At 41.7% G+C, this 103596-nt stretch overlaps 1 protein-coding gene across 1 annotated transcript; it reads right to left on the reverse strand.

The window, feature by feature from the left end:
• Positions 1-7414: 7414 nt before the first annotated feature.
• Positions 7415-84827, reverse strand: LOC125440610 (collagen alpha-6(VI) chain-like). Its single transcript, XM_048510474.1, has 36 exons — positions 84758-84827; positions 75429-76037; positions 73727-74314; positions 72004-72615; positions 68352-68975; positions 66646-67197; positions 64624-65181; positions 63354-63905; positions 62024-62602; positions 54795-55135; positions 52293-52371; positions 51229-51374; positions 51056-51148; positions 48082-48135; positions 46398-46469; positions 45953-45979; positions 44540-44584; positions 44121-44174; positions 42627-42689; positions 41741-41806; positions 40822-40875; positions 39189-39251; positions 35793-35855; positions 35002-35064; positions 34142-34192; positions 32480-32515; positions 32330-32389; positions 30126-30188; positions 28099-28134; positions 26735-26771; positions 24924-25417; positions 18549-18639; positions 16168-16839; positions 15377-15470; positions 12881-13095; positions 7415-9159 (listed from the first exon to the last, which is right to left on the reverse strand). Exons 1-36 carry the CDS (start codon positions 84825-84827, stop codon positions 8987-8989), a joined length of 8049 nt encoding a protein of 2682 aa, XP_048366431.1. The 3' UTR covers positions 7415-8986.
• Between the last annotated feature and the right edge of the window lie 18769 nt (positions 84828-103596).

The raw sequence follows: 103596 nt of genomic DNA on the forward strand, positions 1-103596 counted from the left end.
GGGTCTTGACTTAGTAGAGCAGGAGGTGTGATATTTAAGTCTCTAGAATCAGAATTGTGGGGTGCAAACAACGTGACTTTATAAAATAAATATGTTACTATATATGCAAAAAAGAATGTAGATCTTTTGTGTGTTTTAGCATAAAACTAAACAGGAGTGCAAGCAGCATAGTCCTGAAATTTGTGGATAAAAATGCCAAGGAATTCAAGTCTCCTGGACTGTTCATTGACTTTTCTTGCAACATTGGAATCTTTATCAGTTAGCATTGGAAAAATTTACGGGAACACTGTAGTCTCATTATTCAAGGGATGATTATTATGTTATATCCCCTAATAGCTTTTTTCATCCTGGAGAGTTTCAAGGATCACTGAGGCCCCTTCTGCATGGGCCAAAAAACACAGGCTAACCACAGCATGAAACCAGTGTTGGGGGGAACTTCACACAGATCCTGCTCCTAACACGAGTCCACTCCATGTTCCCCTTCCCAACCGGGTTTTTCAAGAGTTGCACTGCCTGTGATTCTTTTGTTTTAATGTGGATTCTTTCATTTGAACGCTGGGAAACTCTGGGATTCTTTCGTTTGAACTCTGGGAACTCTGGGATTCTGGGAATCACGTTGCTTGACCCCCGCTTCCCTTTTTTTTCAGTTCCTGCCTCTCTGCTGCATAGCAACAGAGGGGCACAGGGATGGCAGCCTCCATGTGTAGGTCCATGCTTGCCAGGCTTCGTAGCTATGCAGCTGAGGGAGGGGAGTGGGGGAAAAGTGCCTCCATGCAAAGGCACGCACCCTGGACAATGGGATACCCAGCAATGCAAACAGGCCAGGACTACAACAGGTTCATTTATCCTGCCTGCAACCCACTTTACATTTGCTGTGCGAAAAGGGCCCGATTTTGTCCTGAAGTTGGTAAAATAGAAAACATCTAGTTTGGTGGAATATTTCACTGCTTCAAGCTGAACTTGTATGTAGAGTAGCAAACATCAGTTGTTTTCACTGAGACTATCACAAAGTATTTCATAATATATTCTTTGTAATCTGCGTTTCTCAAAACCTCAGTAACCAACAATGATATTCTAAATGTTCTCTCCTGCTGCTCTTTGAAAAAGAGAGAGAGAATGAGAGAGAAAATTGGTCACTACTGCATGTCAAAATACTACTAAATCTTTATCTCGGCATTCTTTGTTCCAATCAAAACTTGTGAGTTGAGATCACTTTTTGGACATGTAATGACCCCTTCAATATGTTTGGAGCATGTTTTTAATAGAACATGTTAAAAGAATGGTTCCTATAACTACAATAGGTTATTACACAATCACCGCATCAGCTGGAATCAATTATATCAATGCAAGCGTCAAACTAAATTTAATTCGATATGACCAAAAGGGTTTCAGTGTGTACCTAATGCTAGATATTAGTGCCAGCAAATGTATATTAATTTATGTTAATTGTCATATAGACAATACTGGCAGGATATCATAAAAGATGAAAGCACAGCATTTTTGCCAGGACTTTCAATATGGCAATATGCCAATGTAGATCTCACAATAATTCCATTTGGACCTTCATTAGTCGTTAAATCTATCTGCTTTGGATGGGAAGAGAGGACAGGGCAGGTTTGGACTTATATGCATTCATTTGAAGGTCTGAGGAGAGCATATTGTCAAAGGCTTTCAAGGCTAGAATCAACTGGTTGTTGTGGGTTTTCTGGGCTGTGTGACCATGGTCTGGTAGTTTTTGTTCCTAACATTTTGCCTGCATTTATGGCTGGCGTCTTCAGAGGCATGTCATAATAAGCTGTGTTCCCTCCATGACACTGACAAAACATCTTGTACCCATTTTCTCTTGGCTGTAAATTTTAAACTTTTTGTTAATGATATCCCCACCCCCCACCATGGCAGGGTTTGAGGTGGGCGACAACCTCTCAAATATTCATTGTAAAACAGAAACAATTAAAATAGATCAAACACCATAGAACAGATTAAAACCCATTTTGCCAGGGATTCATCTACCTGGCCTGGCCGAATTATTGTGCCTAACTATTGTGACCTGCAAGTCCAGGTCAACCAGACCAATTCTCAGCCCTTGACAGGGTACAATTGGTGCCATTGCCTTCCGTCGAGAGTCTGGGCATGATCAGTGAGTTGAGGTGAGGGGGTCCGTCGCAATGGTCTTCCCATCTTATGCTTGTTTGTCACAGAAATAATGAACAGGAATTCTCTGTTGAACCAAAATATTAATGCAAGACTAAGCCTTGAATAAGATTGTGAGGTTTACTGATTGGACAAGAATCTAGGAGACTTCAGGTTTGAATTCCTACTGTGTCATAGAAGCTTGCTGGGTGACCTTGACCCAGTCATGTCCCATCTCACCAAAACCGAATTCATGGGGCTGTTCTGAGGGTAAAATGGAGGGGAGCCACTGTGGGGAGAAAGTCAGGATATAAAGGTTGTAATTAACTAAATACATACATTAGCAGTTTCTTTTGAAGTAAACTTGTTCCTTGATTGGAACAAATCCATATTTGAATACTTTATGTCTCTGCTCAGCAGCTGGGCCTTGTTAAAGCAGCCAATTATCTTTGTTCCTTTAGACAGCTGTACTTATTTATGTCTCTTGCAGTCATTCTTTGATATGACGTTCCAACATAAGCCATATCTTTTACAACGTGTGCAACTGTTTAACCCGATAGATATATCTGCAGTAGTAGTGGGTTAGAGCTAAAGAACTGTAAGAGGGAGGAAAACAATCTCTAGTTCTGTTCCAGAAACACTTTCACAGGAACTTGCACAAGAGTGAGATATAAGTTCTCCAAGACTGAGCATACTTTCCATTGCACAAGGGGTTGCAAAGGCTCCTCCACCATTGTTGTGCCAGCATCCTACTTAGGATCCAACCCAATGTATTTCAGGTATAGTTATATCCCAAGTGGCTTACAACAGTACAAAAATATAATTTAAAGTAACAAAATATTATCTGGAAGTGGCTCCTGCTGCCTGTCCGGAAGTGGCTCCTGCTGCCATCTCAGACCTTCACCCCCACCTTGGATTCACTGCTCAACAGCTGACCGGGGGGAGCTCCATGGAGGCGGCAGCAAGGGATGAGACAGAGAGGCCATGGGAACTAAGGCTGCTGCCTGCCACGCAAAAGATACTGCCGGCCACCCAAGCAGTAGGACAAGGGTGGAGGGGCAAGGCTTGGTGGGAAGGCAGGAGAAAGAGACCCCAAGGGAGAGCCTGGATGGGCCTTTGCAGGTCCCTGGCTGGCACGCGGCTTGATGCCGCTGTGGGACTGGGTGACACCCCAATTATCAGCCCTTAAAAGGGGCCAAACTACGTATTGGTAGGACCCAACTGTCAGCCCGAGAGCCAACAGGAATCTAACAACAGGCTTTGGCCAGGTGGAGGGGAATGCATGAGGATGATAAAAGGAGGAAGGAAGAGAAGTCAGAGGTGAGAGAAGATAGAGAGGAAGAAAAAGGGAGAGAGGGGGCTAGAGAGTCAAGAAGGAACAAGTGTGAACAGAACAGAGAGGGAGGGAGCGAGAGAAGAGGTGAGAGAGGGATTAGGAGCCAGGCCTGACTTGGCTTCAGCAACAGCCTGTGAGGACAGCCCTAGGGGCAAAGCAGGCATGAAGCCCAGACCTTCTGTGCAACTGAGTGAGACCTGGTGGTAGAACAGGCAGACCCATGAAGGGAAAGAAGGATGGCTGAAGGCCCCAACCTGAGGTTGGCACAAGGGGCGTGCCCCAATCACAAACTAAGTCTTAAGCCAGTCCTTGATCTGCTGACCAAGTCCATCCAAAGCCACATCACCTACAAAGACCTTCATAGCATTGGACCAACAAACCTGCAGATTGCCCCTCCTAATATTCTCTATTGCATGATCTTCACTCATCTGAAAAAAAAACTTTCTGAGGTGCCACCCTGCAAACAGGCCTGTCTGTGGAGATCCAGAAGGCCCCTACCCTTTCGTTATTTTGCAGAGTGTGCAAAATGAAAATGTCCAGGAGTGAATTTTTTATAAATAATTGTAGTATAATGGAAAGTTCAGAAGGCTATTTTGTACGGGAAAAGAATTGCAGTGTATTGCAATATTTATTGTATGCATCACCTTCTTTTTATTGCATTATCGTCTGCCTTTCGAATTCTTCTTTCTGCATTATTGGTATGTCATGCCTTCTTTCTTTGTTCGCATTGTTTTCGAATTCTATAGCCCTGGTATTATTGAATTGTTTATTGGATGTTTTATGCCAGTGGTGGCGAACCTATGGCACTCCAGATGTTCATGGACTACAATTCCCATCAGCCCCTGATGGGAATTGTAGTTCATGAACATCTGGAGTGCCATAGGTTCGCCACCATGGTTTTATGCTGTCTAAACTGTTTTCTGTATTTTGTCATCTGCCTCGATGTTTAGTGGGAAAGATGGGCTATAAATGAAGGAAATAAACACCAGTAAGTTTGGAATAAGATCAGCAGAAGCGCAATGGAAACGATGGTTGAAATAGGAGGAGGAAGGTTAGTGGGAAAGATAGTTGAATTAAAGTTGGAAGAGGTTCAGTAGAAAAGATGGGCTGTAAGCAAAGTAAATAAATAAGGCTGGAAGATCTCTTCTAAGCGACAATGTCATCCTTTGGGGAGATAGACTAATGGAGACAAACAGGCCTCCCAAAGTTATACTCACTTCAATCAGAAAATACAGTATTAGAATTAAAATAGATAATGAGTTGTTAATTTTTCACAATGTTATCAAAGGAAGCTGTACAGGGTTTTATACTTTAATGCTAAAAAATGAACAACCAACTTTATTGTTTGTTAAAAGCTGGTTTAAAATATGGGGTAAATATTTGGAATCCTGGAGATTGATATGGTCTTGTGTTAATAAAAATGTTTTGCACTTGATAAGAAAAAAAACAGAGATATGACTTACCAACACTGCCATTTGCAGTTGGGAGAGGGGAGGCAGGAAAGAAAAATCTGGCCAGCCACCACATGGTGCTCTCAGACAGGGTTAGAGAGGTGGATCGATGCTCTCACGACCTGCCTCATCAGGCAGCCAAGAGGTGGGTCATTGGCCTTGTTGACCTTTGGCATTAAAATCGAGGGGAAAAAAGAAAGTCCTTCTGATTGTTTGGAAATAGTGGCCTAAAGAGTGGAAGAAACTGCTGTTGTGTGGGTGGGGAAGGTAAGGAGGAGCAGGGAAACCTGAAGCAACTTTAATGGGCAGTGATCTTCACTTTTCCTGAGAATGAAGAGAGAAAGTTACACTTTAACAGGTTTCGTAAACCACAGGATTCTCTAATCTGAGAATGCAGTGTGTCCTTAAGAGAGGAAAATGTGTGTGTGTGACTGAGAATCAAACCTGAAGTGAATGTACATTCAATGCGAAGGAGACCACAGGTGCATAAATGGTCTGAGTTCAAATAACTTAGATAGATAAACCAAAATTAATTTAAAAATGGTCTGAAGAAAACTGAATATACCTCTGGAGGAGCAGACATTGAGAGAGGTTGCCTGTTCAAGCTCCTGAAAGCTTGAAGAATCCTGAAGGGGAAACTTTTACAGGGTGTAGTTTGATTTCCAAATTGTTCTTCCCTCTCTTCATTTCCCATGGGTCCCCAGCTGGTTTCTCCTAATACATTCTCCCAGAATGTTTCAGTTGTTCATCAGTGGTGGCTGCACTCTTGTGAATGATTCATGCCTGCAGCTTCTAGGGGTCGGCAACCCGCAGCTCCGGATTCACATGCGGCTCTTTTAGCCTTATACTGCGGCTCCACATGGCCTGGAGGTCGGATGGTAGAGTGGGCATGTCCCTCCAGCCCTACAGAGCAGCGCTGAAAGTTTAGTGGCCAAACCGGAGGCGGCTCCATGCGTGAGGGCAACACTTTTCGCGTCCCCTCCACTCACCTCTCCTTACAGCGCTGCTCTGGAGGGCTGGAGAGACACGCCCATGCTGCCCTCCAACCCCTGGAGATCGGATGGTAGCGTGGGTGTGTCCCTCCAGAGCAGCTGCCATCCCCCCTCTGCCATTCCCGCAGCTGCCATCCACCCACTGCCCCACAGAGCAGGCGGCTGCCTACTTCATCAGGCAGAGGAGGTTTCCCTACCCAGCGCCGATGCTTCCCACAGCGCGAGAGGCGGTGGCACTGGGTAGGCTGCGACCACCATCCCCCCTCTGCCCCACGTCAGGCAGAGGGGGTTTCCCTACGCGGCGCCTCCACCTCCTAGTGCTGAAAGGAAAGGTGAGTGGAGGGGCTGAACCGGAGGCGGCTCCGTGTGGATCCGCCTCTCCGGTTCAGTAGATCTTTGGGCCATGGAAAACGGGTCCAAATGGCTCTTTGGGTGGTAAAGGTTGCCCTAGATCAAGCTGCAGGAATAATGAAGAGTTTTTCAAATTAACATTGGTACAGGAGGTATTCCAGTTTTCATTTGTTCTGCTATTGTTATGCATCGAAAGTGGGAATAGAGTGAAGTATTCTCAGGAACAGCATGGAGTACTGTGGGGCACAAAATGACTTCTGATTTCTTCCCTCTAGGTCATATACAGTTCTTCTGTGAGGTATGCAAAAAACTATGCAACCACAGAAAAACATGGCTGCTTATCGGCAGTCAATTGACTCCTCTATCTTGCCACATTGCATAGCAAGGCTGTGCAATTCAGTACTGGGAAAAGAATGTTTCTCTGTGTTGCAACTCATAGTACATTGCAGGAAGATAATGAGACTCACCCACTTCACTGGAAAATTGCATGATTCTCCCGATCTTCTAGTGCTGTGATATTAACCACACTACAGTTCAGGAAGTCATGGTATTTCCCAGGGTGGTGCTCCTTATCTTCTGGGTGGCTTATAGAACAGCAAGGACAGATAAGGAAAGTCCACTCCGAGATGACTGTGTGCTCCCTACATTGTGCAAGGTTACTGTTTCAGTCCATCCATAATTAAAGGCAGGGTGTTGATCAATTGAATAACGTTTATTCACTTAATCAGCTGCTTTTTAATTAACATTAAACTTGTCACTTATTGCCAAAAAAAGGTTGCCTTGGTAGATTAAAGATTGATATTTCAGAAAATATCCTGCCTATTTACCCGTGTCCAGGAAGTTTTCATTGTTAGCATGTTTACATCAACAGGCACCATGTTTCCCAGCAATATTTTACATCTTACTGATATTTTAACCGTTTCACACCATACTATCTCCAGTAATCATACAAAATGACATAACATAATTTTTTTCAAAAAACATCTGGAAAATCAGTCTATACATTTTTAAAGCAAATAAATAAAATATTACAAGCAAATAAAAGCAACCAGTGCATATGCAAGGACAAAGTTTTTATTCATCTTTAAAACATCAAAATTCAATGCATTCATCAATGAACAAAAATGCATGTAAGGAACATAAGATCTTGTATCAAAGCAAATGACAAAATATTGTCAGAATAAAAAGAACTGACATGCAAAATTCAAACTTATGAACTGAGATTTCCGTGGAGTCTGGGGAACAAGAACTGGAAATAGAACTCCCCTGGCATAAATTTCTAATGCAATTAAATTTCCAAAGTGATTTTCACAGCTACACAGATCTCAGTTTTCTCTTAGTAGAGAGATACATATAGTAGGAAGGGGAAGTATACCAAAGCTCTGCAAGGCTGTGGTACACATCCACACTATGACCTCAGGATCCTGAGGAATGCTCCATGGGGAGCTCTCCCATTGTATACCTGGTACATTACTCAACTCATACAAAAATAACAGGGCCAGTCTATATGCATGTAGGACTCCAAATATGGAAACCAACACCTGCAGTTTGGATCAAGGGACAGATTCATACAAGGCAGTAGAACACTGGCTTATGCAATATGAAATGCTTTTGATTTTGGTATACACTAGAAAAAGGAGATGGGCTGAATCCAACCGACTTTGCCTGTAGTGAAAGAGAAGATCCCCTTTGACCAGCAAAAGGACTTCTGGCACACATGGGAGCTGCATGAACAAAATCCATTTGGGATAGGAGGGGTAATGTGGGGATTAAGCGACACTAAGTGTAAAAGCTGACCAAATTCAACTCAGTGTTTCCCTGACGGTATGCTATTTTAGTATAAAGGACTATGGGAGAGTGACATGAGCTTTAGGGTCAAAAGCCCACTTTCTCAGATTGTCAGCTGGCCAAGAGAGTCACTAAGAGGATCTTGGGCAAGCTTTCATCTCTCCATCTAATTTATTACAAGGCAAACTCTTTGCATTCTGCTTTTTACTCCCTAGAAGATATACAAGAAATTATACAATAAATAAATAATATTGCTCTTCTAAGACTGATAGAAACCCATATAACTTATCTGAAATGGGATTTTTGTTAAACTAGAAAATATCCCTACCATATCATGTCAGGAAAACTGATCTTATTCAGATATGTTTTTTTAAATGCTGAGATTCTGAAGAAACAATTGCATTAAATATTTACGAGGTACTATCATTTCTTGATTTTGTGAAAAGCAAAGCAATTTTGATCAGTTGCACCAGTGGCCCCCAGCGCAGAAGTACAAATTGTACTGAATTATTGATTTTCTCCCCAGTGCAGAATGTACACTTTAGTGTTAGTTTTATTAGCTGTCATATCCCGGATAAAGAATATTCATCAGCAACCAGAGAACTTCAGTTTTCCTCAGTTCAAGTGACTTTAACCTCGTCTGCTACTAAGATACTTAGAAAAAAATCAAACCCAAAGGTATGGTAGCAAAAACAAAAGAAGAGTTCCATAACTTCCAAAAGAAAGAACAAGCTAGGCTTCAATAAGCCTGTTAGTCTTTAAGATGCCACAAGATACTTGGTTGTTTAAAAAACTAAAAAAGATAAAAGGTTCAATTTCCACACAGTTACACCAGGGGGTAAATCTGCTTTAGCTGAATTTGGAAATCAATATTTTGGCTCACTTTACTCTTTCCCCACGGGAGAGTCCATACCTGTTTATGACTGACAATCTCCGCCCTAGGCTGACTTCCTGCATAACATTTCACATTCTTCCTGAGTTTCAAATCTGTTTCTGTTCCCTCCACAGCCACCATACCAGAACTGGAAGCACATGTCTCGTTCTCTGTGATAATACCACATCAGACGATAATCTTCACATTCGCCACTGTCCACATCCACAAAGCAAGCATCTAGAAAAATAAAATAAAATGGATCCATACTTAACAAAGAAAATCCCTGTGAACACATACTGTTTAAAAATTTGTTTTCAAAAATAATGAAACAGGGCATATACATAGTTAATAATTTAGACATATTCTCTTTTGCTGCAGTTAGGATATAGGAAGTGCAGGAGATTATAAAAGCTGACTGTCAGAATTTTCTAGACCTATACAACTTAGATGGGGCCTGAATTATAACTCACCTGTGAACTATATAAATCAGTTCCCCTGAAGAAAATGGCTACTTTGGAGAATAGACTGTGTGGCATTAAAAGCTGCTGAGGTTCCTCCCCAGGCCCTATACCCAAAGCTCCAAGAATCTCCCTAACTCATTCAGTTCTTCTTGTGACCCAGTGAGACCAAACATAACCCACCAGCCATGGATCGCAGCCAAGCAGGAACCCAATAAACCTCTGGATTTTAATTCTTCCTTGGACTACCAATCAAAAACATTGTTTAGCATTGGGCAAACCACAGTATGAGGCTCCCCCTTGCATTTGTCATGGCTTACATTGCACAAGGCTAGCATTTGCCTGGGAGCAAGCCCTGCTAAATAGACTTGCTTAAGACTGTTCTCCACTCCTTGTTATATCTATTTATGGACTCAAGGTATTCATTCTAAAACCGTAATAAAGCCATTGTTATTTGAAGAATAAGTGATGACTTCTTAAGTAGCTTTTGTATATTCTACGAGGCACTGGAATAGGAAGCAGCGTGAATGAGTTGCACTTGTTTTCATATTTTTTTCCTGTTCAGAAAAAGACCTCATGCTGTCTGTAATGATAGCACTATTAAAGGACTTTTCACCAACATGTAAATAAGGGCTACTGTAAATGTGACATTGTCTGGCAAGAAAACCATAGCTGTGCAATGTTGCATGTGTCCAGATTTTATTTAAACTGGCCCTTCAGCTCCTACAACCTCTAGAGATTCATAGCCTGGGCAGGCCTTGTGCAGCTATGCTGACATTCCATGCATAGCTGCACTGCATACCCATGTTTCATGGTGGCAGTGTAGTCCTTTTGGAATTACAACCTATGTAAAAACTACAAAGATCAATCAGCCTGGATGGAATCACAGTTCTGGTCATTGGACTCCATGACATCCTTGCTGAGTCCCTGGAGTTGACAATCCTACATAGAATCCCAAGTTAAGTAGGACTCCAGACATGTGCAGCATTGCCTTCCAGCATCACTGGGGCTGACTCCAGAATCTTGCAGTGGGAGGGGGCTCTCCTTCAACAGAAGAGAAGAGAATGGCACAGCGTGATTGAGTAAGTAAAGTTATCCTATGCCCAGCCCTTGTTCTGGCAGCCCAGTTTAGCTCAATAAATATAAATAGGAGCTTGAAACTGTAGTATATATGCACTAGATTCATGATCAATATTCCTTCCAGCAACATCCATTACTTCCATTTGTGAACAGAAATTCAATCTGGTTCTAGGGAAAACACAAGGAATTTTTTTAGTGCCTTGTGGTGATGACTGTGATGACTGGATAGTTGTGTGCTTGTATGGAGAAAGGGAAAAGACCTCAACTCAGCCTTAAACATATGAACTAGTGATAGATGAAATTGGATTGGCTTAGTTCACCTGTTTCCTCTCCAGGCAGACAAAAAATAAAAATTTCCAGGATTACAACTCTATTTAACTCAGATTAGGGACTACTGTTCCTATTGCTATGTTCCCACTATACCCTTTCAACCCTAAAGGAAACCATGTACCTGTTCATCTCCTGTGGAAATGCTAACAAGCGTTATATTGTTTTCTGTTTCTATACCTAGCTCTGTGATTGCTGTTTGGAATTCAAATCCCTTGGACTGAAAGTCACCCTTATTTTTTTGTCATCATTATGAGGCTTGTCAACCCTTAAACTCGTTCTAAATCCATGTAAAACTATCAATTTTTTTCATTTTAAAAATTGACTGCCAGAAAAGATTTGCAAAGAATTTTAAAAGAAAGTAGGTTTTGGTCCAATATGGAAATTGCTTAAGTAGAACAACTGGCTCTTTAGCCAACTGTTCCCCAATGAATCATAATTCACAAGAATTTTGCTTTAAATGAGTAGTTGGCTGCAGTGTTTATTTCTGTCACAGAATGGCCAATTCTTCTCAAATGACTTGCAGACTTATCTCCCAGGAAGGAACATGCAGACAAGGTATTTGACTAAAGTTGACAGAAATATCTGCTTGTAGCTGGACACGTATGATAAACTGCCCAGTTTTTTCTGAAAGAATTAGACTAATTACTAGAGGAAAAATTTAAGTCATATATGAGATATATTAACTACTTACAGCTAGAGATATGAAGGTCCAGGGAAAAACTGGAAAAAAATCAGGACCCCTCTCTCCCCACCCTCACATTTTTTTTCCAAGGCCCTTTTTCAGTTTTTCCAATGTAAACATTTGAGGACTACAGAATAAAATTCCTATGATAGGATAAGATTCTTATCTACATATGCTAATTTTCTACCTCTAAGCCAGTGATGGCGAACCTTTTTCGAGACCGAGTGCCCAAACTGCAATCCAAAACCCGCTGATTTATCGCAAAGTGCCAACACGGCAATTTAACCTGAATATTGAGGTTTTAGTCTATTTTTTAAAAAACGGTTGGCTCCGAGGCATGCGTTACTCAGGAGTAAGCTTGGTGGTAGTCGGTGGCTTTACATTGACGCAACCATGCAACTCTTCCAATGGGTGAATCACGACCCTAGGAGGGTTTACTCAGAAGCAAGCCCCATTGCCAGCAACCAAGCTTACTACCAGGTAAAGGATGGTGCTTTAGTTCTTCGCATGAAAATCAGTGAGGTTTAACAGCGCTTAACAGGATTACCTACACTGCTTCCCCAAAACCTAAGACCTATTTAATGCTAACAATCAAGCCCAGCGGCCCAGGCCAGCCTAGATGTGTGTGTGGGTGGGGAGCGATTTCCCCCCACTTGATGAACTCTGTTTGCACGTGCCCACAGAGAGGGCTCTGAGTGCCACCTCTGGCACCCGTGCCACAGGTTCACCACCACTGCTCTAAGCATTTCCCTTTTGCTTCAATGGAGCTGATACATTATGCATTGTACCTTTACATTCTGAGGTCCCCTTCTTTACAATACTTCAGCCACACTTTCTGACAAGGATATAAAAGCTAAAATCTCTGTTCCTTCTTGAAGGAAGCCTTGACTCTTGAAAGCTTATACCCTCCCAAATCTTGTTGATATCTAAGATCTCAAATCGAATTGTTCTACCACAGGCCAACATGACTACCTTCTGCTGCCATTTTTATGATGTTGTGTATGGTCCAGAACATATACATTTACATCTCTGAAAATGAATGTACAATTCATTCTATCCATTCCCTCTTCCTTTTTCAGGGAGTGTATGGAAATATGGACCCAATGACAGAAGGGGGGGGGGAGCACCCCACCATGTATAAAATATCATTGTTTTGATGAATGTTAACTACCTCTTAGAAATATCATGGAAAAGGTTTATAAAAGAAACCTAAACTGTGTTTTCTCTATGATATAAATGTGGTGATCCTAGGAAATGCTGGCAAGGAGCTAGTCTAACCCAATCCAACCCAAAGATTCTGCAATCCAACCCAAAGATTCTGCAATCCAACCCAAAGATTCTGCAATCCAACCCAAAGATTCTGGCATGAATTGACTGAGTAATATGGATACAACCGCCACACACATACCTTGCTCAAACTGCTGTTTGTTCCATGTTCCGTTGATGGCATGAACGTTGCTGTCTGTGAAATAATCATTATGTCCATAATCATAAACAATTTCAGCCTCTTCTGTGTACCCAATAGGTTCTGTGGTAGTTTCCATAACATTTTGTTGCATATTTTGATTAGGTAGCTCTGTTATTTGCCAAATGTCACTGGAATCCAATTGAGGGAAGTGAACTCTAAAAAGAGGAAAAGGAAATAGGGATGGAGCAATAGTTTCATTACAAAATAGATGGATAATGCTGTTCTGGACAAGTGATTTCTAACGGGGGGCCATGGCATATGCCAATCTCTTTTCTAGTAAATCCAAAGGGTCTTCAGTGGGATGGGAAATCTGTCCCCTCCCCACCGAGAACTTCAAGTCAATGAATGAGGAAACTGAAAATATTGAACTCTTTCTATTCCATGGCTCTATCATCTACCAAAAGGGAGACTGCAACCGAGAAATAAGATTGGGAAGAGTAGCCATGAAGAAGCTAGAAAAGAATAAGGATATGGATATGTTACTGACAACCAAGTTAATTCATGTCATAGAATCCCTTTGTACGGATGGAAAGTTGGACAATGAAGAAAGATGGCAGGAAAAATATAGATTTCTTTAAAATGTGGTGTTGGAGGAGAGTTTTACAGATATCATGAACGGCCAAAAACACAAATCAATGGGCTCTAGACCAAATTAAGCCAGAATTCTTTCTAGATGTTAAAATGACTAAATTGAGGATGTTGTACTTTGGTCCTATTAAGAAAAGACAAGAGTCATTTGGAAAGACAACTTTCCCTAAGTTGAAAGCAGTAGGCAAAGAGAAAGGCCCAACAGGAGATGGACTGGCCCTCAGTTGGCAAGCCCTGAGCAAGGATATTAACAATATGAAATTTTGGAGGACACTGATTCATAGGGTTCCCATAAGTCAGATGACATTTAACACACACAAAACTAAGATGGATTTCCAGTAAAATTCCACACAGCCTGAAGACACTTCCAGTGTGAAGAAGAGTTCGTTTTTATACCTTGCTTTTTCTCTACCTTTAAAGAGTCTCAAAGCAGCTTACAATTGTCTTCCTATCCCCTACCCATGTGAGGTAGGGAAGGATGTGTCAGGGGGATTGTATCTAGGTGATTAAGATGCATTCCAGCCTCACTGTAACTGCTCCATGCAACAAATCAATGCTGATAAAAGATAAATGCAACCAGCCGACTATATGTTACCACTGCCATCTGGGGCATTCTTTCCTTGATCTTTATTTTATGGCTTCACGTGCTTTGTAGATAACTAGGCTTTCCCTTGACACCCTGATCCCACAGGAAGCAGAGCTGTATTCACTATCTCATGGGGGCACAAAGCCATGTGACTCTCTCTTACTATATGCCACCGACCTTGGGGTGCCTTTGCATAATTTCCCCCCAGGAGTTAAAATCCAAATTTGCCAATAAAATTAACACATTTTGGCTCTAAATCAATCCTGGTCTGTGAACATCAAGACCACCTGGTTTTAGCATGTTCTCGATATAAATATGCCCTCCAATTCCCCTGATGCTTTGCAGCATTTTCCCCAGACTTATTGGCCCTGTGACTCTGCACAAGACCCCGGGGGACATAGAGCCAGCTTCATTGTTTAGTTTCTTTCTTTTTCATTCTATCTCTGCTTGTTATTACTCTACACAAAGTGCTGATCTGTGTCCTCCTTCTGTTTCCCACTAGACCTTCCACCCTCTTCAGGACAGACATGTATTGGTTTTGTGTGTCCTGTTGTGGTTCCCTTTTTATGACTGTATCATTTAGGAGTTAAGTACTTCAATGTTAAGATTAGATGTGTGCGTGTGTATGCGTGCACGTGCAATTTTCTGAGTGTCTCCTGCTTTCCTATTTGGTGTTTTTTCAAATTAAAATTGAATTCTGATTCTATCTTCCACCTTTTATTTCTGGGAATCTCCGCATTCCCATAACAAAGCACTACTCAAATTCAGAACCCTGGTATACACCAAGAAGTGATCCATAATAAAAATGAGTCCAATAATATATGTGTGTGCTTGACCTGCAAGGGAAACTTAGAGAGCAAATCCTCCCCTTTATTTGGAAGTAGAACACTCACAACAAAGAGCTGATCCAACTCCCTGGTTCAGGAGTGCTTCAGAAGAGTCCAGAAGACATCACCTTTGTGTCTGCAGAGAGTGCCCATTTGCAGAAGCAGCTGCCTCCATCCATCAACAACAGCACCACAATTGTCTTGGAATCTCCTAATATTTCGTAATTGGCTATGCCTCTGTGACAGTCATTTTGGGGTGAGTCCCACCACCCCATCACAAAAAATTTTTAAAATGTTTTCACATGCTAAACAAGGTTAGGGGTCCCACTCTAGAGTCACTGATTCAAACTACTGCCCAACATAGCCATTGTTCTACATCTGCTAAAATGGACAGGTTTATTATTTAGTTCAAGGAGAAGAAACAACTCTCTTTACCTATCTGTTTTAGCTATTAGCTGCTGGGTATCACCTCGATCCAGGCTTTCGCATTCTTCCTGGAGGTAAAGAGGTGGATAAGGGTTCATTTGTCCTGCAAGAATTAAAAAAGGGGATGGAAAGCAAAACACCAAAATATTTTGAAAAATTGATTACCAAGACGTATCAACTAATTGCTTGTGTTTAACAATTTCATATACCACAATAAAAGTATAAGCACTGAGCATATTTAGAGATAAATCCCACTTGAAACCATCAGGACTTACTTTCAAGTAAATATATTTAATTTGCAAACATAATCACACATTTACTTCTAATTTCCACTAAAATCAGTGTGAGTAATTTACTCCTAGTGAATGTGGTTAGGATTATTTGTTCCACTGAAGCTATCCCTGGTAAAACTATTTTGCAATGGCTGCAGTAAACAACCTCAACCCAAGTAAACCTCCTCTTCCTTTTGCTGTGTGTTAAATCAAAATTCATGCAACTGAAACCAAAAGCGAGCAATTAGCAAAAAAGTAGAAGCTGTAATGGTGGCCCGTAATGAGGATATGTAAAAACACTTAAAGCAAACGTTAGGTGCTTTCTGAGGAAAAAAAGATTGAAATCTGCACCAAGAAAAACCAAATTTTATAATAAATTAGTGTACTTACATGCATATGACAGTCTAGGGTTTAATTAATAGAAAAGTAGACACATTGAAAGATATATAATTAATCCTTTACATAGGAAAAACAACCTTGAACAATTAGTTCCACAAGATAAAGTAAACAAAATTACATTGTACTCACGTTTTAAAAGATTTAAGAAGGTCCGGCTAAATTGCAGAGCATATGGCAGTTCAAGTTGACCAACCCGGCCCAATTGCAAGAGATGCTGCTCTACCGGGACACTGGAGAGTTCCGTCACCTCTGCATCATCAATTCCACTTCCAAGTGCAAATGTGAACATTGTGAACCCTTGGCATTTGGCTTCTAGTGCCATTTTCCCAAGTTTCTCTCTGTCCTGGGAACTTGTCTTGCTTCCAAGTACTGTAAATATGACCCTGTGTTTTCTTGGACTGGGGGCTTCCAAAAACACATTATTAATTGTCCACTCTATGGCATGCCCAATAGCTGATGGACCTTCTTGTTGACGAACAGAGTTGAGAATGTGCCTTTTCATGAGGTCTTCATTACTGTATTGGGTCAAATCAAACTCTTCATATACTGGGCTTGTTTCTGCATTGAACGTGAAGTTTCGTGAAGCCTGTTGAACCAAAGCAACCCTAGCACCTCCATTCGGTAGTAGTGGGTTGGGAGTAATAACAAAGTAATCCACCATGTTGCTCACAAATTCCTTCATTGTCTCAAACTCATCACTTCCAACACTACGAGAGCTGTCTATAATGTAACTTATGTCCATATCTATGAGAATGGGAGAGGGAACAGCCACCTCACATTCTGGGTCTGGTTGGCACTTATCTGGGGGGAAAGAATTATGCATAATTAACTCCAAGTAATGACTAAAGGGATTAATTTACATATTATTTATTTAAGCATTGCTCATCTATACAAATATTTCCACCCAATTATTTTGAAAATGTTCTGTCTCTCTCTCTCACGCACACACTCTATTTTATAATAAATATGTATGTTTTGAAAAAAATGTCCAGGTTAATGGACAGCACATTAATGTTTCCAACAAACTTCATAATTACCTGGATCAGAACTCACATTTACATGGATTGTAATACATTGATGTTTTATGAATTAAACATCATTCTATGAAAAGTTATATCGTTTGGGATGTACAATAAAGTTCTGCAGAACGGCTGATGTATTTTGTTTACAGCTTAGACAGAAATAATCTCCCTCATAAACATGGCTTTCAGAGACTCCAGGGAATTGTAGGCAAGTCCAAAGAAGTTGTGGAACACTTGAGTGGGAAATCTTACAAGGATCTTCATAGGTTCTTAAAAGGGTGGAGATGATGGGCATTCAGAAAGGAACAGTTAAGTCGGAAAGAGAATGAAGACATCTCATAGCTTCCCAGTGTGTCATCAGTACTTTCTCCTTTCTCATGACATTTCTGAGAACTCTAACCATTGTCCCTGTGAATGTATTAACTGCCTACATTAAGGATATGAAAAAAAACAGGAAAAATTTGGATTTGGGTCTAATGGACCTGATTTTTTTATAAACCTTGAAATTCCTGAACCTCCTCATCGGGAATATCCAGATACCCAATTTCCCCTCTCCATTCCCCTCCTCCCCTCCCCCACCACTGAACTTACCTTGACTGCAGTTTCTGGGCACAGAACTGCCTCTGAGCCCCATGTGGAACCCAGAGACAGTGGACAGGCTGAGCAGAGTTGCACACTGGCTGTGGCAAAGGCCAGTGTCCAGCTCTGTTACCTGCTGCCTCCAAGCCCCCTGTGGAGCCCAGAGGTAGTGGGCTTCCTAGCCTCTGAGTCCCAGGCCATGATGGACAAACAGGAAAATAAGGGAGGAAAAAAGGGGGCTCTGTTCCATTGAAAGCAAGCTGAAGCAGCCCCCTAATTATGCCCAAAAAAACTGGCATGGTTCAGGGATCAGCTCTTTGGATTTCTTCAAATTGCTGCAATTTTGTTTCAGGTGAAATTCCCTAAAATGCCAGTAAGGTCTGGGGTTGGGGGGGGGGTTTCACCCTTAGCCCACAATTACTTTGCATTGCTAATGAAAAAGGATTTAAAAATAAATGAAGGAAATGAGACTTTTCTATTAACACCTAATTCATTGAAGGATTTCCTCCCCCCTTAGTTCCAGTTGTGGAAATTAATGAAATTAATGGAGATCATTTCATTTTTCATCCATTAAAAAACGAAAGCCCTCTGCTAGTGGTCATGCATCAGTTCACACTGAGCTCCTGGCAGCTTAAACAGAAGACTTCCGGTGCCCGGTGTGGAAAAGACCTAGATGCGCCCTGGATAAAGGCATGGGCATATTTTAGAGGCACTCCTCAGCAGGACTCTTCAATGATAAATCCTAGATGCCATAAAGCCATCTGCCTACCAGATGAATTTGGGGGGGGGGGGGATCCCCCATATTGGAAATTAACAAAAATCATCCTTTCTTTATGAGACATCAACTTATAGATGGATAAATGATAGATTGGCATGCTTTAACATTAGTAATAAAAGAAGTTTGTTTACCAAAGCAAAGTGCACAATTTGAGATGGTGTCCAAATTCTCATCCTCCTCAGAATCCAAAATGAGTAACTGAAATCGACCAGTGTCATCTACCTAATTGAATGCAAGTTTGGATTAGACACAAAAGGGACTAAAATGTGAAACATGTTCAATTTTTCATGTGTCATCGAACACAACCCTGTGCATAAGCAACTGTTTATGTTGCATTTCAGGACCAAAACATTACAGATGTATTTTGAATTGCCCTTCCACATTATGCTGAATAACCTTGAATCTCTGAATGTATAATATTAACAGGCTTTTCCAGTTCTTCAACTTGAATCAATTTTACCATGCATGCCTGTTTGGCTGTATTTTCTCTATTGTTATTTCTCATCCTGCATCAACAGCATAGTCTAGCCATTTGATTTCAATAGTAAAATTAAGGGCATAGAGAACTGTACTTTGGCTCTACTGTGTGCAAACACGCTTCCATAAAACAAGTTTCTTGATTGCACAAACTGGCCTTTCTTTTTTAGACATCAGCACAATCTGACATTTGATAGTAGACAATAGGAACTGATTGGTGCTTTTGCCACCTTCTGACTATTCCAAATCCATAAAATCTGCGTTGTGGCCTATCTGTTCAAGTGACAGCTGAGAAAATTTTGCCATATATAGGTGGGTCTAAATTTGGTTATGGAGATCATTGGAAAAAATTGCTAAGCAATTTCTGGCGAGTAAAAAAAATATTTCAGAGCATGGGGTTGCTGCAAAAAGATGTAGCTTTGGGGTTAATAATGACTTGTGCATGTTTTCTTCTCATCAGTTCATCTTGTACATTTGCAGAGAAACTGTTTATTATAAAAGGCACTGGAAGTACCCAGTGCTCTCTTCTCACAAGGTAACTGACCTTGTAAACAGGGACTTGCCCTGAAACTGTCAGTCACAGAAATTGGAAGAACAGACAATTCTTCCACCTCTAGCTTCAATACCCTGTTTCCCTGAAAATAAGACCTACCTCAAAAATAAACTCTACCATGATTTTTCAGGATTTTTGAAGGATGCTTGAAATATAAGCCCTACTCCAAAAATAAGCCCTAGTTACAGATTCCCTGTTGAAGCTGATCTGGTCACACGTGTGTGTGTGGGGGGGGGGGGGGGGAAGGGCGCAAAATCATGGGAAAAAATAAGACATCCCCTGAAAATAAGCCCGAATGCATCTTTCGAGCAAAAATTAATAAAAGACCCTGTCTTATTTTTGGGGAAACACTGTATTAAAGAATAAGAGGGATTTCCCTGAACTTCCAATAAATAGGAACATTAGAAAAATCTATTATTGGGGTACATGGTCATAACCCATATTAAATACTGTTGTCCATGCTGACAATGTTGAAGAGAAAGACCCAACCACAAATAAAAATATTTGATATAGGATAATAATTGTTATCAAGAGGCATATAGGCCTTTAGGGCACCACTGTACAGATCTGGGTAAAAGGTTTGGAATTTTGGGCAGCTCTTCTCTCCACTAGCAATAGCTTCTGAAGGTCAGGGGAGAAAATTAGCTCTGCTTTAACTGCTTTGTTCTTTGTGCTGCTGTTTTTTGTGTACTTGTAGGTGTTCTATTTTTTCAATGAGTATCTCAAACCATTGCGTGTTATGGAAAGTGGGATATGAATATTTAAGATAAATATCACATATCCTTTCTTGTATTTCCATGCTAAAGTGCACCCTTTAGAGTTCACTGAACATCTGTTGTTAGGTTTGTGTTTTTTTGCAAATTAAATTCATATTGATCTGAATTATTGCATGCTGATCTTTCTCAAGTTTACAACTTGTACAGCTAAAAAAAGGAAGGGAGATTAAATAGTTGGCAATAAAACAGAATAAAATTGGAGTCAGTTTAAATGCCATAATTTTGCTGGACATGGATGATATATGCTTTCACTCTCTGGAAGGCATGTTACAATGAATTAAAATAAACAAGTGGGGACCTGCAAGAAACGTGCAGGAACAATAATCCCAGTTCCCTCTCCTTTTCTTCCTCTCCACTCCCCTGGAGCCGTTTGCACGCTTCCATGTATGCAGCCCCGAAGTTGCCACAATACTCAAAGGCGCCTCCAGACAGAGGCACGCCACTTTTTTCTTTTACTTACCTCCTCTTCCCTGCATAGCTCTGCAGAGACAAGGGGACATGCCCCCATGGCCATGGCAATGCCTCGGGGGTCAGGGGCCAGGAGACGTGTCCCCTCATCCCCACAGAACTACACAGGGAAGATGAGGTAAGTTTTTTAAAGTAGTGTGCCGAAAAATGGCGCCTTCCACCCGGTGCCGTTCGCTCGGCACTGGGTGGACGCCACTGTTTTTGCTCTTTGCCAGTTGTGTTTACACCAGAAAAGCAAGCATACTGAAGCAAAATCCTAACATCTGTGTCGTATGAATCAATCCAATCCAGCAGCTCGGGGTGGGTGGGGGAGCGCGGTGCTGCCTTGCTCAGGAGGCGGCAGCTGTGCGAACTGCAACCCAGGGTGGCATTTTTTGCCATTCTGGAGGCGCTGTTTATGGCCTGTGCGGAATTTGCCAGAGTGCTGCCAAGTTGCTTCTGACTAATAGTAACCCTATGAATTAATAACCTCCCAAACATCCTACTGTTAACAGCGTTGTTCAGATTTTGCAGACAGAGGGTTGCGGCTTCCTTGCTTGAGTCAATCCATCCCATGTTGGGTCTTCCACCTTTCCCGCTGCCTTCAACTTTTCCTAGCATTATTGTCTTGTCCTGTGACTCTTGTAATCTCATTATGTGACCAAAGTATGCTACCTTCAGCTTCCTCATTTTAGCTTCTAGGGAGAGTTCAGGCTTGATTTGATATTGAGTGTATATACACTCAAAGAATTTGTTTTAAATCCCATTACTTCTGTAACACTGATTTTTGCTAGATACTGGAAAAACAGTGTGACTCCAAGTAATGAAGAGTGGTTGGAGAAACTAAAAAAAATGTACAGCTGAGTAAACAAACATGTATGTTGCAAAGTAAATAAATGAAATGATACTTTGGCTAACATGGTGAAAGGAACTTAACAGCGTCCATATGATTTGCTTAAAGAACTGGAGATGAGTTTGTAAAACTTTGTATTCGGCTTTTTCTAACTGAATAAAAATTATAAATAAAATAATAAAATAAATGATAAATGATAGTAAAAAGAACTAAGTATATTTTACACAGCAATTACTGAGAGATTAATATTATTCTGAAATATGTAGGATTTCTATTTTGAAGATTAATGTTACTTTCTACAGGATTATTGTGGATTGATTCATACTACACAGATGTTAGGATTTTGTTTCAGTGTGATTACTTTTCTGGTGTAAACACAAATGGCAAATTGGCAATGGCTTAATCCTTCCATTAGATCCAACATCTGACATCAGCATAAACAAATATAGCTGCCGCTTAACTGATTAGGAAATGACTAGATGGAGTTTTTCCTTAGGGGATGTAAAACAGCTGTCTGCCCAATCCTGGAGAGCTGGTCTAACTACTTTCCAGGAAAAGTCTATATGGCCTATTAAGTTGCTATAATGTATTTCTCAAGGACCAGACATGAAGATCTGCAACGAAAATTCCAGGTATTGCAATTTAGACTTTGCTGCTGGAATATAATTCAAAATTATAACATCATGTTTTCAGTTCCTGAACTGACTGCTAAATTTCAAGTTAATTTGTTTCCTATTTGGTTCACTTACTTAATTGGATGTTTGGTCTGAGTTAGCTAAACGAGTATACACACTTCACCAAACGCCAATAATAGTCAGCTGTCTCATATTGCCAAATGTTGACTGGTATGTAATCTGAGCCTGTCAAATGTCAATGACCCCTGTAATATTGTTAGCTGTCAAATGCAAAATATGACATACATCAATATAAAACAATTGCCAGGAACTCACATACACAGTGGATACACTGCAAGTGAGAATTGTGAGAATAATTCATTATAAAGCTAATGAAAACTTAGGAAAAACCAGGGATTTTATTCTATCCTCCCCTTTTAAAAACATCCAGGACAATATGCTGGAGAAATCAAAATGTTGCACGTTGTTCGGAATATGTTGATTTGTCCTAATAAAAAGGTTTGAATGGCATGTAGTTGTAGTTTTTGCTTTGGACCAGTTCAGCAACCTGCATGATGATTCAGGTTGCCAACATCCAGGTGAGGCCTGGAGATCTCCTGGGATTACTACGGATCTCCAGAAGACAGTTGATTATTAGTTCCCCTGGAGGAAATTGCTGCTTTGGAGGGTAAATTCTATGTAATCACAATCCTGCTGGGCTTGGTGCCATCCAAGAAACCTTCCTTCCTCAGGCTCTACTCCTCAAACTCCAGGATTTTCCAGTCTGGAGTTGGCAGCCCTGGTAAAGACAGACCAGCAGGTGGCAATCAATTATTTTTTTCCCATGTTCTTAGCTAAAAAGGTAAAGGTAATCCCCTGTGCAATCTTTACTGGCCCATGGTGTGACAGCAGATCACAACATTTACTAGGCAGACTACTAGGAGCAGCAGTGACGTAGTGGTTAAGAGCAGGTGCACTCTAATCTGGAGAACCGTGTTTGATTCCCCACTCTGCCACTTGAGCTGTGGAGGCTTATCTGGGGAACTAGATTAGCCTGTACACTCCAACACATGGCAGCTGGGTGATCTTGGGCTAGTCACAGCTCTTCGGCACTCTCTCAGCCCCATCCACCTCACAGGGGGTTTGTTGTGGGAGGGTGGAAGGAAATTGTAAGGCCCTTTGTGTCTCCTTACAGGAGAAAAAGGAGGGGGGGGTAGGTATAAATCCAAACTCTCTATGTTTATAGGGTAATTTTCCATTGCCTTCTCCAGTTGTCTACACTTTACCCCAGCAAACTTGTTACTCATTTTACTGACCCTGGAAGTAGGGAAGGCTGAGTCAACCTTGAGTCATTGGCCTGAAACTGACTTCCACCAAAACTGAACTCAGGTCATGAGCAAAGTTTTGACTGCAGTACTGTGTCTTACCGCTCTGCACCACAGGGCTCCTATATTAGCTAAAGAGTGAGATTTTGAACTCTCGGCATTAAATCACTGCATATTAAATTATTTTTCATGCCATTGAGCTGTCTAGACATTCCCAAAGGGTAACCATGAAAGCAATCCTAGGCAGCATTAAATCATTACATATTAATTATTTTTCATGGCATTAAGCTGTCTAGACATTCCCGAAAGGTAGCTATGAAAGCAATCCTAAGCAGATCTGTTCAGTGAAGGTTACTCTCAGAAAAGAGTTCTTAGGATTTTACTTCACGAAACTTAAGTTTTATTGCAGTCTAAACTCCATGGAAATTTGTGCCATTATAGTAATTGTCTACTCTGAGGTCTACTCAGAACTGGACCGAAGTCTACTTAATAGAACTTACTCCCAGGAAACCGTTCTTGAAATGCACTGCACATTTATTAGCTTTTAAGATGACAGAAAATTTGTTTCTGGGCAGTACCAGTTCAGATTATTTGTGTGTGGTTCCAAAAAGAATGAAAAATGAAACCCATTCACATAGAAAATGAGATGTCAAGAGGACATCTAGTTTAGCACTCTTCCTGTCAGTGTAGTTTTCATGTGTTCCCACCATCCAAAAATAAGTTTGCCAACCTGTTTACTATTTGTGATATTTAACGTAGGAAATGAAGGTCTGTGTGCTGTCTCTTAACCTCAGACTTCAGAGGGAGTCCCTGAGAATCAATGTATTCTTGAAGGCTTTCACAGTGGATTCAACTGGTTGTGGTGGGTTTTCCGGGCTGTGTGGCTGTGGTCTGGTGGATCTTGTTCCTAACGTTTCGCCTGCATCTGTGGCTGGCATCTTCAGAGGTGTATTACAGAGGGAAGTCTGTCACACACTGTGTCCAGAGAGAAGGAAATGTTTGGAGTATGTGAAAAACTGCCCTGACAATAAGGCAGGTTTGTTGTGTGGAGAAGCCCTGGGCATAAATGGCCTTAGGGAATCTTCCTTCCTTCCACCTTTTTCATCTTCTTTGTACACCGTATCTCCATCTTACAACCATAAGGGTTTCCTGTATCTCCCTCCATTCTAGTTAGTTAGATTAGACTAGGAAACTATACTCTATCCTAACTAGAATTTGAGTTCCTAAAATAAATGAAGTATATTAGTTTGAATAGATAAAATGCCCCTGAACATACTGAGAGATTAGATGGGCTGTGCTACACACAAACATTTGTGCACTCTGCTAAATTATCAGATTTATACACAGAAATCTAACATATCATATGAGCAAATAACTGAGCTGTTCTTTAAATTGTCATGGGTGCATCAGTCTTTGACATCTGTCTATTTGATTATTTCCTTTTCAGGGTAAAGAACTTACCGAAAAAGCCCGTCGCACGTTAGGTACTTCACTGAGGGCAATGACCACAGGTGTGATGTCTAGTGCACTGAATTCCAACATGGCTGTGTTGATGGAGGTGGCATCCTGAGAGGGGCCATCAGTGAGAAATATTGCAACTTTCCTCATGAGGATACCATGACGATGTCGTTTAAAAACATTCCTGGCAACAAATCTCATAGCTGCCCCAATATTCCGTCTACCAGAGGACCTTTCCAGTGGTATTCTCGCAACTGCCTTCATTAGAAGGTCACTCTGCCGGAATTCAGAGAACCGGATGAGGTGCTTCGTATGAGTGTTATATGACAGAACTGACACACGAGCTCCAGCAGGGCAGTTGCTTCTGCTAATGGTCATATTCGCCAGCAAAGAACTCATAATGCTTTTCATCCTCTGAAAGGATCCTTGGGTAACATTTCGAGACATATCAAGGGCAAACACCACTTCGGTTGGATATGCCGGACATTGCCTCTTACCTTAGAACAAAATAAAAGTTCAGGGAAATTCTAGCATTTAGCTCTTAAGATATTTTTGATGCAACAGAACATAATTTTTAAATAAATCTGCTTACCTAAACAGCAAGCTAGATGGGATATAAAAAAAAGTTTTAATTTCAATTGTTATTTCTGTTTTACATATACATTTAATTATACCAAATGACCACACACAAATCACATACAACACCTGTTTCAACATCCACTTTTAGTTTCAGGTAAAGCATAGTAGCAATAGAACAGAGAGTTAAACCACATGAACCCTTTTTATGCATGCCATGCTTACCCCAAGGCAGTTTGCTCTGCAGTGGAGTCTCCCCATGTTTCTCTGTTTACATGCAAGAAGACCACTGATTGCTGTGGGCCAAACCACCATTTTTCCTGCCTCTGCTTCTGGGTCACTCACATGTCAGCTGGTTGAATGCTGTTCCCTCCCCCCCACCGCTTTTTTAATGGGGGGGCACATTTTAGTGTTCTATCACTCCTGCAATTGAATGTTAATGTAAAAAAAATTGCTCCTTCATGGATGGGAGATGGCAGAGAGCAGCATAAAAGCCAAAGCGGGCAGAGGGGGGAAATCGCACTTTTGGAAACCGGGATTATCAGATCTGTGGTGCGGTGAGTTCAAGAGGGGAAAAACCTGCCTAAAATCTACCTAAAATAAAATATACACTCACCATGGAACAGTCCATAAGTGCATAATAGGCCATGGTTAGCACTTCTTTGTTTTAGATTACAGAGCTCTGGGTTCACCCCAACATAGTTCCTATAACCTTGAGCCCTCCGGGGGTGGGCGGTATAAAAGTCAAATAATAATAATAATAATAATAATAATAATAATAATAATAATAATAATAATAATAATAATAATAATAATAATAATAATATACCTCCACAGGTATTTGTGATGATTGAGATTATAAATCGTGTATATTGAACACCTGTTTGATACTTTCAGGATACCTTGAAAGTAAGATTCTTGCACAAAACAGTGAGAATGGCTCTTAAATCAAAAACCTGATTAAGTTTCAAAAAACAAATTCTTCATATATTATATTCGTAAAGATTTTATTGTATCTCTCTATCTGTACTGGGAAAATTTACATGAAGAACGGCATGTAAATAAAACAATTAAATTACTTTTTAGAAGAGAAGCAGATTTACTTCTAAATAAGATATCTGGGATTGGAAGCTAAATAAATTTAATACAATCTCCTTCTACCAAATTGAAACTACCAGCTTTTAAAGATAAATCCGTCATTGCCTCTTTTGGAACTAGCAAAGAAGCTCAGTACTTACGGCAGTTTTTTCTGGTAAGGTTAACAAGTTCACAAGGCTGTGGGTAAAAAGGAAAAAAACTAAAATGATTAAGTGTCTGACCAATTACATGAGCTCCAACTGGAAATGTTGTCAGTTTTTATCTGCTACTGATGATCAGTTGTGACTACACTATTTACACTTTTAAAAACCTAGGTCAGGGGTCCCCAGCCTTTTTGAGGCAGGAGGCACCTTTGAAATTCTGACTACCACAGGGGTGCCCCCATCTTCCATTGGAGCAAATTGAAACAACATAACTTTTGCTCCAATTGTCTGTATGCCTGTTTGGAATCTTTCTTATCAATTCTCCCATAGACTTGAATATTAAGCATGGTTGCCTTTTATTACCTGAATGGAGGGAGGGGTTATTCTAACTGTCTGAAATTTGACTATATAGATATTCTCAGGGAATGCTATAATCCCTTTAAGTTTGGATGGGAAACTATGGAGGTACAGACCTGAGAAAAAGAGGAGACTCCCATTGAAAATTATAGGAATAATGAAATAGAAGCGTGAAAATGAAACAACAATAACAACCGAAACCATAATAAAAAACGAACGAACCCAATAACAAAACAGTTCCCTCTGGAATCAACAAATATGAAACAAGCAAAACAAACTCCCGTGCATAAGTCTACTAGATACTATTCTTCTTATATTTTTCCCAGTTTCTTCATCATTAATTACCTTTTCTCTTAATAAAGAAGATTTCAGTATTTAGCAGTTAAGAATCCCATTAATTAGAAATACAATTTAAGAATGAATCTAATATATAGGCTGTTTCTGCACGGCCCATTTATGACGGCCTGGGGGCGCCAAAAAAGGCGCCCCCAGGCCGCCGTTCGCACAGGCGCCGCTGCTGCAACGCAGCAGCAGCGACCTGACTCTTCTTCCCTCCCCCCAGGGCGGCGTCAAGCCGCCCTAAACAACAACCCTTTAAAGGGTTGTTGTTGGGGAGGGAGCGTCTTGTATCTTGCTGCGCGGTCGCGAACAGCGCCGCCGGGAAGACGCTGTCTCCGTCTCCGCCCACTTCACGGTGTCCTCCTGTAGCCTGCGGAGCGTCGCAGCCCGCCCAAGACTGTCCTCCGACCTCCAGGGTCGGAGGGGCAGCGCGGGCGGGGCTGCGACGCTTTACAGGCGATGAGGAGGATACCATGATGGCAGAGGTGGCTCCGCGGCGGAGTCAGCCTGCCGCCTACCGGCCTCCCGCTTCGCCTATGCTCGCACGCTTAGCGTGCGAGTCACTCCCACTGCCGGCAGAACTCCTGCCGGCGTGGGGGCGCCTCCTGGCCGTGCAGAAACGGCCATAGTTTTTTACTGGCAATGGGACAGGATTCTATACATACCGCCACAATAACCGGGCTTCTGGATCCTTTTTGACCCTGAAAAATATTAAGTATAAACTTAGAAAATCAAACTACAGCACTGGACTATATTTATTGATAACAAAAAAGTACACGGAACAAGAAAAGTATCAATTTTCAAATATGCTTTTAAGAACAACACAGCCAGCACCTTCAACACGTCACTCCTCAGTTCATTTTCTGTGATACTACTTCACAAACAGTGAACACAGATGGCCATTTTGTAAGACATTCATGTCTGATAGGTTGTGCAGTTCTCCTGGACAGAACTGCACAAACTATGATACCAGGGTGGGAAACTTCACTTTGGGCTAGTTTGGTTGACCATAAGGGCTGGCAATCTCCTCTAAAAATGTATAGCATTATCTGTGTTTCAATTATTACACGGGACAAGTGGGGATCCATCAAGAGTTACGGAGAAGGGAAACCAGTTTTTCCTTCCTGCTACCAACGCTAGTCCCTTTTCTCTTCCTGCATGCTGTCATGGTCACCACTACTTCCTCCACATTCTGATTACTGCTTCTACCTCCTTGCCAACATGGTACTTTTCTGTGTACTGTTTTGGGTTGCAGGGGAGTAGGGTGTGCAAAAATAAATTATCAGTATTTTTTGAGTTCAGGTTTATTAGACATGGAAATTAAAAAAACACTTTGGGGTTCTTCTGAAAATTTTCAAGTTATTAAACCCAAATCTAAAAAATATAGCTGCATCTCAACTCCATCTGGGAGTCTGGGAGGCTGCCGGTGGCACAGACGTGAACCCTGCTGCCTCCAAGACCCACATGGACTTCAGAGGTGGGGGCAGAGTTGAACACTGATCCCACCCAGGCTGAGCCCAGAGATGAACTGAGGGCTCTGCCTGGTCAGGTCCAGCTTTATACTGCTGGCTTCACTTCTGAAGTAGATATGACTTTTGGAGGTGGAGACAGCATTATAAAGCTAGACCAGACAGACTGAGCCCAGTATTGAACTGGAGGCTTGGCCTGGTCAAGTGTTGAACTGCAAACACCACTTCTGAAGTCCATGTGGAATTTGGAGGTGGACCCCACAGCTGAACATTGGACCCGGGATGGAGTCAGGGAAAAAGGAGTGGGTTGGGGTTGGTTTTTTTAAAGGGCATTTTCCAGGATCCGATTTTTTTTTGCTCCTTTTTATTGCCATTTTTTTACAGGTAACCCCTTACCCCCACCCAAGAATGCCAATAAGGTATTTTTCTGTTGTTGGAGTTTGGAGGGGAGTGTTTGGGTTTACTGAACACTCTACTGGGCAGTTTGAAACGCTGCTCAAACTTCTGTGGTTTGCTTGACTTCTATAAATGTTCAGATGTTACTATGAACTGTATGAGTTGTGGAGTTACCTTGAAGTTTGTGATTTTTAAAAAATAAACAGCACTTTTCTTGCAAAACTGGGAGTTTCCACTGGGTTTTCAGAACCTGAATGACCTCATTGAGCAATTTCACTATTCACGTAGGGGCTGAGCATTTGCATTTAGATATCATAGTAATTCTTTTTCCAACTTCTAATGAAAACATATGAATTTAGAAATTAAGTTGTTCTACACATTATTCCGGAGCTAAAGTGGAGGAAATCTGGGATGTATCATTTCAAACTGCAGATGTAGTATCATCTGTTTGAATGCTCCCCATGTAAACAGCTCCTCAAATGTAGTAAATTAAGACATCTTTTTCTGGTGTCATAGTAATTTACTATGTGTTGGGAGTTTGGGGATGGGAAAGCATTCAATAGTACAATCCATTCTTGCTGTCAAATAAACATCCCACAGTTTCACTGCCCAAGTCTCCTTCCTTGCATGAAAGGAAAATTTGGTTTAGATTTAACCAATAAGGCAAATTTAGCTCTTAACTATGCTCCCAGAGAGCCCAGGGGGTGCCTGGATTTTAGTTTACATTCTTGAACAATAAGATAGCATTTTACAATATATTTGAAGATATATTCAGTCTCAGACTTCAATATTAGATACATGTAATGTTTCTTTTAAAACCACATTACCATTTCTCCGGGTAGTCCTGTGTCTCCTGGATCACCCACCATTCCTGGCATACCACCTATGACCTTAAAAAAATGCAGACATCTTATTAACAATCAGCTGTTGGAAGTTGGTTCAGACTTTGTAAGATAAATACTCATTTGTAAGTCAAGACAAAGTCTAGCATAGTCTACCATTTCAGATGGAGTCCCTAGTCTTTTTGAGCATAAGAGCACCTTTAGAATAGACACAGAGTCACCACCTGTGTCTGCAACCACAAAATAGCTTTCATGGAATGTGTAGCTAACTGCAAAATGTCAGGGTGAGGTAATGAAAAATTAATAATAGGTCTTCACCATTTCAGACTGAAACTCTGCGCAAGGGTTTCAAATACAACATATTGTTTAATAATATTTTCTTGAAGACATACAAAAGTATACATATCACACTAGCTAAGAAACCTTTAACTGGCAGTGTCTATTTTGCTGGCAGATAATACACTTATGGAAAAGAAAACATGCTTCTTCTCCTTACTAACCCCTTTACCATAGCCGAGTCAGTTTTTACCTACATTGATACTTAATGCTGACAGGCAAGTGAGAGTTTCTTGCACATGTGTACATTTAAGAGAGATTATGGCCAGATTTTGAAATGTGAACATAATTTGATCCAGTAATATTTCAACTTCCATCTGAATTATGAAAATCCATTCAAACTGATAAGTCTGATGACTTCAATAGGCGCTCAAATTAGGTGCATTAAGCATTGCAGCCATGCAACCCAATTGCATTTAGTCAGAATCAAATTCCACTATATTTTTAGATTCTGACTTCTCTATTTGCACTGGTAAAGAACTTTACATAAAGCCACTGTCAGCACTGCACTATAAACCCCAAAAACTCAAAACACCTCACCTGGCCCCGCCCACTTTCTAAAAACACTTCATCGGAAAACCTGTAAAGAAGTGATTTCTGAAGCGACATTAATGCTTTGGTTTTATTTTTCTTTATTTTTCTCCCTCCACCACCACTCTGAATGCTGGCAGGAATGGAAGCTGGGAACAGGGGATCCCTCATCCCCAGTGGAGGATTAGCAGCTCTAGGCCAAGCGAGCTAACTGTCCTAGCCTTATTTCGGCTGAATTATGCCAGTGCACTATTAGGAAGACAGTGGTGGATTCCACACAGGGCAAATATAACGGATGTGGAGTGCAATACAAACCGTTGTGGGAGGGACATCACACAGGTCCCATTCCCAAAACGAGTTTGCCCCGTTTTACTTCCCTCAACCCAGGATTTTCAAAAATCGCTACACCAGCAATTCTTTTGCAACATCCTGGGTTGGAACCGCTCCGGCACAAATCGCTAGGCAGGAGGCCCTTTAATTCCCTCCCTTCCACTGCACTGTCCACAGCCAGGGAGAATCTGGTTGCCACAGGAATATGTTCACTATTGCCCTGCCATTGGAGGGTGGTCCCATTTTTTGTTATTTTGCATGTTGCACATGCACAGCTATGCAGGTGCAGCCAATCGTATTGTGGGACAATCAGCAAGGCTGCAGGAGTTCGTTTCTGTATGCCTGCACAGCTATGCATGTGTAGCAGGAAATTTTTAAAAAGAGAAGCGTCTCCGTGTGAAGCTGCGAAAGAAACCCAGATTGTTTCATGGGGCTCCAGTTGCTGCCTGCATGGCACACATGTGAACAGGAAAAAGGAAAACAGGTTCCTTTATAACAACTGCAACCCGTTATACATTTGCAGAATCCAAAGTGTAACTGTTATGGTTGCCAGCGCTGGGTTGAGAAATACCTGGAGATCTGAGTTGTGGAGCCTGGAAAGGGTAAGTTTGGGGGACACATCACCCCATTCCTGACTACCAGTTCCTAAAAGAGGATGGCACCCCTACAGTCCCTTGGTCCAGAGGTGAAGAAGCCTCCCTCAGGATCAAAAAAACCTATATTCCACACTACTGACAGAATTCCAACAGCAGGTGTCTAATGACTTGATAAGGCATTGCCTGGGAAGCAAAGTGAAAAAAAAATATAAGCCCAGCAGGCAGGGGAGTGAGAAGGGAGGTGTTCCTACATCTTGGGCAGGAGACATGGCAGGATCAGACAGGGGCTGATCATGACACATTCTAAGCAGAATTACACCATTCTAAGTCCATTTTATTCATTGAATCCTTCATTTTTATTCAACAAAGATAGCCAGAAATGTTTATCATCATCACCTGTCCTCTGGCTCCTTTCATGCCTTGGTCTCCAGGAATTCCTGTATCACCATCTTCTCCCTGCAAAAGTATGTAAAGTTTACAACTATGGATAGCACAACATTCAAGACAAACCATAATAGGAAACAAAAGTTAACCAGTTTAGTGTACCTGAGATCCAGGGTATCCAGGAAATCCAGGTTGTCCCTGATTTTAAGGAAACAGAAATGTATCTAATTTTATCTCTGGGTTTCAACTGATTTCTTAGAAACAACTTTCAAAAACAGTGAATATTATTTTTCAATCATTGTAACTTTTTCCTTATGTGTATTTGTGGTCCAAGAACTGATTCAAATGCTACAAAGTCTATATGTTCCCCATGTGGACTTTTGACAAACATATTCCGGAAGTTCCCAGCTAGAAACTGAATTCTCAGGTGGGCATGGGTGTGATTCAAATCAGGATCCACAATACACCAGGAAAATGGACTTGAGCAGTTTTCCTAACCTGAAAGGGCCTGCAGAGTTGCTATTTACCCATTGGGTTGGCTACACATAAATTTCACCAGTGGGGCAAGCCATAGCTCCATCCAGCATGATACATCCAGAATAATCACAGTATAGCCTGTGGATGGTATCCAAATTATCATAATTTCACCAGCTTCCAATTAAATGAGTTTTCATGCACTTTTGTTTTACAGTCATGGAATTCAAGAAAGCTATATGATACAAGAAATATTTCTTTGTCTCTACTCTAGCCATACTGGAACAATTGCAAATGGCTGTTGGACATAATGAAATTTTCATTTACTCTACAGAATGGCAACCTAAGGTTGTTTGGCTAAGCACCGACAATCTTGCAAAGATCCAGGTCTCCATATGATTCATAGAGCAAACCCAGTTTATATTTTATTTATTTTGGTTTTATTTGTTTTATTATTTTCCACCCTTTCCCATCCAAAGATGGGCTCAGGGAGACTTAACAATATAAAATACGATCCACTAGTAATGAGTCTGTGTCTAATATTCCCTTTGAATATTTGTTTCTTTTTAAAAGCTAGCCATTAACATTGTGTAGGTGAGGTCAATTTTTTTCCATACAAGCAGTGAGACACCTTGGTGTCATGGGCCTACGCCTTCCATAGCTGACCAATGTGTTTACAGCAAATAAGACTAACTTGGGCCCTTTCCACAGGGGCAAATAAAAGTGGGAGAAAGACGAGTTACATGAACCCACCCTCGCCCCAGCCCATTTGCATGGTTGGCTGTCCCGTGGACAGCCAATGCGTTGGCCGGGACATTTGCCTTTGCACTACTTTTTAAAATTTCTGCCTGCCTGTGAAGCTCAGGTAGTACCGACCCCCAGGCCTCAATAAGGCCTGTTCCCCTGTGTGACTCCACAGATGGGAGCCGGGGAAGTGGTGTTTGAGAATCGCATTATGTGCAATTCGCGAAAAATATGGGTTGGGGGGAAATGCAGAGTGGATCCGCATTAGAATAGGGATCTGTGCAAAGTTCCCCCAAACCCTGGTTTTTTATCGGGTTTATCTCAGTTTAATTGGTCTGTGCAGAAAGGGTCTTAGTGTTAATCTAGTTGATTCATTACTAATCAGAGTTATCCATTTAATCACTCAAACCATATGAAGTAAAATCAAACATTTTGCACAAGCCCCATAAAATAAAAATCACTCATATTTCTCTCAGTGCAGCTTCTGATAGACATTTTCTGCACAGATTATGCCTCACAACTGTGACTGCAGCACTGTTGAGTATAACCCTAATGGTACCAACGCAAGGGCGGACTTTGCCTGAAATCCCACAATATAGCCCTCACCTTTGCTCCTTTGTTTCCTCGCTCTCCATAGTCATCTTTGCCATCCAGTCCCTGCAAAGGCCAGAAAAGTGACTGTTTAATTAAATGTAACCATGAGATGTGAAAATCTTAATAGAGCTATACCACAAACCCTCCTGGATAGTAATAACCAGGAGATGTGCATCATGAACAGTATAATCCTTAAGAAATGCTCAAGGCCATGAAAGAGCAAGATCTGCCAAGACCAGGAATTCCCATTGTGAAATGTACAGAAGTCACATCAGGACAGGAGACAAAATATGAAATTCAGGAGTCAAGAAAGAAATTTGAATTTCAATACTAGAATTCAAGGATATCAGCTCAAAGAGAGTGGCTTAAACCCATGTTTCTATATGAGACTGAGTGGTTGATTTTTTTTTTTAGGCATTTTGGCAAATGATTATGAACATGATGATGATGTTTTGTTGATTGACTATGACCCATGGTGTTTGTTGTTTATGTTATTGTTGTTTGCTGCCCTGAGCCCTATTGAATTATGAAATGAAATGAAACGAAACATGGGAAATTCTACCACCCCCTTTTAATGATGAAGTAAGACAGAGCGATTTATTCTATGTTCAACACATCTTTCTTTCCCTTTCGAAATTAATTCGGAAGTGTTACAAATAATTTGAAAGTGCTACTAATAATTAATAATTATTAATAACAATTATGATACCAATAATTTTAAAACAATGAAGAAAATGAAATGAAGTAACAGTTCTTGAATCTACTCATAATCATAAAGGTTGCCTTAAGGAAACACAAATAAAATTCCAGTAAGAAGTAAAACTCCATTAAAGCTAAAGTAAGAAATGTAGAATCAGAAAGACAAAACTCACAGGTAAGCCCCTTATTCCAGGCAGTCCAGGTGGGCCATTTTCTCCGGGATCACCATGTTCACCCTTTCATGGTATGAGAGAGAAATTAGCTGCCAAACACCATAAGGTACTGCTGATCAGTTTTACTGGTTAGGTGTGATAACTGAGGGATACATACAGCCTCCTATATACCTTCCCCTCAGGTGTTCTACAGGTAGATAGTGTATAGACTTTGGGTTCACTGCTATAAGTTAAGTTTTTGTGGTATACAAGGAGACTGTTGAGATCACTGAAGTTGGGTTACTATATAAGCAACTAAGAATGTTTATTTATTTACAGGTTGGTTTTAAAGGAGCGAACCAGCAGCACAGGTCTTCAGGTAGACAAAGTGGAAACCTGACTGAGGCACAAAAATTTAAACTGGTTATGACTTCAGAGAGAAGTTAGACTTTTCTACCATGCTTTCAGGCACAAACAGATTGTTATTGACTAACCACAAAGTTGGATCCTCCTTCACACACAGGATTCCACCCCACCAGCCTGCCCCTTTTCCAGAGTCAGACTACATTGTACAAGGTCTGCACATCATCAGAGACAGTCCTAACTATCGAGCACTCTCTTTTCTCTTAGGGACAGAGCTAAACACAATACCAAGGAGAGCTACCCTTCTCCCTGTCTGCTCTTTTCCTTAGCTGGACCTGAGCTGTCAGTGCTTTCTCCTTGAGGCAGGCAATATTTTTTACCTTAAGCCAGACATCTTCAGATGCTTTGTCAAAAACACAACGGGGTTTGTTGAAATCAGGAATGCTTACCATTGGTCCCCTGTGTCCTGGGTTCCCTTGAGAGCCACTTTCTCCCATGATTCCTGGGTTACCCTCCAATCAGAAACATATATTGAAAGTTGCATTAACAAAAACCAGCTCTTCAAAGTACACATCTTTCGTTTTGTATTTCACTTCTAATAGGTTTTTTGACCATGAAAATCACTGGCAAGCAATCAAATAGATTTTATGGTTCACCTATCAGTTTATCCAAAATTCCAGTAATCTGTAAATTATGGCTACAAAGAAGATTCTAACAAATGGAAGTGAAGTCATGTCCATGACACATCTCATGGAAAAACTCCTACAAAATGAAGGTCCACAATGGTGAGAAGTGCTTTTGATGACTTGCCCAGGACCAAAACATTTCAGAGGAACAGCATTTCTGGAGTTAAAGGTTCAGTGGGACCACTACAGTCTCAGGAAAGGATAAATGGGGAACTGCAATCTGTTTGAAACCAACATTGTTTGTTTGTTTACTTTAGAGTCCACCTTTTTCACTTGGACTCAAGGTGGATTACAAAGAGTGAGTCAGTACATTTGACAGGACAGGATATTCAATGAACAATGCAATAGAAATTAGAGGTTCAAACCAACCGTAAGTCTAAAAACAAAACTGAAGCAAAGCATAAGCATTAATATGACACATCACATCACATAGTAGGATCCTAGTTTCAGGAAGCTAATTAGAAACAAAATTTTAAAAAATCTAACAAGGGCAGATTAAATAAACACAGAATTAGCAGAATGCAATTTTGTTAAATTATGATATTGTGTTACTTTTCGCTAATCCTTATGTTTCTTGCCGTTCAAAGTATTCCCTGATACTTTCTGAACTGGTATACAGACACTGGTTGTCATGCAAGCTGCCCCATGAAATCTGAACTAGAGAAAAATATCAAGGATGAAAAACAAGCTAAATCAGTCCACAGTTTGTATGTGATCATTGTTCATGGGGAAAGGAACAGGAAGATTGCCTATTATAGAGCAGCCTGTATTGGATGAAATGCATATTCCAGTCAAAACAAAATTATCATCCAGTTTCTATTACACATTTATATGTGCATACAATAGTGCAAGAAGTTCAAGGGATTTTTTTCAAGAACACTCTGTGTATGAAAATTAAAAACCCATATGTTTGAAGGCAAAGGAAATGTGAGGAACTGTCAACGTAGACTACAAAGCTACAGATGTAACATGAGTATAATCAAGGTGTTCATGCAAAAAAAATTCAGGAATTTAAATTAAGGGAGCAGATTTAAATACAAAAGCCATGACAGTATAGTAAAAAATTAGCTGAAATACAAAAAGGCAGACAGATTTCCTGCTGGATATCATAGAGCTGGACCAGGAAAATTGATTTCAAGGCCAAGTTCTGGATATAAGTTTTTGTATCCTTATGTAAGCCTTGTAAAAATATTTATTTATTATTAAAAGTATGTTGCATATTTTTACCTGCATAGTTTGGAAACATTGCCCTATGGAGCGAGGGGCTTTCTACAGAGGATGAAGGGCAAATGGTGGCCTGGCAACAAGACAGGAGTAGTGTGGGGGGGTGAACTTCCAGAGGGAGAAAGGACAGAGAAATTTCTAAAAATGTTCCTGGGAAAACACACCATGGAAGAAGAAGAACAAGAAGAACAAGAACAAGAAGAACAAGAAGAACAAGAAGAACAAGAACAAGGAGGAGGAGGAGGAGGAGGAGGAGGAGGAGGAAGAAGAAGAAGAAGAAGAAGAAGAAGAAGAAGAAGAAGAAGAAGAAGAAGAAGAAGAAGAAGAAGAAGAAGAAGAAGAAGAAGAAGAAGAAGAAGAAGAAGAATTGGATTTATATTCCCCCCTTTCTCTCCTGTAGGAGACTCAAAGGGGCTTACAAACTCCTTTCCCTTCCCCCCCTCACAACAAACACCCTGTGAGGTAGGTGGGGCTGAGAGAACTCAGAAGAACTGTGACTAGCCCAAAGTCATCCAGCTGGCATGTGTTAGAGTGCACAAGCTAATCTGAATTCCCCAGATAAGCCTCCACAGCTCAGGCGGCAGAGTGCAGAATCAAACCCGGTTCCTCCAGATTAGAGTACACCTGCTCTTAACCACTGCACTGCTGGAGATGGAGAAAGGCAGTTACCAGAGGATTGGCTGTCCTCTGGAGTGAACTATCTGACCTGAGAGAGTGTGGCTTCTCAGTGATTATGAGGAAAAGTGGCTAGAAGACACACACTCTCTCTCTCTCCCTAAATTGGGACTGCCATTATAATTTGTATACTGTTCATTAAATTTCCCAATCCAATCTTATTATTTCCCGTACCTTTTATTTGTTTAAGTGTCTTCAGGTTTTGAGTGGGACAGCCACAATCCTGTTACCATTAACCTGGCTGTTTTAAGGCTAAAAGGGTTACACTGAATAACTGCAAAATTATACTATTCTCTTTTTGCTTTTGAAGAACCAAAGATCAATTTAGAAAGGTTTGTTGAGGACATTTAATTTAGAACCTACTTGGATGCCTGATAGACCTTGTGCTCCTGGTAGTCCTGGTACACCTGGTTCACCTGGGGCACCCTGGTGACAAAATACAGTAGAACAGATGTTTTGGCAGGAAGCAGGACAGACCTTAGTTTTTCGCTCAACCGTGGTTTATTCTCACAACAATTCCCAACAAGCTCAATTCCCCACCCTTCAAGGGCAAGGGGGTGACGTTTGCTGGTCACCCACAGAAAGGAGCTAGTGGGGTGTGAGCTTGCCCAGGAAGGCAGTGGGAGGGCTCATACAGTGGGAGGGCTCATACAGAGGAGGGCTTATAAAGCACAAACATGCCCTCTGTCTTCCTGTTCATCCCAACTTTAATTAAGATGAGGATTGCATAATGATTTCTTGGGCAAGCTCAAGCTACTGTCCACCACTAAAAAGAAAAGATCATTTGTATCTTTACTAGCAGGAATGACAAGATAAAAGGTAGACACCACTGGGGTACCTACTATACACATTCATAGTAGAGAGCAGAATCCAGAACTAATGAGTGCCATCAGTACTTGCACCCATAGCAGGTACCATTCAGCAGCCTTGCTTGATCTTGTGAGATCTCCCTCATGTCTCCATTGCCACCTTATGTTCTTCATTAACAGCCATTAATTCCTTTGCCCCTTCAATGGTGCTCAATAGCAGTGACTAGAGACCTCCCAGTGAAACCTCACAGGTTATGTTCCTGATTGACACCTGGATCATGAAATGTAAATAAATATCTACTAAAGAATTCAGTTTCAGCAACCTACTACAAACCACCATAAACATGGGTACGCCATGAACTGTGTTTCTATGTGTTTCTATATAGAACCTGTTTCTATACAGGTTCTATGTAACATTAAAAACTACTATCCCACATAGCTTGTGGAGTACCTGTGGGCCTTGCAGGCCAGGTTCACCAATATGACCTGGTCCCCCATCTTCTCCTGGTAAACCCTGCCAAAATATACAACATGAAATACTAAAGAGAATGAACAATTCCAAACATTTGCAAACTCTATTAAAATAAGCTTATCTGATTAGTGCCTAGTTGTAATCTGTAATCAGTTACTAGCTCTAAAAAATATTGAGACCATAATTCGCTTGCTACTTTGTCATCACCCACAGTTTCTTTTGGGCACAGGCTTTTGGGCAGTTTGTGTTTTCATGTGCCCACATATTCATAGTCAGCTGGAGAACAACACTTTCACAGTTCTTATTCTGCAACACCAATTCTCTGCTGGAGAATGCTGAGATATAGTGATAATTATCATCATCATCTGGATGGACAAGGGAAGAAACCCTTGAGAGATTCCAGCAAAATACCATCAACTTCTGCCTACAGATCTCAGCCTGTAACAGACCATGGAGCAGGTTTTCCACAACCCTCCTCAGAAATAATCCTACCAACCACCTCAAAAACCCTTATCAAGGCATACCCCTCATCACTAGGATATAGTGACACTGAGTCTCAGACTCTGGGTCTCATATCAGCGGGACTAATTCCTCTGATAGCAAGTGAATACTGACCTTTAAGCCATGAGGACCTCTGAGGCCACTGGGACCCTAAGTATGGGGAATAAAATAATTATGACATTCTGAACTGGAACGAACAATAACACTTTAAACCATATGTCTATGTGAAATGGTATACACTGCTGCCCTATGAGGCACTCGAGAATTTAATCAGCAGCTCTAGTTTAAGTGACAAGATATCCATTACTTCTATTCTTGCAGGCCTTTTTATCTATCAGACCTATATTTTTAAGAAACTAGTCAAAATGCTTGCCATTTTGAAACATGTTCATAACATGCTCATAACATGCTTGGAACTTGTTTATTGAAAGAAAGGAGAAGCAGCACCCTACCTCCTCAGCTTAGGAAAGAGGGCAGTCCCCTGATGCTTCTGCCAAGTGAGCAATTAAAGGTCTGAAGAGGTGCCATAAGCAGCAGTTTTTTTGACAAATGAACAAAGCACTCCTGAGCAGCGTTACACCCTTTGAAGCCTGTTCTCTTTAACTGATTTAGAAGGGTGTAACTCTATTTAGGATTGAAGTAGTAATCTAGCAAAGAAACATTTTGTCACAGATCTAACTTTACTTTCTTGCCTAGAAATTAAATAATCTTTGTCTAATGTTGGTTTTTTAAAAAAAAAATCAAGGACAAAGCCTTAACCAAAGAAGAGATGAGTATGACAGTGAGAGGCATGGGGGGGGGATGGTGCCCGGGGCAGCACCTGCTCCGGGTGCCCCCCCCCCGCCCCACTTATTTGTTCCAGTGGTGGCCCAGCCAGGCTGCTCCTTCGGCCAGTGGAGGCTCCTGGTGGGATGGGGCTGAAGGGAGGGGTATGGGGGTGATTCTCCACCACCCCCCACATGACCTGCTGGCATGCACCCAGGGACATGTGACCATACATGTCCCCGTGAGTACTCCACCTCTGATGACAGTATGAAATCAGCTATAACATTGGCTTCTCTTTCACTCACACGTGCTCAGTTTTTCTCTCTAGAATAGTGACTGCTCTTACATTTGCACCTTGCTCTCCTGGTCCTCCTGGCCTGCCATCAGCTCCTGGCTCTCCCTGCAATGCACAATAAAAAGGTTCAATTATCATTTGTTTCTTGCCCAGACACCGTCCATAACTAGACTTGTGATAGACTGTAATAGTTGTTATTCAAGATACACGTTCCCATCCATCCAGTATACCTTTTACTTCCTCAGCAGCTTCATTTCAAGCAACACTATGAAAATATAGTAAACTTGCCTGGTCAAGTAACATAAACTTTTCTCCCTTCAGATTATATTGCCAAGTATATTGCTAATTATATTGCCAGATTATATTGGTCCAAGTGATCCAACAGGTCTGCCAGAATCAAATGGATCTATGGAGCACCATGTTTAAATGTTTCTTTCTGTCCAGCATATTCAGACTGCAACCTAATTCACACGTGCCTGTCAAAATACTTTTCAATTCTCTCATTGTTGGTGGTTCATGTATTTAGAGGCATTTTCAGATGTGCTTCTGAGTTTCTCTGTCAATAGATAGCCCTATAGAAATAGGGTTGCTGAGAAACTCCTGAAGATTTGGGGATGGAGCCTGGGGAAAACAGAAATCTCAGTGGGGTATAATGCCCACTCTCTGGGGTAACTGATCTCTGTAGTCAGGAGATGAGCTGTAATTCCAGAGGATCCCAAGGGCCCACATGGAGGCTAGCATCCCTAAAGCATCGACTTACAATCACTTTTCAGTTTTCCTGCACTTTAACAAATGTACATGTGATATCAGTCAGCTGGATCCCGGTTAGTAGCTGTTCTATTATAAACCAACGCAGCTATCCTCTGAAACTGTTTCACTTGCAAAAGCAAACAAAATTCAGCTTCGTAAAATACATGCTTCTTTTACTGGAAATGTTTTTGTCCTGAACAATTTCTAGATGTTTGAATACCCGCCACCCTGGCCTTCCACTTTGACCCAGAGGACCGATGTCATCGTTGTCAATTCCAGGATATCCCTGAAAACAAACAAACAGAGATGATGTGTTTCAGCATCTACTTTGCTACCACAGCTTCAAAAACTCAGATCACGGGGCAGGGGGGAATCAGCATTTATTATCACTCAAATGTGGGCTCACAAAAAAAATTGTAACCTTTCCCCTGAACTGACAAAAGGAAATATAATTGATGATGGACAATTAACTCAAGAAAAAAAATCTGAGTGGGTAGCTTGATGACTGAAGATCGTAGGAGGTCTTAAAAAACATTTTGACATAAAACATTTTTGACATCATATGTTTTAGGAAAATAGTTGCACTCTGAGTTAATGGAACCTCAGAGAGTATCCAGATTCTGGTGATCTCTAGCAACAGGGTGAAATGGTCTCACATGAATGTGCTAGCCTGCCTTTACCAAGTCCATCTAACTGAGCACTATTTACTCTAACAGGCGGCAGTTCTCCATGATCTCAAGCAGACAGAAGTCTTTCCAAAACACATACTATCTGAGATCTTTTAACTAGAATGCATGTGAACTTGAAAGAGAACTACACCTTGGAGTTCAATTAAGCATAAGAATAAAGGAAGAGTCCTGCTGGATCAGATCAGTGGTCCATTTATTCTAGCATCTGGTCTCACACACTGGCCAACCAGTTGCCCCGGAGGACCAACAACAAAACACAAAGCTCTGGGTCTCAGAAGATTACTGCCTGTAAATGAGGAGGCTCTCTGTAGGCTAGCAACCACTGATAGACCTATCCTTTGTGAATCTTTTACAGTCATCTGGCCAAATACAGAGAACTAGAGGGAACTTCTAGGCTTAACAGGCACCATTACTCACATTGTCTCCTCTTAAACCAGACGATCCCCGTTCACTTGGCCTTCCTCTGGGGCCTTTTCTACCCTTCATCAATGAAAAAAGAGAAGTTAATATATTATACAGTGCCTCATATTATCCAGTATAACCAGTAATGGGATTCAGCAGGTTCGCACCACTTTGGCAGAACCGGTTGTTAAAATGGTGCTTGTAAACAACCAGTTGTTAAATTATTTGAATCCCACCACTGAGTATAACCCTTTGCATCCTCCGATTTAATCCCAGAATGATTATAATCCAACATATAAACTTTAGCTTTAGCCAAAGTCATGTAGTTGTTGACAGTGACGGACTCTAATAGGGTTCAATCCATTCCTCCACATGGAGCCTGCTGGGTGATCTTGGGCTAGTCAGAGGTGGATTTCACACAGGGCAATAAAATGGGTGTAGTGAGCAATACAAACCAGGGGGGGGGCGGCTTCACTCAGGTTCCATCCCCAAAACGAGTCTGCCCCGTTTCATTTCCCTCATCCCAGGATTTTTGAAAATCGCTAAACCTGTGAACCTTTTGTGAAATCCCAGGTTGGAGCTGCTCCTGCACTAATAGCCAGGCAGGACGTGCTTTATTTCCCTCCATTCCACCCATTCACTGTATGTTCTGTGCCCTCTACTGTCAAGGAGAATTTGCCCGCCTGCCATTTTGTGCAGGTTGCCCAGCAAGTGATGGGCAGATTTTCTGAGGGCCTCACAAGGTACAAAGTCCTCTGCACATGTTTTCTCCCCATGGCAGTGAGTAGGACTGATCTACAGCGACACCTTCATTATTGACCTGCCATTGCAGGAAGGTCCCTTTTCCTTTTCTTTTTCTTCGTTATTTTGTGTGTTGCACATGCACAGCTATGCCAGTACAGCTGATCATATTGTGGAATGATCGGCATGGCTGTGGGGGTTCATTTCTGTATGTGTTGCAGGAAATAAAAAAAAGAAGTGTCTCCATGCAAAGGCGCGAAAGCAACCCAGATTGTTTGCATGGGCTCCAGTTGCTGCCCAAACAGTACATATGTGAAAAAGGAAAACATATAACAACTGCAACACATCATACATTTGCTGTGCAGAATCCACCAGTGTTCTTTCAGAACTCTCTCAGCCTTACCTGCCTCACAGGATGCCTGCTGCGAGGAGGAGGGAAGGTGATTGTAAGCCACTTTGAGACTCCTTATGGTAAAAAGTGGGGTATAAAAACCAACTATTGTTGTTATTGTTGTTGTTATTGATTTCCAAGGAAATCAAAACAACAACATGCTGAACTTTCTGCCGGATTGTTACAAATGTGTTTGATAGCCTGAGAGAAAGACTGGGCAGGTTCAGCCAGGTCTTATATGTAAATGACATATCTATCCAGTTCAAATCTTAATCAAGAAGAAATTCAAAGCAGTTTCTGAAGGATCAGAGATGTGACTTATAGGTATGAAGATATGGGGGTTTCCACCAAATATTAAAGTAGTGAATCAATTTTACCCTTCGTCCACTGCTGCCTTTGTGTCCAAGAGAACCAGGAGGCCCTCGTTCTCCCTAGATCCCCAAAAGGAAAAAAAAACACGCATCTCAGGATCTTTTTAAAAAGAACAGAATAGGCTTCTTGTAGAAACTCATCTCAGCCTGATCCTCCAAGCCTTTCAGGAGGCAAGAACAAGTGTGTTTCAGGAATACATTTGCAGAATTTTTATGACTCTGCTGCTCTCTCTAAGTGTAAGCAATTTTCAGACATTGTTGAGATTTTAATACTTTAATATTGGCAACTAGGTATTTTGGCTGTTTTAAAGCTTTTTATCGTTTGGTTTTCTTATTCTTCTTTAAAGTTATGCATCTGTTTGAACCTATCATCAAACCTATTTAAAGCATTTATAATCAACACTGCATTTCTGTGTAGACGATACCTCCTCTCCATTTATCCCATCAAGACCGTCATCTCCATTTTCACCCTGTGGAAAGAGTTAAAGAAGGATGTGTATTACAAAGTTCTTTGGAGCACCCTTTGAGATATTGTTTGGGACACATATCGTCTGCTACAAAAGCACACAGAACTTTTTTTTTTGGCTATTGGTGTAACTGTCCAGATCAGTGGTTCTGAACCTTCCTAATGCCACGACTCTTTAATACAGTTCCTCATGTTGTGGTAACCCCCAACCCTAACATTTCTCCATTTTACAGATGGAGAACACTGATGCAGAGAGTCTTAGGTGACCCCTGTGAAAGGGTCATTCGACCCCCAAAGGGGTTGTGACCCACAAGTTGAGAACCACTGGTCCAGATGGTAATATTCCATAGGGGGAAGGGCAATAAGTCAGTCGTAGAACATTTGCTTGGCATGCAAAAGGTCCCAGGTTCAGTTACCAGCATTTCCAAGTAAGAAGGATTATGGAATTGGTGATGTGAAAGAGATCCACTTGAGATTCTGGAGCAAGGCTGCCAGGGGCGCATCTATAGAAAATGTCAGCCAGGGAAAGCACTGAAATTGCCCCACTCAAAAAATTCCAACACGTCTTCCCCATCTTGGAATCAGCTCTCCAGTGGCCAGGTCTACCTGCTGTTAAGAAGTACTGGTAAACCTGGTATTTGTGAAGATCAGGTCTACCCATGACTTTCAACTACGGGTAACCAGCTCTCCAGGGGGCTGGTCTTCCTGCTGTTAAGAGGAATTGATGGCCCTCCCATTGAGTCTTAACGGTGGTAGACCAACCCTCCAAGAAGCCACAGCTTCCTGCTTTGCAAAGGGCAGCCTGGACACCCCGAGGCAAGTAACACCCAGAGTTCACACCCTGGCTTGCCCTACCCTAAATCCGCCACCAGCTGCTGCCAATCAGAGTAGACAATACCAACCTTGATGGAACAATGAGTTGATTCTGTATAAGGCAGTTTCATGTGTTCATTTATGTAACTGCATTTGTCTTATTTGTACGACATGATAATTGTATTTTTAACTTTTTGTGGGGGCTATAAGCTGTGTTGGACCTCTTTCGAAGGGGAGGGGAAGAATGTTAAAATAGTCAGTCAATTAAGTAAGTAAGTAAGTAAATAAATAAATAAATAATAGGAGGCATTCTGCCTGCAAAGTGATGTTACTGGTCAATGCTATTTCAAAACACCAGTAGGACATAGGACAAACCCAATCATTTAAAAGATCACATTTAACCCTATTAATATAATTCAAACTACATTCAAAACATATTATCTAAACCATACTTTCCAGATAATGTTCACTTCTTTTTCTCAAGTTTTAATAGCTAGCTAAAAGAACACTTTTCAGCATGTTGTATGATACCAATTCCATATATCAAAAGACAACATACTTTATTTCCTCGATATCCTCTTGTTCCCTGCAATTTAAAAGAAACATGCAGTGAGTGAATTATGCCTAAAGAAAATATGGAATCAGAATTCAAATATTGATTATCTTTTTGAATAGTTAGTAGGAAGCTGAAAAAAATTATGCTCCACTACCAATGTCTGCAGTACAACAACTACCCACAACAGCTTCTCATCCTAGAGGGATAGCCTAGTTTAGCATAGCTTATCACCTTCATAGAAAAGCTTTTGTGGACTAGAACCTGTGAAACATGCACAGGGAAATAAAGTCCAAAGTTCATCATGCTTCAAGGAAGAACATATTCATGTTGGAAACAGTAAAAGGTTAATACCAGGGAAGCCCCTGCCCACACGCTGGAAATGAAAAAGTAACCAGCATACTAGTCTGGAGATATCTGGAAATAATTACACACAAGACCCTCCACTTGCCTTCTGACCCCATTTGCCAAGGCAACCTGCTTCTCCTCGTTTTCCTTCAAGACCTGATGGACCACGTTCACCCTAATGAAGAAAGAGAGACCAATAAATGACATTTCAGTATTATCAATCCTTAGGGTTATCAATCAGCCCTTGTCCCTCTTCAATACACAATGGAAGATTCACAGCTGTATTTTTTGGTTACTATAGCATTTTATCAGGAACATCTTCATCTGCTGAGCCCACTATGATAAGCAGCCCTAAGTGATAAATTAAAAGTATAGGATCACATAGTAAAATTTCTAACATCACCAAACACTGGGTTGCCAACTCCAGTTTCTAAAACTCCCGGAGACTTGAGGATGGTACCTGGTGAGGTTGGGGTCTGTGAAGGTGAAGCAGCTCGGCAGTGATATCCACCCACTGAAGCTGCCATTTTCTTCAGGGGATCTGATCTCTGTAGTTTATGTCTGTCTGTCTGTCTGTCTGTCTGTCTGTCTGTCTGTCTGTCTGTCTGTCTGTCTGTCTGTGCTCAGGACAGCTCACAACAATCAAATCTTACAAAATTAAATTAACCATTACCCTATCAATATCTCTGCACCCCAACTGATAATCCACAAGAAAGGAAAAGGAGGGGGACCAACAGGAAAAAATAGCCAAGTTAAGTTGGAAATCTTTCCTGCCCTCAACCTGAGGCCTGGCAGTACAGCTCCATCTTAAAGACCATGCAGAACTGAGACATGTCATCAGGCCTAGTTGAACACAGCCAGGCCTTTTTTGGGCCCAGGACCACCAGTCAATTGTTATTTGCAGAACACAGTGTTCAGGGGGGGCATGTACTGGGAGAGGTAGTCCCACAGACATGAAGGCCTGAGACCATTTAGGGCAGGGGTATCCAACTCTGGCCCTCCAGATGTTCATAGACTACGATTCCCATCAGGAGGGCCAGAGTTGGACACTCCTGAGTTTGAGCCTTAAATGTTAATACCAGAACCTTAAACTTGATCCAGTATTCCACTTGGAGCCAGTATAGCTGGTAGAGCACCAGTTGAATATGTGCTCTCCATCATGAGATCCCATATCTGGGGGGGACAAGTACATTGTTGCATGTTCAAAGCACTTCATGTAAATTAATTATACCCTCTTAGCAATAGTCCTGCAAGGCAGGTCAACATTATTATTCCCATATGGCATAGGGGACTGCATGATGGTAGCATGTGGAAGGCCATCATTTGAGCATGTCTGAGGTCCTTTTTGGATTGTGGACTTCCCAGCTCATATTCCAAGTCATGACAGCATTCAAAAGACCTATTCACATTTGGAACGTTCTGTAACTTGTAGCATATGCCTAACAGCAGACGAAAAATCTAGAGCAAACAAAAAAAATCTGGGATGATAGGGTGACAGTCAGGGATGCCAGTTTCCAGGTGGAAAATCATACATGCACACAAATGAAGAAATTATCTGAGGTGAAGAGGAGAAACAAACTGATTGGGCAAAATGGGGAAAGGAACTGGGAAATGGGGCAGAACAAGAGGAGATGAAGAGGAGGGCAAAGGGAACAGAGGATTTCCCCTCCCCAATAAGTGTTCACAGATTCTCTTCCTGGCTAATGATGATTTCCAAGGATACTCTCAGACACCTTTTTTTAGAGGGCCAAGGTATTTTCTGGTCCATCAAACTATGTGATACTTACACTTCCTCCTTCCTCGCCAGGGTGGCCAGGTGATCCTTTGAAGCCAATCCCTCCCTGAAAGGTAAGAAAGGAAGGGGGGGGGAGAGAGAATGAGAAATGTAATTCAGTGAGGTTGTACCTTGCCAGTAACATCTGTAGAATCAGGTGTTGTGAGATATTTTGGTGGCAAAGGAATACCTCCCTCTCACAGTCAATCAGTCATACAAATGTTCCCATATTTTGAAATTAGCTCTGTTCCTGGTAGCCCCAATAACTAGCACTAGGAGCTGTCCTTTCTCCCTCTCTTGTAGACTCTTATTTGTTTATTTATTTGGGAAAATTTTATGGCTTCTCTTCTGGAGAACCTGCCTGAGTCAGTTTACATATTAACATAACAAGTTTGAAAATGGTTAATTTCATTTTATTCTGATCAATAATTTTTTTTAAATTCTGACTGGGTTTTTAAACGCAAGGTTGTAATTTCTAACTTTTAATACTATTAATACTTTTAATACTAACTTTTAATACAATAGTATTAAAAAATTATTGATCAGAATAAAATGAAATTAACCATTTTCAAACTAAAATACACACTATAAAATGATTTTAAAAGATCAACCTGTTAATCCGAAAACTTAGTAAACAAAAATGTGTTGGCCTGGCACCTTAAAGAAAGTAATACAGGTGCCAAATGAGTACTAAAGAAAAGGACATTCCACGTTCTTCTAGACTATGGCATTTCTTCCATCCATCATTTCTTCTGGTTTTTATTTAGGGTTCTTAAATTTTCTGGTTTTATTTAGGGTTCTTAAAATTTATTCCTGGTGTTTGTATATTCAGTCTACTGAAGTTTTCTACTGATTATTATTGTTTTATTGCAACGTTTGTTGCATGCTTCTTCAAGAGGGAAATGCCCATCATAAGGACATTGTTACACCAACGTTCTGTGCCCTCTGGTGGTGGTAGAGGGGAGAGAATTAGCAGCCTTAGTGGCCCTGATTGGGGCAAAAAGATGGGGTATACACTTCATAAATTAAATAAATAGATAAGTGTATCCTGTGTTGCTAAATATATTCTTGTTATGCATGGGTGTTTTCCCCATGGGCAAAATATCCTGGGATAGACCCAGGATCATATATCCCAAGGTGTTTTTATCCCTGTTTCTCCCTTCGCATGGCTGCCCATCAGCACCTTCAGGCTGGGAGAAAGAACTCCAGAGAATTATGCACGACCCCCAGGTTATCTTCATTTTCCATATGAACATTTACGTAGTTTGATACTTTTATGTAGTTTGCATGGATTCCATTTTTCTGACGTTCTGATTGGCTGCAGCTAGGGGGGAGGGGGCGAGGCAGGAGAAATAAACCAGTCCGTCTCCCGTGGTGTTTGCATGGGAGTGGTGCGGGATTTTAAAAGAACTGCCAACATCATTGTTTTTTGAAAGCCGCGGGATAAGGCAAAATAAGGTGGGCCCGATTTAGGTCTGGAAGCCATGCGGAATTCATGGCCAAACCAGGATGGTTCACTTTCTTATCCCAGGATACATTGGCCATGGGGAAAACACCACGGAGACTTATTTGTACCTCTCTATGCATCCAAAGAAATCTGGACTTTCGTCTTGTGGCCTGGATTTCTGTTGCACTTACCAAAGTCCCTTTGAAGCCTGAATTATAAAGGGGAGATTTTCTCCTATAGCCTGCAAACGGGTGTCTAGAAGCAGCATCAATAGTTCATGTCACTGTACATCATTCTTTCTTCCTAACAGGAGGGTTGGGTCAGTTTCCCCCCTCAACCTAGATCTGTGCGTGTACTGCAGTGTCCCTTTGCTCCTTATTCAGGGTCTGAACAGCTTTCTGTGGAAAGCTGTAAAAATAATCATGTGCTTTTCAAATCGCAAAAGTTACCAAGGAAAACAGATTGACTTACACTTAAGGGACACTAGGAAAGAAAGTGGCGTATGCCAATTGAAACTGGACTTTTAATCTTTATTGCATGTTTGCGGTTTGGAGGATTCCATACATTTCTGTCCAATGTGCTCAAGCATTGTGAAAGTAACTTGAGACACCTTAGCAGAACGGTCCTGATCGCTGTGACCTGCTTCCCAGCCAAATATGGCTTCTTGGTGGGGCTTTGTACTGTCAAAAAGAACTCTTCATAGGCTTTTCTTCAGTGGTGCAAAGAATTTTGGAAACATCTACATTTGAAGTGATGTTGTACAAGATGCCCTGTTTATGTGAAGTCAAGCTTCTCTTTGGATTTCTTCCAACCCTGGCTTACAATTAGTTTTGTAGTTGTGCCAAGGCAACATTCTGCATGCCAGGTAACTATTCATCCCAAATGCTTGATTACTATGCCCAGAACCCTCATAGGATGTCTCTTTGAAAAGCAGGTAGGTTTGGTTATATGCACTGCTTTTGCATCTATGCATTCAGCAGCATTCTTACCTTTTCCCTACCCTTCCTATTTGTTCTATATTCAGAAGATGTTTGGAATTGCCTAGCATGGTCACACACAGGAAAGACCCACAGAGATGTCCTGCCTCTTGCAAGACCACAAGGACAGGTAGAACACAAAGGCACAGGGAAAGAAAGAGTCTGAGAAGCTTCCAGCTTAGACGAGGAGAGACATTCTATTCAGTGAAAAGATGCCACACCCACAATCTTGCTCTAGTGCATAAAGAAATATAGCACCTCACCCATACTCAGGCAGTCTGATAGTTCAGTCCTGCTCCAGTCTAACGAAGCCCATTGAAATGAATGAGTTTAGACTGGAATAATCGTGCATAGAATTGCATTATTAGGTGCCTTTACTCCAACAGATGTCACTGCTGATGTGCTGGTAGTATGTGTGCTCCAGTGAATTAGAGCTGCACGTGGACTTCTCTAGTTTAGAAGACATGAGTAGTGGATGTATCCCACACACTGACTTCATTCCTCCTGGGGCATACAATTTGGAAATTGCCACCTTACATAGCATCACCCTTCTATAGTCTTACCTTAATTCCAGGAGGTCCAGAACTACCTCCCCGTCCATCATCCCCAAAGCATTTGCAGCAAACCTTGCAGCATTTGCGCTCTGCAATAGTGTTCTGCAAAACAATGAAATCACCCATTTAAGAACAAAGAAGCACCCTTTCCTTTTCACTGCTTCTTCCATACAGAAACTTACAAGTTGTCTCCACAAGGTGCTTGGAAGTAATAGGTTTCCAATGTTCAAGGGTTCCTGATATCCAAATCCTCTACCAAATTCTGTTTCCTGAAGTTCCTTGTAGTTCTCAACATTTTCCAGGCCAATCATTAAAAGTGCGTCAAGCCCTGCAGGAAGAAGGGGCTACTTGATTTCATTCTCTAACAAACAAAAAGGCTGTAGATAATTTATTTTCTGCATAAATGCCTTTCTCCAGACAGGGTTAGCTTGATGTAATGAAACCTATAAAATGAGGATGTTTCATTACATCACTTCTGGGCTTTCCTTTAGAGAAGAAAGGGGTTCCTCATACCAGGAAATGTTTTCAGGAATTAAACTTGGTAGGCAGCTATACAGACAAACTTATCCTTCGCTTACAAACATGCTTGGTGGTTAATACTTAATATTTTCTGAAATCAAAGAAACTGGATTTTGTTCATCTGTATCACATACTCCTTCAAATCAACAGGTCTTGTCTTGGTTTTTCTTAAATACTTTCCAGAGTAGTTAGATTCTCTAATTTTTCCTTGTGAGCCTCTACGGAATCTTGCATCCGCTCCCTTAAATGAGAGCTAAGTAGATATGCTTTAGTTGTTTCTTAACTGAAATTAAGAAATTATGTTGTCTTGTTCCTGGGACTATAAGTAGTACCTCTGATTCATAAACAATCATAATGGTTGTACAACCATATTCCATGATTTTTCTGGAAACAACACTGTAAAACTATCATAGGAAGTTATGTAGGCATCCCTGTCATCTGTACACTAATCTCATGTTGAATCTGTGAATTTAATATACATTATACATAAAACAAAACGTAGCCACTTTGAACACTGATTAAACAGAAAGATAAGACTTGAAAAATCAGTATAACAATTACCAACTTGAGATTGCTGCATTTACTAACAGAGGTTGTGGGGATGTGAGAAAATAATGAATAGGAGAAAAATAAACCAGGGAGACTGTTCTATTCCTTCTCTTCCCTGCAAATAAATGCAATGTGACTTCAGAAACATGGGGAGTGATGCTATTGAATGTCCATATACCTTTTTTGCGAAGAGAGTTTGCAGCTGCCTTGAGGTTTTGTAAACTGTCATCTGGTCCATCTGTAAAGATTGTGAGGACCTGTGATGAAACATTTGTAGTGAGAACGGGATAAAATACATGTCTGACAAAACAACACATCAACCAAACCACAGTACAGTGCCTTATTGGACACTTTCTCAAACCATTCAGAGCTGCACTGCGTATTATACTCATCCCATAGAAGGTAACCATACTTAAACCAGGTTTGTACTGCACTGCAGAGACTTCTGGAGGCTTTTTCAGGGACAAATACACAAATTTTGAGGGCATAGCGCTTATATTACCTATCTTTGGCACCTTACCCTTCCACTCCTTATGAAAACTAAAAGAGAGATAATATAAGAATAGAGAAAGAAAGCAGCCCACTGGTCCTTTTCAGATTTAGGTATATGTTTTTAAAACATGGATCTAAACTGAGGCTGCCAATTTTTCATTGGATCTAAACTGAAACCGGATCTAAACTGAGGCTGCCAATTTTTCATCTTCTGCCATCTCGGTCGGGCCCACTGTTGATTCCACCTGGGCCCGCCTGTTCTCTCCCCCTCTTCCTTTTCTTTATTATTTATCTTATCCCTCTCCTTTAGCCTTGGGATTGGGCGCCTGTTTTAAATTGTTTTAAACTGTTTTAAACTGTTTAGACTGTCTACACGGTTTGAACCGTTTGAAGTGTTTGAACAGTTATATTGTTATACTGTTGAGCTGTTTTAAATTATGTATGATTGCTGCTGGAATTTTAAATGTGTTAAGTTATACTGTTTTGAGCTGCTGTTGGAAAACAGCCATGTTGGGAGCCGCCTCGAGCCCCTCTGGGGAAGAGGCGGCCTAAAAGTCTAAAATATAAATAAAATAAATAAAATAAATAAATAAAACCGTGTGCTGTGGTTGGACTTAGAGGAAGAGTGGCCCAGACTATTCCACTTGTGAGGCCCCCTTCCTAATTCTCCACCGTCATGACTAGAGAAAGATGGAAGAGTATTTTAAAACTGAATAAAGCTGAGAATGATGATGGTTGTTCAAAATTCCACAAGTCACAATTCCTCCTCTAAAGGGCGAAGATAAGATATATAAAAACATACGAGATTGTTAAATACTGTGGTGATTGAAAAAAATGGATACATGTTAAAATTAACACTTTGAAAAACTTTTACCGTAACCAAACTTTGTAAACATTTGTGAAATAAGCAGGAATTTTTAGAAAAATTAAATTGTACTTTTACTGTTATATCCTTTTAAAAAGCCTTGAGCAACTTTTATCGCCTGGGGAGTGTTAATAAGATGATCACAATTACCTGACAATGACAATGTGACACTTTTAAATCTCAGTTTATGCTATAATTAAACAATTTTAGAATACATGGCAAGAAATTAAGACACTACAGTAATTAACGGGACTCTTAGCTGATCCCCTGATCAGCTATTTTATTTATTTATTTATTATATTTATATACCGCCCTCCCCAAAGGCTATGATTAACAAGTGGCTGCAAACTTTTTTGGCAGCTGTTTCAGTTGCTCAGTGCAATCTGAACATATTCCTTATCAGCTCATAGTGTGATTGTGTCAAACAATAGAAGTTCATCTGTTGAACAGGTTAATTGAGAAAATATAATCTAGTTAGAGTTTTTTGCATTATTAAGGATATGCTATCAATGCACAAAGTAGTAACAGCCTTGCACATTTGCTCTGAGTCAGCCCACAGTTTAGGGTATATCCAAAGCACACCACCTTCCCCACCATAGTGCCATACTGTGCCAAGTCTGGCTGAGAGATTCACAGAATGGGAGCCAGGTAGCTGCAGTTGTTACATTACAGTTCATTGCTAGGCAGAAGATTCAGGCAAGTGACTGTCCCTGCCTGAAGGGAGACAAGGAGGCTGTGTTTGCAACAGTGGTCCATTAGGTAAAGGAACTCAACAAAACTGGAAAGGCCATAATAGTAATACTAGGGCAGGTTCTTTGCAGGCTGTTTTACCAATTCCATTCCAACCTCGTCTTCACACAGTTGTTGGTACAAGACAGACGTTCCCGGGCAGCTTGGTTGCTATTTGAGATGGAAATCTAGCAAATTCCTCTTTCCTTGAAGCAACTGTAACTCTTCCCATGGAAAGTGAAGGATCATGACATTATTTGACATTATGGAAAATTATTTTGCAACGGATCATGACTCACCATGCCTGGAACAAAACAGGTAATGACTTAAAACTGTTTCCAACTATGTTCTCATTGCGTGTGTGTAAAGTGCCATCAAGTTGCACGCGACCTACAGTGACCCCAGTGGGGTTTTCAAGGCAAGTGATTTGCCATTTCCTTCCTCTGCAGAGCCTTCCTTGGAGATCTCCCTTCCAAGTACCAACCCAGCTTAGCTCCCCAGATCTGACAAGATCAGGCTATTCTATAACTTTCCACATCCCATGTTCTCATTACCTGAAACCTTTTCCATCATACAAAAAAAGCAGATGTTTACCTTCACTTTAGTGGAAGCCTCACTGAAAGATCTGTCCCAAAAGGCCTCTATGAAGCTTCTATTCAAGTAAGTGTTCATTGTGGTTTGCACATCCAAGAATTTCTGAATTATCTCTTCATCAAACATTTCAAAGTCAGAGTCGAACAAGGATAGACCATTTCCAGCAAACACTTGGAACCTAAACTTGATTTTCATGGGGGGCTGAACGGGGCAACTGATATTGATCATAGAAGCCATTGCAGGAACTAGCCTGAGCAGTTGGGTTTGCATTGTCTGCTTCAGGCGCATTGTTGATGCACGCCTGGAACTATCAACTGCCACAGAAATGTCAATGTCACAATCTGTGAAAAAGCAAAAGAATCCATGTAATTATATTGCCAGTAATATTTCATTGCAATCTTCCCAACTGACCCTTGGTGTACGAATGACACACTCAGAATTCAAAATTAGAAACTGCAACCAGTGGATCTGTGTATTTGGCATATATTAAATCACAACACTACAGTAGTCATTTCAGGGACTCATCCTGTGCCTTACTGCCATTGACCTGAGTTGTTAGTAACAGTTGAACTAACCACAATCTCTTTCATCAAAAGAAGAACTGTTGTTAAATTCCAGTGGAGCAGACGTTGAGAGCAGAGCATATAATGAGGTACTTTAGATTGCCAAAACCTTCAAAAAGCAAGACCAAGGTCAACCTAGCACCACCCCTGCATGTACAGAATCCACTGTCAAAGCACTTTGCAACTGGATTTTATGGCATGAAACAGCAAAATCCATTTGCAAATGATTGCTCAGGTGGATTGAAAGTGCATTTTTCGGAATGTGGGAAATCTCATTGACTTTGTGAATCATCACCCAACAGTGAAAACCAAACTGAACATGCCTCTGTTCGGAGTACGGCCACTCAAGAGTGCGGCCACCCCCACTCAGCTTTTCCTGATTGAAGCTACGCTGCTGTTATCAACATTTAAAAAGTAGAAGCCATATCAATTTCCCTTTAAAATGCCAATATTATTACAGGACACTCAGTTTCAATCAGCAACACTAAGCAGGCCCTGAAGAGTGAAACGCTGTCTCCCCCACCCCCACCCCTCACTCTCCTGATCTGACTCAGAGTAGCACATGCCCTTCACAAATGAGCAGAGATCCAGCAAACTCTAGCACATCTGTTTGTGGCTTTACAAAAGCATCTGTCAATCAAGCAACACTCAACTGGCCTTTGCCTAGATGTTTCCATACTATCGAATCATAGTTGGAGCTGATTTGAAATAAATTCAAAAAGAAAACATTACTTAAGATTTGGACTGTTCAATCACTGGAGGAAGTGCAGCGGAGGGGGGAGAGTTTGTCATTCCCTATTTGTCTTCTTAAAAGCACATAAAAGGTTTCTGTTCTAGCAAGCAAGTCCTGGTTCCAGAAGTTGTCTTGGCCACCACTGCTCATATTTCCATGCTTCAGCTTCTCCAAAAACATAGAAATCACCATATGAAGAAAGTATCTTAAACAGCATATCAAACAGCATCACTGACATGTCCAAACTTTTGGTGTACCTAAAACAGCTCTTGGTGTTTATAAACATGCCGAGTCTGTATAAACACACATATATGTTTACATTAAATCCTCATGGCTGTTGTTATTTTTAAAGACTACACTATGCTGAACTAGCATATGTTTAAAATAACTGTATCCTGTCTATTGCCACATCTTTCATGGACTCTTTACATCAGAGCACCCCAGCACTGGTACCTTCCAATACCTTCCCTGTTGTCTGCCAACTGTTTACAGAAAAAGAGAGGTGATAAGTTGGAAGTCTGTTTGGTAGGATCTCCAGTCAGCCACTGGATATCTGATTGGCTGTACAGATTTTAAAAAATTCTTCGGAAACTATAGCTGCTGCCATCATGGCACAAGGATCTTCACTGCATGACTAATGGGGAGCTATGTGTATGAAAGAAAATATTTTTAAACAATATATTTTAAAGGCATTGTGTTAAGCAGAGCTTTGATCTGAAATGTTGAAGTTATTATTAGAGTTATGCATAATCTCACTCCCTGACATTTTTGATGGCTCCATGTGCCGAGGCAGCCATTTTGAAGTTGACTCTGCCTCCTGTGGCAGCAATTTTGTGGCTGCACCCACCAATCTGTGTAAAATTCCAAAGGTATCCACATGTTCAAAAAGATTGGGGAGCCCTGCTTTACATTCACATATAAGAAGCTCATAACTTTTGTGTATGCATGAACAATCGATCTGGGTGGAAGAACATCAAAGCATGGAAAGAAAAGACCTTAATCTATATATATATAAATCTATCAGTGTGTTTTTCTGCTGACAGGTAATCTCCCAAACTATTGGACCAATTTCTTTGAAATTTTCACACAACGTCGCATTTGCGTGCAGCCAGGTTTCCATACTGTTTCCACACCTCCTGTTGTGTACATGTCACAACTGTGCCAGTTATTTTGTACATGCCACACCTGTGACAGTTGGAACCACAGTTCTGTTCCGCAACAGCGCCATCTGCTGGCCGTCAAAGTAAAACCCTCTGATACAAGGGAACCAACCATGCCTTCCTTGAAAACCACTGCCTTATGGAGTGAAAGGAATGGGGCCCGCCATCTGGACATGACCCACCCACCCTAGCAGAGGAAGGGGAAGGTGAGGGAGGGTCCGGGGGTTTGCTGGACCAAACGCTCTGAAATTTGAACACAACGTAGCTCATGCCTCCCAGCATGTTTTACACTAGATAATTCGCCTGCAAGGGAAGGGAGTGAAAGGGACAGGATCAGCCACCTGCACATGGCCCACACACCCTAGCAGAGGAAGGGGAACATTAGGGAGGGACCAGCCGGGTTGCCATGCAAGGGAATGGGAGAGTGGGAGGGGAGCGAGGGGCCCCTTGCCCCTCCCCTCCCTTGCAAGCATTGTGCAATGACACATGTTCAAGCCGTTCGCTTCCCCTTTTCTTTCTTTTCCACTTCACCAGACTCAGCCACAGCAACGCATGGCCGGGCCCGCTAGTAATTCTATAAAAACTGATCATGTTTCTGTAAAGCAGTAGATTGGGAAGGGGAACAAATTAAGAAGAGGGAAAGAATGACTTTGGCCCCTTACGCACAATTTTTGAAAGTGGATTTTGCTAATCAGCACAGTTAAATCCAGCTTCAAAGTGCATTTAAAGTGGATTGAACGTGCATTATTCTGCATGTGCGGAAGGAGCCATAGAATAATCAAATTGGTTTAGAAAAATAGTCTTGCTATCTGACATGATCATCTCTGAACATTCCTTTACTTCCATGTACAGTTATACAAAAATGCCCTTGGTATGTTATTTATTCATCTGGGAATTTAAAACATTTCTATGCCAACTTTTTACCCAAAGATGAAACATATAAGCACACATAATTCCAAATACCAGGGAGGAGTCCAATAACAGTTGTTAGTCTTCACCCGCATACCTTTATTATTTAGTTCAGAGCTCAAGACAATCAGAATTACCCTGTCTCAAGAAACAGCTCAGTACCACAGAAGTCACACTAGGAGGCGCTGCTGCATCATCTTGCAAGCAACCATGATCAAGTATTTTGTTTAAAAATGGTCACCATCAGCAATATAGACTTGGCTGTTTCTGGCTACATATAGTTTTCAAAATATTTAGACCAGGGGTAGGGAACCTGCGGCTCGAGAGCCGCATGCGGCTCTTCTGCCCTTGCACTGCGGCTCCACGAGCCGAGCCACTGGCCCCATCCTTGCCTGCCCTGCAGGCAGCAGGGCAGGCACACAAACTGCCCGCGGCTGGCTGGGCCGTGCCGCGGGCTTCCCCTCTCGCCTACCCCGGGGTGGGCGCTTTCCCGGTGGCCGGCGAGGCCGAGCCGCTGGCTGCATCCTTGCCCGCCCTGCAGGCAGCAGGGCGGACGCATCCATGCGCTTCTCAGAATGAGCAGAGTAAAAGGTAAAAAACCCCAATATATACAGTGCTATCTTTATTTTAAATGTCAAAAATTATTTGTGGCTCCAAGTGTTTTCATTTCCCATGGAAAACAAGTCCAAATGGCTCTTTGAGTGTTAAAGGTTCCCTACCCCTGATTTAGACAAACTTTTGTCAGATAGTTTTACTTGCAGCTGACTGTACTTATCATTAGATCAAACAGCAAAGCAAACAACACTTGGGTTTGAGACAGGGAATGGGTCCTAAATTTAAGGTTTCCCAGCTGTTAACCAGGCTTTTGTAGAACTCTGGTCAGTTCCATTTAAAAAAAAAACCAAGGTCCCACTTACTTTCCCATTATTTTCCAGCTGACATTTATAAACATGTTGGCTCCATGTTTCCAGTTCCCTTTCCCTACAGCCATGTAGCAGGTGTGGGGAGCAGCCATTTAAAATTCTACAGAGGACTGATTCTGCTTGGGGCCATTCCATGATGAAAGGAGGGGCTCCTGCCTTCCCTTGCCCCACCGCCCCATACCTACACCATTTCCCCAATCTGAAATGGAAAGGCAGTGGCGAAGCTCCCACGGGGACATCCGGGGACACTTGACCCGGGCGCACCCCGTGGGAGTCACGTGGGGGGCGCAAAACCACCCCAACGCCTCCCCTCCTCTGCCTGATCTCCGGCCGTTCTCCCCTTCTCCTTGCCTGTTCCGTCGTCGTCGCTTCCTCCCCCTCCTTGCCTGCTTGTCTTGATCGCTGGGCTGCTCTCCCTCACTCTCATTCACTTTCAGTTTTGATTTTGCTTCAGGAGGGAGGGAGGGGGAGTGAAAAAAGGCTGGGATAGAGCCAGATGAGCCAGGAGAGTGGAGAAGAGATCATGCATACCCTTCTGAAACTTGCATTGGTAAGTTTTAAAAGAAAATGAAAGGTGTTCTTTTAGTTCTTTCAGTTTCCACAGGGCCTTCACTAGGGGGGCTAATAAAAAACAAAAGCTTAGCTTTGGTGGCTTTTACCTGTTTTCCAGCATAAGGCACAGTATTATATCTGTAAATTGCATTTGTATGAGATCTTTTAGTGCATTGAATATGAAAAAATAATCCCTTCTATAGGTAATGGTTTATAATTATAAAACTGCATTATACAAACAGCAATACGTTGAAGCAACATAATTTGCATACTTGATTCCGACTTTAAAAAGATCTATCTTTAAACCTTTCCAGTCTTCCCCTTTGCTATATTTTTAGTTGCCTGTGGCTATTTTGCCTTTTTGGTGCATAGTTTTGGCATTATAATTCTTATAATATCGCGGTCTCTCTCAAAGTAACTGCAAATGTGGTTTTTTTCACTACAGATAGTGGAAATGAATAGTTAGCTAAGGGTTCCAGCCTCCAGGGTGGTGGCTATAGATCTCCTAGGAATTAAGCAAATGATTTCCAGTGTACAGAGATCAGTTCACCAGGAGAAAATGGCAACTTTCTTTGTATGGTAGGATTCTGCATTGCACTCCACTGAAATCTGTCCTCTCTCTGAACCCTCTTCCTCAGGTTCTTCATCTTGAAAATCTCCAGGTATTTCCCAATCTGGAGCAGACAACCCTAGTTCTGCACACAACATGTTGCATTGTTTTAATAATAGCTTATATTCTTCAGTGTTTGTGATGTATAAATTGTAAAACAAAGGAGCCTCCAGAAGAAGGAGCAGGGGGACACAAACACATAGCTGTGCATCTGGGATTGTAGAGTGATGTGTTGGAAATGCTTGGAGCAAACTCCCCACAGTAAACTCTCTGAGGTTCAACAAAAGGCATAGAGGCTAAAGTCTGATGTTGCCTCTTGGCACTGATATTCAGAGGTTTAATGCCCCTGAATGTGGAAGTTTTGCACAGTTTCAGGTGCACTCAAGGCAGATTTTCCAAGAGCAAGTCAAGAAAAGTAGATTCTGAGTTTGTGCCCAAGCAGTCCACAGCAGCTTCTGGCCTTGGCTACCCAGGCGGATGAATGCTCACCATATAAATTCAAGCCCCCCCACCCCCGTGGGAAGAACCTTTTGGTCATCCAGGGTTACTTTGGGCTGCACCCTTAGCAATTAAAGGACAAATCTGCAGTGTTTGGAATTCTTGTAGATACAAGTCTGAAATAGGCATTCAGAGAAAGAGATGGAAATTCAGACTTGTACTGTGTCTTACTTGGTCAGGTTTGATATTAATCCAAATTGGCTATTATTTTTGGCAATGCTTGGGAGAAATGCAAAGGAATGAGTGGAGGGTAATAAAACATTATTGAAACAAAACATTTTGAAAGCATTTGTCGTGATGGCACTTTAAAATACTTTTTTAAGTGTTATATCAGTTGTTAAACATTTTGAAAATGTTGTCAAATTTTGTTAATCTCTGCTGTGTGCCATGGCCCATTGCTGTGTTCAGATTTGTGAGTTGGGAAATGTTCTATAATGTGATGGTGGCTTTGAGATGACTTGGTGCAAAAAATCATTCTTTGGCTGTAGTGGGGGAGGGTGGTCTTTGGTCATGGGGGGAGGGGGGCTGCCTGGGGGGGGGGCGCAAATCCAGACTTTGCCCCGGGCTCAATTTTCCCTAGCTACACCTCTGTGGAAAGGGGAACATTATTTGCCCCATTGGGCAGAACAAGAACAGTTTCCTGGCTGGCTATTTCTGTCCGTGGCTTTCTTCCTGGCTATGCTTTGAATGGATTTTTCTTTGGCTGATGAGTTATTGGACTACCAGTAGCCTCTTCGAGTGGGTTAGAGATCTTGCTGGCCTGATCTATGGGGTTCTTGAAAATCACCAGGGAAGAAGCTTCTGTAAATAATCAAGGCAGCTTATTCTACTGATGAACCATTCTTATGTGTAGGAGGTTTTCCTCTAATGGTAGCCTAAATCTAACATATTTAATTAATTTAATTCCAGCAATTCTGATATTTGTGTATTTTATTTTACAGAATGTACACCCTGCCTTTCTGCCCTCACAATGACCACCAGGATTTTCCCTTTGAAATGGGGAAGAGAAAGTATTATTTTCATCTTTTTCTTGTGTCCCTTTAAAGATCCAACATAACCTACATTTTCTATGTGCTGAACAAATTCAGTTCATTCTCTATCATTCTTGTTTAGATTATTTTCTCTTTCCATCTTTTTAATATCCCTGTTAGGTTTAACAGTTATTGCAAGGAATTGAAACAATGCTGCTAAATCATCCATAATTAATTAACCTCTTTCTTACGAATGAAAGGTAGCATTTCTATGCTGGAAAGGGATACCATAGATGCCACTCTGACTTACCCTGAGGCTCCACTCCGGGTTCACAGATTTCCTTGATGATCCTCTTCTCAATTGTTTTCAGTTCATTGAAATTATTCACCCTGAATACTCTATCAGATCTTCCAGCAATTTGATCCAGTTCAAGGGACTCTGCGATATTTTTTCCTATTCCTACTGTGAAAATACGGATCCCATAATTCCTCAGAGCAATGGCTGCCTCATTCACACTATCTCTGGACTTTCCATCAGTCATGACAATGAGAGATTGCGATACTTCCTGGTTCTTACGGCCCCCGTTGGCAGGCTTAAAGATGCTCTTGACGAACCTGAGCGCTTCCCCAGTGAAGGTGGTCGAGTTTAATTGGACCATGCTTTCAATTTTCAACTTGATATCAGTGCCACTGTAGAATTCGTTGAGATAAAATTCTTTCTGAGGATTTTTGCTGAACTGGACCACCCCAATGCGAATTTTGTCCTGAGCAATGATAAAGCTGTCAACAATGTTCTTCATGAATGTCTTCATCATAATGAAATTAGATTCTGTTATGCTCCCTGATCCATCAACCAGAAACACAAGGTCTTCCTGTTGTTTTTCACAAGCTGCAGAGAGAAACATCTACTTAACTTTGATTGGTTTCTCATCAAAAAAGCATGCATGAACTAGCCCTTGTAGACTACATAGGCAAAACCTCCGCCTGTTTACTGGGGAAGAAAGTTCCATTGAACTCACTAAGACTTACTACTAAGAAGCTGGGCTGTTACTTGAGAATAACCTGTAGAATTCAATAGGATTACAACCTTAGACATTAGAGCTTTCTTTAGCTCACTTTGTCCTTTCTTGCATTATTTGCTTTGGGGTTTACAATCAGTAGTTAAAAACAAGCAAGAGAAGTCAGAAACAAATTCAAACTGATGAGTTCCAACTTTCCATAAGCGGTGTTTTTATTACCTTCTAGATCAGGGGTCTGCAACCTGCGGCTCTCCAGATATTCATGGACTACAAATTCCATCAGCCCCTGCCAGCTTGGCCAATTGGCCATGCTGGCAGGGGCTGATGGGAATTGTAGTCCATGAACATCTGGAGAGCCGCAGGTTGCAGACCCCTGTTCTAGATAGTAAATGACCCTCGTTCATTTAGCACCTGAATTATAGTGTGAAGCTGAAAGAGATGAATATTTTGTGATTATGCAAGGAATTGGAATCAAGTCCCAGACTTTTTAGTCTGTGACTATTTTGCTTATACCAGTGCCATGACCAATAGTGTCTTTCATCAATAAATTACGGATCCTAGTGTGTATAGTTTGAAATGACCAGCATACTAGGTTTCCAAATTTCAAAATTACCAGCTTACCTGGGTTTGATTTGTCACATAGAATATGAGTTATATTTTGGCGTAAGTTTTCCAGTATATTATAACTTGGAGCAAAAAACCACCATCCCTTATCGCCAACCATGTCTCTGAGTTCTTCTGCATCTGCAGCCTCCGTTCCAACAGCAACAATCTTGATTCTTTTTTCCTCCAAAGCCTTTACTGCTGCAGGAAGATCGGGTCTGTCTGCAGCTGGAGCATCAGTGATAAGGATAAGGAACTGCGAAATGTTGCGAGATGATGCACCAAACTTTTCCCTTGCAACATTTAAAGCTTTTGCTGTGAAGGCCTGCCCTTTCAAAGGAGTCACTTCATAAACAGCTTTCCTGACTTGAGCCTTAGTTGAGAACTTATTCAGAGAAAATTCTTCTACAGAACTAGTGCTATAAGCAACAGCTCCAAACTGGACGTAGTCTTTCCCAACCACTGAGTTATTAACAACTGCCTCCATGAGTTGTTGTATACCCTGGAACTGTGTATCTCTTGACCCATGCACTAAAAAGATGATGTCAGCAACTTCAGGTCTTTGGCATCCTATAGTTGAAAAAAACAAAACAGCACTGTTATTTTTTTTAATAAAACATTTAAATGCTGCATTTTCACCTGATCAGGGTCCCCAAGGTGGAATGCATCAAAACAATAAAATATTAGAATCATAGAATCATAGATCTAGACGAGGCTATACACACCATCTAGTCCAAGCCCCCACTCAGTGCACAATTTTGTCAAAATTAAAATTTGGACAATTAAAAACAATATTTAAAACGATAATCCAATTCAATAAAACAAACACCAGAACCACAGAAAGAGGCCAATAATCTTTAATGGCAAACAAAGCAAACAAAAAGTCTTCACCTGAGGACAGAAGAGACTGATAAAGGGAGCCAAACATCTCTCCTTGGGAAGGCAGTTTCAAAGTGCCACAATCAGGAAAGTCTGTCCTCAGAGTGTGGGGGCAACCAAAGCAGGACTTCTAGAGTAGAGATGAGTAGTGTTCTAAAACTCTTCCATCACCAATACATCCCTTTGACCCCAGTGCTAAATGATAAACAGCCTCTTTTCAAAAGACAGATGGGAAAGAAACTGGATACCTAAACACAGCTTGGCTATAAAGCTTTTAACAGGTGTTAGGAAGACGGGATCATGGCAAAAGAAGCTGCATTAGCCACAATTCCCTCTTCTTTGAAACTATTGAAAATCCAAAAACATCTTTTCCACCAGGTAACCCTAGTCAAGAGCTGATGATACTTACTTGTATCAGGGTTGCAAATATAAAAGAATATTGTCTTTTCCAAATAAGGAAGGGATTCAAAGCTGTCCTCGATATACACTCGATCTGGTGTTCCAGCAATCTCTTTAAGCTCTGAGTAGACTGCTCTGACTACTCCGACAGCATGGATGATGATTCCTTTCTCTCTGAGTTGTCTAGCAGGTTCTTCCACTGCATCATCAGATTCTCCATCTGTGACCACTATGAGATGCTGCTTTACATCTGGCCGACCACCTTTAGATCTGTCAAAGTAGTCAGAGGCAGTCTGTAGTGCAATCCCTGTCTTAGTTCCCTCTTTAATCCGCTTCACTTTAGATAGTGCATCTCTTAAGTCATCCTTGGTCATGTGCATATTGAGAGGGAATTCGAGTTTTGGCCTCGTGCTGTACTGAAGCAGTCCAACCTGAACCTTATCAGCACCAATATCAGACTTGTTTATAATTGCCTGGATGAAGTCCATTGTTATGTTAAACTGCTCCTCACTCATAGTTTCAGAGGTGTCAATTAAGAAAATAATGTCAGCTTTCAAGTTCTTACATACTGCAAGTTGAAAAAGAAAAGAAATGTGTTAGACAAATTTACCAAAGTCAGTGAATATTCCTTCCCTAAATACTAAAACTCTAAATATTAAATATGTTTTACAGGGAGAGTAGTACATACATACATACATACATACATACATACATACATACATACATACATACATACATACATACATACATACATACATACATACATACATACATACATACATACATACATACATACATACATACATACATAATAAAATCATAACAGTAGGAAAATGTTTGGGTTCATTTGGGACTATGGGGTTTTTTTCATTCAGTATTTACTGATCTCTTATAACCTTTTCCATTAGTTATTTGCTCCAAATTCAATGCTACTGGGAAATAGTTTTTCCCCCATTTTCCACAGCATTGTGGTAAATTCATATACTTCTTGGGTTTCTTTGACATTTCTCTGATATTTCCCAAACCTGCTTTGCTCTGAGGTTTTGGGAAAGATCACAGCAAATCTTGGGTGGCTGCTATATGGGGAGGACAGTTCAGATTTTTTTTCCAGTTCCACCCATGCACCGGCCATTTTTCCTGGCCCAGGGTGGCCATCCAAGGCAGAGTATTCCACCTCTGAACAACCCTTATCATCAGGAAGTTCTTCCTAATGTTTAGGTGGAATCTCTTTTCCTTTATTTTGAATCCAAGAGATTAGTTAGCCATTTGGCAGGCACTCCTGTCCCTGGAGCTGCCAACGGCAGGGCTGGGGGTGCCATGTGGAGGTTCCCACTAGTGCCCCTTGCCCACTGGCAGGGGCTGATGGGAATTGTAGTCCATAACATCTGGAGTGCCAAAGGTTTGCCACCACTGGACTAGGCTATGAGAGACCCAGGTTCAAATCCTTCCTCTGCCACAGACATACTCTCCACCAAACCTACCCTAAGATAAAGAACTGCACCCTTTCCCCTGCCATTTTTTCACTGTAAACTCTCATCTACATGCAGCTTTTACGCATAAGTTTTCCCCAGCAAGAGTAATAGCAGTTCATGGGTGGTTGTTTGGCCAGCGGGAGAGGGCAGGGTGCCATCTTGATAAAAACTTCATCAATAGATGTTTATGGATCTGCATCCTTCCTCAAAAAAACAATTTTGAAGTCTTTTTTTGTAGTCATTGGCATGTAGTCAAGCTTTTTGACTCAACTTGGAAAATTACGTTTTTGAAACCTCTCTGCAGGCACAAAGCAAATGCCCCATGAGAGGTGTTAGACCACACATGTTAAAACTGCTTCCCCAAAGGGTCATGTTTATGAGGCCAACTGAACTGACCCTTCCCTTCCCTCCCCTTGGATTACTTCTTCAGACATTGACACCAAACAGGTAAAAAATACCACTAGTACAATGTCCTCACTGCAAGTGAAATATGATTAAAGCTTTTAGGGATGTTTGCTGTGTCACAGCTGGACAGTCCTTGTTTTAAGAAAACGCCTTACCCCTAGATGTGCAGATCTCCCGCACCACATCAAGTCTGATGCGTTTTAGGGAATCAAATTCATTCACGAGAAATGTCTGGTTTTTATCCCCAGTTATCTGTTCCAGCTGTTCTTTGCTAGCACTCCTGACACCAATAGCATATATCATTATCCCTTCCTTTCGCAGTTCCGCTGCTGGTCTAGTCACATCATCTTCGGATTCACCATCTGTAATAAGGATGAGGTACTTTGGAACATTTCCCCTGGCAGCCTGCTTAAACTTGCTGTTCATGTACTTTAAAGCTTTTCCAGTTTCGGTACCACCGCCCAACTGCTTGATGGCCTGGATGGCTTTCTTTAAGTCTGCCTTTGTTTTATACCGGTCGATCGTGAACTCCATTTTTGGTGAACTTTCATATTGAACAACTCCAAACCGAACCCTGTTGGCGCCAATCTGAAACATGTCGACCATTTCATTCATGAAGGTTTTCATGGCGTCAAAGTTCTCTGGGAAGATGCTGCCTGATCCATCAATCAGGAAATAAATGTCTGCTTCCTCAGTCTGCTCACAACCTAATAAAATAATTAATTTATTGTGACACTGAAAACAAATGCTTAATGTCAACAAAAAGGGGGGGAAATGCTGTTAAATAGATGATTGCAAAGTATTACATTTCCAGGACAAAAACTAACAGTGAGAGAATATGGGAAAGCTATTTACCAAGTGGTAACATCTAACAATTTGCATTAGGTCCAGACTACTGGGGGGGGGGGGGGGGGGCGGGGAGAGAAAATATATTTATAATTCAACAAGGGATGAAGGATTGGGGCTAAACTCTTCCTCCTCTCCCCCCCTCCCCCCATTTCCTCACTTTCCTTCCTGAAATTATTTCTAACCTAGACATTTTCCTTCCAGAAGGAGCTTCCAGTCTTGGTGAGTACCAGGAGAAAAATGGCTGGAAACTAGAAGTTTTGGAGAAGGAAACATGGGCAGCAGAGGAATTCTGTCCTACCTATGTGGGGTTTTTTAAATGTCCCCCATTCCCCAATTTTCTAACAATTCAGCACAAGCAGGGTTACACATAGGGCATGATTACATGGTATGCCAACAAAAGTGGTATGGGAGGTCAGTGGACAAATTTACCACACTGCCACAAATCTCTCTGACTGACCTCAGGCCAGTCATACTTCTTCTGCCCTACCTATCTGGTAAGGTTGTTGTAATAATTAAATGTGAAGGATGAATTGGGTAGACGGCCTGTTCTGACAGGAGATTCCTCACAAAGATTCCACCTCTCCCCATATGACCCAGATCCAAATCAAAGATCATGACAGAACAAATAATTCGGCTGACTGTTATCAGGCATCTGTAATAAGTAAAGAATCTGCATGTCTATCTATTTGTCCATTTGTGGGAGGCATAACTCAATAGAAAATAAAAATAGGAATCTCAAAATTGACCACCAGCTTCAGGATGATCATGGGAGTTTTAGGGCCAAAAATGAAAAGAATCAGAATATTCTTTCTGATGTTATTTACACATACACACCCCTGTGCTATTTGCCCATGTTATTTACACATACCCACCCATGTTATTTACACATACACACCCCTGTGCTATTTGCAATGGAAGCTAAGTTCTAACTTCTATTCCTCATTACTTACAGCCCAATCCAGCTGGGGGGATTGGCAAAGATTCTGAGATTAAAGTGATATAAATTCTTTACCTTCCTTCAAACTACGGCCCCGCAATGGAGTTACAAATGCTTGTTCTACAATTACGTTACAGAGTCGTTCCTTTATTTTCCATTCAATGTCTGCTCGCTGCAAAAACAATTCCATGTTGGTGACATGCTTCCTTGGGGGATAAGTTGCAATTTGCTGTAGCAAGTAGCTCTCTGAGATATTTTGGATGCCCACAGCATACAGAGTAACATCACTATGTCGAAGACGGGATGCAGGTTCAATGAATTTATCTAATGAGTAGCCATCGGTGATCACCACTGCCAATTGCTGAACTCCTTGATCTCTCCGGCTACCTGCCTCCTTAGTGAAAATCTCTTTACTCAGGAAGTCTATGGCAACACCAGTGTATGGTTGCCCACCACGGTATGGCAATTTTTTCACATAGTTCAGGATCTTTAATTTGTCTTCAAATGTATCCAGAGTGAATTCTAATCTTGGCTCATCACTGTAAAGTACCAAGGCAACTTGTACGTTATTTGGACCAATATCCAGAGCATTAATAATCCTGAATAGAAAAGCCCTGGTCAGCTGGAAATTCTTTTCACCAACCCGACTGGATTCATCCACAAGGAATGCAATGTCTGCTACAGATGCACTGGAACAAACTGTGAACAAAAGCAATATAAGGTCAAAATGTGTTAGATCTTTCTGCTAAGGTGGATCCTATGACTCTGCTTGGGCAAAGACTTCCTCCAAGTGAAAAATTCAAGGGAAAAATACTTCCTCCAACTGAAAATGACTTTTTCTGATAGAGAAAAGTATTTCTGTCTTGAAGGCAGACTTTCTCTGTTGAAAGAAGAGTTAGTGGAAGGAGTCATAGGATCCAACTCTGAGCAAGAGGAATTCAATCCTTAATTACTTAGGTAGGGCTGCTGTTTCCACAACAATAGGCAGAATGGACAACCAGAGGAGGCCACTTGACTTCAGAGCAGGCCTGATGTGAGTAGTGGAAATGTGTAGAATAATGTGTGATAATGTAGTAGAAAGGAACAGATTAGTGAATTGTTCTCAATGCATAATCTGAAAGGCAAGGATTCAGAGGACGTAACTATTTCTAGAGCTCTGTTCCTCCAGAACATTTTCAAAGCATTGCTATGGGCCTGTTAATACTTTACACAACCGGTAAGGTTGAAGGTCTTGATGCATATATACACATATGTGTCTTTGCATATGTGAACTGGAACTATCTTGAGTTGGTAACAGCAGAAGAATAGTTTGGATTTATACTCCCCCTCTTTCTCCTGTAGGGAGACTTACAAACTTATTTCCCTTCCTCTCCCTACAACAGACACCTTGTGAGGTAGGTGGGGCTGAGAGAGTTCTGAAGAACTGTGACTAGCCCAAGGTCACCCAGCAGGGATGTAGGAGTGGGAAAACAAAGCTGGTTCACCAGGTAAGAGTCCACAGCTCTTGTGGGAGGAATCAAACCCAGTTCTCCAAATTAGAGTCCACCTGCTCTTAACTACTACACCACACTCTTCAAAAATCATGGGTAACCCACAGGAAATAATGGACCTCATTCGGGATAGTGTTTGCAGTTCTTGTCACCATATTTCAAAAAATTACAACAAAGGATTTCACACTGCTGGAAAAAGTACAGAAGAGGGCAACCAACCACTAGGCATGGTGACAAAAGGGAAACTCCAAGCTCAGAGACAGGAAAACCTCTAAATATCTGTGCCAGAAGGCACCACCAGAGGAAGGACTCAGCCTCTATGTCCTGATGTTTGGCCCTCCAGAGAAGCCACACTGTGTGTGGCAGGATGTTGGACTAGCTGGACCACTGGTCTGACCCAGCAGGGCTTTTCTTATGTTCTTATGTTTTTAATGATCAGCAGTAAACTCAATGTCACATACATAAGCCATATCTCAAAAAAAAATGGTCAGTTAACACCAGTTTTTCTTGTGATCCACAGGAGTCATGAACCTATTTTGAAGCAACCCATAGCCATTAGACTATTTAAACTGTAAAAACCTTGAAGTCAGGCACATGAAGCTTTCCTATACCATTGGTTCATCAAACTCAATACTGTCTGCTTTGCCAGGCAGCTGCACTCCAAGGTCTCAGACAGAAGTCATTCACACCACCAACTACCCCATCCTTTTTTAAAAATATGATTCTGCCAGGGATTCAACCTTTCTGCCCAAGAAGCATGCCCTAACACTGAACTCCAGCCTCATCCTCTATCCCTGCAGTCTAACCAAAGCCAAATCAATGCCACACATCAAAATGACTTTGGTTCTTTTGTGCAAATACCTAAGAGTATTGACACAGTTCTATTAAGAAACAAAGGCCGTTTCCGCATGGGCCTCTATGCGCCCCCACGCCGGCAAGAATTCTGCCGGCGTGCGGGTGGAGGCCGTTCACACGCAAGCGTGCAAGCGGCCCCAGCAGAGGCCGCCGCAGGAGAGGTGGCTCCGCACGGAGCCGCCTCTTCCCCCTTCCCTCTCCCACTTACCTCGTCACTGTCGCCGTCCTGCTGGCCTCCTAAGCCCCGCCCATGCTGCCCTCCGACCTCCAGGGGTCGGAGGACAGCGAGGGAGGGACTTAGGAGGCCAGCAGGACAACGACAGCGAGAGGTAAGTGGGAGAGGGAAGGGGAAACAGCGCGTTCCCGGCGGTGCTGTTTGCACCGCGCAGCCGGGAAGACGCTGTTCCCTCAAAAACAACCCTTTAAAGGGATGTTTTTTAGGATGGCCTGACGCCGCCCTGAGGGAGGGGAAGGGCAGCCAGGTCGGCGCTGCTGCGTTTCAGCAGTGCCGCCTGTGCGAGCGGCGGCCCGGGGGCGGTGTTTTTACCGCCCCCCAGGCCGCCGTTTTTGGCCTATGCGGAAACGGCCAAAGATATTCGAGATCAGGGAAAATTCAGTGCATGGAAAATTCTCCTTATTGCAGAGAAGAATATTCACGGAAGTCAAACAAAAGCTCAGTGCCTGAATAATGATGTCATATTTGCTGGAAACTGAACTATAGTGTTCATCTTCCTTTAAGCACCTTTGGCTGAAATCATATATGCATTGTAAATACTAGGCAGGTTAAATTGTAACAGTTAATCAAGGCTGCATTAGAAACCTGCTAGGCATGCAGAATGTCTCAGGCTCCGTCCCCAGCATCTCCAGTTAAGAGAATCAGAGAGTGGCTGATGTGAAAGATCTGTGCCTGAGACACTGGATTCTGAGGCCTTGGGTAAAAGACCAGGAGAGGTCCCAGAATAACTGTGCTCCTGCCACACACAAACACACACACTGTGCTCAAGCAATGAGTGGTCCTCACCCCATGCAAAGCTGGCTGGAGCCAACACCAGCCCTGGAAGCCAGCAGCCCAGGCACAAGTAGCAATAGCTGCTGGAGCCTCCTGTTTGTCAGTAGGGATGGGACTTTGGCTGGTTGGAGGCTCCTATCTAGCATTGCCTGTTGGCTGAGATTGCCCCTGCCCTGGAGAGCTGTTGCCAGGTGGAGTAGATAGCAGTGACCTTGAACGATCAATGTTTTGATTCAGGCAGCTTCATGTGTCTGTATCAGGCTAAGCATATTTCTGTTCCTCACGCACGCATACAGCAGTGGAAGGAGTGAAAGAGGCATGCATGAAGTTGGTCTCTAGCATGCAGTACTCTCATTTCCAGGTACAACTATACCTTTTGGAACCTTTACATCTTGAATCTCCACATCATAAAACTCTTGCTGAGCTGGTCCATCCAAAATATCCACTATGTCCTTCTGAAATTGACCAATACTCTGGTCTTCATGGACTTGGTAAACCCAGGGAGAGGTAGCAACTGAATCCAGTTCTTTCCTGTCAGAATTTAAGACACCAACTGTTATGATGTTTACATCCCTCTCTTTCAGCTCCTGAGCAGCTTTTTGGACACCATCTTCCGATTTCGCTGAGGTAACCACCACAGTGTATTGAGGTATTCCTTGGTTCAATCGACTCCCTGCTTCTTCAGTAAAATAAACATTATGCAGAAATCTCAAGGCACTCCCGGTCTGCAGGGGACCTCCCAGGAACTGCTCACTGCTCTGGATGTGATTGAGAACATCGTCCTTATTCTCATAAGTTTTCAGCAGAAATTCCACCTGCCCGTCTCTGCTGTATTGTGCAAAGCCAATTCTATATTTGTCGACCCCAATGTCCAGTTGCTCAACTATCTGGACAATGAATGTTTTCACTTCTTCAAAGGTAGAAGAATCCATTGTGTCAGAGGAGTCCACAAGAAACACAACATCAGCATACCGCCTTAAAGAAGCTAGAGAAAGATTAAAAATCCTGTATTGTAAAAAAGGCATGTCAACATTTACATTTAAAAATCTTCTGACATTATTATTATTGGTGTTTTCTGAAACGATTGTTGACAAATTGTACATACAGTATTGCCGGAATGTATGAAATAACTACCACATTCCCCTTGAATTTCTGAAAATACAACAATTGGTCAACTACTATCGTATTTGCTAAGAACAGCATTTGGATCTGAATTTATACTTGAAATGCAGTTAGAATCAAAGTCTTTGGAGAGCTAGACCATCACCCCAGGCTGATCAGCTGTAAGAACATAAGGAGAGACCAGCAGTTCTGTCAAATCTATCAGCCAATTCCCAATAATGACCAGCCATAGAAGTCAGCTATCGGCCTTCAGAATTTAGCAGTTTGGCAGACTTTGGCTGCATCCCCACAGTGAGGATTCTCCATTTCCCTGTCATCACTGCTGTGAATACAGAGACATTCATACTAGGAAAGGAACATCTGCACAGGTAGTTTGTTTACACTTTCCTCCACCAGTTGCTGTTTTCACTGCATTTCCAGCTTGTGTAGCCATAGTTCTGAGCTGCAATTTTTTATTTTATTTTTAAAAGTCAAAATAATGTTGTGATTTATAGCCACTAGTTCCTCTGAATTTTCTACGGTGTATTTCCTACTCCCATGGTGGATTAGTCTCTGTTTTTCAGCCTCAATTAATCTCCTGTAAAATTGAAACAATAATGTGGACTGTTATGATTGGTGTTTAGGGACTCAGGGCATTCCTGGGGTGGAGCCAACATTGGTCAGCTTCCACCCCAGCTTTGCAGGAAGATGGGCTGTGGCCTGTGGCTCAGATTTATGCTGTCCATATAACCCTATGGAGGACTTTCTGAAGGTGGGGGAGGTTGTATTTTTCACCCTCCTCATGCCGCCAGAAAGCCCTATGGAGGCAGTGGGGCAGCATGGCAGTGACACCATCCCCACCCAACTTGGGCTGTGGATTGGGCTCCCCATGTAACTAACCAACCTACATCTTTATAGTCTTGTGGTAAATTTAAACACTGATAAAACATCCAAGTGCCTGTCAAAAGGTCAACATGAGTAACAATCCTATTTACCTTTAATTTGGCTCTGTACTTCAAAGCACACAGTTTGGAGAAAATTTGTAGTAAGACCTTGAAGGATATCAAAACTGTCAATTCTGAACAAAAACTTATCAGAAGGCATGCTGGCAATTTCCTGAACCTGGGTTTTGTCCTGGATACCAATTCCCACCACATAAACAGAGATTCCTCTTGTCTTCAGTTTCCTGGCTGGTCCTTTGACATCATCCTTAGATCTTCCATCTGTGATAAGAATGAGTACTTGTGGGATGTTTTCCTGTGTTCTGCTTCCAGCGGATTTAGTGAAGTATTCAGTCCTGACGAAATCTAATGCAGCACCTGTGTAAGTGCTTCCACGCCAGAAGGTCAAGTTTTGTATATGTTCCAGAATGTCGCTTTTCAAAGAATATTGATTGAGCAGAAACTCTTTGACGGTCTTGCGGCTATACTGAGCAAGACCAATTCGAACTTGGTCACTGCCAACTTCAAGATTGGAAACCAGGACCTTGAGGAAGTTTTTCACATTGGTAAAATTGCGTTCACCGATGCTGGTTGAACTGTCCACCAAAAATACAATGTCAGCCACAGTGGCTTTTCTGCATTCTAAATGAAAAAGAAACAAAAATGGAAAGGTTGTTTATGTAGTTTACTTCCACCTAATAGATTTTTGAGAATTTCTTCAGAAGCCTGTTCCAAAAGGCATTTCTGTAGAGATAGTGCTAAGTCAGAAGTAACCACCAACTGAAACCAGAAAAAGGCAGTAATTTTTAAAAACAGGCAGTTTTCATAAATTGTGTGTACTTTCCCTTTTTGGATTTTCCTTATATGCCTTTTGAATGCAAAATTTACAGATGGCTAAAAGATAGCTTTGGTTTAAACTGAATCGGTTCCACTTCTCTGATGTGTTATTGTCATTCACAAAAGAGACAATCCAAATTCAAAGACGTTTCCAGAGTCAGATATGAAAGTATCCTTATTGCTAATTCATCCCATATTAGAGTATTAGGGTATCTTGGGAGGCAGGAGGTTGGATCCAGACCAAACTTTTCACTAACATAAAGGGAGTTGTAATTTCTGCCAATCTCCCCTTCCTGCTGCAGACCCCCATTTTCCCCTGTTTCTGAGGGCCTCCTGCCCCTCACCCACCCACCCAGAAACAGCATTTCAGAGTTTGGATTTAGAAGAAGAGTTTGGATTTATATCCCCCCTTTCTCTCCTGCAGGAGACTCAAAGGGGCTTACAATCTCCTTGCCCTTCCCCCCCTCACAACAAACACCCTGTGAGGTAGGTGGGGCTGAGAGAGCTCCAAGAAGCTGTGACTAGCCCAAGGTCACCCAGCTGGCGTGTGGGGGAGTGCACAGACTAATCTGAATTCCCCAGATAAGCCTCCACAGCTCAGGTGGCAGAGCTGGGAATCAAACCCGGTTCCTCCAGATTAGATACACGAGCTCTTTCAGTGAGATCAATGGGGTTCAGGAAAAGAAAGAAGCAGGAAAGTTCTGTTATGCTTATGACAGTGCCTTCCGTTCATGGAAAATTTAGTCTGGATCCAACTCATGATTTACATCATTTCAACAGATTTCCTCCTCTGGGTGTGGAAGTAGTTCCAAACTGAAGATGGGTAAATGGAAAATGAAATCAGATTTTGTAATCTGTTTATGGCCTTGCCTATAAGCAGGAGGGAGAGGATCGTTCCCCCAGACTCTTGTGGATTTACCTTGAAAAACATGGCTGATTTGTCCAGAAGCTTCCTCTGCTGTAGTACAAAGCACCTGAATGATATTTTGAGAGATACCCTGAAGAGCAGCAAAATCTACCACACTGTAAACATGCATTTCATCTGGGTCACTAGCAATTTCCTGAAGTTCAGTGAAAGCAGCATCTTTGATGCCTACAGCGTAAAGCGTGATGCCTGCATTCTTGACTGCCTCCGCTGGTTCACGGATGTTGTCCTGAGCTTGCCCATCTGTTATCACCACTGCAATCTGTGGGACGCCTTCATGGCGTCGACTCCCAGCCATTTCATTGAACTGAGTGTCCAGCATAAATTGCAAACTCTCTCCTGTTTTGGTACCCCCTCCTTTGTAATGCAAGTTTTGAATTTTGTGTAAGATGTCCTCTTTGCGCTGGTATGTGTTCAAAAAGAACTCATTGCGGGGGTGATCGCTGTACTGGATCAGGCCAATCTGGACTTTATCTTTCCCAATGTCAAAGCTGTTGACTAGGGTGTACAAGAAGTCTTGCATGATTTTGAAGTTTATCTCAGTTATACTCCATGATCCATCCACCAGGAACACAATGTCTGCAACAGACGCCTTCCTGCAAACTGAAAGCACAGGTTACAACATTTTTCCATTCTTAACGGAGCTATTTAGCCGTTTCAGAACAAGCAAAAGAAAGCACTTCATATGGCTTATGGAGATGGCGGCCACTAATTACTTAGATGGATGTTTTTAAAAGACTAGTGTGTGGAGAATAGGGCTTTAAACATCTGTTTACCATACTAGCTAATGTGTTCAGAAGCAGCATCTTTCTAAATGCCACAGGCTGGGGACAAGCAACAGAGATGCCTGTTTCCTTCATTCTCTGCTCCACAATAATATCTACCAGGCCAATGTTGGAAACAAGATGCTATACTAGATACATTCACCAGAGCTTTTCGTAAATTTGTTATCTAAGTTTCAGGGATCTTTTGTGGTGGGAGAGGAATTGCAAAACAAATTCAAAACCATGACCAACAAATCTAAAAGACTGTTGTTCCCATACGTTTCTATGCTACAACTTTAGAATTCTGGATTTTTTCCTACTTAAAGTGGCTTACTTGGTATCTGCAAGGGCTGGTTCTTTCTCTCAAGGGGTTCTCATCAAGTGAAACAGGCACCCTGAGGAGGTAAGAAGCAGGCCAACTTTACCAGATTTTAGGAGGGGTAATAAGGCCATTTTATGTGAAAGGACTCTTAATGGGTATAAGGTAAGGTTATTTGTTTGGTGAAGGGGGTGGTTAATTGGGGTTTTATTATAATCTTGGGATTGTGAGCCATTTTGAGCCACAAAGGAATTGCAGAATATAAATATTTTAATAAATTAATGAGAGCATTCAAAATTAACTAAACAATTTTTGTCTCAATAGCATAACCATCCTGGTCATTTCAGTGGAACCATACCTAAATACTTCCTTAATTTACAGAGCACAACAGGGGGTGGTATTTGATCTGGCAGAAAAAATATTATCTCAAGAAACCTTAATGTGTTCATTTACTTTACTTGCCTATCTTTTTGAAGCACAGGGTAGATTATGGAATTACTATACAATGCAATAAAAACAGTATAATACAGACAATAAACTGGATTACCACACTAGAGAATAACATAATAAAAACAAGTATAATGCATCCAACAGTGCATTGCTTTCAAATTGCCTGAAAAATTCCACAGATGTTAAACACCCTTTATAAAGTTGCCCTCCAAACTTGTTTGTTTTAATACTGTTTCTTTCATTACTATTTCTTCCTTTAAGTTTAATTTTATGCAGAGTTACTTTAGTCTGAATGTTGCCTTTCATGATACTACAAAAATACGGGAATACAGAGATGAGCAAGGAGAAAGCAGATCAAATCTAGGGTTGCTATTCTATTATTTGATAGCGCTCCTCTACCTTTAATCACAGCATAGTATCAGCAAGTAAGACTATTAACAATAATAGATATACAAGCTCTTTCTGAGGGAAAATATAAGAAGCCACCAATTCAAAACAAAGGCAGTTTTATTACCGACTTCAGTGGCACTTCAGCTATAAACAATGCCTACTGCTATTTCTACTAAAGAGCAACAGGAATTGTACCATTGATCTTACTGGGTGCCAAAGTAAGATGAATACATTACCAGTGGTTTGGGCATCAGTGGGGCACAAGGTGGTCAAAAACACAAAAATGAAAACTTGGTTCCAGTTGTCCATCCTGAATACACCCCTAGACAATAAAATAAAGTAAAATTTATTTTTATAAACTATATAAACTTATAAAATTTATAAACTATAAGTATTATTTAGGCATTATTAGGCATACAGAAAAACATACTCCCTATCAGATTTGTCCAGAAGTTTAAAATTCTCTGTGCCTTTCAGAAGGGAAGCCATGTTACAAGATCTGACAAAGCTGGGGTGGGGGGCAGGAGCCTTGTGGAAGCCTTAAGGTACACCCCATTTTGTGAGTATTCATTTTCATGGCCTACTACAGCCCACTTTCTAATATGTCTGCAGTGTGCCTGCACTAGGTAGACCTTACAGAAAAACTCCATGCATATCTACTTGAAAAGAAGTTCCATCATTTCAGTGGGGCTTACACCTAGAAAAGTATACATAGGATTGCAGCTATCTATGAGATTATTAAGAAAAAATGTAAAAAACAGGATCAAAGTCCCCCCTGAATTATTGCAATGGAAGACCTACAGAATGAGAAACCTTTGGATAAATCATCCATTCACACACACAAGCTAATGCAGTCATCAAACCATGGAAATGTAGGCACAAAAAATGTAAAAAAAAAACACCAGGATCAAAGTCCCCCCTGAATTATTGCAATGGAAGACCTACAGAATGAGAAAACTTTGGATCAATCATCCATTCACGCACACAAAAGCTGATGGACATGTATGCACAAATAACTACCTTACAACCAACCAACCATTGAAGAACAATAATACTTTCTGAAAGCAGGCAATACAACTCTTTTTAAAATAATTTTTATTGTATCATTTGAATATTCCATTTTATATTAATACTCTTCTTCATTCGTTTTCGAACAATACATTTCCCCCTTTTTCCCCTCCCCCCTGTATTTTCTTCATAGTTTTATCAAACAAACAGCAGTAAGTTCATTCTTTGTAATCTCTTCTCCCATATCTCCTCATTGACTCCAGCTTCTTTCATCCAGTCCGCATATATTGTCCATATCTTCAAAATTTCGCTCTGTTTGGCAGTAGAACTCTTAAGAACTACTTTTGGTCTTTTGGCGGTAGCAGCCCAGCTGGTGAATATTTATGGCAATTAATAGAAGGAAATAGTCTTAGAAGTAAACATGGCTAATGAAGCCCTTCAGACCAAGGTTAAAATTGTTTATAGGGAGTCAAACCATCAGCATTTTATTTCCAAAGAATAAACTGTTTATTGTCATACTGATCCAGCCACTGCCAGATGCAAAACCACTGGAATACATGTGCAAGCAAGCTGGATCTTGTGCATTTCAAAAGTTCCTCAGATCTGACCTTTTGAAATGACTGGGTACTGAACTCACTGCATCTCTTCTATGGAAATAAGATTGAGAAAATTATCCTAGAAAAATTGGGATCTTGCTTTAGTGTAAGTCAAAGCATGTCCCAAAAGCATTCTATCCTTTGAAGCCTACACACACAAATCCCTGTGCAAACCTAGACCAGCCATTATGCTTTATCTGCATATTTGAAATGTATTCCCTTTTATATGTGGTTTCTAACCGGAAATGCATGCGGCAAGAAAGGTGCAAACAGGTGACTGTCAGCTAATGTTTAACTATTTGTGAATATGCAAAAACTTCTAACTTCTTGACCATAAAAAAGGGATGGCAAGTACAAGAAGTATACATTGCAGCAAAATTTCACTGGTCCAGTCACATTCCTGCATTGATACCAATTCAAAGTATTAAGAGAATACCCCTTTTTTGCTTGTGATGGGTTTTCCGGGCTGTGTGGCCATGGTCTGGTGGATCTTGTTCCTAATGTTTCGCCTGCATCTGTTGCTGGCATCTTCAGAGGTGTATCACAGAGGGAAGTCTGTTACACACGGTGTCCAGTGAGAAGGGGATGTTTTAGAGGGGTATAAATTGTCATGTCCCCGGGTGGGGAACCTATCAGTAAGTGTTTGGGTGGAACTTGCTAAGCAAAGCTGTGTAGTATTGCAGGTGGGGGTTTTCAATCCAGGAAGTGATTCACATTTGCATTCCCTGCAATAGCAGCAGTATTGGTGAATGCAAATACTGTGTTTGGATGGAGTCAATTGTCCATGAATTTAGCATTCCCTTGGCCTTTGCTTACCCTTTTTATTGTTCATGGTATCAAAATTATGAAATTCTAGTTTCCGTGAAGAGTTATCTGTCTCCCTCAATCCCTGTTTTTTACCAGCAGATGAAGACTTTTCTGTTTTATATAGCTTTGTCTCATTGACCCTCAATCCTGCCTGTGGGTGTGTTTAGTGTAAATGCCATTTTTAATTGTTATATATAAATGTATTTTTAAAGATGGGGTTACCGTTACCCAAAGTAGCTTCTGAGCTACTTTGTGAAACAGGATCCTTTGTTACTTTCTTGTGCAAACCCTAGGGACCTTGGGCAGAGAGTCATAGAGGCCAAGGTCTTACATATGGAGGAAACTTAATCAAACTTGACATAAATAAATTACAGGAAACAGTGATGCAGTCAAAACCATTCTTTCTGATAAAATAATATCTTCTAAGAGGTGTTTTTTTCCCGAAGCTTTTATACCTGAAGAAAAGCAGGAGGAAAAGAACATTACTGTCTTAATAACCCAATGTTAGTAAGTAGTGAACATAGAGTTGGATTAATGAGGTTCACACCCACAACTGCAAATCTTTCCTACTTTCCACTTTTCCGAGCAGTCCCAATCCATGTAGGTATTACTTCACGCTGATATTTTGCTGGCAAAGCAATGTAGTATTAATATCATCCTACCATAAGTTTTTCTAAGACCAACATCACCTGTCCACAATGAGCTGTTTTCCTGATCAAATCTATGCTATGACTTACATCTGATTCACACAGTGTTTCCGAACTGCTTTCATACCAACAATGCCATAGGATAAACATCAAGACCACAAGGTTAATTATTGCCAAAAAAAAACCCCCACTTGGATTAGTAATTTGATTAACGTGGATAGGAAGTTCAGGACCACACAAGTGAACACGTCAAGTAAAATCCCAGCATCAAATTTGGTTTGGAAAGGGGTTACATCACAGTTAGGAAAGCTAAATAGCTATGCACAAGTGAAAAATTCATTTAAAATATGATGCATAAAGATATATTGTTAATGATGCATGATTGGAGCACTCCATATCTAGAAAGGCAAATACAGTCCAGAGGTCCAAATGAAATCTTCAAGAACTAAGACACTGCAAAGGTAAAACTGCAGATTACCCACCACTATCTCAATTGCTGAGCATTTTATATATTTCTCCCCAGTGGGGACTGAATGACTGACCCAAAGTCTTATGCCTAATAAAGGTTTTATGTATGTATGTATATGTATGTGCCTGACCCAAAGTCACCCAGCAAGTTTCTATGGCAAACGAGATTCAAACCTGGGTCTCCCAGATCTTAGTCTGCCTTTCTAACCACTAAACCACCTTGTGCTTTTATTATCCCTGAACACAAAGGTGGGATCCAGCAGGTTCTCACCAGTTCCCGAGAGTGGGTTACTAATTATTTGTGTGTGCCGAGAGGGGGTTACTAATTGGGTCTGCTTTTCCGTTAGAAATTCCATTCGGTCCAAAAATCATAAAGTCCTGTTGTTTCCTATGTGGCTGGTTAGCGAAGGTAGAAAACGGGATAATTCTCCCTGTTGGGCTGTTTTAAAAACATGTTTTAGAAATATGGTAAAGTTCCTTGTTTAAGGAAAGTATCCTTCTTTTGATTTCTAGAAACAAAATTAAGTATCTGAAAGTATTAAGTATTTGACAGGCAGTCAATTAGAGGAGAAGTAGTTGTTTCTGTTGGCAGTAGACGATAGGACTTGCTATAATGAGTTTAAATTATGGACAGAAAGATACCAGCTGGAAATTTTGAACTTTTTTTTTACAGTAAGAGTTTTTTACAGTAACAGAGAAATTATTAATGCCCCACCCCCGGAATGCCCGGCTGTGCCCCTGTGGTGCCCCGCCCAGCCCCATTGACGCTACGCCACTGTTTGAATCCCACCACCATGGGAACCTGTTACTAAAATTTTTGGATCCCACCACTGCCTGAACAGTACTAACATGGCAGAAGATCTGTGGCAAGTTTGGAATAGCCTTCAAGCTTGATCTCAGAGGATGAATACTGGCTACTTTTCAGAACTGTTTCAGTGAGGAAAGTGATGAAGTTATTTGTAAGAGTGGAGATGTCAGAAAAGTTTGATGATGACAGGTTGCTACATGGGAATTGGCAGGAATTGGGAACCTATAAGAACAGTAAATAGAAGGGTGGTTTTGATGGTATATACGAAATACACATTCTGCCAGGATCTGAGAAGAAATACTGTCAGTTAAACTGATGAGACTTCAGCACAGAAAGTAGTGCTTCTCAGTCATGATGAACTTACTAACACCCCAATTACAAATGCTTTGTGTGGTGCACCAAGGTTGAAATTGTGATTGCAGTTCAACCTCCCACTCTGCCATCCATTGATTCAGAAACCCAGAACAAGCACATTTGGCAGCACAATCCATGGGGCAGGGGGTAGCTGGTGGCTGGGAACAATTGCACCACCTCGAAGAGGCTTTCAAGTAGCAGGGAAGCAAGAGTGACAACAGAAATCCCTGGCCACCCAGCAAACCCCTATAGGCTGCACCATACTATAGGCTGCACTCCAATAGGCTGCACCATACTTTTAGCTGGTGTGAGTCAATGCCAGCCAAAGAGGGCATTCCTGGGCTGAAACCGATGATGTCTTTGACTTGAGCACTTCTAATAAAAATTCAGCGGCTTAAGACCACTTCCTTCTGAAATTGAAAGCAGTTCTCTTTTAGAAATCCCAAATATTTTGTTAAAAAATAATGTTTATTAATAAGGAATGCAACATTACTGTTATGAAAGAAATATGGAACTATTTTACAAATGGCTCTGGCAACAGTGCTGAGGAGAAGCAACATGAAGGCAAAAACCAAATATGGCATGGTTATGCATTACATAATCTACAAGGAACAGTTCTGTGCAATATCTAATTCCCTGTCCATAGGCTTGAGGCACTCAAACTTATTTAAGTCCCATTGATTTTCATTGTGGGGAGTTTAACACCCACCCTTAGTTTTCCAAGTGCTGGACAGTCCAATCCAAAGTGAGGGAGCAGACCCCTCTCTGGACCCAGCACATCCCTGAGCCAGTGTGAGTGCCCACCCAGTCAGTGCAAGGGGTAAATGTGGAGGGGCATCTTACCCAAGTGGCAAGGTGCCACATGGCTCTGCAATGTTCAACCTGGAAGCCACTGCTTGTCCATAGGCCCGCCAGGACACAACGTTGTGCCAGTGTGGCTGGAAGCATTCCTGGGGCAGGCTGGAACGCCCAGTCCCCATGTGCTGAGAGAGACAGCATCGGAGATAAGTCATTTTTTGTGGCATATCTCCGTGATCTCCTATGGGAGATTCTCAAACAGGTGTTTCTTTTAGGGGGGGTGGCTTCTTGCACTGCAGGAAAACACTTTGAAGAGGGCAGGGCAGTGCCAGAGTGGCGCCATCCCTTCCCAGCAGCCCACTCTGAATTGGGCTGTAAATCTGACTAAATTTGAGCAAAGCCCAGTGTCATTGGCACCGTGAATGCTTGTGCTTGCCATTCTCCAAATACAAAATACTCTCTTCCTGAACAGAGTATTTTCTACTATAGCTATAATCAAAGAGTAGGAAATACAATATCCCAAATAGAAGAAGAAGAAGTATTTATTTACGGTCTATGACCAAATACAATACAATTCTCCAATATAGCAAAAATATCTACAACAAAACAGGAAATGCAAATCTCTCTCCAGCACTCCAGCACTATTTATACATATATATATATATATATCATTATACAATGTATGCATACCAAACAGCACAAAAATACTAAGCAGAACAAGTGGGATGCCATATTCAGATCATTTTTTTCTTTTTCATAATGAATAAACAGAATTTTGCTACCGTAGTAATATTCTCCTTCTTGTAATAATTTTTCACAACAAACTTTATCAGAACAATATGTCATATTATGTAACAGATGTGACAGGCATTTTCCCCTGGCCACCTCATAGAGGGGACATTTTAATAACATCTGTTCTATAGTTTCTACAGAATTCAGAGGGCAAGAACACAACCTTGCAGCATAAAGTATCTTTTGATATTTCCCTTCTAAAACAGCAGAAGGTAAATGTGCACTTCTTGCAAGAGTAAAAGCTCTCCTTAGATCTTTTTTATCTAGGTAAGTTAATTAAGGAGTAGGGGTGTTGATATATTTCTGCGTAGAGGAAGACGAAAATCTGAATATCTTGCCAGATCAAACTGTCATGATACATCTTTAATTCTTTGGGTAAGTTCAATTTTAAAATGATCCCACTTTGTGATCATATGGATGTTATATGGAAGGCCAAATTTATTAAGACACCTCTCCATATCATGAACCCACCTAGGTTTGTAAGGAAATCCCAAATGGACAGAACCCCAACATACCACACCATGATTACACCTTTAAAAATATAACACCTACAATTGATTTTCAAACTTTGAACACCTGTTGAAAACCAAATGCCTCTTCTTCAAAAGAAAAGATAAAATCAAGCATTTTAAAACTGCTCATGACCCTAGAACAGACCATGTTACTCACATGGCCTTTGGAGGACAAAACTTAAATATTTTAAACTTTGTACTCATCTTTTCAGCTATGAAAACTAGTCATTTTGAGATGTTAAATCTAGAAAAAATACTGCTGTATCAGTGTAATTTTAAAAACACTTTCTTCCAAGTAACAGCACTGATAGATTTTGAGTAGAACTGCTTTCGCTTTAAAAGGAATATAGCTATTGTACACCCACTCCCTCCAACATTTCATCTAAGGGCTTCATGGGGAGCGCATTAGACTGTTTCTTAGAGGTGATATTTAGCATTATTGTATGCTCAAAGCTCTTTTTCCTGCATGTGTATACAATAATGGCTTACATTTGCATCTAGCCTTCATGTCATTTTTTTTGTCAATGGAACAAACAGTAGCATCCTATGTGTGGAACGTTCAGTTCCTACTGCTGATTGAATAAACATGAATGAAGACAACTCCTCTTACCTGCAAATGCTCTTCCTCCTGTTGTCTGCCTTTTCTTTTTCCAGAGCTGCCTTTCTTCTTCAGAAATCATTAAGCCTTACACCCTGAAGTATGGAAAGAATGGTGTGCACAACTACAACTTCTTATAACTTTCACATTAGAACTAAATTTCAGTAGTCCCGTTTAGGAAAACTCTGTTCCTCCCAATCGCTCTACTGTAGACGCTGTTACATTTTAATTCTAGAGTAAATCATGAGTAACTAATAATAACATTTAGCTTGACATGAATCTCAGATCTAAACATTCTGTAAGACAAAAATGTGACATCTTAGAAAGAGAGAAAGTCTTCCATATCCTCATGGACTGTTGACATACTGATAAACTTCAATTTTAAAACTTTTTTAAAACACTGTAAACTTTTTAATATTAAAAAGTCTCCAAGGAAAAAAGAAAGAAGCAAGGAATGAGGGGGAGGGTAATTTTTCTTGATAAAACCTCATATTAAATGAAGTTGAATTAATAATGAAAGAGATTCACTGACTGTTTGATGGTCCATTTGAGCAAAGTCTACTGGTCCATACCATGTGTCTTCCCTCAGTCTCCTTCAGAAGCACAAAATGTTCCAGTTGCGTGAGGGCAGCTACCCTTTCTGGAAACTGACTGGGAGTAACTCCTCCCAAGACATTCCCTATATGGTATACTCTTTGGCTAATAATCGCTCCCAGGCTGAACTCTTAGATTCTTGTATAAACAACATGAAAATTCTGGTTTCCTCCAAAAGGAAAGGTTTTTATAAACTTTTTGTAAAAATTAAAAATGCTACCTATAATGGTTCTCCTGGAGTACAATGAGGTCTAAATAAATAAAAAAACAAATAAAAAATAAATCAGGTGGCGTATCAGAGTCTGGCTTCCCGACAACTGAATTAGTATCATCCATCTAAGGACAAGTTGTCATATAAGGTTTTGGCATGTAATATTGTTAATACAAATGTCATTGTTTTGTGTTAAATATGTTTGTGTTTTAGAAACTGAGGGTTTTCATATCAGAAATCATACTTAAGCCTAAAGCCTGTTAGATTAGACACTAAAACTAAGATTCACCATTACAAGAATCACAACCAAGTAATCTCATTACTGGCAACAGCCACAAAAGCTGGAAAGAGTTATATTCTCAAAGATTTCTACAAAGCTATTTGGAATATAGGTCAAAATCCATAAACAGTGGAGTAAAAGAACAAAAAGATCAAAGAGGTTGCTTATACTGAATCATGATTAAGCTGTTTGATACCCTCTTTAGAGGTTTCCTTATGTGCAGGAAAAATGTAGAGAAAGGTACTCAGCTTGCAGAGCTCATAAGCAAACTTAGGAGAAGGACTCTGTTGTTTATAAGATCTCATTTAAGAATTTAAGATCAATGAAAGAAGAATATGGAAGCCAAAGATAATTTGAAACTATTGTAAGCAAGAAAGAAAAGAACAAGCATTCCATGGAGAGTGACCATTTACTCATTAGTGGTCTCCTTCATATTAAGCATAAATGTATTTTGGGTTGGATTCTTAGTTAAACACACATTTCCCCTTCTTCAGCAGTAACTCCGCCTTCAGATCCAAGAATCCTCACAGTTTCTGAAAACTCTGAAAGTGCAACTTTTGCTCTTCCTTTGTAGGGAAAGTGAAAATCAGCATGCATTCAGCTTTCTTTAGGTTTTTAACTTTTCCATGCCTCCTCCCACCCACATCACAAATCATTACAGTCGTAGACCAACATAAAGTAAATGAAATATTGCACAGAACAGAGGACAGAACATATTAAATCAGTAAGCATATGTACTGAAAAAACTTTAAAATAAATTAGGTATAAAAAGACACTAAAATTGTTAAATTGAAGGGTATAGTTATCAAGTCACTAAGCCTAGTATGTTACACAGACAATCCTGTGATATATTTCGAGTGCTGTTACACAGAACTTGGCCACACTGTTAAATCAGGATTGGTGTCTGAAAGCAACATGGAGATATAAACTTGTTCCATATGACCTGATATGTGATGAGAAGAAGAAGAAGAAGAAGAAGAAGAAGAAGAAGAAGAAGAAGAAGAAGAAGAAGAAGAAGAAAAGTTTGAATTTATACAATCCTTTCTCTCCAGTATACAGACCATGCAACTTACAAACTCCTTTCCTTCCTTTCCCCACAACAGTCTCCTTGTGAGGTAGGTGGGGCTGAGAGAGTTCTGAGAGAACTGTGACTAGTCCAAGATCACCCAGCAGGAATGTAGGAGTGTGGAAACAAATCCACACCAATTAAATGGGAGCTGAGATGGGGGAGTCTGTTTTTCCTGCAGATACAGATCCCTCCTGGCCAAAATAAGTCCCAGGGGTTTACTTGGCTGAGGTTTGTTTTGTCAGGAGAATACAGTAGTTTCTTTTGGCTGTCTGCTGCTTGGGATTTTACAGAATCTTTAAATACTGCTGATAGGGAGCAGTCAGAGTTGCTATCTTCATTCATTGCTGCTAGAGGAGGAAATATTAGAGTAGTGAATTTGCAGCTTCCTACATGATAGAGGCAAGGAGGCAGCAAATATGTTATGCTGAACTTCCACGTCTTTGTTCATTTTATGGTTAAAGTGTGGAATAAGATGAAGATGGATTTGTTGAAGTGGAATAGATTGAATCGGTCTTTCTTAGGAAGAATTTCTGTGATAAAAATGAATGTCTTGTCAAGGATGTTATTTCTGTTTCAAGCCATTCCAATAATTAACTCAGCATTATGTTTCAAACAATGGCAAAAATACATAAATAACTTTATTTGGCAAGGGAAGAAACCAAAAACTTTTCCTAAAGTTGGTAGAAAAGGAGAGCTGTTAATTTACTGGTCCAATTAGGCAGTTTAGAAGCTGGGACACAGAAGTCTTTATAGTTTATGTCTATTCTGTCTATATGCATTCTCTTGTATTTCCAGGAGGATTTTAAAAAAAAATACACGGCAGGAGTTGGTCATTTCTGCCTGCACTGCACTGTAGATTGTAGATTGTGACATGACCTAATTCTGCCCATACCACAACAATTAAATTGACAAGAAATTTACATAATCTAGCAAATTAATGTTACACCAAAGATGGCAGAGGAAAAAAGGTGGCAGGCAATCTTCCCAAATGGAATCATAGAATCATAACGTTGGAAGAGCCACAAGAGCCATCAAGTCCAAGCCCAGGGCTGGCAGTAGGCCTACCGGGAAGGCTTCTCTCCAACCTGCCAGCCCAAACTGCTCCTTGCTGACCTCCATGTCATCTAAGTGTACACCATTGTAAGTAAAAAGTTTTTTGAGAGGGCATGCGGGGGGGAGTTCGGCAGGAATGGGTTGGCTGGGGACTGGGGGGATGCCATTTTGAACAACTTAAAGGCTCTGTTCTCAGATTTACATCGTATTAAACTACATGTGAAGAAGGAACTCTGTGATCAGCATCTTTTGTAAAGTTGTTTGTATGTACTGATAGCAGGTTTGAGGTGGTGGTGGAGATCTCCTGGGATTACAACTGCTCTTCAGGCAATAGATATAAGTTCACCTGGAGAAAATGACCACTTTGGAAGGTGGCTCTATGGCACAGGTGTCAAACTCGCGGCCCTCCAGATGTTATGGACTACAGCTCCCATCACCCCCTGCCAGCATCATGCTGGCAGGGGATGATGAGAACTGTAGTCCATAACATCTGAAGGGCCACGAGTTTTTGACACCTATGTCTATGGCATTATACTTTTGAATGAACCTGATGAATAGGCTCTAACTGCTTGTCAACAGTGAACTGACTGACAGATAATTAGCCCCTATTCACCAGTCCAATCCAGAACCTTTAATAGGCATATAATCAAGAAAATGTCAAATGTTTCCAGATACATTAAAAAATAACTCATTGTTACATTGTAAAACACACCTTAAAAACACGGCAACTGCTTCCAAAATTTCTACATTGGAACCCTATTCACAAACCAGATAGTATGCCGAACTGGTGGGTGACTGAAAAGATTATAGGGATGCTTGAATACCCACCATTATGTCAAGCAATGGTTCGTCAGTTGCCAGCAGAGACCTGCTTTTTTGATGACTGGTTTGACAAATTGTCAATCTCTTCATCAGTATTCAACATTCCCATTATATTCCTTACTAACTGTGTAGTACTGTGCAACTGGCTTTTCATACACACATACGCCCATACAGCCCAACTAAGTTCTATTATCAATACCCCCATCGTTGCTGCATAAGTGCTCAGGTGAGCGGGCAATTGCTTAATAAATAGGCAATTAAATCACTCATGAAATCATATCAATCGGCCATCAATGAGTGGATTTAATGGCTGCCGTTCAGTTTGAATCAGCAGTGTCTTTGCACATGTGCAGTTTTGGGGAAATCTGGTGCAAGCTGGCACAGCAGATATTTGCAACTGCCTGGCACAGGAGTGATAGGTTCATATCTGGTCACCACCTTTATACGCAGTAAGTTTGACAGCTGAATATGTTCAAGGTAAAATTTTCAGTGTTCCTAGCAGATGAGCATTGTTCAGTCAGGCAGCCTGTTCTTTTCAACCCCTGCTCTTCTTGGCAGGCAGCTGTCTCTTTCCCAGCTGGCATACAATCAGCTACATTTCACTGAATTACTCAGCATTTGATGACTAGCATGTAATGTATGAATTCTCTGTTGCTGAATTATTGCAAAAAAAAGTTCATACTGTGAAAGCCAAATCGGCCTATCCAACTTGTTACATCTTCCTTCATGAAAAATCTCTGGGATCTAGCTTGCCTACAATTCAAAGGACCATGACATTTAATGTTGTTCAGTCAATTCTACATGTTCTACTCTACTCAATTCTACATGTTCTACTCTACTCAATTCTACTCAATACAATTGTATAAGCAGTCTCAAGCAAGCTCATAGATACAGAAGATTGAAAATGGATGGTTTCCATTATACAAGGACTGTGCTGCTTGCTCAGGAAACATAATAGCTCCATATCCACATGACATTTCGGGTATAAGAATAGATGGCGACAAAGGGAGACACTGTTTTGTGAGTTCCTCCACCCTTATCTCTTCTGCCTTTACTTCTGGGCTCCCTTCCAATTTTAATAGCCAAGCCAAACCTGTTTATTTCATCTTAATCTCACTAAGGACTTTTACCAGACTTTTACCAGATGTTTTAAACTCCCAAACTGTGATTTAGCACTTCCAAAACCCGGAAACAGCCACTCCTTATCAGACTTTAAATATTTTAAATACTATTTTAACAAGCTCTTTTACTAAGTTTTTTTTTAACTGATAAAGTTAAATTGACCTTGAAAGCAGACACCTCAGCAAACAAATGGGCGGAAAGAAGAAAGCCATCTCCTCCCCATCTCCTCAGAACAAAAAAAAAACCTCTCAACAAAGAATGGGCCCTTCCCCACTTACCTTTTCCCGAGGGCTGCTGCCCGCAATTCCGAGCGCGCAGCATCCCTGGCGCGCGCTCGGGCTTCCCCACGACCCCGCGCTCTGCGCGGGGTCATCAAAAGGCGCCCTTTGAAAGAGCGCCAGGGATACCGCGCGCTAAGGGGCGCGACAGCAGCAGCGTCGGGGCGGCTGCGCTGTCGCCGCCCCTCTCAGTGGGGAGCGCCGAGGGACCCCGCGCTACTCTCCTCGAGTAGCGCGGGGCTTAGGGTAAGTGGGGAAGGGCCCTAAGATTGACTGGGTTTTTTTAATGAAAAGGCCCCAGAAGAAAGAGAAGACTTGTTGTTGCAAGAATTTGCAGTCAGAAACAGATATTCTGGGGTGTTTTTGGTTTCCAGGTTGCATGGCCATGTTGTAGTAGCATTTTCTCCTGACATTTCACCTGCATCTGTGGCTGGCATCTTCAGAGGATCCTCTGAAGATGCCAGCCACAGATACAGGTGAAACTTCAGGAGAAAATGCTACTAGAACATGGCCATGCAGCCCGGAAACCACACCACCCCCCAGTGATTCCGGCTATGAAAGCCTTCGACAATACATTGAACAGATATGGGGGCTGGGGCCACAGTAGGCAAGGGGCCAGCTGGAGCTGGCTTTGAGAATGGGCTGGAGGCTAGCAGAGGTCCACATTTGCTAGAAATACAACTTGGGGGTGGGGACCTTGTCTATATATCCTTTGTATAATTTCATTCTTGACTTCTGTTTCCTTGATCCACTTAGCAAAAGTGTGCATTTGGATGTGCCAAACAAAAAAACAAAACAAAAAAGTAGCGATCTGGACAAAATGGAAAGCTGAAACATTGAAAAATGTTTGGGTTTTTTAGGCTTTTTGGTTTTTCCATTTTCCCAAAGAAATGTGCAAGGAGAATTAAAATGTTCAAAAAAATTAAAGCCCATTTGCAATGTTGGCAACAAGAGCATAAAAACAAGGCCTGACTCCAGCAGACCCCATTTCAGAAGTGGTTTGAGAAGTGGTTTGCAAAGTTTGACTTTAGCAGCTGCTCCTCTCTATGCAACCCCAGTAACGTGAAAAAACCAACGGGAGCAGATCTGGGGCAAAACTTTTGTATTTTTCCCACCTCGCCATTCTAGCCTGCCCAACACTTTCCATGCCGATAACGTGAACCGTAAATGCAAATGGCAAAGGGGGGGGGGTGCTTTGATCACATTGAGCAGAGACTTGTGTGCAGCCCAAAGAGGAGGGAGGGGGACACCCTCTGCTGAGCCGCAGTGGCAAAACTCCATCTGCTGGAGGAGGGGGGGAGAGGAGAAGAGGCAAGCATGAAAGGAATCGTGGCTTCCCAACCATCTGTGTAAAAGGGCTCCCTTCTCCTCTCCTAAATGGAGTCTTTCACTGGAGCCATTGCAGAAGGGCTGCTGTCCCCTGCTCACACATTTTACTTCCGTCCTGGAAGTAAAAGGCAGACTGCTCTTCGTTCCCCCTTTCCCCACCCTTTCTCTAAATCCACACTTTCTCCCTCTAGGAATGTGAATGGGGGAGAATGATGCCATTTGAGTGACACAACCAACAGCCAATCAGAATACGGGAAACAGAGGCTGTCTGCTCATGCACGAAATAGATTGCAGGGCAAATGAAAAAAGCCCTGTGCCTGTGCAGAAACAGCTGGAGCAGTGTAAGGGCAGAAGCAGGGATCCGTGTAGAATCACAGACTGGAGCAAAATTGACCCAATACATGAGATCCTGGTGCATCCTGGGTCCATCCAGGTGCAATTTGCCATGAAAAAACAGCCAAAAAGTAAACTTTTTAAGCATGTTCATACTTGGTGCAGACGAAATCTGGAGCCCTCCCTTTCCCCCTGCTATATGCACTTTTGGTGAGGTTTTTTCTTTTTGATTGTTTGATCTGTATATGGCTTTAAAATCTTAATAATCAAACTTTTTAAATAGAATTTGCTATGCTGCAAATTTGGTCCCTCTACCCTGAAAAACGGTCAGAAGGTCCCATTCACTGGCATGAGGATTTGGCTTTTCTGAAAATGTTCAGGTCCAGTAAACTCAAATCTGAAAAATACTGTACAAATGTTGCACCCCCCCCCCCAAGTCTAGTGTTGTACATACTTAGAAGAGAAATACTGAATGCTTATGTGATTGGGAAGGCAACATTTCTTTCTCTGATCCTGTTTTTGCACATTTATGGTCGCAGTCTAACTAAACTGAGATGCTACTAAGTCTTACTAAAATGAATGGAACAAATTTAGTTCCAAACAGCTTCAAAATCTAACTATATAACCAGGCATGCACCTCATACATTTAGGCAGGTCATCTTTTACTGAGCAGATGATCTCCTATATGGCTGTGCCTGAAATAGGATGTTACAAATTATCCGAGCTGCTGTTTACAATATCTTTGGAAATGGTATACTAACACACAATTCAAACCATGTGTTTATATATTATGTTAACTAAAACAACACAGAATTAACTGTGAGTAAATACAGGACAAGCAGCTGTGTTCTGGTTTCCTATGCCAATGAGCCAGATGTTACAGTATTAAATAGTCAAGGTCAGCCTAGTCTAGCCAGCATCAAGACTGGGACAAACACATCTTCTTTACACTGAACATACACATATTAGTTTGTCTTGATTAGAGATGGAAGAATGGCTCAGGAGTTCTCAGGAATATAATCTTCATTCTGAATTCCAATTACAAGGAATTCTACTCCAGCCCAGTTCCATTTTTAGTCCCAATAATTGCTTTCTCCCCCATGAGGTAAGACATGGGCGGGGGCATCTTTAATCCTCCTTTCCCCTTTCTGGAAGTGACAAAATATGGCTATGTTCTCCTTCATTCACATTTGTCACCTTACAGTTTGGGTAACAGACATCTTCAAAGAGATATTAAATTCTTTCAAAAGTCAAAAAAGAGAATAAGAGGAATCACTGCTACTTCTAATGTATTTCAGACAAAGCAATTAAGCACCATAGAGATTAAACTGTCTGTTACAGTCTCTTCTTCACTTCAGCCTTCACCATATTGCCCACAATGGATGGTTAGGCTGCTCCCACTTACAAGCAATTCTTTCTGTCCATCTTAGCTTGGTCTAACAAGACTAACACAGGATTCTTCAGCGTCATCCAATTGTACTTCTTTTTACAGATTATGTACTTCCAGAATCACTATCCGCTCCAAGGCCCTCTTTGGCACATAGAAGCTACTTCCCGTGAAACCATACATCATGGCTGTTGGTGTTCTGTGCTTGTAATAGCCACAGAGGTGGTGCCAATTGCATGCTCTTTCTCGTTCAGTGGGCATCTTTTCTACCATTTGGAGATGGTAAGGTGGGAAAAGCGGACACCATCAGGCCACTCATGTCCTCATGGCAGTTGCACCCTTACACCTACATAAAATATTACCAGGAAGAAGCAGATAATCCCACACAAACTGGTGTGCATGGGACTGGAGCTCAGGAAACAGACAAAAGGGTCTTTTTCCACCATCAGACCAAAGACTGTTTCTCCAAACCCAGGAATGAGGAGGAGTAGAAGTTTAAATTTATATTCCCCGTTTCTCTCCTGCAAAGAGACTCAAAGGGGTTTACAATCTCCTCCCCCCCCCCCGCCGAAAAACACCCTGTGAGGTGGGTGGATCTGAGAGACCTCCAAAGCACTGTGACTAGCTCAAGGTCACCCAGCTAACATCTGTTGGAGCGCATAATCTAATCTGGTTCACCAAATAAGCCTCCACAGTTCAAGTGGCAGAGCGAGGAATCAAACCCGGTTCTCCAGATTAGAGTGCACCTGCTCTTAACCACTACACCACACTGGCTCTATAGTTAGCCATGGCTCACTGCTGCCATGGCTCACTGCTGCAAGATGAGAATAATTTCTTCTCATTCTTTACTTATTTTGGTATCTGGTACACACACACACACACACACGTATCTTTTATTAACTGAAATTGATTTTTTGTATATAATGAGGTACATATTTGGCTACAGCTGGTCCATTGGGCTAGATTATCCAAGGTCTAGGCTGCAAGTCAAGGACCAAATGCCTTTTGACTCATACCAAAAGTTTCATACTTTTGATCACACCTAGGTTTCTTAAACCTGTAAAAGAAAGATAGAACAAAAGCTCAGTTTTGAACTTAGACAGGTGGCAGAGATATTCCCAATAATTGTCTTGCTGGTATGAGGCATTCCAGTCTTTCCCACCTTATATTTGAGCTCCATCATAAAGCAAATATAGTAAAAACTTTGTTACCTGGCATTTGGTTATCCAGAAATTTCTGTTAACTTCCATCACCAAAAAGACAAGTTTTCCCCCCTCAGTCATCAAGTCTCTGCATGCTTGGGCACCCTGCTCCAGCTGACCAATTTGATGCATCTGGCCACTGCCAAGTTTGAGACAATCCTAAAGTGCCTCCTTCCCTCTCAGTCTACTTGTAATTATCAAGAGCAGTGTCATATTTGCCTAAAGACAGGGGGTACCCTCTGACCCAGGCGCCGCTGATCTGCTCATGTGAGGGGCGCAAAATAAGCCCCCCACGTGACCAGGAAGACGGCAAGGCAGCAGGAAGTCTTTGTTGTCTTCTGGCGCCCTCATCCCCGCCCATCCCGGCCACACCCCCAAGCTTATAAAAGCAAAGGACAAGCTGGAGCCTTCCAGAGGGGAGGGCAGAAGGGACTGCTGGCTGCTGGCTCGAAACCGGCAGCCGGGAGTGGGTGTGGCTCTAGGGGGTCTATCTCCGGGTTCCATTTTCCCCCAGTACGCCTCTGATCAAGAGTCAGCTCAGGCAATGAACTCCTGGGCAGTTGGTTTGCTTGTCTCCCCATTCTAGTCAACATACAATTTGGGAGGAAGGGCAAGGGTCCCAATAGGCATGTGGACTATCAATGTGGTATTCTCAGTGAGGTGGGGTTTGTTCATTGAGGGTTCCTCTCAATAGGGATTGGGGCAGAGCAATAAGCTTCAGTATCTGGTGCACATGATTAACCAGAAACCTCCACAGCTTGAGTGCCTGCCAACAAAAAGCTTTTTCTGTATTACCTGGTGTAAGGGAATAAGGCTTGTGCTTAACAATTGGGTTAAATAATTTGAGAATAACTTAAGCGGAAATTGCTTTTTCTGAGGGTTTATAAATGTGATACATATGACTGCAATGTTACTTATTTAAACCAAACAGATGAAAATCTAAGGCTCAGTTATTTAAATATTGGCCCTAGATCAATCTCAGTTTCATTTATAATAAAACAAAATTTATTGCAGTCACAGACCAGTACAAAATTTACAGGACAGTTTCACAAACTGAAATTAGAAGGGCCTTCCCTGACAATAATATGCCATTACAATAAAATAGTATTAATCATAATAAAATTTATTTCAAATTCACTTATAAGTCATCATGGCTCACTTGTCTCAGCTCACTCACACTGTAACTGCCCCGACCTCATGATGCACGGCTTCATGCATGGTCCGCATTGGAAGAACAAGGCGGCTTCTATCCTTGCCCTGGAACTCAAAAAGTAGCAGGGCATTGTTGTAGACAAGCCCTTACCAAGCAGAGTCAAAAGCAGCTCATAGCTGTGTCAGTAGTTAATGGAATCAAGCACCAAATCTAGAAGAGTGAAACAGCACCAAGTCCAGAGTTCAAAGCAAGATCAAAAACAGATTTAGGTACCAGAAACATACACAGCAGTTTACAAGTCCTTGCCCGATGTTGCTGCAACAACACAGCTTGACTACCAACCCATTTTATAGCAGGTATTGTACCCAGCAGTGCAGCTGTGTTACTGCAGACTAGCTTCTGCAAAGACTTCTAATCAAGGCCAGGTCACCCCAGAGCCGCTAGCCTGCTGCTGTGTCTTCTTTCCTGCAAACTGGCAAGCAGCTTAATGCTGTTGGGGCTTTGGGTACAAAGGGGGCAAGATGGCTGGCAGGGTCTCCCCTGGTGTGGTGTCAGGAGGCTGGAGAATCTCGGAGCTGGGGCCTGGTTGTGGCTCCCAGCCTGCTTGCTCTGTTGGAGCCTCTGGATCTGGTACTGAAGGTTCTGCCTGACTCTCTGGGCTGGGGCTCGAAGCCTGCAGACATTACCTGGGACTCTGAGGCCAAAAGTTGTGCCCTCTTCCCTGCCTGGGTCCTCCTCCAAGGGGTCCCCGACATGTTGGACTGGGCCACAACAGGCATCTCCTGGTTTTCTGAGCATCTCTGAAAGTTGATCTAGGACACAGAACAAATCTGCCAACTCTGGAAATTCTTGGACATTGGGGTGGGAGGATGAAGTAGAAGAATTTGGATTTATACCCTTCTTTTCTCTCCTGTAAGGAGTCTCAAAGCGGCTTACAAACTCCTTTCCCTTCCTCTTCCCAAAACATACACCTTGTGAGGTAAGTAGGGCTGAGAGGCATCTGAAGAACTGTGACTAGTCCAAGGTCACCCAGCAGGCTTCATGTGTAGTAGCAGGGAAACAAATCCAGTCTGCCACTCACGTGGAAGAGTAGGGAATCAAACCTGGTTCTCCAGATTGGAGCTCTTAACCACTATCCCACACTGACTCCATGGAGTTTTGTGAAGGAAGGTAACTCAGAATGGATGTGATATCAAACAGGCTGCCCCCAAAACTACCTTACTAGTGAAACTGATCTTGTAGCCTGGGGAACAGTTGTAATTCTGCAAGAATACCAGGCCCCACCTGGATACTGGTAACATTAACACAGAACAGGATGATAGAATACCGAGGTGTTAGAATGCAGAGCCACAGAGGAGTAACTTTGGGTCAAACATACTGTCCCGTTCTCCATTGCCTGTATTTTGGGTGACACGCCACTATTCAACAACCAAAATTCTCCCTGTTTGAGTCTTGAGTCATTTTTGTAATTATTGGCATTCCGTTATATCAGTGATGGCGAACCTTTTTGAGACCGAGGGCCCAAACTGCAGCTCAAAACCCACTTATTTATCGCAAAGTGCCAACACGGCAATTTAACCTGAATACTGAGGTTTTAGTTTAGAAAAAATGGTTGGCTCTGAGGCGCACATTACCCAGGAGTAAGCTTGGTGGTAGTCGGTGGCTTTGCTTTGAAGCAACCGTGCATCTCTTCCAACTGGTGACTCATGATCCTAGGAGGGTTTACTCAGAAGCAAGCCCCATTGCCAGCAACCGAGCTTACACCCACGTAAAGGATTGCGCTTTTGTTCTTTGCATGAAAATCAGTGGGGTTTAACAGTGCTTAACAGGGTTACCTACACTGCTTCCCCAAAACTTGGTCTTAGGTTTAATGCTAATAATCGAGCCCAGCAGCCCAGGCCAGCCTAGACGTGTATGGGGGGGCACTCTGTTTGCGCGTGCCCACAGAGAGGGTTCTGAGTGCCACCTCTGGCACCCGTGCCATAGGTTCGCCACCACTGCTTTATATAATGCATAGCACCACACACGATTTTTTTAAAAAATAAATGTATAAGTTTTTAAAAGTTTATTTCTTGTTCAGGGGAGGGGTTACATGTCAGCAGAGTCAAGTTAAGCATTTTCTGAATTTGAGATGCCAAGCCCAAAAGGTTTCCCATCACTGGACTATCCTGAGGATCAGAGTAACGGGGACGAACCACAAAGAACCCTTCCCCAATAGTATTTTATAGGAGCACTGAAGTGAAAGGCCCATAAACTGCAGGTCATCTGGCTATCTTACATAAACAGTAGCTTTACCAAAAGACCTTCAAAACTTCTTTCTCTACAGAATTTTCTTCCTTAGTTAAGCAATTATTTTCCACCATTCCCAAGCAATAACACTCCTTTGGAAGCATTGCAGTTAACAGCTGCAACTCTTCAGAGTGGCTTATACTAATGGAAGGGAGATCGGAGCTCAAGCTCCATGTTTGGTTTGTGAGCTACCACATCCCAGAAAATCCAAACTGTTTATGGCTAGGAAGTACACACGCATGCTTACTCTTCTCCCCCCCACCCCCACAGAACACATCGAGGCATATTTTTTCAATGATGCTTTCTTCAGAACTAAGTATTCCAAGTTCCATTTACTCTATATAGGGAAATAGTATGATAGGATGTAGATCCGTTTAATGGAAACAGTCCAACTGTCCACCAAAAAAAAGGAACTTACTGAAATGGGTCTCAATGTAGAAAAGTGGTTCCCAATGTTTTTTTCACTCGTGCACCTCTTGGCACCCATTTCCCTAAAATTGTACCCCCATTTTAGCAAATTCATATTTTTGCGTTCCCTCAATCATTCTGGCATGTACCCCGGGGGGGGAGGGGCATGCATACCCAGGTTGGGAACCACTAGTGCAGAGGATGGAATGGATTACATTTCTCTCCATCATCTACCCATTACCAATTTTCTGCTTCACCAGAATTAGCCTGCAGTATGGAAGATCTGGAGGCAGGGCATCTATGGGGGCTGCACTGTCACTTTATCTTCCACACTTTGTCACACTGCTGCACTGGTGGCAGCAGCAAGCTTGGGAGGTCTCCCACTATAGTGGGACACCTGGTCCCCTAAGTGCAGTATTACCTCTTCCCTACCCACCTTGCAATCATGCATTTAACATTTATTTACGTAATTCACACTCTGCCTTTCTCACCAAAACTCAAGGTGGATTAAAGTCAAATACAGTAAAGAAGATGGGACACCCAATAATAGTGCAATAGAGTTTCCACTTCAGACCTCTGAAAACAAGGAAGACAGAGTTGAAGGAAAGTGTAAGCATTTAAACGTGACATGCTAAGCAATGCAGAACTTGCACAGTAGGAACATACTTTCAGCAACAGACTAAACATAGTACTGTAGTCCCTATCTGTTTTCCCAAGCATTTTTGGAACCATTCCATTACAGTGCAGACCTAGTACCTTGCTAGAAATGCCCTTCTGAATAGTTCTGTGTTCTATACTTTGCAGAAAGACAGAAGCAGAGGTGAGATCCAGCAGGTTCTCACCAGTTCCCGAGAGTGGGTTACTAATTATTTGTGTGTGCCGAGAGGGGGTTACTAATTGGGTCCGCTTTTCCATCTCCACGCCCTCGCCTCCCCGAGAGGCATCCTGCCTTTGAACGTGAAGGTTCCATATAGCAATTGCGACTGATAACGTAACTCCCTGAACTGGGCTAATCCCTTTCAGGGACTGCAATTCATTGATTCTCAGAGTTTCGTGCCTTTTTATCTCACCAGTCTCTACCAAAGAACCTGCCTGTTTCACCATGGCTGTGTTCAGATTTGTGAGTTGGGGCATTTTCTATAATGTGATGGTGATTTAGAAATGACCTGGTGCAAAACAAATTGGGGGGGGTCGTGGTGGGGTGGCTGCCCATGGGGGGGGGCATCCAACTCAGGTTTTGCCCAGGGCTCAGGTTTGCCTAGGTACGCCTCTGCCCCCTTTGCTGAGTGGGGGGGGGGCTGGCGAGGGAACCTGTTACTAAAACTTTTGGATGCCGCCACTGGGCAGAAGCCTGAGAGCCTTCCCGACCTCCTCAGGCTGGCCATCCCACAAGGTGGGGGCCACAACAGGGAATGCAGGCGTACAGAGAGTTGTTGGTTCTGTCCATTTGCAGGGTAGCATCTGCAGAAAGCCCTGCTGACACGAACTATTGCAGGTAGATCTGAGGTTTCCTGTTGTGGTGCTTCAAGTATTCCTGCAGCTGATGTCATGTATCCATGTTCCGTGTTTTTCCTCCACGGATCTGTCCAGAAGTCCCAACAAGGAAGCTTCACGTTCAATTGCATATTCATTTTTAAAGTCTTTTGAATCATTGAATGGATTGACCTCCAATACTCCTTAGCTTTTTTTTACAAAGTTCACCATAAATGGTAAAACGACCCTTTTGGGTGTTCACATTTCCAACCAAATTCCACAAGTGAATTACTAATTGAGCCACAAGAAACTTAACTTTGCTCATCGAGAATTTATTGTCCATCAGCTTCATTATTACATGGGGGGGAGGGGGGGGAGAGAAAATGGTAGCTAAGCAGGCAGATGTTTTGCTTCTGATTGCATGTGCAACCGGGGGGGGCGGGGGTTAGTCCAAAAAAATGGAATTGATGTAAAGCGACGTTGGGAGTATGTTCCTGATGGGAAAAACAACACAAATAACAGCTGTCAGAATATTACTTCAGTATACAAATCTTGTGTTCCAGGGGCAGAACCACGAACACACACAGAATGTGGAATGAAATGAATACATTCTCTAACAGGCTGCCAGGAAGAGTTAGTGCATTCTAATGAACAGCCTAGTTAAGATTCATAAACAATCCCCCCCCCCCCTCACCTCGTTGCCAAGTATGGGACAGAACAGCAAATAGAGCAAGTGCACTTTATTCAAACAGCTTGTGTCAATCCCAGACCAATTCAGAGCGCTGAAGTTGCTTGTATCAACTGTCCTAGTCCAATTCAGGGGGCCTGGGACTCTCCTCATGCTCTTTGAACCACCTTCCCAATATATTTTCCAGTGCAAACCACAGTCTTCAGACAGCCTTTTCCTTAAGGTGCCTTCCCTTAGGATTGTCCATATGGCTTAGTCAGGCAACTCCAGTATCCAAACTGGTCTCCCTGCAGCTACAGGAAACATTTTCAAACCCTGCAGAGGCTTAATGCAACCTGGAGCTGCAGTGTGTGAGGAAGAGGGACTTTTGCCTCTCCCTGTTCCATGATAGGGAATTACACAAATAGCTTGGGGATTGCACATGCATGTGCAGGTAATTGAGACCCAACTCCTTTTAAAAGTGTCGTGCAGCTTAGCCCTGTATAGCTGGAGTTTTGAGGAGACACCAATGCTGTCACCCTTCCCTCCTCTATTTTATCCTCACAACAACCCTGTGAGGCAGGTTAGGCAAGAGAGAGTGACTGGTCAAGCAAGCTTCTGTGGCAAAACAGGCATCTGAACCTGGACCTTCCAAATCCTAGTCTAACGCTCAAATCTAGGGGTGGCCAACCTATGGTGATCACGGATTACAATTCCCATCAACCCCTGCCATGAACATCTGGAGCACCATAGGTTGGCGACCCGTGCTAACCACTACAACATTCTGGAATCACTCGTTTATGTGCGCATACATACAGCCTACTGGGGAAATGGGGTGGTCCATTTTCACCTGCCACATCTCCATCAAATCTTCCCTTTCACCTTACTGCAAGTTAGAAAGTGCTGGGTGGGAATATCAGGGGTGCAAAAAAAAAACACCAACTGATGAGTTTCCTGTTCACTTGTACCAATAGCAAAGGGGGGAAAACAGTGCCTAATTTAGGCTTATAGGGATACTTCAGGCAGGAGCACTTAACATTTGCTGTAGGTACAAAGCCTACACTGTGCCTCTTGATAACAGGATAATGTACACCAGCCCTTATTCGAAAGTTATCTTTGAACAGCAAAAGGTTACATGCCCACAAGTGCTCCTGTCTATCCAGCTAGTAGATAAATTAAATACACTGATTTTGTGTTGTGTTGTAGTGGTAATAGTTTCACGTCTAGGATCCAGGAAATCCAGGTTCAAATCGTCACTTGCCCTTGGAAGCATTCAGGCAACCTGCCTAACCTACCTACTTGTGTCATAGAGAAGGAAAATGGAAGAGAAAAGGGCAATGTATGTCACTCTGAGTATTGTGAGAAGAAAAGCAAAAGAAAAATTGTCCAAAATGATCGTTTGGAGGCATGGGGATCTTTTGGAGTGGATGGTAAGAAACATCTGCACAGCAAAGATGGTTTCCAAATGCTGTTTTTATTCAAGTTCTCTTTGTCAGGATCAAGTTATAACACACCAAAGAAACGAACATCATCCTTCTTCTTGGTAACGTAAAAAGGCATTGCTTAGATTACCTTTTTTGTCCTTGACATTTCATTGGGATCAGAGATCTTCTATTAAAATGCTGCCTCTCTCATTTCTTCTTCGAGGATATATCCTCCAATTAAACAAACACAAAATCCTCAACTGTAGGAGCTACTGAGAGTCAGAATGGTATAGCAGTTAATAATGGTGGACTCTAATCTGGAGAACAGGGTTCATTTCTCCATTCCTCCACATGAAGCCTGCTGGGTGACTTTGGGTCAGTCATAGTTCTCTTCAATCTCTCTCAGCCCACATGCAAGCGGGAACTGGCAAACCACCTCCAAACATCTCTTGCCCTGAAAATCCTAGTGTTACCATAAGTCAGTTATACACACAAGCCACTGATCCGGATAGCCCAGTCTAACCTGATCTTGACTGATCGTGGAAATGAAGCCGGATCAGCCCTGTCTAGTAGTTGAATGGGAGACCGCCAAGGAATACCAGGGTCGTTAGGCAGATGCAGGTAATGGCAAATTACCTCTGAATGTCTCTTGCCTTGAAAACTGTATGGGGTTGCCCTAAATCAGCCTCAACTTGATGGTACTTTCCCCCACCAGGAGCTAGCCCAGGGGTAGGGAACCTGCGGCTCTCCAGATGTTCAGGAACTACAATTCCCATCAGCCTCTGTCAGCATGACCAATTGGCCATGCTGGTAGGGGCTGATGGGAATTGTAGTTCCTGAACATCTGGAGAGCCGCAGGTTCCCTACCCCTGAGCTAGCCCATAAACAGTGGGATCCTGATTCACAAGATCTCCCCCATTCATTTCAATGGAAGAAACTAAGTTGTATATGCATTCTTTTGTGTCTGCAAATATGCCACTTCCACTGCCTGTCTCTATGCAGTATACATGGAAGCCAAACAGGCAATATGTATCTACACTGAAGGTGGTATTCTCCAAGGCCTGATGAACTTCCAGCCCAGCATCAGTCACATATTCCCCTTGTGCAAGATAACAGTAGATGAAAGTCCCTGGGGAAGGAGTTCCAAACTTTTAGCTCCTTGACGGAGAAGGCTGTTAGTCAGGTTGTCACCCATCTAGTTGGGGCATCCAAAGTTGGGCCTCCAAAACTGACTGGAGTAGACAGTAAAACCGAATGTGTAGGGGCTGTGGTCTGTACCACTGTGTTTAGCTTGCTGAAACTAGAGTCCTCCTACATAATTTTTGCATCATTTAATGTTTCAAGTCAAAACTTATGCTTTGCTTCAGTTCAGTTTTTAGATTTCTGATTAGTCCTCTAACTCTAATCCTATTGTATTGGTTATTGAATATTCCACCCTGTCAATTGTATTGACTTACTCTTTGTAACCCGCCTTGAATCCAAGTGAGAAAAGTGGATCAAAAATATTGTAACTAGATAAAATTTTAAAATAGGCAGTTCTTCATGGCACTCCAAGCTGTAAACAGCCAGTACCAGCACCATGAATTAGGCCTGAAAGCAAACTAGAAGAAAGTAAAAAAAATAGCCTCATTGTCTCAGTGACCCAATCCAATATTCTAGCTACAGTTTTCTGTACCAATTGTAGTTTCCAGACAGTTTTCAATGCTTCCAAGTTTACGTTATCTTTGAATAAGAGGTCACGGGAGTTTTATGAGATC

This window comes from Sphaerodactylus townsendi, linkage group LG11 (assembly GCF_021028975.2).
Source record: "Sphaerodactylus townsendi isolate TG3544 linkage group LG11, MPM_Stown_v2.3, whole genome shotgun sequence".
Lineage (NCBI taxonomy): Eukaryota > Metazoa > Chordata > Lepidosauria > Squamata > Sphaerodactylidae > Sphaerodactylus > Sphaerodactylus townsendi.

Bases quoted from the DNA above. Each gene is read 5' to 3' on its own strand.
- LOC125440610 (XM_048510474.1), bottom strand. From the start codon at position 84,827: ATGATTTCTGAAGAAGAAAGGCAGCTCTGGAAAAAGAAAAGGCAGACA. The intron at 52,372-54,794 runs GTAAACATCTGC...GTTTCATCACAG, and splicing joins AGGCTTCCACTAAAGTGAAG to GTCCTCACAATCTTTACAGA. The intron at 28,135-30,125 runs GTAATGTGGTTT...AATATTTTTCAG, and splicing joins CAGGACTACCCGGAGAAATG to GGTCAAAAAGGATCCAGAAG.